Here is a 124,131-nt window from a genome sequence, read left to right as displayed (position 1 = left end):
TTGTCTAGTAAACGCGGCAGCGTCAATCTCGTTTGATGACTTATTGACGTTGGAGTCTGTACCGTCTATGGCTGGTGTTGGTTGTTCAGGTTCTCGGCTGGTTTGTTTGGGCACATCAACAATCATTTCTCATAAGTTACACTATTTGAGTAATACAAACTCCCCCCACTCTCTACTTGCCAGCTTTCATATTCGTAAGGTATAAAATTGGTAAACTTTAGATCAATGTCTCAGCTGTTATTATAACACGCCATATGCTCAGTCCGTGTCGCGATTTGCCCGAATACATCACGTGACGAAAAAATAGATACGTCTTGTCCCCATCGGATCGACAAAAGTGACGTCAGAGGGCATATTTTGAAAAGCTATTTCCCTAGGGAATTAGTTCTGACCAAATTTGAAAAAGTGCCCGGTCACGTGACCATAGTGTCGTCTGCAGCTTTGCAACAATGGCGGGTGACTAGAACGTGATGTGCGTCCGGGATAGGTGATGACACATTCTCTAAAACAGATTTTCTATCATTTTCCAACATTCCAACGTAAAAGCGTAGGAACTTAAACAGCTCATCGACGGAAAAGATTAAAGTGCAACTAAGGATGTCGCTAATAAACACCAATTGCCTGGTCATGAGGGCTATAGCGCCCGTCTATTACCCCGAGGGGCCGTGTGTTACCAGAAACACATCGCTATTCCCCGAGGCCGTAGGCCGAGGGGTATAGCAATGTGTTTCTGGTAACACACGGCCACGAACGGTAATGGACGAGCGCTATAGCCCGAATAAAGACCAGGCTATAGGTGTTTTATAACTCACCACATGCTCATGTTGCATTGTTACATAGCTTTTGATGTGTTTTGATATTTTGCTCCGCAACAATCCATTGTGACAAGTTCACTGGGCGATGGTTCCACAGCGGTTTCAGTTGTACGTGGTACCACTTTCTTTCAAAAAATATTCTAAACATACCTAGCGACATCCTTAGTTGCACTTTAATCTTTTCCGTCGATGAGCTGTTCAAGTTCCTACGCTGTTGGAATGTTGGAAAATGTTGGAAAATCTGTTTTAGAGAATGTGTCGTCACCTATACCGGACGCATATCACGTTCTAGTCACCCGCCATTGTTGCAAAGATGCAGACGACACTACGGTCACGTGACCAAGCACTTTTCCAAATTTGGTCAGGACTATTTCCTTAGGGAAATAGCTTTTCAAAAAATGCCTGACGTCACTTTTATCGATCCGGTGGGGACTAGACGTATCTATTTTCTCGTCACGTGACGTATTCTGGCGAATCGCGACAGGGAATGAGCATATGGCATGTTATAATTATGCTTAGAATATATTTTGAAAGAAAGTGGTACCACGTACAACTGAAACCGCTGTGGAAACATCGCCCGGTAAACTTGTCAAAATGGATTGTTGCGCTGCAAAATATCAAAACACATTAAAAACTATATAACAATACAACATGATCATTTGTTGTGTTATCAAACACCTATAGCCTGGTCTTTATTCGGGCTATAGCGCCCGTTCATTGCCGCTCGTGGTCGTATGTTACCAGAAACACATCGCTATACACTCAGTGTGACAGTTTTCGGACAGGGTAATGAATTTCGCCCAAAGCCATTTCATAAATGACGAGCACTACGAAATCTTATTATCATACCTTTAAAAACTTTATTGTGTTTATCCTCAAACTATTAACGCCGACAGAAGCGGCATTTAGGGGGTCAAAGTTGCCAAATTTTTGACCCATGTTGAGAGAGTAGTAATCGGACTGCTATCGCAGTAATCGGACGTCGTATTTAGAATACGATTATAGGGGCTAAATACTGATATTTTGAAACTTCGAACCCCGATTTTCAATTTCTATGTGTTTAGAAAACTATATGGAAATATTTCGTGATAATAAGTAACGTTTAATCCATGGACGACCAACTAAAGTTTCGACGTGTATAGCGCCTAGATATCGGACACGGGCTGTCTTTGTGTGTTGCGTTCGACACCTTGTGTCGTACGGTGTGGCTAACTTCGCCAAGTTTGTAGCGCCCGAAATAGCTTCTACCGAAAAAAAATCCAAAACGGGACAGCAGCGTCACGTGACTTAATATGCGTTAGCATGACTTGTAAAACGCTATCAATACGGAGCGAAGTGAGTACAACGAACAGCATGTCATTAAATGTCCGAAAACTGAGGTCGCCCGAACGCTGTCACACTGAGTGTACCCCTCGGCCTACGGCCTCGGGGAATAGCGATGTGTTTCTGGTAACACACGGCCCCTCGGGGTAATAGACAGGCACTATAGCCCTCATGACCAGGCAATAGGTGTTTAATATAATACATCCACTTCACCTAACTGTCACGTGGAAGGGTTTTGAGCTGGGGAACATAATGGGGGAATTTCACTCATTTGCTAGAGCTAACTCGCTTGGCTAAGACTGAGCTGAGAGGTACCTAGACAGAATAGAATTTGGCTTTAATTTTGAAATACCCACAACCCCTATCAAAGTCAGATTGATATCATAATATAATCTTCGAAGTGCATATGCACCGACGTCTTTAAGACCAAGGCGTCATAGTCGTTAATTAGTTTAATTAATTTTACCATAAGCAAAAGAAATCTAGATAATCGGTGAAAGTAAGTGACAGTACGTGAGAGTTAAAAACATTGGCGCGCTTAGTGGGCGACGCCGTTCAAGGTCATGCTAGCGAGACATGAGGAATGTAAAAGCATGGGTTTAAAAAATCTTTTATGATTTTAAAAAATATACTTTTTGATGTATGTGAATGACAAATAAATGCCAAGAACACCCAGACACACAGTGAATTACCATCTTGCAAATTATCTCCTTTATTGGTCATATCAGTTAAATCGATCGAAAAGAAAAAGTAAACTACTATGAGAAATCAGTGCCATCTTTTACTTGGCTCCGCCTACATCGCCTGGTGTTTCGAAAATTGACGTTACGGACGATGTAACATACTACGCCTCTTTGCTGTCATCGAGTAGTCTAGAATATAAATTTTGGTGAGTAGTTTTCGAGAGTAGATCTCCACTGTTGTCGTTAGTCTATGATTTTTCTAAGGACAGAAATTACGAAGTCGGAAGATAGTCAATGGATGTAATTCTGGATAACAGGAGGCAAAAACTATGCATACTGAAGAATGTGGGCCTCCAATTTGCGCCTAGTATGGCGAGCGTATAGGACAGCGGCTACCGCCATAGCACTTCCCATCACGAAGACAACCATTGCAGCATAGATCATAATCCACTGGCTGGTACTCTCAACAATAGTATCCTTGCCTTGGGACAAACCTGCAAAATTTGAATGCAAATTTTTGCATTAGTTATTTTAAAAAATTTAAAATATGTACCCTAGTATAACAGCTTATTATGTGCTGTCGTTTATGTGTAGCATTGTGTTTTGTGAAAGACAGGGGACTGGGCACAGCGGAAGTAAAACTTGACCAGAAAGTAATGTTTCTTAATCCATGTGTATATAGATTAAGCAGCACAACATATTCAGTGTAATTGCAAAACATGTACCGTGTTTAATCTTTTGTTTCATAAATGTACCATCGTCGTATTAAAGTCTGGATGGATAGACATACCGTGTACGATGGCGATATCCCCGCGATACAGATTGATAGGCCCCTGTGTCAGGGTTCGTGACCCGAGAGATGAAACTTCTCTGACGTCACGTCTGTGTCGAAGCACGCATCCATGCTGACATCGGGAGGACGGATCTGTAGCGTTACACACCAACATATCGCAGTGAATGTAGACCTGTTAAATGAGAATGCCACGACATTTTATTATGTATAAAAATCGGTTTAGCGATAAGATATGGCGTCAAGGAATGGAAGTAAACGATAACAGTTCATAACCTTCAATGTTCACACATATATACAAGTGATAGGAGAATAAAACCGCAAAAGTACAAATCATTACTATGGAGAGCCCATTATTTACCTTAAATCATGAATTTGGGATATTAAAATTCAGATGTAATAGTGTTAAAGGATGCCGCTCAGTACATTGGTCGGTGACTCGACATTTTTTATCACATGTATACTATTGTTAATATTTGTTACGTAATTAAAGCTTAAGAATCGAAGAATTGAATGATGCCAAAAAAGCAACGATTTTACAACTTAATATCGATAAAATAGTTCTCACTTTTAAGTTTGCGTCAGTGTTCCTTGTAGTTAAAAGGGTAAATGACATAAATGGCCTTCATTAAGGTAGAATACGCCTAGGGGACAGATATTCGGACCGTAAAACTTTTACAATATTCCTTTAGCCTAACACTCTCAGGGGCTGATTTTGAAGCTTATAAAGTAAATAAAGTCTTCACCGACTCAGTTTTGTGACTAACATATATATTCAACCATAGAGATAACACAGGGATGAGGCCATTTTGAACTTAAAATATCGATAAATGTCGGGTAATTTGTTTCTCGAGAACCAAAATTTACATTGCGACCCCCGATTTTTCTTTTCTTGATTGTGAAAGATAATGGTTGAAATACTCCTTGAGGGAGGTTTGAGCAAAATTTTAAATATTTTTCGGGTTGCGAACTACCCTATTGACAAATCAGCATATATTTCTACCCATAGGGTGTAGAGAATCTTTTGTAAAACAAAACGAAAACGTTGAACTTCGGCTTAATTGATATCGTTGAGAAAACAAGTCTTGGTCCAATCGTTTGCGATCATGTGTCAACAGTGATTGGTACAATCAACTGATATACCTTGCAATGAACATACAATTAACACACAAAATACTTTGCCAAGGCAATTGTACGCACTTGGACGTGAATAAAATGGCACAAACAAGTGATGCAAAGGGAGGATTGGACCTAACCGAAAGAGTAAACACGTGGATACTTACAAGACTAGTCGAACTTTCCACAAAATCAAACGCCTCGATTGAGAAATGCTTCTCTGAAGGATTATCAACGGGATGTAGCTGTACGGTCGCATCCTTGATGCATCTGGAATAAATAGACAGGCTGCATCAGGTACAGATATTGCCACTTTTGAATTTCAGAGCCCTAACTAAACATTGGTTACACATACACCAACACAGTCAACTTGAAGTTTTTGGGATACAGCGATAACGTCGAAGCCTTTAGTTGAAACCGAGGGCAGTTTGTACAGGTTTATAATTACGCCAAAAGGGAGAGTTGGTATTTGAGGTTCCAGCAAGGATGTAAATTTCAATGATGATTGAAGCTGTGTGTAATCGAATTCTTGAAATATATTTATAATGGAGCTCTTCAGGGAATGCTTTGGATTGCTGCATTTCGTAGAGAGAATGGGGTGCAAATTAATACACACTGTGTTTTCGACCAGTACAATAACGACAAATCAGTTATCAATTACCCGTTTTCAATAAAGACGTATTGAGTAGAGTGGTTCGGATCGTCAGTCGGAGTTCCTTTGCACGTATCAAGGAATAACTCCAAATCCGTTGTGTTGGTCTCCACGGCAGCACCTACATAGATCCTCTCTCCAAGACTTACTTCGATCGGATACTCGTAGTCATAGTAAGGCGTTTCGTAGCTGACGTCGTGATAGAAGTCAAGATTGAATGAAAAGTTCCCTTGACCTGTCTCCGTCAAGTACAATTTCTCGCTGTCAACGACAAAGCTGGCATCGGCCCGGCCTTTCCTTGAGTACACACATTCAAAGGGTATCTCAACTTCTCTCAACCGCCTGATAACATCTTCATCCGTGAAACGATTGGAGACTGTGTTTTGGTAGATGATGTGATGTGACGTTTCCTATTTAATGGAAAGTGCAAAACGTTCAGACTTGTTGGTCACAAAGTGCATATACTGTCTAGCTCACAAATATTCTACTACCTAAAGCGATGGTTTGCGTTTGATTGAAGTAAACTTTCTGAGCAAGAAAACAGAGAAAAGTTACCGTGAACTAAATATTCTGAACTAACAAGTGAAGAATAGGCAAGGGACATGGATGTGGCCTGCTTTTGTTCAGAACATGTTTAGAATATATCGTCGAGGTGAATGCAAGCTAGTGAAGCGAAAGTCCTCGAAAATTTCTGAAGGGTTGCTATACGTGGAAGATTTAGAGAATTGATGCTAAAACTAAAGCAAGAAGGAGTGCATATCATATTGATTTACGTAAATAAAACACTGAAGAATCTTCCGGCTGTGTTTTACACTCAGATTTAATAACACCAATTTTGAAAATATGATGTCGATATATTTAAACTTGTTTCAATCTGATGACATCTAATTTTTTATCGTTGCAGTACTTAAAATTATAGTTCCCCCTAGGAAAATTTTCCGCAAAATGTAACGTCAACCATTGTGTGATTTTTGCATTATGTTACTTTGAAATAAGAGTAGTGATAGTTCCGAATACCGAATCCGATACAGAGTAACGGTAGCTCCGCAGAACCATGGTTGAGTTACGGTAAAATCCTTACTGTAAAAGTAGTACCACAGGCCGAATGGGTAGTTTCAAATGTAACGTGAGTGACATTGCTGTAGCCTGTACACTCCGGATCAACCAATTGAAGGTCATTCTCATCCATTCCTCCTAATATTGATCGATTAATGTCAATCTTCATCGACGTCTTGGCACACGTGACAGTCACACCTTTAAAAAAGCGTTCGCAGAAAAGGAATAAATAATGATATTAAGAATTTGCCGTCATGTCAGCAATCACTTCCTGACTTCAACGACTAAAAACATGTTAAAACGAGTTTTCAAGTGTGATATGTCACCAGAATACTCAGACACTGTGAATTTACACTGATAGGACCTCACAAATAATAAGAGAAAACCATCCACAAAATATAGTGGAGAGTTTCAGCGATTTCCTTAAAGTCGTTGATACGGCCGGCCTCCTCTGTTGAATTTATCCCAGTGTCGATTCATATTTGCTAAACTGACCCTGTCGTTATTGTTTTAATCACATTTATTACACGATAATTATTTGCTGTGCGATTAAGATATTTATTATGATTATGATATTTAACATGTATTTGGGTTTCTGCCAGTGTAGTTGGTATTTCACCTACACAAAGTAGGTGATACCTTTCTACATGCTCCTATAGTTATTGCTTTAGACATCTGTACTATATTTGACGTGAAACGATGCAGCTACGCAAATGGTTTAAATGTTTTGATCGAGATCGACCGCCGCATATTTCCTTGATCCATCGTTTCAAAACAACGTCTTGTGGTCTACGATCTATTTTTCTTACCTTTTTCTGCGGCTTGAGTTGTTGTTGGGTACTCCTCTGTCGTCGGTTCTTCTGTTGTTTCTAAATAAACGAAAGCATGTGCATTAAAAACATTTTAAGGTACTCTTTTCTGACCTAGCTGGTAACGCGTACGGCGGCTCGCTGACTCGGCTACCAAATATACTTCGAGCAAGACGCTGGCCTTTGGATGTGTTCTCAGGTTGCCATGGGATAGGCCCGTGGGAGGCTCAAAATATTTTCATAAGGGGGATGTGCCACCAAGGTTAAAATATCCAAATACGAATATTCAAAAATATGACCTGGTGCTAGGGATTTTCTTGACAAATTGAAGGGATTTTGTACCGTTATTCTACTGTCGTATTACATGTGAAGGTTTTCCTGGAGTATGGAGAAATTTCCTTCGTTACTGACCCATATTTAGCTTCTTTTATGGAAAGTAACCAATGTTTAGGGTTTTTCGTAAACAAGGGACGCATTCGGGAGGGACATAACCGTACACCTTACTACGGAATTTCCCCGGGGATATTTTCGTTTATTTTTTAGGCGTTCTCGGGCGACCTTGGATGTCTCGGATCCTGTGGTCATGTGTAGTAAAGCTGCAGTGGTAAAAGCGGCATATAATAGAAATACTGAACAACAAAATCAAGATTCAAGTGAACGGCGACTTGATATATTTCTTTTTTGAAATTTTTCGAAAAATAATACTGCTCCAATAATTGTTTAGGTGCAAGTCTTCATGAAAATTACGTAGAACAACATTTGGATACACGTGTCGAATACTTGGAAAAGTTTGGTTACGTTTTGCAATAACTCCAATACTTATCCCTAGTAGGTTCCTTGTTAATAATGAGTCAACAACTCGTATGGGCTCATCTGAGTCATAGGCTTAAGTCTTACGCACGTTCATGTCTGCATCCATGAGTACACATTATTTTATTATCCTTATCTAATGAAGCACTTATGAATACACTCACCTTCTGTAGTGGAAACCCAATCTGTCGTGGTGTCCCACAGATCTTGCGTGCTGGTCAGCCACTCTGTTGTGGTACGCCATCTATCCGTTGTTGTTTCCTCTGTCGTTGTGGCAAATTCGGTTGTAGTTTCTTTAGCAGAGTGACAAACAGATAAGGTATATGAAAATCAAACTTAAAAATCTCGGGAGCTCTTTAACAAATAGCAAACAAAGAAGACCCGTGTCAAATGTATGTACACTCATTGTTATGAAAGTTGACGAACACCTATGAATGGACGGCAAAATGTACGTAGACCAATTAGTATACTTACGGTAATTTTATTGTATTTGACCAGATGGGATGACATTACAGAAATTGTATTTTGGGCGGTCAGAGGTCCCAATTTTTTTACACTACATTGGTATGTACTAATTAGAAAAATGATATAATAATAATAATCGGAAGGTGTGGTGTGGCCTGGAAATTTGTAATACATTTCAATAATTTGAAACTAACAAACTCTGATTTCACACTTCATTGTTCTATATCTCTCGATTGTGCCCTTATTTTATACTTCATGCATTATAGCGAATGGTCCAGATTTCGATGTGTTAGTGTAAAGCACATCGTTTTGAATGTAGTGTTCACTCATGTTACTGTACATCGGTCGTCTAATGCTCAACAAATATTCATAGGTAACTCATAGACTTGTGAGGTAAAAAGGTCGGTCAAAACTGTGTAAAATTGTATAAACTATGCAAAGTATAGTATGCAAGCAGTAATTCAGTTGCATTCGTAATTCAAATATAGGTATGGCGGTTTTAAAAAATGAGGAACTTGTTGACAACTTTAGCACTGCGGTGATGGACAACCAAACGAAGACCACAGACCGAGGCAGTAGTGTCACTCGATTTCATATGCGGTCACATGACTTGTAAAATCTGTATTTCGAATACTACGGGGGCGTGTCTATTGCCTATGTAAAATCAGTGTAGGACTATTATTTAGCTATTCAGGTATATTGTTTTCCGATATAAATACTGCAGATACAGATCAGTGTATGCATTCGTAAGGTAATGATAGTTGGTATGCAGCTGTACAATTGTTCAACACGCATTGACAATTCTTGTACTTGAGTAAGGGCATGTCAAAGTCTGAGAACCATTCAAGGAAAAACTGAAAAGAAAGACAGAGAAAGAAAGCGACGGGTAATGAATGACGAACATAGCTGGAAGTATTGGTGCAGTTGATGTTGCGTCAATAATGCATGCTTTCACTTCGTGAGATAAACAGTCAATTATATTCTGAATGTGATTGGCATCGCGTACACAGGTTACCCACCTTCAGTACTCGGCATGGAAGTTGAACCTGCAAGAATGTAATAAGAAAATTGAGTTTGGTACATAGTGAACGGATCGCGCAGCAATTTCCTCAATAAATATTGCCGTTTTATTCACCAGCCTTTGTCTTATTCCGCTTTTGACATAATACGGCGAATCATAAGACAAAAAATAAAGGAAAAAAAAAATTGAGATGTGAAATCATGAGGTGGTGTATAACATTGGAGCGGGTCGGTGTGAAACGCAATGCTAGTTTGCAATGGTTTGGTTCCGACAAATTCCAAAAACTGCAATTGATGGAATCCATGTTTTTTTGGTTTATTCTGCTTGACTTGTGATCATACCGTTATTTTTTTTCTTTTTAAGTCCCCCTAGAAGCAATAAACTGCCGAAAGTGAAGGTAATGGCTCATGATATTTCCGAACATATCGTTGCACAGCCATCTTATACACTAATACTCTTTGTAAAGAGAATACGATGGTTTCAATCGGGTCCGAACTCACAACGTACGGTACCCAGTCTCCTGGCGGAAAAGCCACAGACAAAACCTGCGTTTCTGAACAATAAGCACTAGATTCCTGTGAGATGGCGATGTTTTTAGTATATTTATCGATAATTAATTCATCGGGTACGGGGTTATTTACAAATTCATTAAAGGATAATTACTGAAGTACCGGAGTATTAACAAATGATAGAGATCACAGACTTACTTGCGTCACAAAATTCAACAGCGAACCCTCGATCATTGTATATGTAGTCTGATGTAAAAGTCATCCATACAGTGTTGCTAGACGAAGCAAAAGAAAGCGGTAGAGTACAACCTGAATGTTGACCAATCACCACATTTTGTCCTGGAATGTCGCCGTTGCCAACAGATACAAAGTCATAACCACTTTCAGTGCAGAAGTCATCCCAATACACGTACATATATCCCAGCGGAGAAGCCGAGTGCACAAACCACACACACCTCGCATTGTTCGGGTAATTGCCGGGATAGTTCGGAGAATAAACCATACGACAACGCCAAAACGGCAGGTAGATTGTTTCACCACACAGGTAAGCTGCAAAGAGTATCGTAGTCATAAAGTGTCATAAAGTCTCCAAAGAAATAAACATGACATGAGACTGAGTTTATGTAAAAAAGTTATTTTTTCCCGCATTTAATGGCAATGATATAAATTACTCCCTTCGACCTTTCTAAGAAAGCGAGGTGTAAGGAACGTAGTGAACTGAAAGTCAGACGATTGAGTGCATCCGAAATGTTACACTTTGCGAAGGAATGTCCACATCCTTAGAGAACAAAACGAACGCCTTTACTTTCGGCAAAGACGCCAAAATACTAATTAGTTAAATGCAGCATTGGTATACAGTCATTTTAAAAAGACCTGAATCCGTATTAGGGATTAGGAAAACGTTAAATGAACATATGATAAGTTTGTTTTTACTCTCTGAGTAGTAAAGTAAACGTGGGCAACTGGGATGAAGTAAGAATTTTTACACCCATTTTATTCATTTATCTACATGAAGCGAAGGAAAAATTAACCATCCATGTAACTAAAGTGTGACCCTGACCTATATATGAACTCACTCACGCGCAGCAGTGCATTGTCCTGAACTAAGCGGGGAAATTCCCTGCTGAGTCATTCACATTCCAAATGGAACTTGCGCAATACAGTAGCTATGACTCACCCCCACTGAGCAAAACAGAACGACATTCTATTCTCTCTCTCATTTGTTAGATAGATTCTGACTGAGCCGTACCGGAGCTCTTACAAAGACCCGTATCGGAGCTGCGGGTCTCGTTTCTGGATGTGAATTTTATCTGCTGGCTGGTCCATTTTCACTATGTTGGAGTCGTCGGAACGAGATTTTCCCCTACCCTACCGGAACACTGTTGCGCAATATCCCTATCAGGACGCAGCAGGAACTTTCCGGTAGGGAATTTCGCAATACCGCTTTCGCAATACCGTACTCCAGTTGCTTAGTAACTTGTGATGTCATGTTCAATGTCTGTCATTCTACAGTTTTCAGAAAAATTTTCTGAACGACTCTAGTTAACTTGTTCACCTGATAGATAAAATTTTAGTAATTTCCTCTGAACTTAAAATGTGACGGAAGACCATTACTTCAAATAATATGAGACGTTTCAGATGAATGGTACTGATATCTAAAGTGTTCACTCTTTTATCTCTACGTACAAATGTAGTTCCTAAGTCGTTCTCTATTCTATTCCCACCAACAAAACATTCAATACTCATTTCCCCTCCCCGATCTTTATCAATACTTATGATAATATCACAAGTTGTTCTGTTATCTGTTTTCATAGCATAATATCCAACCAAATCGTCAATTCATCTCCAGTAGCTAACTTTACACATCTAATGAGAACTGTACCATGTTGAAGTATTTTATATTGTCTGTCATCTGTTGATTTACTGTCTGTAAAGTTAATTCAGCTGCCTCATCACCGACACTTTAAGACCCAGTTTCTTTAAAGTTGTGTCCCAAAATAATCTAACTGGAACTCCGCTAGCTGTATACGAGCAATAATTCTCCCCCTCGTTTATCCACCTTCTTAGTGTATTATCTGCCTTCATTATTGTATTAAGAGGACTAATTTTAAGATGAATTGGTATACCAAGAAGTGCAATGTATGGATTTGTAGGAGTAAGCCAACTACGAAAATCTAACAATTTATATTTGTTTACATTGCTATCAAAATAAATCACATTCGGAGTTCCTGGTGGTTCAGCAACTCCACCACTAATTTCACTACCAATATATCTAAGATGTTACGCGGCACATTATAAGGCATGAATTTCTGACTAGCCGATCCCATGTCAGAGCAAAAGGAGTAGGATCATTCGAAGCCTTTGTGGCGTCAATTACAGTTTCATCAATGTCTTTAAGTTCGGAAAATTCTACAGCATGCTCGTGGGGTGGCGCCGCGGCATTGGCTAAAACGAAATATTTTTCGCGGTCTTTATAACGAAGGACGTAATCCTTATTATGATTAGCAGCCATTTAGTATTATTGTTAACTTTAACATCACTCAGATCTTCAAGCTCAAGATTTTGCATACGAATTGTACCTAGACCGAAGCCACTTGGATCAGACATAATTATGTTATATACAGTGAAAATTAAAATAATACCTTGTAATATACACAACCATGGCTTCAGCAATAGGAATGACAGTTCTCGGTGCTGTATTAAATGCAACGGCATTCACAGGAGGAAATATTATCGGACAAAAGCTTTCTGGGAATGGTGAGGCTCTTATTGAAGAGAAAGTTCGACATGATAAGCATTAGAAAAATTTGAACATGATCGCAACGTCTGGTCAGAAAAAGATTACTACAGGCTGATTGGGAAAGAGAAAATCAAGCAAAGGATGCACATGCTGCGGCAGAATTAAGAGATACAGATGCAGAAATACTGGAAGAAGCAGAAGCGGTGCAAAGCAACTCTACGTCAAGTCCAGTTCAATTCTCAGATTATTATCAACCCAGCCCTGAGCAAAAGAAATATGAGATGATCTATATTGCTGGAGGATTAGTCGTGGGATGGTTTATGTTACACCGGTAGGGGGCTCTTCGGAACGCTTCAGAATGACTACAGCAATTCAATACAAAGCTAATTGGCCAGTTATTGAAATCGATCATGTTCCCATCCTGATCTGTTATCCAGATACGCATTGAATTCATGTAATCTCCCCCTTTTCTCAATGGCATAGAAATTGCTCCGTTTTTAAAATCGTAAGTAACCTTTTCACTTATTTCTCTCGTATCCCGGATGGGAAGTATTTGTAAACAGTTCGATACTTTCCCCTGTATGTATCCTCCGGAGGCACCCGAACCAAATGAAACATAATTTCCAGTAACATCGACTACATCTGAATGAACTATATATTTAGTGACTGTTAAGAAATCCACTTTCTTCGGACTCATAGTATTTTTATAACTGGGTTGTTCTCAGGTTTATCTGAAAAGCCGACGACGTTGGCGAAGCTACCTGTGGCATTGAAATAGACTTTAATATCTTTAGCCAAAGTTAGATAAACATGGTTTGTCGGCAGATGTTTTTCAAAATTAATTTTTTGCTTCAACCCGATTGCTTTGTTTAACGTATCGATATTGTAGTTACCTGGACGTATTGATTTAGTCTTCTTCGGTTGGTCACCTTCTTGATATTTTATTACATTATTCGTCGATGTTATGTTATGCCATGAATTATATAGTCCGCACTCTAGCAGTCTTATCTTCGTAAACTGTGTCGTGTCAATGCAAGGGTAAAATTAACAGTGACTGGTTCACCTGTTTGGCTTTCAATCCAAATGATCATTGTTGTGCGCTGTATATATTACTAAGTATAAATGTTCGATGAATAATATTCCGAAGGTGCCCATTACGAAGTATAAGGTTCTGCAGGAATAATATTTTTCTGTTCAAGGAGATCTTTGGTTGCTACCGCGGCAGCAGTCGCACCGCCTAATTTTGCCAATCGAGTCAAATTTGGACGACTTGGATCGCCAACCTCTATTTTCAGAAATTTGCTGGAGATCATAAGATATCCCATCGCAAGTCCTGCGATTACAATACCATCGTACATTGTGTTTACAACTGTTTTAATATCCATGATTGCTGACTAGTATATAAAATAGAAAAATAAAAAATAAAAAATATGGGGAGTTAATCCATCTCATACAATGTAGAGGAGCTGGGTCCTCCCTCCCCCTCCCCCTCCCCCTCCCCCTCCCCTCCCGTCGGAACTGTTCTGGAGGGAGCCGCTACTGGCTCTGTTTTTTCCGCTTTCTTATTTTGGGGAGGATCTTTCCGATCTGGACTCGATCGATTAACGGGACAAATATGCCGAGCACGCCCCCAATATAGCCCTAATGCAGTCAATGAAACTCCCACAATTCCTAAAACAAGATAACATTTATTATACCAGCGTGAATTATTATCACACTGTTCTTTCATTGTAGGCGGTAGGTCTGCTACCGCATCGCTATCCCCCTCCCTCTCCATTGCTTTTAGTTTCTTCTCCCTGTTTTGCCTGTTCCATTCCGCTAATTTCTTGCCCGCAGCAACTCTCCCTGGATGCTTCGTCGGTAACGTCATTTTCTCTATGTTGCGCTGTGTCGGAGGTGCCGGTGTTGGTGTTAGGATCGTCCCTGACGGAGTCCCTGGCGGAGCCGTTTGCTGAGTCGTCGAAGTTGAATCCATTTATTTCAGGTACTATATTAAACCGATTTTTTAAAATTTAAATGTTTACCCGTAATTAAACCGGTGGAAATTAGAGCAATCAGGGGCCCCCACGTGTACGCTATCCGTCCTGATAATCGTTTTATTTCACTGTTTAGAATAAAATCCTTTTTAAGATCAGTGGCATAGTTATCTCGATCATCGATTGGAACTACCTGACTTATTGCACGGGCTCCTAGATCTATGAAACTTTGAGTGATGGTATCACTTATAAGAGAACTGTATTTCGCTTCATAGACTTTAAAGGCTCGTGTTATGAATTCATCTTTCCACGTTTCCACTTCTCTAACTGTAAACTCCTTACCAAAAAATAACTTACTTTGACCACTTGCGATGACACAGAGTATTTTTTCACGTTTTGTCTCTATTATGGATTGATTATTGTCCGAAGGCACCGAAGGCGCCGAAGCCCCTTCGGAATGCGCTGCCATATTTGCCGCTGCCGATGACTTTATTAAATTCTCCATTGTTTGCAGTATGTTATCTATTCTTAGTAAAAAATAAAAAATTCGTTTAAACCTGAATCCGAAATATAATATTAACATAGTCTGGAATGTTAGTACGATTCCGATAGGGATTCCGACAGGGATTCCGGGAAAATTCTCCTCCATTTAAATCTATATGTATATAGAAACACGAATAATGAGTACAGACTTATTCCCAGTTGCTTTTCAATTGAATAAGACGAGCGTACCGACAGTACAGCATGCTGATATTCCTACCAAACCGAACGGGGGAATAAAACCTATTCTCATGGACTTAGAAATATATGTAACGCCGACAGAAAAATTTACTTTTCATCCACGGGATGTGTTCAAAGATAACGTAATCACTCATCGATCAGCGAAAGAAAGTAATGTCTGGCTGGGCAGCCCGCATATGAAATATTGGGACCAGCAACTGAATTTCGCTGTATGTGTAGCACTACTGGTTGTGGTATATCATTCGCCCATCTCTTCGGTTCCGAAGGGAAATATCCACCACAAATACGATCATTCTGCCGTTTCCATGTATATTTTACAATACGTCGTATCCTTCACGAAATGGGCGTTGCACTTCCAGACGATACCCCCACCTTCAAAGCGGGCGACAATCCGTACAATCTCGTCCAATATGAACTTCTATGTACTGAATTTGGAAATATAAGCCCAACGAAGTCCGACTTTCGATATCGAAAAGGTCAAAATAAAGGTCTTGGTTATGGATATGAATATTACACTAATCGTGGGCCTGTTCGACAGCCAAAAGCGATATACAACGGTCGGGACTTTTTCCTCTCCGCCGACGGAGGCGTTTTCTATACACATACAATTTTTGGAAAGAAAAAACACTGTACTGTCCGACAAAGAACGACCGCACTACTATTTCTTCCGAAATGATGGATCGGAGGGACAATATAATAGTTTCATCCCTCTGACAGGAGACTCCGGGACTAACAAAGGCCGTCTCGCTCGCCTCAATGAAAGCCTTGAAGCCTACGTATATTGCATACTTGGCGCACAAGCGAATATTCGTAGTACCATTGTGGGTGATACTGGCAGCGCAGAGCAAGTCCGAAAAGAATTCGGCGTTCTCCTCGAAGATGAAATTCGCAATACTGACAAAGTATTAGTTATAGGCGATATCAAGACACAATAATGAATACTGGTGTCAAACTTGATATGGCAGTTTCGCCCAATTTACTTCTTTACCGTCTGAGATGGTCATCCTTTCGGGCCCGGCGATCTCAGGTTATAATAATGAATTGCAATACGCAACAGAATCTATGTCCTTCGGGGTGAATGGTGATATAAACATGGAAGTTCGAGAAAGTGCTGTACATGAGATGGAAGGAGGGAGAGGGGGGGAGATCCTGTGAAGTGGCAGGACGAGCCCGGAGAGTCACCTCACAATGACACGACTCGGGGGCCTCCCCTCCCCTCCCCAGAACGGGCAGCATCTGCAGACCCTATTCACGAATATGGTAAAATTGGTTTGTTATCTTTAGCAATATTCATTACTATTGTAGGTACTGGAATAAAGTCACTAAATATATAGATCCAGAGGAAATGTCAATATACGTAACCCCACCATTCAACATGATTATAACTGGACCGACATATTCTGGCAAAACAGAATTTATGTTGGACCTCCTCACCGGTCCGTACTTAAGGAAATTCGAATATGTGATATTCATTTGCCCAACATTCATGATAATAAACGATAATAGAAGATCATTTAATAGAAGATTCATTTTCACCGATGATAATGTGTTTATATTTCCAGTCGGACTCGATGCAGTGGATGATACATTAACCTACGTGCATAAAGAATGGGCCGGCACGAACACTTTAATAATCCTCGATGACTGCGCCTCGTCCAAAGATATGAAGAAGCGCAGTAACGTTTTAGTCCAACTTGGTTTCAGCGCAAGGCACGACGGATTATCTGTCTGGGTTCTGACTCAACAATATACTAGTATTAGTAAACCATTTAGGGAAAACATACAGATGTTAGTACTATTTTACACACCGAACAAGATAGACAACAAAACTATTATAAAAGAATATGGAATGGAGGTGTCAGAACGGGAAGCCGTGGGCCTAATCAAGCAATTGAAAAGTAGAGCCATTCAGTAAACTAGTATTTCGTTTACGGAATCCGTACGACATAAAATTTTTCGTATAATATAGCAATTATGGAAGCTGAAGCCGAAGGCTCCGCCGAAGGTACTCTTAGAGAATTATATTACAACCCGAAAACTGGTTTTGGAGGTGTACAAAAATTGTATGACGCAGCACGGGCCAGCGGACTGAAAGTGACCAAGAAAGAGGTGCAGGAGTGGTTAAAAACTCAGCTAACTTATAATCTACATAAACCGGTACCTCGTACTCGTGGGGTGGTTCGGGCGGCCGGCGCGTTTTCGTAACATCGATAGACTCTCAATGGCAAGCGGATCTCGTGGAATTCCCTCCCCCGTTCGCAAAAGAGAATCGTAACATTCGATACATGCTAACAGTAATCGATGTGCTCAGTAAATATGCCTGGGCCAGGCCGATACAGTCAAAAACGGCTGATGATACGTTACAGGCGCTACAAGACGTGATTAAGAAATCCGGGAGAAGGCCCGACAAACTTCAAACAGATGAGGGGCGGGAATTTACTAATCAGAAAATGCAGGGGTGGCTCCAGGAGTCAGGCATTCATTGGTTTCACACCTACAGTGACAAAAAAGCTAGCGTTGTTGAACGTTTTAATCGGACCCTCAAGACGATGATGTGGAAATACTTTACATACAGACAGACACGTGAATGGCTTTCTATTCTACCCCACCTTCTCGAGAATTACAATAACACCGTTCACGGAAGTATCAAAATGAAACCCAGGGACGTAACAGAGGACAACGATTGGCAGGCATTTTATACACTATTCGGTCCTGAGTTGGCAGCCGGGGGAGTTCAACCCTGAATTCAAGCCGGGAGAACGGTGTCCGAATTACAAAATACAAGACCACTTTTAAGAAAGGATATTACCAAATTGGACAGAGGAGATTTTCGTAGTTTCAAAAGTTGTGTACGCAGCTGGCTTGGGAACTCCACCAGTTTACAAAATAAAAGATCTGAATGGAGAGGAAATACTCGGCACTTTCTACTCCGATGAACTTCAGAGCGCCCGGGGAGCCGACGAGCTGTACAGAGTAGAACGAATTTTGAAGACGAAAAAAATTAGAGGAAAGAAATATTATCTGATAAAATGGAAAGGTTATCCAGAAAGTTTCAATAGTTGGGAGCCAGAGGAAAATGTTATTAGAACTTCGTAAGTTCCTGTCCATGGTACTTGTCAAGTACTACGTAAGTACTACGTAAGTACTAACGTAAGTATTTACGAAAGTTATTCAATAAGTACCATGGAAAAAGTCTTAATTTCTTGAAAGCCGAAAGTGTCAGTTTACCACCCCACTTCCACCCCCCACCTGGCCAAGTATTTATCATGTACTGTCGTAAGTAATGTTCACTTACTGCATCTTTTTCGGCAGTATGTGGATGAGGTGGTACCCCCTCAGTTCCTGAACATATTAAGTTTGCAAGATCTTCAAAACGACTTCTCATGTTACCACAGTCCGTTCTTTCGAGTCCCCCTTGTTCAGCTTTATCGATAAGTTCTGGTTGAAGTATAATGTACACAACTGACATAAGCCATAGACAAGTAACTTCAAAGTCCCCCCTTTTCATAATGTCAAGTGCTCGTAGGTCAAACGAAGCATTATAAGCACACACAGATTCACAAGCGTTAAGAAGTTTGTGTAGTTCTTTAGTGAGACTTGAGGTTGTTCTAGTTGTTCTTGACCAGGTGGGAAGTACGCTTTTTCAAGTTCCTCCTCCTTGAAACCGTCTATTAAAAATCCCTGGCTGCCGCCGCTCCATGCAATTCCAAAGTCAAAAGCTCGTGGATATTCTACTGGTCCGACTGTCTCGGTATCAATTGTTGGATTAAGTATATTCTTGAGAACGAGGGGGGTAAGAGCGTTCCGAATTACCAAACATGGAAGTCTGTAGTCGTGGCAAATTTCTAAGAAAGTCTGTTTGAACTTATTGTGAATCTCTTCTAGTTCTTCTAAGGCGGCTATTTCGTACGACCTGGCTCGAGTCACACATTCCGCCTGCAATAATCCCAAGGCATATCTTTGAATATGATAATGAACATGGGTAAATGGTCAAATGCTCTAGAAACAATCTTTTTTTCTTCCCACTCCGTGGAAACGCCCCGGATTCGAGAAAAAGTCAGATGTTGAATTATGGAAGAGTCACAATAATGTATTGTTCTGAAGGGAGGGAAACCTCCCTCCTCCTCCCAGCCTGACATTGTAAACTAAGCGTATGTTCTATAAACTGGTTCTGAAAATCGGCAATCGAAACGTGGGTGACACGCCCATTATAAAAGTCGGCAATGTTGCTGGAAAAACTAGTGTCAAATTCTGGTACGTGATACGGATCCAAATTTACTGCTCGTAACTCTTACCACTTCCAGTTGGTCCATTTATGAATATGTATGACATTTTAGGATACTATATCATAGAAAAAATTTTTTTTAAAATTATTTTTTATTAAGATATATACGATAAGACAATGACAATCCTTTCTATTTCAACTGCAATAAAAATACTTGAAACCGGAGAAAACATCAAAATTGATGATGGAGGCAAATTAGTATTTGGTGAATATGTAGATCCTTTCATATACGTAGACAGTGAGCTAGAAGTAGTTTTCAACATCGGACCTAAATATGGTTCTAAAGATCCAGCTACATGTGATGGGGTGTGTGTCCGTTGGCAACCGAGTCTTCAAAAGTTTACTGATTTAATAATATTCCGTACCCTAGGTGAAAGTTTCGATGCATCTACTGCTAAAAGTTATGCTCTAAGCCTGGCCGCTCACTCCAAGAATACTACTGGATTTTACAATCCATCTAAAGTGTATCAGAAGCGAGGGAGCGGGGCGCAGCCAGTTGCGTATTTTAAATTTCAGTTTAAAAGAGGGAGAGGGAGAGGGGCTCACGATTTCGCTACATGTATTGATATGGTTCAAGAAATTGACTGCGGTTTTAAAACAGTGAGCCCATTGCCAGTCCGAGAAAATCCTGCTATTGTACCTCGTAATATCAGGAAAGGTAGTAAGATAGAATTCTTAGCATTAAAAACCGCGCTTAAGTAAGAGTGCTCTTTCTTTCACTGTTGAGAGGTTATTTTGTGCTGCGCCTAATAAACCAGAAATTCAAGATGTGGAAGAAATAGTCGACTTAGAAAGATTAGGTGAGATATATAAACAAATAAATGCTGACAAAAATATTATAGTGGATTTTGATGACCTATCATAGAATAATTATTTTTTCATTTTAAAAATTTTTAGGATAGTATATATCATAAAGATTATTATGGCCCGTCGATTACATACAGCATTCAAGGGAGCAGTTTTACGAAAAGAATTTCCTGAAGTCAAGCGAGTCAAGGATATCGGGGAGCTGGTGGATATTGAAGGTATGGTCAAAGGGGGAAAGATGTACTCTGTTTATACCGAAATGGAAGTCAAATTATCGGATCCGAAAACTGGTAATACACAAATTCGTATATTGCCTGTTAAATTAAAAGATACATACACAAAAGATGTAAGAGGGGCGGATGTGGGGCAACAATTAATAGATCGCTACGATCGTATGCTTGATACAATTGAAAATGTTGAGGGTTCTGGTCTCGTTCTCGAGGAGATACTTAATTTTGAAGTAATTCTAGTAGAAGTTTTACTCGGGGCTGGCCCGGGGGCTGGGATTCAACTTCCCGGATGGTTAAAAAATAAGCATTGTGTTAGCGATCTTATTCTACCGTTCGGGCAGCGAGAACTGTTTTCAATACGCCATCGTAGCAAGTTTAAAGTTGACCGACCCGAGTTTCGTGAAAAGAAATGTGGTCAGGTAAGGAGAAAATGGAATACGTACGCCCCATTTATGGCTGACTACTGTTGGGAGGGAATACCCACGCCCACGCCCGCCGATATGACTGTATTCAGGCGCTTCGAGCAGCAAAATCCGAGCGTCAAACTTCAAGTATTTCAGATCTACGAGAATGATCCCGATCCGTCCGGCATAAATGTGTTATATAGTAGCTGTAGCGGAGCCGAAGGCGGAGCCCGTTCCGAAGGTGATAGGAATCAAATAGCAAATATCTTACTGATAGTTGGCGAAGCCCGAAGGTGCCACTTCATACCAATTACTGCGTTAAATCGCCTTCGTAATTCTCGTACTAATCGAAAGAATGAGCGCAGAAGGAAGTGTATTTGCCTGGTTTGTAAAAGAGGTTTTAAGTCAACAGAAGAATTAGAAATACATCAGGTGTACTGTGGAACAGACGACGCCCAGCCAGTTTTTCCTAAGGAAGTGTGTCAATTCGAAGGACATCGGAAGAAGGTCCCCGCCCCCTACGTCGTCTATGCAGATACTGAGGCAATTATTGAGAAGGGGACCGGCCGGCACATTCCAATTTGTCTTTCGTATGTTATGGTGGAACGGGGAGGATCGCGGGGACCTTCGGAACGAGGCCCGGGCCGACCCACTGTTTATGGTAAAAGAACATTCACAGGTCTCTCCTGTGTTACAGAATTTCTAAAGGATATGAAAGAACGGGCCGAGTATTATTCGAAATCGTATTATTGGAAAATAATACCGATGAGGGATCCTTCTAATTACCGGCGCGACGGATGTGATCCAGTCTGTATTGCATGTGGAGAGCCGGCAGTATACCGAGTAGTGAAGGAGGAGGCGACTTTTTATTGCGAGGGTTGTCGCCCGTCGAGAACCATTCCTATCTACTTTCACAACCTCAAGGGATACGATGGTTCTTTTATTTTGAAAAAGTTACATGAAATAGATGATGGTCCCGGACAAGAGCCAAATTTAATAGCTAAGACGAGCAATGGTGGAATTATGGGTCTCTCGAAAACATTTATTTTTAGTGGCTCAATTGTTGTTGCCGGAGGAAGAGGGAGATAAAGAGACGTTTATTTTCTATAAAGTTTATGGACAGTGCTCAGTTGATGATGGGGTCATTGGCGAAGTTGGCAAAAACTGTGCCGGAGGATGGGTGGACGGCGGCCCCACTTTCATACCCGGACATTCAAAGGGCGAAAGGTTTCTTCCCTACGAATATTTAGACTCGGTTGACAGATTAGAAGAGGGTGAGCTCCCGGAGAGGGGGGAATTTTATAGCGAATTGACGGAAGAGGGGATTTCAGAGTCTGATTACGAACATGCATTAAGAGTATGGGACGAAGTTGGATGTAAGACGATTCGTGATTATATGGAATTCTATTGTGAGACTGACGTTCTACTTCTTGCAAATATATTTGAAAATTTTCGTGACACATGTTTAGAAGCATATAAGTTAGATCCAGCCCACTATATGTCAGCGCCTGGCTTGACATGGGATGCTATGTTACTTTACACGGGTAATAAGTTTGGGCTCATTCAAGATGCTGAGCAGATGACTTTCGTACAACGGGGATTCGAGGCGGTATCAGCCAGTGTAATATTCATTATTTACAGACAAATCATCCTGCTTACGGGAATTACGATCCAGAGAAGCCAGTGACCGAAATAAAATATCTCGATGCAAACAATCTCTACGGCTGGGCAATGAGTCAACCAATGCCTACGGGCGGACTTCATTGGATGACGATGGAAGAGTGGGAGGAATGGTATGCCCGAGACGGTGGAGCTGGCGGAGCGTGGGGACCTGGCGCCACCTTTCCACCAAGTTTTCTAGAAGTAGACTTAGAATACCCAGCCGAATTACATGAAGAACACAGCGATTTGCCATTAGCACCGCATCACTATGAATTTCCGAGGCAGGGCGGTCGACTGATTACAAGTGTGATGGATAGAGAGAGATACGTCTTACACTACAAGTTGCTGGAATTCTATCTTCGGATGGGAATGTGGTTGAAAAAGATTTATCGGGTGCTTGCTTTCGATGAAGCTCCATGTCTCGCGAAATATATAGACTTTAACACTAAAATGAGGGCAAAGGGAGGACAGATTTGAAAAGAATTTCTATAAGCTGATGAATAATGCAATGTTCGGTAAGACAATAGAAGATGTTCGAAAGTACAGAGACTTTAAATTTGTTTCGGACTGGAACGGCACGGATAGTGGACGTAAAAAGATTCAGAAGTATAATCCAAAGATGAAACATATAACTTTCATAACTTCCGAAGAGGATGGTGATTCCTGCGACAGTGCCCTACTGGAACTGAAAACGGATGAGCATAGATATGTAAAACCAGTTTTCATCGGCGCCGCAGTACTGGAACTTTCTAAGCTGCTTATGTATGAGACGCATTACAATTACTTTCGGGCCCAGTTCCCTGGAATACGATTAGCCTACATGGATACTGACAGTTTTGTTTACAGTGTACCGATACCGGACCCGGACGTAACTTTCAATGATATAGTCCGAGAAGATGTGGAAAAGAATGGTGAGAAGTCTATATATGATACTAGTGGGATGAGTGGGGCCATGGTGGCCCCCAACTTTCCGAAGATTAATAAAAAAGTGATAGGTAAATTTAAAGATGAGTTGAATGGTGAACCTATTCTTGATTTTGTCGGCATACGCTCGAAAGTGTATGCTTTTCGAACTCCCGTTTCCGAGACGAAAAAAAATAAAGGGGTGAAAGATGTTTGTGTTAGAAAACATTTGAACTTTGAAGATTATAAAGATCTGTTTGAAACTGGGAAGAAGCCGGAGCCGGCACAGTTTGTACAGTTTGTACGGAAAAAGGCTGGAGAAATCCGTAGTGAAAAGCGCAGTAAAATCATGATGGCGCCAAATGATATCAAACGTGTGCAGCTATACAATCCAGACACGGGCGAATGGCTGGCAGAAACATGGCCGATAGGACGGACGACGGGTCATGGTTTAAAATTGTAAAGACATTAATCTACTATTTTCAATAGAGACCAGGGCATCACTGATAACATAAATGTGGGCAAATATATTATCATTGTGAGCGTCATCGCCACCCCACGAGGCATCTTTCTTCAGGATCTCAAGTTGAATTCCGTCCTTTGTGTTCATTACTTTTAAACCATTTCCATGAAACTCAATATCTTTAAAACTACGCAGATCGATAAACAGACAGAATTTATTCTTCAAATAATCGGCCTCATCTATATCAATTTCACACCAATCTTTATCTTCAGCAAAATACCGTCGCACCTCTCGCCAAAATTGTCTTGGTATCATCTTCTGAGCGTACACTTTATTTGCAATGCCTTCGATTGATACAGACACAGATTCAATGGAGGGGTTAAAGAAAAGTTCACTGTTCAGTTCTGTCTGATTCTGATTTTTAGTGAAGTAGATATAGCGATACCTCTAATGCTACGTCGTGGTACATTTATATTTTCATTGATAACCGTGTCCGATTCTTTGAATGGGATTGTTCTAAAATAATGTATATGCTCGTAAAGGTAACTTTTTCCACCGTTGTAATAACCAGCAGTTGACCTCGCGAGATCGAGGTCCGAAATTGTTCGTATTCCATTTGAATGTTTTTTAATTTATAATTGGTTGTAACAACCTGATTACTGACAAGTAATTGGGGGCGGGTGCCAACGTAATTTCCCATTCAATATGACTACCTAACGCTTTGGATATGCAACTCCATGGTCTGTCACGAGGGGATGAGTGAGACGAATAGCATATTTTGTTTTATATGTGTCGAAAAGTAACTTATCGCCCACGACGTTTTGATCTCCATCGGTCGAACCGCTTCTTAATTTTCTTAGATTTTCGTTCTGAATTCCGTACAGTGTCATGTTCGTTCTCTCCTTTTTATGTTTGAAGAGATCGCGATAACATTCAATAAGGTTATATTTATTCAATCGAAAAGTGTCTGACCCTCAAATGTGAGTTTCATACGCTCCACCAAATTTTTTGCAACATTTTGTACTACTCGGTTATATTCATCTCCCGTTACTTCGAGATCAAAAACCAGGTCGAAAGTATCTGGAACTAAGAGTACTCCGCTTTCTAACTTCGGACATCGTATGATAAGTGTCTGGCCTGGATCTGCCTCACTTGGATTATGAGCAATCACATGATGAGTTCTTTCTGACTTTGTTCCATTCGGTATTCGGTTGGTGAAAGTCGGTGATAATGTTCTATCGTACCCCATTTTTCGTGTAATGTATATATAGTAGAAGAAAAAAAGAAAATTAAGTTTCACTTCGTGTATATAATAACTTAGAAGAAAAAATCACATCTTTACATAAATATTTCCGTCTGACTGAAAGATAAATCGATTACCTGTGTCGCGAATCAATCGAAGAACCAATATTCTTGGAGATGATGAGCCTCTTGGTCATCCTCAGTATCCTGGAATACAGCTATGAATTCTAGTCGCTTAAAGAAGTTAGTCTTTTGACATTCCTTCACGAAAGCTAATATGTTATGATAAAGATTATCATCTTTGAGTCGGACACCTGGATTTGCTCGAAGGATATGTCGATTTACTCGTCGGAGTTTGCACCATTCCAATTCGACAGAGAAACCAAACAGGTCTTTATTTTTAGAAAGAAACTTTGCAATATTCTTTTCACCAAACATGTTGATGCCGTAGGGGAGTGTGATATATTAATACATAATTTTATTTATAATGACTAATGTTAATCCAGTTAAAAATATCCATAGCTGTTCTCCAACAAATCCGACAACCGATCCTGCTGTTTTTAATAGAAAACTGACAAGGGAGCCGATTAAACCTGGTATTGCAGCAGCACTTTTTGCGGCCAAGGTTTTTAACCATTCACCAAATTGCTTTACAATTTCTTTCGCTTTTGTATATACTTTGGGCGGACCTGAACCTCCTGCGTTTGCTCCAGTTCCTGCTCCCGCTCCTCCTCCTCCTCCTTTAGTCACAGCCAGGGCAATTGTTGATATTGTCATTCCAAGGGCAGTCAGTATTGCAGCGATTGTTATACCATTTCGTTTAAATAACTCTGTTAGCTTCAGTCTCAGTGATAATTCTGGATCAGAAATTACATCACGAAGAGACCTAGTCGTAGCCAGACTTTCACGTGCCCCACTGATCTTACCATGTTCGTATTCAATTCGATTGTCAACTTTAGCTTCTCTTGTTATGAGTTCAGCTAGTAGTTTCTCGTCTTTTCTTTTCCTTGGGTGCTCGTTTCAGGATCCTTTAACTGTTTTTCAACTTCTCTTTTCTCTAGCCTTATTTTGACTTTTTCGTTGTTAAGGTCGCTAATACGCATATTCGCAATCCTCAATTCATCATTAATAGCTCTATATTCAGGGTTTTCATTATTCCATTTTTCGATTTTATTTTCGATAGTACGTATTTCATCGGCATTATCGCTAAAATTTTCTCGTAAATCTGTTATTCTATCTCTGAGTCGTCCAATGTCGTATGGTTTCAGTCTATCGGCCGCCCTTTTCAATAACATTTTTGTTTCATTATCAGTCAATTCTGTTACAAAATCTGGATCTATTCCTAATATATCTTTTTTAAATTCTGCAGCTCCCTTACCTTTTATTGAGGAGGGCATTAAAGACTTCGTGCCTTTATTTGATGTCAGCCTGGCTTCTCGATAATACAGCTCTCCATCCCTAATACTAGTATTCGTATGCATTAATTCTCGTTTATGCGCATCAGTAATCCTATTACTATCTAAGTATTGGTTAGCCGTTATATCTGTAAGTTCTTCTCTCTGTCTAAACAACGACTCACCTGCGGGTCTGTCGCTTGAGCCGGCCTGGAAAGGCTCGGCTTCTGCAAGGGTATTATCGCCGATAAAAGATGTTTCAGCAGTAGCATCATCGTCATTCAAATTTGTATTAACGAAATCCTGGAATGGTATATCTTCTCCTCCTTCTGCCATATTGTATTTCTATATTACTACAATTATTTTTTATCCCCCCCTTACATATACAGTAAAAATGCACATCTCAGTTGTTGAAAGCGTTGAACAATTGGCTGATTACATAGAAAGAACAAGTGCTGCATATCGACGAAGTTATAAATTAATGGGTCGAATTGATATGGCTCTTAATATTACTAAAGGAATTCTTGTAAGTTCAGCTGTAATAGCGGCAATTCCGGCAGTTCCAGTTCTTTTAGCTTTAACTCCTATACCAGGTGTTATTATTGATGTGATACAAGGGAAAACGGGTGTAGCAAAGAGACGAGAGAAATATAAACATTATTATGTGCAATATAAACAGCTGCTTACACAAATACAAGAAAAAGGTGCAACAACAGAGGCCCCGGGGTCAGAACTTATTCAGAACATATTTCATCAGGCGCTAGAAATACAAAAACAAGAAGGATTTAGTCCGCCGCTGGAGCGATATCTACGATATTATGGATTGAATGGATATGAAAGTTAGATTCAGAAAAAATTCTGTAGAAAATTTTTCTGAAAACTGTAGAATAACAGACATTGAACATGACATCACAAGTTACTAAGCAACTGGAACGGTATTGCGAAAGCGGTATTGCGAAATTCCCTACCGGAAAGTTCCTGCTGCGTCCTGATAGGGATATTGCGCAACAGTGTTCCGGTAGGGTAGGGGAAAATCTCGTTCCGACGACTCCAACATAGTGAAAATGGACCAGCCAGCAGATAAAATTCACATCCAGAAACGAGACCCGCAGCTCCGATACGGGTCTTTGTAAGAGCTCCGGTACGGCTCAGTCAGAATCTATCTAACAAATGAGAGAGAGAATAGAATGTCGTTCTGTTTTGCTCAGTGGGGGTGAGTCATAGCTACTGTATTGCGCAAGTTCCATTTGGAATGTGAATGACTCAGCAGGGAATTTCCCCGCTTAGTTCAGGACAATGCACTGCTGCGCGTGAGTTCATATATAGGTCAGGGTCACACTTTAGTTACATGGATGGTTAATTTTTCCTTCGCTTCATGTAGATAAATGAATAAAATGGGTGTAAAAATTCTTACTTCATCCCAGTTGCCCACGTTTACTTTACTACTTCTCTGATAATTAATAAAGTAAACAGCTGTGATGTTATTTTGACAAAACATTATTTAGAAGGGAGCATGACATTCGACTTTGAGCAGTTTCCCTTTGCCATTCCATTACTGAAAAAGTCATAGCAAAATGGCTTAACGTTGTCGTTTGTAATTAGTTTTGACCAGCAGAGCAATGTTCTGTTCAAAGTGTCCCTTGTCAACAAACAGAGAATGAAAATGCAAAAGAACGATATAAATAAAAAAATGCACACTATTCACAAATTTTATTTCAACGTCAGTGGCGGATATTTCTACGTTTGAACATAATTATATGACTCTGCTACGTTCTGAGAAAGTAGTTAATGATCACACCTTCTTTGGGACTTTGGATGTTCAACAACAAACTAAACCTACCATCTGTAGTACTTTCCATTTCTGTTGTCAATCTGGTTGTCTCTTCGACAGTTGTCCAATCTGAAAATTGAATGTCATTTGTGATCCCATGTTTTGTAAATACTATAATATAAATTGGTAATATGGATCACAAGTACCTTAGCTATATATCCAGAGGTTGGAGAATTGTTCAGGGAAGAAGATTACATACTGATCCCAAGTCTGTAACCTTAATCAAAGCCAAATCCGGATACGTCCTGAGAAAGTAGTTAATGATTACACATTCGTAGGAATTTGGATGTTCAACAGCAAACTAAACTTACCCTCTGTAGTAGTATCCATTTCTGTTGTTGTCCGCCAGGTTGTCCACCATGGCCATCTGGTTGTCTTTTCTTCAGTCGTCCAATCTGAAAATTGAAACATTCCATTTGTGAGAATTTGTCTTTTGTTATCCCATGTTTTGTAAATACTATACTATAAATTGGTAATATGGATCACAAGTACCTTAGCTATGTATTCAGAGGTCGTAGCAATTGTTCAGGGAAGAAGATTACATATTGATCCCAAGTCTGTACCTTAATCAAAGCCAAATCCGGATACGTCCTGAGAAAGTAGTTAATGATTACACATTCGTAGGACTTTGGATGTTCAACAGCAAACTAAACCTACCCTCTGTAGTAGTTTCCATTTCTGTTGTTGTCCACCAGGTTGTCCACCATGGCCATCTGGTTGTCTTTAAACGTTCTATTTGTGAGAATTTGTCTTGTGTTATCCCATGTTTTGTAAATACTATACTATAAATTGATAATATGGATCACAAGTACCTTAGCTATGTTTCCAGAGGTCGGAGAATTGTTCAGGGAAGAAGATTACATACTGATCCGAAATCTTTAACCTTAATCAAAGCCAAATCCGGATACGTCTTGAGAAAGTAGTTAATGATTACACCTTCTTAGGACTTTGGATGTTCAACAACAAACTAAACCTACCCTCTGTAGTAGTTTCCATTTCTGTTGTCCATCTGGTTGTCTCTTCGACAGTCGTCCAATCTGAAAATTGAAACATTCTATTTGTGAGAATTTGTCTTGTGTTATCCCATGATTTGTAAATACTATACTACAAATTGGTAATATGGATCAAAAGTGCCTTAACTATGTATCCAGAAGTCGTAGCAATTGTTCAGGGAAGAAGATTACATATTGATCCCAAGTCTGTAACCTTAATCAAAGCCAAATCCGGATACGTCCTGAGAAAGTAGTTAATGATTACACATTCGTAGGAATTTGGATGTTCAACAGCAAACTAAACTTACCCTCTGTAGTAGTATCCATTTCTGTTGTTGTCCGCCAGGTTGTCCACCATGGCCATCTGGTTGTCTTTTCTTCAGTCGTCCAATCTGAAAATTGAAACATTCCATTTGTGAGAATTTGTCTTTTGTTATCCCATGTTTTGTAAATACTATACTATAAATTGGTAATATGGATCACAAGTACCTTAGCTATATATCAAGAGGTTGGAGAATTGTTCAGGGAAGAAGATTACATACTGATCCCAAGTCTGTAACCTTAATCAAAGCCAAATCCGGATACGTCCTGAGAAAGTAGTTAATGATTACACATTCGTAGGAATTTGGATGTTCAACAGCAAACTAAACTTACCCTCTGTAGTAGTATCCATTTCTGTTGTTGTCCGCCAGGTTGTCCACCATGGCCATCTGGTTGTCTTTTCTTCAGTCGTCCAATCTGAAAATTGAAACATTCCATTTGTGAGAATTTGTCTTTTGTTATCCCATGTTTTGTAAATACTATACTATAAATTGGTAATATGGATCACAAGTACCTTAGCTATGTATTCAGAGGTCGTAGCAATTGTTCAGGGAAGAAGATTACATACTGATCCCAAGTCTGTACCTTAATCAAAGCCAAATCCGGATACGTCCTGAGAAAGTAGTTAATGATTACACATTCGTAGGACTTTGGATGTTCAACAGCAAACTAAACCTACCCTCTGTAGTAGTTTCCATTTCTGTTGTTGTCCACCAGGTTGTCCACCATGGCCATCTGGTTGTCTTTAAACGTTCTATTTGTGAGAATTTGTCTTGTGTTATCCCATGTTTTGTAAATACTATACTATAAATTGATAATATGGATCACAAGTACCTTAGCTATGTATCCAGAGGTCGGAGAATTGTTCAGGGAAGAAGATTACATACTGATCCGAAATCTTTAACCTTAATCAAAGCCAAATCCGGATACGTCTTGAGAAAGTAGTTAATGATTACACCTTCTTAGGACTTTGGATGTTCAACAGCAAACTAAACCTACCCTCTGTAGTAGTTTCCATTTCTGTTGTCCATCTGGTTGTCTCTTCGACAGTCGTCCAATCTGAAAATTGAAACATTCTATTTGTGAGAATTTGTCTTGTGTTATCCCATGATTTGTAAATACTATACTACAAATTGGTAATATGGATCAAAAGTGCCTTAACTATGTATCCAGAAGTCGTAGCAATTGTTCAGGGAAGAAGATTACATACTGATCCCAAGTCTGTAACCTTAATCAAAGCCAAATCCGGATACGTCCTGAGAAAGTAGTTAATGATTACACATTCGTAGGACTTTAGATGTTCAACAGCAAACTAAACCTACCCTCTGTAGTAGTTTCTATTTCTGTTGTTGTCCACCAGGTTGTCCACCATGGCCATCTGGTTGTCTTTAAACGTTCTATTTGTGAGAATTTGTCTTGTGTTATCCCATGTTTTGTAAATACTATACTATAAATTTATAATATGGATCCAGTACCTTAGCTATGTATCCAGAGGTCGGAGAATTGTTCAGGGAAGAAGATTACATACTGATCCGAAATCTTTAACCTTAATCAAAGCCAAATCCGGATACGTCTTGAGAAAGTAGTTAATGATTACACCTTCTTAGGACTTTGGATGTTCAACAGCAAACTAAACTTACCCTCTGTAGTAGTTTCCATTTCTGTTGTCCATCTGGTTGTCTCTTCGACAGTCGTCCAATCTGAAAATTGAAACATTCTATTTGTGAGAATTTGTCTTGTGTTATCCCATTATTTGTAAATACTATACTACAAATTGGTAATATGGATCAAAAATGCCTTAGCTATGTATCCAGTGGTCGTAGCAATTGTTCAGGGAAGAAGATTACATATTGATCCCAAGTCTGTAACCTTAATCAAAGCCAAATCCGGATACGTCCTGAGAAAGTAGTTAATGATAACACATTCGTAGGAATTTGGATGTTCAACAGCAAACTAAACCTACCAGCTGTAGTAGTTTCCATTTCTGTTGTTGTCCGCCAGGTTGTCCACCATGGCCATCTGGTTGTCTGTTCTTCAGTCGTCCAATCTGAAAATTAAAACATTCTATTTGTGAGTGGGAATTGGTCTTGGTTTATCCCATGTTTTGTAAATACTATTCTATAAATTGATAAAATGGATCACAAGTATGTTAGCTATGTATCCAGAGGTCGGAGAATAGTGCAGGGAAGAAGATTACATACTGATCCGAAGTCTGTAACCTTAATCAAAGCCAAATCCGGATACGTCCTGAGAAAGTTATTAATGATTTCACATTCTGAGGACTTTGGATGTTCAACAGTAAACTAAACCTACCCGCTGTACTAGTTTCCATTTCTGTTGTTGTCCACCAGGTTGTCCACCATGGCCATCTGGTTGTCTGTTCTTCAGTCGTCCAATCTGAAAATTAAAATATTCTATTTGTGAGTGGGAATTTGTCTTGGTTTATCCCATGTTCTGTAAATAATATACTATAAATTGATAGAATGGATCACAAGTACGTTAGCTATGTATCGAGAGGTCGGAGCAATTGTTCAGGGAAGAAGATTACATATTGATTCGAAGTCTTAAACCTTAATCAAAGCCAAATTCGGACACTTCTTAGGAAAGTAGTTAATGATTACACATTCTTAGGGCTTTGGATATTCAACAGTAAACTAAATCTACCCGCTGTAGTAGTTTCCATTTGTGTTGTTGTCCACCAGGTTGTCCACCATGGCCATCTTGTTGTCCGTTCTTCAGTCGTCCAATCTGAAAATCGAAACATTCTATTTATGAGTGGGAATTTGTCTTCTGTTATCCCATGTTTTGTAACTATTCTATAAATTGATAAAATGGATCTCAAGTATGTTAGCTATGTATCCAGAGGTCGGAGCAATTGTTCAGGGAAGAAGATTACATATTGATTCGTAGTCTTAAACCTTAATCAAAGCCAAATCCGGATACTTCTTTAGTAAGTAGATAATGATTACACATTATGAGGACTTTGGATGTTCAACAGCAAACTTAACCTACCCGCTGTAGTAGTTTCCATTTCTGTTGTTGTCCACCAGGTTGTCCACCATGGCCATCTGGTTGTCTGTTCTTCAGTCGTCCAATCTGAAAATTAAAACATTCTATTTGTGAGTGGGAATTTGTCTTGTGTTTTCCCATGTTTTGTAAATAATATACTATAAATTGGTAATATGGATCACAAGTATGTTAGCTATGTATCGAGAGGTCGGAGCAATTGTTCAGGGAAGAAGATTACATATTGATTCGAAGTCTTAAACCTTAATCAATGCTTGAGAAAGTAGTTAATGATTACACATTCTTAGGGCTTTGGACGTTCAACAGTAAACTAAACCTACCCGCTGTTGTAGTTTCCATTTCTGTTGTTGTCCGCCAGGTTGTCCACCATGGCCATCTGGTTGTCTGTTCTTCAGTTGTCCAATCTGAAAATCGAAACATTCTATTTATGAGTGGGAATTTGTCTTCTGTTATCCCATGTTTTGTAAATAATTTATTATAAATTGATAAAATGGATCACAAGTATGTTAGCTATGTATCGAGAGGTCGGAGTAATTGTTCAGGCAAGAAGATGACATACTGATCCGAAGTCTTTAACCTTAATCAAAGCCAAATCCGGATACGTCTTTAGAAAGTAGATAATGATTACTAATTCTTAGGACTTTAGATGTTCAACAGCAAACTAAACCTACCCTCTGTAGTAGTTTCCATTTCTGTTGTCCATCTGGTTGTCTGATCGACAGTCGTCCAATCTGAAAATTGAAACATTCTATTTGTGAGAATTTGTCTTGTGTTATCCCATGTTTTGTAAATTCTATACTATAAATTGATAATATGGATAAAAGTACCTTAGCTATGTATCGAGAGGTCGGAGCAATTGTTCATGGAAGAAGATGGCATACTGATCCCAAGTCTTTAAGCTCAATCAAAGCCAAATCCGGATACGTCTTCAGAAATAAGCTAATAATTACACATTCTTAGGACTTTGGATGTTCAACAGCAAACTAAACCTACCCTCTGTAGTAGTTTCCATTTCTGTTGTCCATCTGGTTGTCTGATCGACAGTCGTCCAATCTGAAAATTGAAACATTCTATTTGTGAGACTTTGTATTGTGTTTTCCCATGTTTTGTAAATACTATACTATAAAATGCTAATGTGGATCACAAGTACCTTAGCTATGTATCTAAAGGTCGGAGAATTGTTCAGGGAAGAAGATTACATACTGATCCGAAGTCTTTAACCTTAATCAAAGCCAAATCCGGATACGTCTTGAGAAAGTAATTAATGATTTCACATTCTGAGGACTTTGGATGTTCAACAGCAAACTAAACCTACCCGCTGTAGTAGTTTCCATTTCTGTTGTTATCCACCAGGTTGTCCACCATGGCCATCTGGTTGTCTGTTCTTCAGTCGTCCAATCTGAAAATTGAAACATTCTATTTGTGAGTGGGAATTTGTCTTGTGTTATCCCATGTTCTGTAAATGATATACTATAAATTGGTAATATGGATCACAAGTACCTGAGTTACGTATCCAGAGGTCGGAGCAATTGTTAAGGGAAGAAGATTGCATACTGATCCGAAGTCTTAAACCTTAATCAAAGCCAAATCCGGCTATTCAAAATTTGACAAAGATGTCGAAGAGCTCTTCAACAAAAACAACGTGAAAGTAAGCTACAGTTGCTCCAGAAACCTGGGAAGTATAATCAAAACCCACAACAACCAAATACTGCATAAAGACAGGGAACAAGAGAAGTTGTGCAACTGCCGAAAAAAAGACGATTGTCCACTTTCAGGAAACTGCCTCACCTCTTCAGTAATATACAAAGCCAATGTAACCACAAACAACGATCAGAAATACTACATTGGACTCACGGACTCAACCTTCAAACAAAGCTACACGTATCACAAGTACACATTCAAAACACCCGAGCACAGAAATAGCACAGAACTATCAAAATTCATATGGAAACTCAAAGACAACAACAGAAACTACGATATCAAATGGTCAATCATCGACAGAGCTCCCCCCTATTCAAATAAAACCAAATGCTGCAACCTTTGCATAACAGAAAAGCTCCATATAATTTATTCAGACAGCAAATCAACCCTTAACAAACGAACAGAATTCCTCTCAAAATGCAGACACCGCAGCAAATTCCTCCTCATTAATAACTGACTTGCCATTGGCCGCAACCGCTTATTTGAATATGCATACTCACCTGCAACACAATATAAACAGTCCCATTCCCGCCAAATACTCACTCCTGATGATTGCTTAGCGCATGAAACAGCCTGTAGAGTGACAACTACAAGTTCCTAGATTCTCAGTGTATATATATATGTATGTATATATATATACATATATATATATATATATATATATATATATATGTGTGTGTGTGTGTGTGTGTGTGTGTGTGTGTGTGTGAATATATATGCATATATATATATTTGCATCTATTTATATCATAATATATATATATATATATATATATATTATATATATATATATATATATATATATATATATATTATATACGGTACCATGTTTTATCGACAGAAAACTGGCTTACCTGTTGTTGTCTCACCAGTGGCTGAAAACAAGAGGAGATTCAGGCGTAAGGTATAGAATGCGCCTCGAGGATAGACTAGACAACAAGACTCAAATTTTCAGATAACTTTCTGGTCTAACATTTGCCGGGGAGGCTCATTTTAAAAATTCTAGCTGTAAAAATATGTTCACGGACTCAGTTCTTCGAAAATTTTATATTTACTCATAGTGTTAATACTGATATGGCGAGCATTTCGAATGTAAAATCAGTAATTGCCAGGTAATTTGTTTCTGTAGAACACAACTTTACACTTTGACCCCTTATATTTTATTCTTGATTTGGTAAGAGAATGATGTAAAGTTTGATTTGGGATAGTTTGCTCGAAAGTTTATGTCTTTCACTTTCCAGGCGCATCTACTTTAATGTCAACTATTTGAAAAATTCGACCAAACATTTGTGTCTTATCCTCGTGAAAAAAATCAAGAAGACCAGCTGTCCATGAAAAGAGAGGAAAATGAGGGGTTCAAGTGAGTTTTCACGGCGAGAAAATGAATGATGGAGAGGATGCATAGGTAGACGAGTAATACCGTGAAACAATGACCTTAGTGCGGGCTTGACGGAGTGTCGTAAACGCTTTTGTTTATGGCGAGACGTAATTAAAGGGTCGCAAAATAATGACGAGAGATCCAATGCCTGTAAATATAGTGTCTTCTTGTGTTGCATTATTTCTATTCTGCTATTTTTTCAGGTCTATACTTTCTAGTAAGAATTTGCTGTATAATTTGTGTGAATGTGTGCATGTGCTTTAAGCAGGGGAGTAGGCCCTAGACAGATTCATGCATTCTGTATAGGAAAGAACTTCAGATTGTGCACTACATCTACCGGATCGACTATCAAAGAAAATGGCTCACCATCGCTCTCTCTAAGGTTAACAGTAAATCCCCTCATATTGTAAACGTTATCTGTCAAGAATTTGATCCAAATGCTGTCTTTGGATGAAGTGAAGGAATTCGGCAGTGTTGAGCCAGAGTGAAATTCGATCACGCGCGAGCTTTCATCCTCTGAGTTGTCACCCTCTCCGACGTGAATGAAATCGTACGTTGGCTCAGTTTCAAAGTCTTCGAAGGAGACGTGGATTGGTAGACCAGATTTGGTGTGTGCAATCCATTCACAGTGGGCCAAGTCTGGATAATTCGCAGGGTAATTAGGGGAGCTAAATTTCACTGTCAATCCATAATCAATCGAGCCGTAATGACCACAATTGATATCGGAAGCTGAAATGAAAGGGACGCGGAGTAAACCTACAAAATTACAAAAAACCCGAACTGCCAAAAATTAACATCTATTTCCATTTTCTACAGCCAAATATATTGATGATTGCACAGTTTAAGTTTATACATAATACTGGATCCAGGAATAAATGTTCAGAGTTAATTTACATGCAAGGTGGTGTACATTTAATTGGTGTTCAGCTTTACTCGCGATTAATGTCTCTTCAACACACTTATTCTGATGAAAATAATTTGACACAGGATACTGTACGTATTTGGGTCGCTTTTAAGCTGTATGCGGAATGTGATTTACGGTAGAAGATATTCATTGTCTTGCGGTGAATGCAATGTTTTGTCTAATTTTCATCAAATAGTCCATTTGTGGCCTCCAGTTTAGGGGCGGGTCATATTGGATGACGGTGTGGTGATCGGGAAAGACTTTATTGAATGAGCAGTGCATGCGGGTACATGCGTATCATATGGCCTGGCCTCTATCCTGCATTGTATGTTGTCTATAGAACTGTAGTTTGGCCGTGCAAGCGACGTTCAAATGCGCAACATCGCGACATCAGACAGATATAACAACAACGAGAAGACTGAGGGAAAAAATATGCGCAGAAGTTAAAGGCTGTCTGATCGACCGTTGACAATATTTGACCTGAAGATGAACAACTTTGCACGTATCATATTTGATCATTTGACTTATCATATTTAACACGAGACGCCTTCCACCATCACTAAAAGCATTGTTGTTCTCAACATCCGTCTCCATTTCATTTGGCGATCACTTCAGTTTTACTTACAATAGTCTCTCGTCCCTGTTTCGTATGTTGACGTGTAGTAGGAGGCACAAACTAGCTCGTTCGCCGACGACCACCCACTGATATCGTGAGGAGAAGATTTCAAAGGGAAAAATCCACCTTCTATGTCATCATCGGTGGCGATGACATCTAAAGTAAGATAGAAAATACAACTTCAATATTGCAAGGAAAAGACTGTAACTTTGGCTCGGCAGAGGTAAACTTGAACCGGTGATTTTATTCATACACTTAAATAATAACAACTTCGCAACACTTCAGACACACGGCGGGCGAATAAGTCCACCAAGCCTTGCTAGCGCCAGAAGCGTTTCGCACAGTGTTGCATCTGAATGTGATGTTTAGGGGTGAAATCAGTTGAGTAGTAATTCCATTCTCAAGACGATTGCTGTCAAAAATCTTCAAGACGTGTACTTTTTAAAGCTGCATTTACGTTCGGTTTGGAAAGTAAATGTATATATACACTACCTGGACTGTTACAAGGACCACAAATTAAGCTGACGTCATCGATTGCTATGACATTTCTCGCACTATTTTCGACATTCCCTTCAAATATGATCTGGAAATCAAGTCAAATGAGAAATGTCGCTTTGAGAAATCCCAAAGTGAAATGTGTCTCAACATATCAGTTAACATTGATGATCTTATGCGATGTTTAAACTGTGTCTTGTCAATTTTCGATACATATTGCTAAGTTATAAGAAGGCAATACCCCGCCCCTGCCCTCACTACGTGATGCTATGGGAGTAGCAATGAGATACTTAAAATATATTAGTTAAACCCTAATGAGTAAAGACGAAAACATAACCTTTAGAATATTATGTTTCATAAGCCTACTGTGAATGTTGTGCTTTGTATGTGCAATGTTTATCATTGAGCTATAATGGAGTTGAATGCCTTGCCGGAGGTATATCAATCGTTAATTACGATCAGAATCGCAGTGACGTAGTTGAAAACGATGTCTCATTTCTCCAAATGATTAACCATACACTTTTTGACATCGCGTTGCACCAATGTTGAAGAGAACGGCAATGCGCTCACACAATGAGAAAAATCGATCCCATACTCTCAGAAACCGTCCCAAGCTCTGCAGTATATATTACATGAGCTCTGATTGGATGATAAAAAGCCTTTCGTTCAACTCGCAAATTATCATCCAATGGCACGATGAGTAACACACGGACCGGAACCACAAAGTAAGCAGGTCAGAGTACGGGGGCAGACGACAGCGTTGTCAATATTTTAGATCATGTTGCACGTCGTCATTGGTGACAGATTCACAAAAATCGGCCGAATTTTCCAAATATAAACTGGTGAACATGGGCCACTTGGAACATATAGTAAATTTTTTTGTTGGTCATCTCGTCTGTAGCAGATGTTGAAGTATTGGCAGTGGACTTCCCACGGAGTTTGCGCTAATGACTTGGAATACTAAATGGACACGAAGTGTACGATTGATAGTCGATGATACAGTTAGACAGTCAATGTTTCCAGTTTGTATTTAAGGCATTCTGTGGTCATATGAGAAAAAGAATCTCACACACCAAGGACATGGGATCAGATTTCTCACACTCGTTTGGGATATTTTGTTTCACACTCGCCTGCGGCTCCTGTGAGACAAAATACCCCCAAGTCGCGTGAGAAATCTGATCCCAGGTCCTTGGGTGTGTCAGATTCTATTATTCTCACATTCCTGGCCGCTGGGAGTGCGGGATCGACAGTGTGGGAAAAATCGATCCCACACTATCAGAAACCGTCCCACACTCTGCAGGAAATATTACACGAGCTCTGATTGGATGATAAACAGTCTGTTTTGTTCCACGCCCAAAATGTTATCCAATGGCGCGACGAGTAACACAAGGACTAGAACTACAAAGTAAGCAGGTCAAAGTACAGTGGCAGACTACAGAGCTGTCACGATTTTTGATAACATTGTACGTGTCCAATATGAATTTAACGCATTTTGTGGTCATGTGAGAAAAAGAATCTCACACACCAAGGACCTGGGATCAGATTTCTCACACTCGTTGGGGATAGTTTGTCTCACACTCGTCTGCGGCTCGTGTGAGACAAAATATCCCCAACTCGTGTGAGAAATCTGATCCCAGGTCGTTGGGGATAGTTTGTCTCACACTCGCCTGCGGCTCGTGTGAGACAAAATATCCCCAACTCGTGTAAGAAATCTGATCCCAGGTCCTTGGGGGTGTGATATTCTATTATTCCCACACTATCGATCCCACACTCCCAGCGGCCATGCAGGAATGTGAGAAAAAACGTTCTACACTGCGCCCCCTGGACGTGGTCATTAGGCAAGTTGCAAACATCGGGAGTTTGATAAACATCTCGACTGTCATGATAAATACCTGAAATCGTGACCGCATTTGAAATTGGACTTCAGTCTTGTACCAGATATTATCACGATTAAATTCCTTCATCCATACCCTATACATAGCCGTATCGTCGTCCGGTTTAACATACACCCTCAGTTCGCCAGTGTCTGTGCCGTACATGTTATGGTAAAACTCGAGACATATCGTCTCATCGCTTGGAGAAACTTGTGGCATGACCAAACGAGCGATCATTGACGGAACATGTAGTGAGGATGCCACTGTGAGCGCATAGTGTCCTGAAAAAGGTATGAAGGTTGTCACAAGATGTTATATGAATGTTTTAAGAGAAATATGCATACTTCTTTGTTATGTGGTACTTTCCAAATCTACAAAACAACATCATTATCTTGTTAAACAGACAGTTGGGCCGATTTTTTTCGCCAACAGACACGTTTGCATATAATCTCGATCACACCCTCTGAAGTGCGATGAAGATGCGGACAACGTGATCGGTCAGATGGGATTAATGTTTATGGACGGTATTCTATACATGACTCGATATCTAAGTCGAAATCACATGTAAAATCGTTAAGTCCAAAGTAATTGTATGGATTCAATAATGTCAAAAGACCGCTAATGGTGCAATGAAGGCAAGAATAAAAATTACACAAATTTGTGAGTAATTCCATGAGATATATTTACATTTTCTAAAAATTGGCGAACAGTTAACCCCTGCCGGCCGATTTTTTCGAAAGAATAATAGTGACGGGATAACTTTCAAGTTGCTTTAGTGGTCGTTTTTGAGCCTTAGCAGAGGATACGGAGTAAGTACAAGCTTAGAGAGCCCTCGTACGACAGCTAATGCTGTCTATGTCATAATGTATACTCACCCTCACGTGATCTCAGCGTGTTATCGGAGTATGGTCCTGAAGAACCAGTACGAGTTAAGCCTGTCGGTCTCGTCCAATCAAAATCATCATTTTGATCTTGGTACAGGCCGCAAAAATCGTGCTCGAAGTTACATTCAAAGAGTGTCTCTGGCATTAAAAGACAATTAACATAAAATGTTTTGTTTAACTTGTGCGACTGAATGTCGAAACGAAGAAATTCAATAAAGCGCGGGTAAACGGCGGGAGTAACAATGACTCCCTTAAGTAACTTTGCCTCGTCATCTTATTAGTGACACACATGAATTGATTAACAAGAACTCGATTGGAACAAATTTTGGATAATTGGATCTTCATATTTTTCAAATTTGTATGTTTTGGGGCAATGTTCTTTTTTTTCCTTGTCAAACTCATTTTTACGAAACTGCTTTTGTTACAAATTGGGATGATTGTTACAAATGGGGGTGACATGTCAACCCTATTTGTAACAATCAACCCTATTTGTAACAAAAATTAACCAATTTGTAACAAAACCTAATTTTCAAAAAACTTGGCCGTATTTGATGAAATCTTGATGAAATATACATATTAGTATGTTTGGGGGAAATTTTCTTTGTTTTCCTTGTTGAAACTCATTGTTTCCGAAAATGCTCGTTAGATTAAATTTCGTTGTGCAGGTTCCTAGGGATAAGAGGCCTACTCGTAAGATATAATCCAGTCGTGCAGATACATGGCAAAAGTTTGTTTTTGGGCAATTTTCACTAATTTCGGTCAAAAATGATAAGGAATCTTGTTTTCTGACTGAAATCTTACTTAACCTATATTCAGTTAACCTTTGTTACAAATTGGGTTGATTGTTACAAATAGGGGTAACAAAATTTAACCAATTTGTAACAAAACCTAATTTTCAAAAAAACTTGGCCGTATTTGATGAAATCTTGATGAAATATACATATTAGTATGTTTAGGGTCAATTTTCTTTGTTTTCCTGCTTGAAACTCATTGTTTTCCGAAAATGCTCGTTAGATTGAATTTAGTTGTGCAGGTTCCTAGGGATAACAGGCCCACTCGTAAGAGCTATCAGACAGACTCGGGGACAAGTAAATATCCACCAGCAGAACTGTCCACTCAGGTTAAAGAAACATAAGTTTTTACTATAACCCAAACGGGATTCGAACCCCAACACACTCACGGCAACATCGCCTAGCTGCTAGGCCTCACACAAAACCAGTCGGCCACCGCTTCCAACCAAAAAGAGTTGGTCACAGTAACCGACTTAGATGTTACAGTTCTGTGCGCGACCGAGCAACACAGTGTGCGTGGAGCAGACGACACACAGACACAGTACACACCCATATAGTAATCGGAAAAGCACGAAGCTTTTTACTGAGCTATCAGACAGACTCGGGGACAAGTAAATATCCACCAGCAGAATTTACTTTGCTTGAAGTGGAAAAATTGATTTTAGAATATTATCGAAAATATTGATTCACTATGCATGGTAGTCTATGACAAAACTATGAACTTTTTTAAATATAAAACTAGCAATATCTGTGTATTTATAGACGTTTGATAAGTGATATAAATGTACTTCATTAGCATAGTGTGTTTACAAGTGCATATGTCTACAAGAAATGTAATTTTGGAATTTCACTGAAGACGTTCATCCACTCTACATGGGAGTCTATGAAAAAACAGAAAAATTTTCCCAATATGAAACTTGCAATATTTGTGCATATATTTACCCTGGATAATTGACATAATTGTACTTGATCAGAATAGGGTGTTTACAACTTTACAACTGCGTGTGTATGTGTATGTGTGTGTATAAGAAATTTGATTTGGAATTTCGCCAAAAATATTGATCCACTTTAATACATGGGAGTCTGTAACAAAAGAGTAAATATCTTTTCCCAATATAAACTTGCATTCGTCATATATAAACCCTGGACAATTGACATAACTGTACTTGATTAGAAGAAGGTGGTTACAAGTACATGTGTTAACAGGAAATTTGACGTTGGAATTTTTCCGAAAGTGTTTGATTCATTGTACATTGGAGTCTATGAGAAAACTATGAATGTTTTTTACAATACTAAACTAAGTTGATCTGTGCTTTTATAAGTGTTTGAAAATTGATAAGAATGTACTAGATTCAAATAGGGAGTTTGGATTTCAGATACGGACAACAAATATGATATTGGAATTTCACCCGAATTTTTATTTTACTTCCCATGGTAGTCTACATGTAAACTTGTACATATTTTCCCTGACAAAACTTGATATATCTGTAAGGACTGTAATTATTGTTATTGATGACAAATGAATTCTAGTCCGGACTTGAATGCAATTTAAAAAACTAACAATGCTGGCAGCACACATGTATGGCTGTATCGAACTTTTCATTACGCTTCAAGGAGTATAACAAAAAGCAAAACTACCCGACAATTAGCCAAACGTTAGCTTAAATTGACAACCCAACACATATTTCATATGAATTAGAGATAGTTTTGTTTCGAGTCCCCCCTTTAAGTCCCCAAATCCTTCCAAGTGCCCCAGACATACCATTGATATTTTCAAGTCTCCGCCCCGTAAATTTCCCCGCCCCCTCCAGAGGTGCTTGTGAATACAGCCTTAGCTTATATGTCAACGCGAAGGTAGAATAACCCTATCTCACCAGATGGTTTTACGTACACTGATAGCATGGTGTACATCCTATTTATATCTCCGCGTAATTGTTTGCGGAACAAAACGAAAGGACACCTATGTGACGATAAAATCACACCACAATGATCCGACTAATTGGAAGTTGCTGATAAGAATTTCCAGCACACTTGTTAAGGTGAAATTAGCTTCCACCACCCATTGTACCTTATATTCGTGGGTCGAAGGCCGCTTCTTGTTCGAGAATTTACCAATCTAGTTTGCTGAATTGCTTCATGGTTATAGTTTTTATAATCCGGTTTGAGACAACCATGATTAATGTTGTGGTTATTTCTTGTCATTTTATAAAAATATAATTTCTACTATAACCCAAACGGGATTCGAACCCCCACACACTCACGGCAACATCGCCTAGTGATAAAATGGTCCTAATTATTTGAAGCTCCTGAAGGAGTACTTTTTCCCGCCCTTTTTGCGATATTTCATTTTTCTGAGAATATCGACAGTTGAATGTTCCTTGTTGTGAGTTTTATTCAGCCGAGTAAAGTACCAGTAGTTTATGGTGTCAAAAGAAAGATCAAATGACGACATTAAAGTCAGAATACAGGTCATCAACCAATTCATTAGCATGATATATGTTATCTATAAAGGAGAGTGTATGGCGTACTTCCTCCTGACAATACAGATGTTTTTGTACAGAAATCGTAACAACTATACAGTTAAGGGCAAATGCTCAATAATGGATGTTACTTTTCAAAAACAGGTCTCTAAAACTTCTTCAATGAAATTATTTCCTGCCTTCAGTATTCCATACTAATATAACAATGTCATTGTATCAACATTCTATGTGCACCTCCTACAGTAACATACGTGCATTGTATATACAATGAATTTGAACGTGCGAAAGGGAACGTCAATAGTATTGCTTTAAGGAGAACGAGGCTCTAGAAATTTGAAATTCCATACAGTTTTACCCGCTGAGAGACATTTTGTCAACTTTGGCAAATATTACCACCGAAGAATTTGAATCTTCTTGAAATGTGAAGCAAGGCGACGCATGCACATTTTATGTGCACAGAAAATGCGACCTTGTTTGGTTAACATAATTACTCTCCACGTCTTCAATTAAACAGGCAATGAACTAGCGTTAATTGCTTGCACACATAGATATCTTACTTTGTCGAAGGTGAATGTAAATTTCATGTACAACGTAATTTGACACAGCAGAAATGACCTTGCAATGAATCTTGACCGAGTGACAAGCAATAAAAATGCTCTGAAAATTCAAAATAATCTGTTTCGGAAGTCAACTCAACCCGAGAAAAAACAACAGTACGTCGGAGTCCGACATTGACTGTTGTTCTACCACAGGCGTTTTGACAGACTGAGTTGTCATGATGTATGACGCGATTACGGCTTTAATAGAAAGACTGAACAGACTGAGTCTTATATTCTCCTACAAAACGCAAAAGAGGATTAAGATTAAATTCTTATTGCCTGAACAATATTTTAATTCAATTGTAAGAGTTTTAAGCAACTCAATGATTTGGACTGGTAACGTTTCGTATATTAGAGCGAAAGCTTTATAACTAGGCCGCTGGGCGTTTGATTCAGGGCGTACGTGCTACTGTAGACATTCCGTGATACAAGCTATAGTGTACGATATAATTTGAGGTACTTACCGTCAGCTAGAGCCGTACTAAGAAATATTGACGTCCAAAGTACTATGGTGTAAGCTTGGAGCAGCATTCTCGAAGTTTTCTTTGACAACATCATGAGAAAATGAGTTTTTGATACTTTTTCACGCCCTTATTGATATCTCAGTATTCTGCAGCACTATTAAAATTTAAAAAGGAAACACATGTTCAAGATGACAAAGTTTCTCACGCTAAATTCATCGTATTGAATCATTCCGTTGTAGTCAATTTCTTATCGATCAATTGTTTATATTGTATATTTAAAGGGTGTCACAAACATTACTTTATAAAAGAAATACGATTAAATAGAGTGGCTTGGTTGGTCAAAACGCCAATTTACAAATATGTTGAACATGCAGTCTTGTATCAGAGAACGTGGTTTTCCGAATGTTAGAAATTTAAATAGCTGCATGTAAAGACATCTTTTCACACTTACTCGCATCACATGTTATTTTAGCTTGTTTGTCAAATTTATCATGAACACACAGTAAGTACTTTTCAAAGGTCATGGATACCATCGCACACATTTCTGTCATTAAATGGGAAATGCAAATAAATGAGAACATGGCGAATATAGAATTGTTAGTGACTGTAAGAACGGTCACTTATTTGACATTTAGGGGATAAGCTCTGAACGTCAAGGTAAGGTCGCCTGCAATGGTTCACAACAGATAATCATTGGTCCAGGGAAATTACCAAGGTTGATCTCTGGAAAAGAGTTTGTAATGTTGGCTTATGGACTCTGCACTGAATTAAATGAAGTATACATCAAGACGGTGGATTTGGAGCGAAAAAAAAATAAAAGATGACAATGATGCAAAAACAGAGAGAGAGAGAGAGAGAGAGAGAGAGAGAGAGAGAGAGAGAGAGAGAGAGAGAGAGAGAGAGAGAGAGAGAGAGAGAGACAAAGATATGCAAAGAGATGCAAAGTGTAGAGTGGATAAGAAAGAAAGAAAGAAATAAAGAAAGAAAGAAACGATAAACTAAGAAAGTGTTATATGGTGTCAAGGTCTCACTCGGTAATGATAAGCTGAATATAATTTTATTCAGAGCACACGCGATATATTGGCAACTTGCCACTTTAAGTAACAAATGATGCTGATGACAGTGTAAGGTTTGGATACCATAATATGACAACAGATACAGTGAATCGAGGATGGTCCATTGACATAGGAGAAAAAATCTATGGCTGCAGAAACCAAAGGTCCGAGGAAAACAATTGAAACATGTTACTCGACATGCTGGAGAACTCAACGATTTTCCATAGAGAAAATGGGAAAATTCTTTTTTCCGATCTCTGTGTCTGTGTCTCTGTCTGTCTGTCTGTCTGTCTGTCTGTCTGTCTGTCTGTCTGTTTGTTTGTCTGTCTCTGTCTGTCTGTCTGTCTTTCTCTCTGTCTGTCTCTGTCTCTGTCTTTCAGTTTTGCTCACTTTTGTTGACTGGTCACATTCAAATTGTCAAAGAGATCCTTGTCATCGTATTACGTGTAATAAAAAACCAAAATTGAGGTTTGACCTACTGTTGATGTCGAGGGAAATTTCTATTGCCTTAATATGCCCGTTAATGTTCGATGCCTTGAATGTTTATGGCAGTATAAATGTATTCCTATCTGATATGTATTTACGTTGCAACATCAGGACTCATCTTTATGGAAGTATCGGACAATTTTGCACCACAAGTGACGACTTTAATAAACTGACCTGGAAGTAGTTCTTCACATAAAACATCTGTACAAATGTTTCTTTCCTTGTCTGATAAATAAATTTCGTCATCAGCTGTTGTGAATCTAAATCGGTCGATTAGATTTTTTTTTACAATTTCCTTGCATGTGTCTGCACAAACCATAATACGTAATTCATTTTTATTGAAATTCGATCACGTCCGACTCAACATTCGTCTCCACTATACTTATATATACATACATATGCCATCACCGTGACTGGCGATGTGCACAACATATATATGAACATCCCGACCTGTAAAATGGGAGAATAGTGTCTTCATTTCACCCAATTTACTTTAGAAGTCTTAGATTATTCTTTCTTTATTTTTTATGTGTTGATTGACATTATCAAAATGTTCTATTGTGTAAAATGGTGAAGGTCATTTTCCTCGGGTCCACAATGGGTATATAATTTCAGTGGTTACATACTCATTTACAGATATGAGACAAAATTTTCAGTTTGACACTGTTCTTTCTTATGTCTTTCACTTCTGATGAACTCTCCCTGAGATAAACTACAATCAGGATCTTATTTCGCTGTCACAGAGGCCCAATGCTGTGATAAAGTGTCCCCATGGCTGCGTAGCTCTACGAAACAATGTCAAATTTAAGTGAAGCAGAACTATGGATGAAAATTATGTTTGATATCTTTCATGTATGAGGATGTTGTTTAAACAAGATACGTAATGAAAACCCACCACATTTATTTCATCGTCATCAGGTATTTATCGGATTTTTATTCGTCGTACTAGTTGTAAAACTGTACCAATAATTGATAAGATGGTCGACTCCTCTGGGGAATCTACTTACGGGGGCCGTCATTATTAACGGCCTTGGGTGGGGGTCAGAGGAATTTCATTTGAAACTACGGAATTTCGATTAACCCCTCCAACCATGATGAATTTGAGTACCCCCTCTCTAACACAGAAATTTTGACTGACCTTCCCCCCCCCCCACAAGCTTGGAAAAGATAAATATCAATAATTTATGAATACAGCAATAGTGAAAACTTTTCAAATCTTGGTTTATCCTGCTAATTATCATCAGTCGCCTCATTACGGTTGAAAGAGGTGAAACCAACAAAACGAAATTAAAAGTCATAACAAAAAAGATATAAAAGCTCACACTATAAGCAGTATCTAAACACATAGTATTGTTCACTTTGTAGGGTGCGGTTAAATTTCAAAATATTCCTGTGAAGGGTGAATTCACAACAGTATAGTGTTGTCCTAGATCCTGTGCACCAATAATAGTATAGACTTAGAGCATTTAATTTATAGACGGTATCAAAACTAATTTCTGCAATATTGTGTTTCTAGTGAGATTGACAAAACTTGTTTCCAAGAGAACAAGACAAACAAAATAAAATTTTAAAGAAGAGATTAAATTTACACTTGGTTGAATAATAAAATGAATCCCTATCACCGTCCATCAAATACCAGGGCAGAGTATACAATGGTTTGCAACTGTTGCAATGGTCACACACATATATACAACGCCTGACGCAGCCTGGCACATAAAACTTAGTGATAAAATCTACCATACCAAGTATAGATGCCATAGATGTAACTAATATTTGGTAATTACAAGTTAGGTTTTCATCAAGCAGGTTTTGTTTCTGTACAAATAATACCAACATTAAAAAAGTCTTACTCATATTGATTGAAATTTCCACCAAGTTTATACTTTTGCAACTCATAAGCAACACGATTGGAACTAATTTGGGATAATTGGATGGTGAAGTAATGTATATTTGATCTGCAAATGTAAGCTCATCTGCTTTTCTTTTTAAGTCATACACTTGTTTTTATGAGTAATTTGTAATATTGCGACATTCAACTATCGGGCACCCAACATTTTTGAGAAGTTTGGAAAATATGAAAATCCAATTATCCCAAATTAGTTCCAATCGTGTTAAGCATACTTTTGGTAAATGATCACTTCATTTGAAGAAATTCCCATTTACAGTTAAGCATCCGTCTACACACTAAATACGAAGGTGAAAGGTGCAGCGGTTCTCAAGTTAAACAATATTGGACCAGGTTATTCAATAATGAGATATTTAGCATTTTTTGGATAAGAAAAAGCAAAAAATATCCTAACAAAACAATATTGCAGATTTTGTCATAATTTGAACAAAACTGATGTAAATCATCGCTATAGTCCTCCATATCAAGTTTCAAAGCAATTCGAGCAGCAATTTCAGAAAAGATTTTTTGACGAAAAAAGGAAAAAAATGACCCAAAAATGCAAATGTGCAAAGTTCACCACAATTTGAGAAAACCTACCAGAGGTTAACCCTTGGACTGTCAATACCGAGTTTCATGACAATTGGACGAGTGGTTTTAGCGAAGAAAATTTTTGACCAAAAACAGGAAAAAATGCCTTTAAAATGTAAATACGAAAATTTCACCACAATTTACATGTAATCAATTGTAACTTAATTCATATTAAGCAACCTGCATACAAAGTTTCAGCCGAATCTGGCCAGTTGTTACAGAACTTTGACCGCCTTTGTTAGAATTGCCTTTTTACCTCATTTGCATACTTTTTTGACACTAACATATTGATTTGAACAAATTCACGTTTTCACCCCTTGGTGCACCTGTACATCAAATCGTAAGATTGTAGGTGCTGTGGTACAATTTTGAGTTTTTTATATTGACCGACATAAATACATAGATACATAGATAAATAGATACATACATACATACATACATACATACATACATACATACATACATACATACATACATACATACAGACAGACACACAGACAGACACACAGACAGACACACAGACAGACACACATAATTACATACAGACATACAAACATACTGACATACAGACAAAGTCGCTGACTTATTAGATGAGCTCTTTTTAGTATAAAAACATGTACCAGGTGTAAGCTAAAATTACTATTTTTAATCTGTTGCGTTTTTCATTCTTTTGTATCATTTCATTACTGCTCTCAACGCTTCAGTACATTAAAAAATGAGTAGCCCTTTACCCTTTTTTCCTCTCCAAATTTTGGCCCCCATTGAAGCTTTCAAATTTTTAGGTGACCCCCTCCCATTCCTCCGACCCCAAGGTCGTAAATAACGGCGGCTCCGTATGTAGTTTACCGGCGCGGCCCGTGTACAGCACGCCAGGGGCATAACAGAATAATATAGAGGCTGCCAAATAATTTCTGCGTGAGAAAATTTGCCATAACAGTCATGTGTTTATCATGTCAGCAGTATTCAGATGCTATCATCAGAGTACACTTCAGATAGCTATCAAGATGTAAAAACACCAGCACTATGACCGTTCATTGACAATCTGGTGACATTTTAGGAAACGAATTCAAGAGAGCTCTTTAAAAATTTTACCAGTGTGATACTTTTATTTCTACAATATTCAATAAACTTGTTGCCGATAAAAAGTACTGTTCTCTATACTACAAACACATAATTAAGCACATAAATCCTATATGGCTAGATGGTTTTCATAAACAGGGCATAGGTTTTAATTGGGGTGTTTTTTCTAATAGGTTTACGTGCTACTCAGTAGGACTTCCTCTATCTTTCCCCAGTGTTTGCATGAATGCCTGCTGTATTTCATTACGATTTCTGTGAAATGAACGGACTACTCTCTCAAATGCACCACTAATTGGGTTTTGACATTCGCATCGATAATTGCACTTCTTCGATAAAAAAATGATCCTGACTTATTGATACTTTAATTTTTTAAAATTGTTCGAATTTTCGCTTCAACTCGTCGACTAGACATCAAATCAGGAGAACTATGAATAAAGACATGTACAAAGTGTATTATGTACTTTTCAAAAATCTTCTTCATCAAAAATGGCCTCGTTACTTACATTAACATCATACTCACATGAATACCGATGAAAATGTGGATCTTCCTTAGTTGACCGACATGAAGAGTCAACAACGAGACACGTGGTGCAGATATAGCTGTCCAGGACTATATATGTTATCGCAGTCAACAGTTTAAGCAAATCTATCGTAGTGTGTCACTCTCTTTTAAACATAGAAATGTTATGCTTGCCCTCTTGAAATAATGTTGTTTGATATACTTTTTGGAAAGAACTAATAGATAGTAGACGGTAAAAAACTGTGGCCGATAAGAAGGGGATAGGAAAGATGGCATAGACAATTTAGGTATTAGCCTGTTAGAGACATATCCCACTGGATAACAGAGACAAAAACATGTAGCAAGAAATTAAATATTTACATGATAGAAATACAGATTAGGAAACGAGGATAAAATAATGTAGGATGGCATATACTCTTTTAATAGAACAGAAATTAATTGCGCTGAATTTGCTTGAAGTACAATTTGCATTTGTACAGGTAATATAATGGCAGGCGATTACAGTCAGACAAGTATCAAATGATGCTGGGTTATTTCCTATATGCAAAGCCGTAGAAAATTATCGGCGGCAAGGCTTTGGGTTGATATATCTTTACTGTAGCATAGCAAAGGTCTCCTTTGAGGTAAATAATATTTGCATCATGCACATGTCTCCACTGTAATTCAATGAGAAACAAATTGTGTACGATACAATGCATGGATAATTATGGGGTGAATGTAACTTAAATCAGGTTGCTCGTGAACCTCTCAATTTACAGGCTCTGACCAGTTCATCAGCTTTGTTCATCTATGTTGGTCAGATAACTTATTGTAAAGTCCATTTTTGCACACGACCCATATCCATGATATGAGTGACGTGCTCAATAAAATTGGGCGGGACTTAGATGAACTGACTTTCCGGTACGATTGCCTCAAACTATACTGCCATCATAGATGTGCCACGGATAGAAACCACGCGATAAATTATCATGGTGATAAACTATCTTCTTTATTGACTAATACAGAGCGGTAAGAAAGAAAGGGCCAGATACAACAAGAAAACACCAGGAGACAAAATGAGATTTACAATCGAAAGTGACAAAAATAATTAAAATCTTATAATCACGGACTATATGTTTCAGTCACGAAATTAAAAAGTGCGTCGTGGAGTTAAAGATACTTGATGTGAGTGTAGACTCTTTTCAGCATACATCTTGTGGATTATACGGAAACTGGTTGTGTTAATGTCATCGATAATTCTAAGTAATGTTGGCGGTTTTTCTGAAGTCCAGATATGACATCAAGCTTAGTTGTAAATCTGCCATTTGGCAGAAAACAAGATAACGAAAATCGGCAGACCGTTAGTTCTGAATAATAGGAAGAAATGAGATGTTCCGAATATATTTAATACTTGAAGAGAAAAAAAGAAAAAGGTCCATTGTAGGCGGATGTGGATTCTAAGTAGAAGAACTATGCAAGTTGAACTTGTGCTTTCAATTTGCGCTTGAAATGATGAACATACAAGACAGCAGCTACAGCCATAGCACTTCCCATAACGAAGACAGCCATTGCAGCATATATCATAATCGACTGGCCGGTACTCTCAACAACAGTTTCCTTGCCTTGTGATAAACCTGTAAGATTGAAATATGCAACGTTATATCAATTATCGTTCAAAGTTTAAAATGGTTATGGTATAGTACTATTGGTCTATATTTTTGTCATTTTTGCATTTCTCCTTCAAACTGAAATGTGTACAATTTCTATTCAGGGCAATTCATTAATGTAAATGTTTACTACGTGCCCATAATACAGCCACGTGAGTTTTAACATCGGTAATTTGTTCTATCGAAGTCAAAATTTGTCATCACAAAAGTATGGTGTTTTACTATAACATTCGGTGGCCGAAGTACGTTTTAAGTATGTAGTGTTGCGTATTTACTGCAACCATGAAAGAAACATGATGTGTTTAAATCTTTCACTCTAAAATGTCATCATAGCAACAATGTAGCACGTGTTGTATGGACAGACATACCGTGTACGATACCAATATCCCCGCGATACAGGTTGATCGGTCCCTGTGTCACGGTTCGTGACCCGAGAGATGAGTCTTCACCGACATCACGTCTGTGTCGAAGCACGCACCCTTGTTGGCATCGTGAGAACGGATCGGTAGCGTTACACACCAACATATCGCAGTGAATGTAGACCTGTTTAAGAGAACGGAAAGTATCGATTAAGACTGATTTACGTTTTGCACCAATATTAATTGTATACGCAAAAAAGCACACGCCATGAATGGATTGTTTAAACTGGAAAATTGCCACAAATAACAGCTTAAAATTTGTCATTTTTTTCGTGAAAGTTAAACTCAAACAAAAATTGTGAAACGCTTAAAAAGTTGTAGTAAGTATGAATGTTATAACTATGGTGATTCGTAAGTCTGTCGTTTGCATGGGGAGAGGCTGCTTCTGCATAATCTCAAATATTTTCAGACACAAAAGTAGTCTGGCAAAGTATTGATTCTTTTAACTTTATCTAGTATATAGATATCATTTTGAATTAATATTGGCACACCCACTAAATCGATCATCCCTAAATGTGAAGGGGTAAATTTTTAGGCAAATTATCATACAATGGACGTTTGACACGATGTTTACGTGTTTAAACTACTTGAGGTGTAACATTTGCTACATCCTAATTCCTTATGTTTGTTCTGTGAGGACGTGTCGGCTTTTTCTTCTGTCTCTACTAAGGCAAGGCTTCACATATTAGGCCATTTCGTGTTGTCTTTGACAATGGTCTACTGTTTTCATTTCAGTTCAAGGTGTGGCTTGGCAATGTGTGCTCGAGTTTATAGAAATGATACGTTCAACTTCACGGTCTGTGCATTTCTTTCCGCCTGCGTACAAAAGTACAGAGTTAAATCATATGTATTTAGAAAAATTCGAAAATCTACAGAATTCTGATATGTTTTGTTGTAAACTAAGAGAACTTTGTAGCATGAATCTTAAAGAGTTCAACGTTCGTTAACTTACCACGTTAGATGTACTTTCAACAAAATCAAACGCCTCGATTGAGAAATGTTTCTCAGCGGGGTTATCGACACTGTGCAGTTGTACGGTCGCATCCTTTATGCACCTGAAATACAACTCTTATAAATAATAGTTTGACGAAAGTTATCACCCTAAATTAACCTAATGTCTTTTATAAATTTACTGGCAAAGTATAGCTATCAACAGGAAATGTCCCACAACGTTATAAAGAGTTCAAATTGAAGGCTTCAGTGTAAGTCATGAAATAAAACTTACATACAAAACTTTAGTGTTGGATGTTTAAGCACCCATTAAAGGTTTACTAGGTGAAAGTGTGCTATCTCACTCAATTTTTATCAATGAGTCACAAAAAGAATACGGTGAAGAATGCCTTAATATGTTAATGAGGAGATTACAACAATGTTCAGCGACGTCCGAAACATGTCACTTACCCGTTTTCAATGAAGGCATACTGCGTGGAGTGGTTTGGATTCTCCGTTGGAGTTCCTTTGCACTTTTCAAGGAATAACTCCAAATCCGTTGTGTTGGTCTCCACGGCAGCACCTACATAGATCCTCTCTCCAAGTTTTACTTCGATCGGATACTCGTTGTCATAGTAAGGTGTCCCATAGCTGACGTCGTGATAGAAGTCAAGACGGAATGAAAAGTTCCCGTGACCTGTCTCCGTCAAGTACAATTTCTCGCTGTCTACGACAAAGCTGGCATCGGCCCGGCCTTTCCTTGAGTACACACATTCAAAGGGTATCTCAACTTCTCTCAACCGCCTGATAACATCTTCATCCGCAAAACGATTGGAGACTGTGTTTTGGTAGATGATGTGATGTGACGTTTCCTAGTCGACGTGAAAAATTGGTATTTATCATGAAAATGGTTTGGGTTTCAACAACGATTAATCCAAAAAGTGTACACATCGACCCCTTTGATTCCTATCTAAGTAGAGTACACAGTTTCTTGAATGAGGTATTCGGAAAAGTGTAAAACGTCCGCCGTTTAGGAGGTTAACTTAGTGCCACAAGAATTCCCTATCTGTATATGACAAGACTTACCAACTTCCCAACCTTTTCAGACGCAAGATTCATTTAAAATCATTGACAGGTTATAGTTTATTTGTAGAATCTATTTGTCATCGGTTTGTAATTAAACTTGAACGTTAGTATATTTCATTCTCCAATGCTCCAGGAATCAGTCATCGCATGAGTTTCAAGAAACAGTGTTGTTTTATAGACTATTCATGAAAGAATGTCTCAGTCGATTAGCGTTTTGGTAGCTTGAATAAAAAACATGTAAGCATAAGTATGTTAAAGAAATATTTCTACTGCCAAATCTTCACTCCATAAAGTAGGAAGCAACAATTTTTAACGTAGGAGTTGCCCTAGGAGCAAAGATTTACCACTCTACGATACTTCTGACTGCAATAACTATCACATACCACAAAGTATAGGAAATCTTGAACAAACTAACTCACCGAGAAAGTTGTACCACAGGCCGCATGCGTAGTTTCAAATGTAACATGAGTGACGTTACTGAAACCCAAACAAATCGGATCGATCAACTGCAGGTCATCTTCATCCATTCCTCCTAAGATTGATCGATTAATGTCAATCTTCATTGATGTCTTGGCACATGTGACTGTCACGTCTGGAACAAAGTGAGGTAGGCTGGTTAGCGTAGAGGGCGTACAGAGATTGCAGATCACGCTTTTCACCACTCAAAATCTTAACAATTGTTTCATTCCTTCCCTAGATAACTAACAGATTTTGAAATCTCGAAAGTGATGATATTTTTTCACATTGGTTAAATCAATCATGCGCTGTTACTAAAATCGAACTTATCCAATAGGAGCATTGTGATTCAGGTAGCTGAATAAACCTCTTACTAGCTTTACTTGCCCTTTAATAATGTATTCCTACTCCATTTTCTTAATACTTTGATTCGTCAATGGACTATTAGCATAGTTGAATTTAAGCTGTTGAACCCATGACACTCTCAAATCAGAGGGAAGTGGTAAAACGTAATTAAATCTTTGCTATGTCAGTCGCAAGAGACCATGATCCACTGGTTTTTATTATAGAAAGCGTTAACTGACAAGTTTTCCTACACAAAATATTAATAATTGTGGAGGTGACCTATTCTACAACGGAAGAAGTACACATCAGTCATTACAATGATCATACATTTGGATATCAGTTGATAAGACCACTACGCTACTGACAAGAAGAACACCCTGAAGACGTAAAAGACAGATTTAAGGCATACGCTCTTCGTTGTTGTCCTTGATGCATGCAATTTATTCTCTAACGTGGCCAAAGTTTAGTAGAGTTTCACCCTGGCTTAATTTGCTAGCTTGATCGTTATCAGTTGACACCAGAGTGGTCAAGATTTATGTACTTTCTAGGTAACTGCACGTGGTAACCGTCGTGTAAATAATCTACGTTTCCTGCTTCTCCGACTAGTATTTCTTTCCATGCATAGATAATTGTCATCATATTTTCAGCTCGTCTCACATTTGACATGTTCCTGCTCTCATATGATCAATGACCACGCATGTGGTTAGCCGTTCCCCTTTCTAACCTTTATCAGTGTCGCCTTCAGTAGTACTGGTGTATCCAGAGTCTGTAGGAGTGGAGTATACTGGTGTGGTAACGTCTAAAGAAACAAACACACGGGCCACGTGTTATCTTTTCGAAGGAACCATGCAAATAACACAACGCAGACTTGACGAACTTGCTTCATAAAAATTGAACCAACCGCATTTTGATTAAGAACGCACAGAAAACAGTTTAGACTAAACAGTTTTATATCTAGGAATGGTCGTGCACTAGTACATGCTATAAGACCGGCACAGTTACATCGACTTTAATTAAACACTCAGGCTATCAAAAATGTGGATGTTGGTGACGAATCAGATAGATCATGTAATAATGCACGATTTGATTTAATTCAAACCATAATAACAGAGCGCTTTTGAATTTTTGCTTTCAATGAAATGTCATTAAATTTGTGTCTCTCTTAATTAGTTTCTTTAAACACACTATTCAAAATTCAAAACATGGTATATAGATTAAAATACATGATAATCTACTCCAAACGTGTTTGTTATTATGGAAAGGAAACTTTCCCACATATTTTATATGTTCACTTAGTATGTACCAGTCTACATTACAGCTGGGCTGTACACTATCCATTAAATTAATTGCTGGGCTGCAACCTATAGAGCGTTTAGAAATAAACGTTTTAACATTCCTCTCAGACGTGTTACAACAGTTATATACACAATTCTTAGTTGTATCACCCAATATGCAAAACTAACCCAATATGTAATACTAACATATTATGTCATAACACTTGACCCAATTTGTTACACTATGTGTAATAAAACTTACCCGAAACTGTAAACTTAATAAGTAACTGCATGTAATGCAACATATTGTGTTACGTGTTATTAGTTCCGGAGACCAGCTCTGGAACTGTTAGTTTTTGCTCACTTTCCTTCTTTCCTTCTTTCTTTCTTTCTCTATTTCTGGTATTACTACCATAGAACACGCTTTACACAAATTTTACCTTAATTACCCAGATGCATTGCGACACGCTTATGACGTCTTCGCTCAGCTCGGACGGGTTTTACGGGCATTTTTTGTTTGTTTATTTATTTATGTTTTATTTTGCATTGCACAACTATCATATTGCGTTCAGCTATTAATAATTCTAGCTTTCTTTCGCTTTGTTTTTTGTTCCTTTTTGCTTTTTATTTTTCTCTAAATACTCACCGTACTTGGCGCTATACTGTTATGTCATATGGTTTAGACCGCTGGTTTTCGCCCGAGAGCTCATGGGTTGAATGAGATTAACAATGGCGCGCGCGCGGCGGATACGAACGCTTCCCTCGCATAGAGAGAGAAAAGTAGGCTTTGTGTAAGTTTACAAGCGCGGCTGGGCACATTTTGTACCTATAGGCGAGGTGGATGTGCTCTAAAAAGAAGATCAATGCAAGTTTTGGATTCAAAATCGGCTGTTTTCGGCGGAGAAACTGCCCGCCGTATTTCTGAGGAGCCACCAGCGGTTTTTTCTATGTCAGTCTGCAGGGCTGTGGTGGGAGACCGTTTAACGCCGGTAACACACAGCCCTGCCATGCAGAGCTAGGCATAGTATAGTGAACTGTCTGTCACCACACCGGCATGCGTTGGCTGCACGTAAAAGCAACTCAACTTTCCAAGATCAAACGGTCAGTATCTTGTGAAAACAGCGACATAGCAATGAAAATTGTTTTAGTCAGTGCTTTTAATCAAATGAAAATGCATGTGGCCTCGGTTTTCAAGTTCAACGGCTTAGGTCCGATGTCTCCTCTTGTCTGATATACATTTCCGTGCGTTGTCGCCCCGTATGTATCTGTTGCGTTTTTATCGTACGTAGGCATTTGTAATCTGTGTACTGTAATTCCCCGGACTGCCTTGCTTTTAGTTGTATTCTGTTGTTACTGCTATCAGCCCTAACTATAGGTACGTGCTTGCATATTAAAAGCCCAAGCACTCTTTCATTCTACACCTATCTTCGTCACACATTCTCTTGTTTCTTCCGCTGCTCTGGTCTCTGGAAGTTCGCTTTTGCTTGCAAATGCTTTCTAGTTACATATTGGGATTATAGATCTAGTGAGTACAAGAACATGCCTTATTTTAACCAACGCAAATCGAAATGTTCAGAAATGCACTTCGATATTAAGGTTTGCACTCTACGTTTCAGCCTTTATGTTATCTGTTTGACAATTACACCAATGTCAGGTCTGGATTTCATCAATGTAGGCTTGATTTTATAATTTTTATCAATTTAATAAATCCCATGAGAAAAGATATACCTGTAATAAATTATTTAGCAAACTTTCCGTTAATCAACCAAGCAAGGATACCAAAATCTTATCAGGAGTTTGTCAAGAATAAACTTCATTGGATGAACCTGAAAATAGCAGTTTCTAGTCTAAAATGGAAGTAAATCTGCCAAGTTGATAATATCGAGTTGGCGATGGACTCAGCCAAAAGTACGATGTTGTAGACCCACTTTTCATTGGTACTAATTTTATGAAAATGAATTTAAACGAATTTGGCAAAGTTCTTCTTACAACACAGATAAATAGACGGACCTGTGAGACCAGATACTAAAATATATTCGTTGAAGGAATATTTTATTTGAGCCAATCCTCTTTAATAACTCTAAGGGGGGACATAGTTCATTTGATTTTGACAAGACAATTGAAATGCATTAATTTGTACACGTTTCAACATGCGAAAATAATTGCAAGATTTGGAGATTCGAAAATCTGTCCAAGATGTACATCTTTTTAGATATGAAAATTGCAAGCAAATTTTCTAGGTTGAATTCAATCTATATAACGCATACTTACTTGGACAGGCTTCGGCGTAATCAGGGCAACAATCACCAGCTAATTCACAAACAGAATCGCAGTAACAATCGTCGACAGGATTATATCTTCCGCAGTATCCAACGCAAGAACCAGGGGCTAAAGATGAAAATGAGAGAATAGGATAATGAGAATCTTGCGTTAAGTTTTCTTTACTTATAATCGTTTAACACTGACCCGGTCATGAGGGCTATATTGCCCGATTATGACCCCGAGTGGCTGTGCGTTACAAGAAATACATCACTAATCCTTGAGTCTTAGGCCGAAGGGTATAGCCTTAAGGGCTATCGAACAATTCAAATCATTAGTATAACGTCAGTAAACTCGCACATATCTCCTGAGTGCCATCCTGAAAGTGAGTCCATACAGTTGGATTTGCTTGCATTTACATAAAGAAGGTATGACCAAAACTTGCCAATTTCAGGAAAGCAGGATTCCTTATAGTTAGTGTGCGAATGCATTTGTCGTGTTTTTGCTAATTATATGATTACGTTCTATAACTGGTATGAAAAAACGAGTAAAGAGATTTTTGATAAACAGCAGAAGTTTGTAAGTTTCTACGTACCTTCTGTAGTTGGCCATGCAGTAGAACCTACAAGCATTAAAATTTATTTGATTAATGTTCTATGCAGACAGTGCAACAAATATTTGAACCGTTCAAACACTCAAAGTCTGGCTCATGCATGTCACACTGCACACTATGCTATTCGATGTTTCGATTTTCTAATCGTCAATTAAGCGATAAAACACAATAACATTAGGAATCGTAAAAATGAGTGAAAGATGGTGATGTGATGATATTTGGAAGCGGGAGAAAATGGGTAGTAAAATTTGACAGCAACTATGCAGAAGAAAGTCTAGAGCAAAACCTTTTCTTAAACCGTAAGACAAATCTCTTTACACACCTGCAGTCTCGCTAATTGGGTTGTCCAGTGTAAAATATAATTAATAGCACATAAAAGTGGCAGTTGTATTCCATTACGGTGATTTGCGCTGAATTTTGGAAATACGGAAACTAGACATAATGTCTAAACTGAGGAGTTGCCGACACTCTCAGGTGTAACTATCGTGTAGCTGTAATATCAGTCGATCACGAAGAAATCAACTCTGCGAAATTTGAAACATTGTCTCGAAGGTCAGACGTTGTAAAAACATATCCACACAAGATCCTCCCCAACGAGGCCCGTTAAATGATGCGTTCTGCACAATGAGCAGGATGTGCGTTGCTGAGTTGTCTCGTTTGGATTTCGCATGACCTCAACTTTAGGGGAGTTGATTTCTTTGTTTTTGACTCATATTACCGCCTAGACAATAATTACGTCAGATATTGGTCGCAACTCCTCAATTTCGACGGTTTGTCTAGTTCCCGTTTTGTGAACGATACAACGCAAATCACAATGTAGTGTAGATACACAGACAGACTGGCAGTTATTCAGGTTTGCGGACAGACAAACAGACATAGATAGAAAGAGAGATAGGCACATAGATAGACAGATAGATAGAAAGGTAGTTAAACAGATAGAGAGATGGATGGATGGACGGACGGATGGATCGATGGATAGATAGATATTAGATAGATAGATAGATAGACAGATAGATAGATAGATAGATAGATAGATAGATAGGATAAGGATAGATAAATAGATAGATGGAAAAAAGGAGGAATAGATGTAACACAGAAGGACACACAGAACGACACAGAACACACAGAACGGCAAGTTCGCCAATTGAGTTCTAAAAACGATCACGAGGTCTGATAAACATCTAAGACTCTGTAACGATGAAAACAAGAAATGTACAAATCAATGAGAGGAGATACAAGAAAGTTACGAAATGAACGACTCGAGAAAAATTGCAACAAAGTCAAAGAAAAAGACCAGAATGAATGATGTTGTGCCGGTCGCTTCCTTCAGTCGTATATGTACTCTGTCCACCCCATGAAGGTCGCCGGACCATTTTTCCAATACTTCATCGAGGTGAATTTTTATCGAATAAATAAATAAATAAATAAATAAATAAATAAATAAATAAATTAATTAATTAATTAATTAATTAAAAATCAACTGTTCAGAATAAAAGACCTGCTAGCGACAAGTGTATTACCTCTATCAGGGCTCGAAATTAACTTTTTACCTCGGTAGTCCACTTGGGCTACCATTTTCTGAAGTTGGTAGCCCAGTGACAATGTCTGGTAGGCCATGAATATTTTGGTTTAGGGATACTGTGCTCGTCCGAGTATAAGCACCCGGTTCAGCAACACAAAATAGCAGTAAAACTAGGGGCTTCTACTCGAGAAACCCAATGTTATGTGTCACAAACTTAATTTATGCTTATTTTTGTACATTTTTAACACTTTCTATCACTTTTTAAATCGGTTTCTACATCCAAAGAAATTGTAACTTTAGTAAAGAAAAACAGAAAAAAATATTCTCATGATCTTAATGAACTGGCATGCCTTGTTACACCCGAATTTCTCTGTACAGAACAAAATAAATTGATACTGATCGACAACCATAGATAAAAAACAGCGAAACTCAGCCACGATTTCCAGGCAAGCTTAACTGACACAGTGTTTTATATTACTATTTCAAATCAAATTGTAATCTCTTGATATAGAAGTGAAAGTTTTGTGAAATTTCAGCATCAAATCCCCAAAACTTGACACAAGTACGTCTTGTATGCTGCCGACCAACAGCATAGTGTGAACTGGCATGCAAAGACTGCACATGGAAAAGCAACTCAACATTCTAGTATCAAACGCTCTGCATTTTGTGAAAACAACAACATAGCAGTGAAAATTGTAATAGTCACCAGAAAAAACTCTTCACAGATGAAAGGAAAATTGCTTCAAACAAATGAAACTGCATGTTGACTGCATTTAGCTCGCCCAAAAGTGACGGACACCGCACGCCAAGTATTTCATGTCCCAGGCTTTGGTAGTCCGTGTGGGCTACCATTTCATGGACTTTGGTAGTCCCAGGGAAAAGTTGGTAGTCTGTGGACGCGGGAATACCGCTAATTTCGAGCCCTGTCTATAGACTTAGGTGTCGTTTAAGTTCCGCCTTCAAACTGAAGTTTCATCATCAAACTGAACTTTTGTCTTTTCAAACTGAAGTTTCGCCTTTAAACTTAAGATTTCCAGACCAGCGCGCTAATGGGTAATGTTGGTTTCGAGCGAATATGAAGGATAATAATCAACTTACTACTATCGTCACTAACGGTCACACTGAATCCTTTGTTAGTGACCGAACCGTCCGATGTGAAGGTAATCCATATGGTATCACCGGACGAGTAATAGTAAGAGGGCGTACTACATCCAGAATGTTGGTTAAGCACTACGTTTTGTCCTGGGACATTGCCATCACCAGCCGATACGAAGTCACAACAACTTTCGGTACAAAAGTCATGCCACCAAACAAACAAATATCTCCACGAAGCAGCCGCGTAGACAAACCATACACATCTTGCATTGTGAGGATAATTACTTGGATAGTTCGGTGATTCAATTCTAACGCTGCTCCGGTAGGACAGATAATATGTTTCACCACAGTTGTAGGCTGTAAGTAATGGATGTGGGTTTTAACTATTGAGGATTCTTTGTGTATATATCGTAGTTGTCGCTTCATTGACAGTACATTGACATTCAAATTAAATTTATATCTCTGAGTGGATAAGATTATTGATTATTGAGAAATTTGAGGTTGGTGTCAAGTATTGGAGAGGAACTCTGAATATATCGAAATACGTGATACTAGTGCAGATTTTCATTCCTGTAATTCTACAATTGTCAATCTACGTCCCGTTGGTCTGTGATGTAAGCAATCGCCAATTCATTTGCTGGTTGTAGTATTTTATTCGCTTGCGTATAGAATTGACAAATATCGTAACCATACATGCTTCTATTAGAGTTACAGTGGCCTGTGTTGACAGGCGAGTAAGCTACATATCGCTCTATACTACCCTTGCATTTCTTTCTTTACACACAGCAGCTAGATCCATGAAGGGTGGTCCAAAGATCACGAAAACAAAATTGGATTAATCCTTCTGTCATATAGATAACCGTCATCGGGCCACATTAATATCTTTGTATACCTTCCTCCGTGCCTTGCTCGTCGAGTTTAAGTTTTCGGAAAAAGAAACATGAGCCATTGTTATATCTACGCATGTGCTAATAGCATTCGGCTATGTAGTTCCTTTACATACTTCCTTCTGTGGTATCCCACCAATTTTGCGTGGTAAGCCACCCATCAGGGGTGGTATGCCACCACCAATCTGGCGTTGTGTCCATTCTTGTTGGCTCGGCTGTTGCAATTTCTGTAATATAATAGAGACAGATAAACTAATGAAGCTTGAGCTGTATAACCTCAAGTCCGTTCTTAACGTGAGAAAGACTATTGTTAAATTATTCCAACAATTACATGTAATATCTGACAATTTCTTCTCCTTCTGTCTATTTATAATAATTCCATTGCACCAAGCGTGTGTTGATTAAGTCGCTTTGACTGACTGGTTTTATATTTTTGCCAGACTGAGTACAAAATTAGAAAATGGTCATTTTTGAGATTTTCGCCTCAATATCGAATATTATCCTTGTTCTTTCTCGGGAACATTTTTACTTTGATTCAAGAGCGGGAAAGAAAAAACTTAAATAAAGTTACAAGTGAAATGACTCTGACATTGAGTGACCCTCTTTCAATCCAAGCCTACAGTGAGTGCTTATGAAGTAATAGAAAACAAATATCAAGAACAATGAAGTCCACGATAGAAAAGTAGTTAGCGTACAAAGGTTAAAAAAGTTAAATTGAATACTAAAATATTTTTATTTTATTTTATTTTATTATTTATTTTATTTTATTTTTATTTTATTTTATTCTCGTCAACAGCGCCAGTTGCCTGCCACTTACAGACAACTTGGAATATGAAATACAAAATATAAATCCACTAAATGAGAAAATTGAAAATGAAGAAACTACATTCAAAAGACATACAACAGATTAATATCACATACACTATACCGCAAAGACATTTGTTTTGTAAAGTTTTAGTGAATCGCAAAAGATATCAATATTACTGTTAAGTGAATTAAATAAGCGGGAAATGCGACCAATGAACCCTCTCTTTGTAACATCGACTCTATTATGAGATATGTAAATTAGGTCCCTTTTTCAGGCACTTGAATGAGGAACGTTGAGACCAAAGAAAGAGATACTATATGTACAATTGAAATGTGACAAAGACATCTACGCAAGAATAGACAGTCAACAATATCCTACGAACACGTAAATGCGGAATATTATAAAAATTGCAGAGTAAGGCATAGTCACAATTACACCATAAACTGCTGTCCTTATGAAAAGTCATGTATGACAATGTAAAAACAGAGAAAGCGCTTTTGAATTGATTCAATTCTCATAGATTGGTGCTCTGAGGTAAATTTAAAAATAACAGTGTAGTATTCTGAAATTGGATGAACAATTGTACAAACAAATGACGAAGAGCAGGAGCATTGTTAATAAAACTAAAATTACGCTGAATAATACCAACCATGCGATTTGCCTTGGTAGCAATGTGGTCAACATGTTTGTTGAAAGAAACTTTGTGTCAAGTATGATCTATAAAAGTAGCAAATCAAATAATGTGTGTGCTGGATGATTAACGTCTCTAATTATGGAATTTGATTTCCTAATGGCGAAGGTCTTAAAAAGCGACTCAAGCGACTGAAGGACATCACCGATGATTTTAAATGCTGTCTTAATAGTCCTATTCAGTTTTGCAGTATGCCAAACCGTAATAGAAAATGTGAGTACACACTGGACAACAGCCCGGTAGAAATTCTTGTGTATAATTTTGCTAACACCGAAGCATTTCAAAACGGCGAAGGAAATAGAGGCGTTGTTGTGCTTTTTGACAATGTGATCGATATTTTTATCTCATTTCAAGTCGTTTAATAGAAGCGTACTTACTCAAGAATTTAAATGTGTGAACTATTTCAACATCTTTGCCGAGAATACTTAACGGTATGTGATCGATTTTATTCTTCTTTCTAAAGTCAAATATCATCTCTTTTGTCTTGTCTACATTCAATTGCATATTATTATGATCGCACCAAACAACTAGCTTGTCCACCTTGTCTCGGTATGCTGTTTTATAGTTTTTGAGAATGAAACCCGCGGCAGTCGTGTCATCTGCGAATTTGACGATCAGAATACTATCATTGGATGAGGCGCAATCATGTGTTACCAGCGAGTTTAGAATAGGGGAGAGGACACATCCCTGAGGGGCACCTTACAGTGATAGAATCCGAAAGAAACTACCCCGTTTTGACCATTTGGGACCGGTTAGGCAGGAAATCTAAAATCCAATTATAAAATGAACTATCGAGACCAAGGCAGATTAACGTGTTGTAAAGGTTAGCAGGTATTATAGTGTTAAAAGCCGAACTGTAATCGATAAAAAACATAAAGTTGAGTTCGTCAATATTGCTGCAAAAAGAACGAACATTTGCTAAAAAGATACTTGGTAATGTGGGCGGTGGTTACGCCGACACTGCCTCACTAAAACACCTCCACGTCGTCCCCGATTTCGTTTTTGCCGAATATAGTTCGGTATGCTACGTTGACCCGAAATATCAGGAAGCATTTCAGTAACAGCCAAAATGGGATTTGAATCACCTGCAAATTATTAACGCTCTTTCCAATATGCAGCAACTGTTCCAGGTCATACCTATAAAAAGCCGACGCAAAGTTCAGGTAGATAAACACGAAGACGTACAGAAGAATGAGACTTCGCAGAACCATATCACCATGTGCCGGCGCCATTGTACATATTTTACGTTGTAACAAATCATAATGATGCTTATCAATAATCAGTGGATCAATATGGGGATAAATAATATCCGTAAAAACCTTAGATAATGTTGGGAGTAAAGAAACTGGTCTGTAATTTGTGACCATCTCCCTACGCCTCTTATATGAATTGGAATAATGTTTGCTGATTTCAAGACATGAGGGAACACCATTGATAAAGAGATATTAAAAAAAATATTTGCAGGCAGGAATGCTAAAACCCGTAGCAGCTCAAAAGGAAGTAGCCACAGAGATTATCACATCCTTGGGGCTTTTTTGACATCCTGACATTATAGAAGGCCATGAGCCTTGCTAAGCTCTATTTTCATTATAGGCATAGCATTCTTAAAGGCATCTGCAGTATTACTAAGTTAGAGCGCCTCCCACGGGCATGCATGCGGGGCCAGGCCTTGGCCAAACCGTATTGGCACAGACAAATAGACCAGCATGCAGCAACGCAGCATGCCTTTTGTTCCATGGTCGTCTCGGTAGACTATTGTCTTTTCATATTAAAATGAGCTTCACAGGTGTTACATTTTTTGAGACTTTGTTCGTGGTTTGTGATTGCATGAGATTATGCGAAAAGTACAACGAGATGGCATCGTCCTGCCAATAGCGTAGCAACTATACTTACTTTGTGAGCTCTCAGGGCAGAGACACTGCTTCACGCTAATCATAACATAACACGCTAGCAGTTTCATAATTTTCATAAACACGTCCTTCCATGACCAACTTTTAAAATATGATATGACTGACAGTAAACCATTGAGTAAAACCAGACAGTATCGATAAAAGACTATCAAATTTGGTTCAAACACACTCATTATATATTCATAAATATGTGAGAGGAATTTTTAAAATTGTAAAAACTCACTTTTCCGAAGCTCAAAACTTTCCCGTTTTTGCCAGCACGCCAACTCCGCTCAGTGCCAAACGACAACAACAACAACAACACAAACTTTGCCGAACATGCTTTCGCTTAAAAACTGGCGAAAATCCGGAAATAAGTGAAGGGTGCATGGTCGGCACTCTTCGGAAAATAGAGGCGAGAGCTACATGAGGCGAGGCGAACATGGGGGCTTACGTAAGCACTTCACACCTTGAACAATACCCGTTGCCAGTCTGTCTCTCTATTTGTTTGTGGTATTGGTAAGGAGAGATAAGGCTCGGCCAAGACCTCGCCTTGCATGCATGCCCTTGGGAGGCGCTCCAGCTTTAACATTGCACGTGCCTGTGAAAAATGGGGTACCCCAGGATAAGGATCGTTAGCTGAGTAATTTGATTCGGTGAAAACTGAATGGAAGTATTTGTTAAAAAGTTCTGCCTTTAAATTGCATAAGAGGCACAGATATTATCATATTTGATAACTGAATTGGAGCAATGGTCCCTAGACCTTGCCCTCACTAGCGACTAAAATCGTTTTTCATTAACCAAAATGTCCTTTTGTAGACTATTGATATAGGGTTTATATTTATAGCGCTATCATTGATTCCCTGTCATATCCAACAGGAAATTGTCGTTTTGGTCAGTAAGATGGAATGAAATGCTTAATCGCTGCAAAAGTCATACCATAAAATAGCTCAATAAAATCATCAATCTAGACTACACCATTGCAGAAATGAAAGAGCCCTAGTCATTGCATCAAAATCAGCTTTTCAAAGTTATAGATTACTCTATCTTCCCGATAGGAATCTGTCCCATTGATGAACATGTATGACCACGACACAGAATCGCTGTCTGACTCAAAAATGTTCAAGCTCCTTCTGACATTATGAATACGAGGGGAACACAAAACCAAGTCTAAAATATAATGATTATTACAAAGTGGGTGGTAATTACAATGATATAAGTAGATATTTGTTTCCTTAGGAATTTATCGCAATTGAATGCTGAAATTCAGATCTTGGTTATTCTGTTGTATTGTACTAATGCGACAGTTACCATAAAAAGTGACAGCGTCATTGATTTCGTTCAGATATTATTTCAAACTGAAACTGGTCGATTCAGATCACTTTGATGTACGCTTTGATAGTAACTATGATTGACTCGGCAATGTTTTGTATGTGTGCTTTCATTTCCTTTCTTAAATTTATAAATTTGCAGATTTAGGTTTTCGGTAATTTAAGGTGACTGTCTTTATAGGAGCAGGATTTATTCTTTATATGTAACAGAGAATATTCAACTCTATATATGACGGTTGATTACAGATACCGAAATAGTATTCTGGAAACTGGGTGACGTTAAAATATCACATTCAATCATTAAAGACATTTTTCTATATTCCTTGGTTGATCACAGTACTCTACATGATTTTGATTTTCTTTCCCTCTCTTCCATTCACGGAAAAGAGAATCAGCCAACAAAAACTTCCGGGATATTACAGCGTCTTTCTTTGTTAGATTATGTAGTCGATAGCGACTTCGAATTCATAACCAGTCCCAATCTGTCCTTCAGTACGTGAACCAAAAGTGTTGGTAATTGTATGTCTACTTTTATAATAGAACATTCTATTTTTTGAAAGAGTACGGATCGGTCCTACTATGGATGTGTGCCAGTGCTCATTACAGAAGAAGCGAATTACGACAAGTGTGTGTGTTAGGGAAAACAGTCTTTGATCGTCCTGTAGTAAACGTATGCATATCAGTTAGCCATTGGCGGCCACTTTGACTACCCACTGGGCGAGCTTGTACTGACAAACAAGGAAATTCCCTTCTACTAGATATGCAACTACCAGTGTGGCGGAACATCTAGGACGGTTATAAAAGAATCTGTCTTCGAGTCTTACGGAGATGGAAGTAATGCCTGAGGCAATGGGCCCGAGGTCTTACAACGCTATCATAGGTAATATCAAGCCTTGGCCAAAATGACGGATTATCGCATAACAACGCTATTACTGTCGTTTCCTCTTACCTTCAGTACTTGGCCATTCGGTAGAACCTGCAATGTCAGGTATACAAATGTGTTAACGTGAGAAGGTATGTTAAGGCGGAGGGCTACATTAATAAAACGAATCATTGGCAATGACATAGCCCCCTTCTAATTGGGAATTTGTCACTGGAAATGACCAAAAATTGAAGTCGATATGATGCGCATGAAAAAAGAAATGCTGTTACCAAAGCCCTGTCTGTGACTAATGTCCATATTTGCTTGGATTGTAAACAAATAGACATTAATAGTATAAATGGTATGGGGTTATGTCCTTTTACCAAGTTGGACAGAATTAGGTATGTCATGCCCTGGCTCTTGAAATGTCAAAATTAAACTAATATGCAAGTAACCTGTAAAGCCATGTCTGAGTAATGGCTCTTGACATAAAAAGTCAAAACGCCAGATGTGAACAAATTATACAATGTTCAGTATACAAGAGACTTGGATAGTTAGCTGTTAATTGATACTTCTAAATGCCTTTCTTGACTGGTAAATCTTTGTATAATCAATATCTGCAGCAAGTGTCATCAGATTTAGTGTAGTCATTCAGGATATTGATCTCTAATTACAACCACTGTTTCCCTGTTCACCCGATCTGGGCTACCAATCTAATCACAACGAATCATTAGAAAGTCAATTAGTAATTTATCAATACGATGTTGCGATACACTTTATATCATGGAAGATCAAAATCTGTACCATGTTTCATAACATTTAAAGCATTATTTCTGGATATATCGACCTAATTAGGAGAGTTCATTAAATATGCAAATTAGAAATTAATTATTATGATACTGATAAACGTCTTTATATACAGTTAAACAACATGAGTTCAACTGCTATATCAAGTTACAACAAATCTGATGAAGTATTTCTTGACGTATCAGGCTAATTAATTCCACCAAATTTGGTCAAGTATTTCTGGACATAGTACAAAAATGAGGAAAGTTCTTTAAACATGCAAATTACCAATTAATTGACAAGATATTGCTTAATATATTTCTTCACTATGACAACGCTATGTGCTTAACATCTGTACCGGGTTTCATCAAATTTGCTGCAGTGTGTCCAGCCATATTTCCTTAATTAAAGAAAATCCTCAAATATGCAAATTAGCAATTGAATGACATGATCCAGCTAAATGTTTTTGCTCACTAAGTTTTATCAAATGTATTTCTTGACATATTATCGGAATTATGAAAATTCATTTAATATGAATATTAGCAATTAAATGACATGATATGTCTTATCGAACTCTGCCAAAAACCACACGAAACGAACGTTTTTGAAGCAGATTAAGTATCTGGTACGAATTTTGAGAATGATAGCGAACGATCGACGGTTACATGATAGATGAACTTGCTAATTTTAACAGTAAAATTGAACGTCCAGATGACATGGCAGAGTCCTTATAGCCATTTGATTTCCTGACTTCTTCTTCTCAGGGATGTGTACACGCGTACTGGGCGCGTACGCCCACAGCGGAATTTTAGAACACACGTGGATGTGCTGTTAAGGAGGTACGCTACCATTCCAATAAATGTTGGGACATTCTTGAAGTTGACTTTTCTGAAATAATCTTTATGTGTACATTGCAAAGATATGAAAAAATATGGGGTACGCATGCAAAATTTTTGAAAAAACACATGCCAAAATTGACAGAAAACCACTAAATCTCCCATTTTGCGAAATTTGCACTTACCATCAGAATCTTTATTTTATCGCAAACGATTAACAGATCCCAGTGTGCATACCACATTTTTGCATTGCCAGGACAGCTGCATTAGGACAATCAACTAAAATTTGTGATTTCTTGTCTTAAAAATTAAATATTAGACCCTAAATTTATCATTTAACTGTAAAATTAGTCTTTTTTAAAAATATAAACTTCATATAAATGCACAAAATAATTTTCAAAATGTTAAAAAGTACAGCAATGTCTATCAAACAGACAGTGTTCTTTGATTTAGAAGCAAAAAAAGTTTGGGTCACCACGCAAATTTTCTTACTAAACAGCAAAAAGTGACGAAAAAAGGTGAATTTTGTTAGACCTGAGATTTACCCTCTAGCTTACTTATATTATGTCAGAGCTACAATTGTTAATTATTCTCTACTGATCTTTCAAAATAAAAATAACTGTCGATTTTTCAGGCCAAAAAGTAATTTCGGTTGTTTTGATTCATAACAACTTCTGAAAGAAATATTATAAGGTCACTAGCATGATTTTTTGCCATTTTGTCCTGTTATTCACGCTCACCAGGTTAGGTAGTCTAAAAGGAACATGTACATCTTCAGGACAAAAGAGGGCACTCTCCTATATAGAATGGTAGCGTACTACCTTAACATGCATTTGGAATCCCACTTGCTACTCGGAAGAATGTCATGACTCTCCGCAGCAGTAATCCAAAGTCACAAAAACTAAGATGAGCGCTTTAAATTATTTTTTCATGGGTTCTGAAAATGATGCCTACTTTTCGATTGTCAGTTTAGAAACGATATAGGCTGGGACTCTGTAATGATGAAAACAAGAAGTGTAAAATTATTGAGAAGAGACACAAAAAATTAAGAAACGAACGACTTGAGAAACATTGCAACAAAGTGAAAAAAAGGACCAGAATGAATGATGTTTTGTCGGTCGCTTCCCTTAATCGTATATGTACTTTATCCCACCACATGATGGTCGCTAGACCATTTGTCAAATAATTCATCGAGGTGAATTTTTATTAAATAAATAAATAAATAAATAAATAATTAAATAAATAAATAAATAAATAAATAAATAAATAAATAAGTAAGTTGTTCATTAGAGAAGACTACTCTTGACAAGTGTATTACCTCTATAGAGTTAGGTGTCATTTAAGATCGTCCTCAAACTGAAGTTTCCCCTTTAAACTTAAGATTTCCAGATTAGCGCTATGGGTAATGTTGGTGTCGGGCGAATATGAAGGATAATAATCAACTTACTACTATCGTCATAAACGGTCACACTGAATCCTTTGTTAGTGACCGAACCGTCCGATGTGAAGGTAATCCATATGGTATCACCGGACGAGTAATAGTAAGAGGGCGTAGTACATCCAGAATGTTGGTTCAGCACCACGTTTTGTCCTGGGACATTGCCATCACCAGCCGATACGAAGTCACAACAACTTTCGGTACAAAAGTCATGCCACCAAACAAACAAATATCTCCACGAAGCAGCCGCGTAGACAAACCATACACATCTTGCATTGTGAGGATAATTACTTGGATAGTTCGTTGTTTCAATTCTAACGCTGCTCCGGTAGGACAGATAATATGTTTCACCACAGTTGTAGGCTGCAAGTAATGGATGTGGGTTTTAACTATTGATGATTCTTTGTGTGCATGCATCGCAGTCGTCGTTTCATTGACAGTACATTGACATTCAAAATAATCTATATCTCTGAGTGGATAAGATTATTGAGAAAATTGAGGTGGGTTTCCAGTATTGGAGAGGAACGCTGACTATTTCGAAATAAATGATACTAGTGCAGATTTTCACTCCTATAATTCTACAATTGTCAATTTGTATACCTTTTGTCTGTGATTTAAGCAATCTGCAATTCATTTGCTCGTCGTAGCATTTTATTGTGTATGAAATTGACAAATATCGTAACCATACATGCTTCCATTAGAGTTACAGTGGCTTGTGTTGACATAATGTCTAAATTGGAGAAGTTGCCAACACGCTCAGGCGTAGCCATCGTGTTGACCAGTTTGTCACTTAAGGGAATCCAATGAACATAGCAAATATTAATATCGGCAACATTTCTGAAAATGCTGAAGATTATTTTGAGGGGATGGGAAAGAATATGAAGGCCAATAAGGGACATTTTGTGAGAAAAAAATTATAAAAGAGCCCAACTGATGATCATTTCAATACTAAGGTGCCGGGTGCGACTGCTGTTGATGTACAATGTTGGTGGCGCACTTCGCCTGCGTACTGACATTTAACCATAGACAAAATGTCCAGACAAACGTTTTGTTTGTCTGATACAAGCAAAACTTGACGCAAAAAAGCATGCAAAGCTTATCATAATTTTAGCAAATCTGAGTCGCGTCACTGCTAGGAATCTGCAACAAAAGCGAATAGACTAGGGGTATTCAGAGAAGATTTTTGGAATATTTGGACCAAAACCTGCAAAAATTGCTCAAAAATATATCGTTTCAATAAAATGGATAAAAATCTTCCCTTGGCACCTGCATATCATATTTCAAAGAAATTGGATTAGCGGTTTCAGAGAAGATTCTTTTTACCAAACACAGGAAAGAACTACTGAAACAAAAATATACAATTTCGCCAGAATTTGGTCATCCATAGGACGCTGTATACAAAATTTCAAAGCAAATAGTTTTAGAGACAATTTTTTTAAACAAATAACGGGAACTATTAGCCCAAAAGTGCAAATATTAAGATTCACTACAATTTGGTCATCCCTGGAAAGCTGCATAAGAAATTTCAAAGCAATTGAGGTCTAGCGGTTTCAGAGAAGTAGATTTTTTGACCAAAAGTGGAAAAAATTGCCTCAAAAATACAAATATGCAAATATACAAATATGCAAACTTCACCACAATTTGTACAAACCTAGCTAAGGCCGCGTCAAGGAACCTGTATATCAGAAAAGCAGTTTCAGAGAAGAATTCAATTGTTGACGGACGGCAGACGGGCGACGAATGATAGACAACGGCGGACTATCAGCCTATCTGATAAACTCCGCGTCGCTGACAGTGGAGTAAAAAGATTGTTAGTTTTCGAAAATATCTTTCGACGTAACAATTCAGAGACAAACTGACTACTTACGTTCAGGTGTTTGTGTCCACCAATAAGGCCAGCTTGTTGGTTCAACAGTTGATTCTTCTTCTGTTTAATAAATACAAACAAGATGTGTTAAGAGCAGTTTTAAAATTACGTGTAATTCAGTGTACAAAGTACTATTGAATGGTCACAAAGTTTTAAAAGCATATGTTTATACGTACTGATGCGAGAAAAACATTTTGAGGTAAAGTTCAAGTCCCTTACCTGAAAGAGTAAATCTTAAATTACAGTCGGAAACAAGTAAATATTTGTCCTATATTATTAAATGTTATGGCAGTACTTAAATAAAAATTATTAATGTCTTTTGATTGTTTAATGAGCCCTGTAGAATGGTAAAGAAGAGGGCATAACTCTCGCATTGAGCTCTTATGGACTTATATAGGTCATTGCGAGAAGACGAGTGGATTATGTTCTAATTTGTCATAGATATTACATTTGAGATATCTTAAACTGACCAGTGAACCTGTGACTCAAAATGGACGCTACTGTGCTTGAAGAGAGGATCGGCAGAACGAGAAGTCAATGTGACAAATACACGAGAGATCATTATCACATTCACAATTACTGAGGATTACCTTCTATTTCTGACATGTAGTTTGACAACCACAATTGAACTTAGACAAACAAGAACGAAAATTGTGAACAAAACTGTGATATGCAGGCAATCATATTAACTTTCAAATGACTGGAGTATGCTTTGAATATTCTGGATACCTATGCTATCATCAACGTTCTTGTCGGTTGACACAGTTCAAGTACTAAGCTTAGGTCGGCCACAACATTTTGCAGCTTTGTATTTCAACCTATATAGTAATCTGACTTAAATATTGATCAAATATCCTTCTGTTGTAAGGTGAGTCTAGCATCGAAATATGTCATTTTGTTTATAATGACCAACCTCGATACGGGTAACAACAAAGCGAGAAAAATGGTACTTTTCGACACTAAGTTTTTAGACCTTTAGTTCAATAACCACTGATTACGGAACGTCCCATTCGTTATATAGGCTCTGCCCGGGACACACCGAAAGAATGGAGGCTACATTAGAGTGTCGTACTCACGTAAATACGTGTCATGCAAGGCAACTCGGAATCCATAATCTTGAACGGATTCATCTGACACGAATCTTATCCAGACGCTGTTTCCGGTAGAAAAGAAGTTTGGAGGCATTGGTGAGCCAGAATGCATATCAATCACCACATTTTGACCCGGTATCTCCCCATTGCCAGCAGAAATAAAGTCACAGCATGACTGAGTTCGAAAAGATTTCCAATCAACGTATATATGCCTCCATGAATAAGGCGCATATACAATCCACTCACACCTGGCATTATTTGGATAAAAGTCGGGATATTCTGGCGAGGTAATGAGCAGATTACCGCCGCTAGGAATGTTTTCGATCGATCCGCATAAGTAAACCGACGCTGGAGGAAGAAAACAACAGATAACGCCAAATCAGTCGCCAGTTTCAACTGTATGGCAGGAAATGCGGACATCGAAATTTCTAGTTCCGTAATGTGAGTGGTTATTGAACGCCATCAAAATTAACCCTGAGAGGTCAACTACAGGGTAGCTAGATATATTCAAGGATTAATATTGGAGTGATGCGCCAGGAGTTTTAAAAAAAGGCTCATTGTCGTCAGAATTTACGAGTGACTTAAGACTGACTGTGTTCGCAACAAGTATTATGAAAACTTATTTTACTTAATGTATTCGATTTTCTGAACTGGTGACAAAGCGATACAAAATCTATCTATTTTTCTAGCTATTTATCTCTCTTCATATCTATCTGTCCGTCTGTCTATATGACTGTATATATATATATATATATATATATATATATATATATATATATATATATATATATATATATATATATATATATATCCCTTACATTAGTCGAGTAACACGTATTTAAGCGTGCAGACAGGTAAACAGGTCGAATCTCTTTTTCTGCATATCTCTCATGAAAATACTAAGCTTGATTATACCATTTCTGATGATATGTTTTGAGGATTTTCGCCAAATTTGTTTTCGTGGCTGCAGTGCGCCTAAAGGCAGTAAAGGTAGTGTTCCGAAAAACCATACGTCTTTTTCGATTCTCTCAGAATTGCTTTTGCCAACATCCAGAAGACGCTTCTCTCTACAGACATTCATTGTATCTATGCTTTGCAAGATTTACTTTCCTCTCCTCCTTGTTCCCCTTCAAAACAGAACAAAATCAATTGCAGGTCGTCAGTGATTTAGCGTTTAAAACATTAAGGTGTGGAAGCCCTTAGGTATAGTCCGACTTCAAAATAGTGCTTTTGGTTTTCTGTAGTTTCCGTGTGATTCATACGTATCATTTGTCATATCACCGAAATGACAGGCTGTTTGCTTCAGGCGCTTAAACAACTGAAACTATTGTTCGTTGGCTTCGGCTCTCAACAGCAGTCTAAGAAGGGTGTTGTCACGTAATGTTTCTGAATTTTATGCTTGAAACCAACACCATTCCTGGCTGGCTCTCCTGCGCACAATGCCAGGCAGCGTTAAGTACTGTAATAGCCTTAATACGGCATTAAGGACTTTAGGAACATTACGTCCGACTGCAGAAGTCTTTAAGGCAATAGCTTGAATTAAGACATGAGGCCTTGAAACAGAATACACTGAACTCGAACTCGAACTTGAGTGATAGCTTGCTTATCCATCAGCCGTGTTTAACTGCCGTCATCAAACAACTCAGTACTCTATTCAGAAATATACGAAGTCCATAAGAAAATTTTAAACGTTTTCTCAAACTTTCGACATATTGTTTCATAGTTATTTATTAAGAAAAGAGTGAGTGTTTGTTAGAGTTTATCGAGTTTTATCGCCAAATGTGCTTTTCTACAGATCGACGAGTGACACTGTAACTAGGCAGTCAATCTCAGCAGCACACGTAATGTTTTGTAATTGCTGTTTTTAACTTGCATTTTGTTAATTGTCCCTGAGATATGTGTGCGAAAATATACTTTGAATTTAGCGTGCTGTTGACATTTGAATGTTGCAGACATTATCTTTCTATTTCATTTACATCAACACTGCACCTGTTATCCCTTATCGATAACTCTCTGAAATGTAATTCAGTAATATAATAATCGTAAACTATAAACAATTTACAGCATGCAATGTTATCGTCTACTGGGTAATAATCAGCCTGAGTGTCAATCCGAAAGATTACAATCACATACATCGGCCTTACTTCAAACAAAGAATCCGAACTGTACCATATGGCAGCCATTTCAACGAGATAAGAGTACACCGGTATCTGATCGCACAGCGCAAGTAATGACGGCAACCTTGTAATAATCACCCTCAACTCACTTTGAATGATTTTTTGTTTCCTCTCATGACTGTGATATAAATCCATCGTCTTGAATAATCATATGTTAGCAACTTTCTTATCAACTAGACGATCACAATGAAAATGTCTTCGTTGCAATAACTTATGCCTATATACACATCTATCTTAGAGGTACATGTGATGATGTATAGTAGTGATAAAGATATATCTTACCCGTCGATGCTTCATCAGTGGCTGAAATGAGAAAAACAGATAATTTTAATTTAAAGTCTTCAGAAGAATTGAATCCTAGTCTCATGAAATACCCTCTCTCGTAATGGAACACAGATGACAGTGATGGGCATATATAGCAAAAATGATCACCAGTTTAATTGAAGTATAAATAAAGTGATAGGCCACATTTGATGTTCACAATACATTGACGAAGGAAAAGGTTAGATTATTATCAGCATACGTGTAATTCGTGAGAACTGATATCTACGACCTTCCCAAAAGTGATCAAGCGATAATAATCACGATTGGTATCAGTGTTACAAATGAACAAATGTACACTAGTACACCAGGAATGAAACCTAGCAAATGTTTTGGGTTGTTTTTTGTTGTTGTTTTTTTTTGGGGGGGGGGGTTCCGTGCGATGGAAGCAGTCAGAAACTTAATTTTGTCATACTTTGTATCATATCGTACTCAGGTCTGAACTTCTGTTTACTCAATGAAGCTTGTCCTGTCACGAACACTTTGGGCGTTTGTGAGTCAGGTGGCTCAACAATTGAGAACAGCGGATAGCAGTCACTTAGGTATTTATATTCTTTTATTTATTAACCTTTATTCAAACTCGCTAGCTCCGTCGATGTAATACCGCTTTTCATGAAGGTCATAGATACGAAACGAATGCAGAAATAATAAGAATACTAATTAAAAGACAGAAGGAGGAGACAACAGAACTAGTCTAAGATCAAACTAGCAGAAAATGAACAGAATAAAGAAAGTTGTTACGAGATATCTTAAAATCGTTAATGATTCAGAATCCCTATCTACATCTTGAACAGATAAAGTGTTTTGATAATTTTTCGGATGAACGCAGTGGTCAAAAAGGGGATGTAGGAAATCTAATGGAACAAATTACATAAATAATCAGGGATTAAGATGAGTTGCTTTGTTCATATGAGTCTGGCCGTTGAGGAGACGGCGTTTCAAATTAACTTGTAACCAATGAAGCTGTGTATACATCTCAGTAGTGAAAAAGGTGTAACAGTGTCAAGAAAAGGTCTCATTGCACGTTTATGTTTTGTTAGGTCAACAATATTACGTGCTCAGGTATGTTAATGCATGGGCATAGGCTTGCATACATGTAAAATCAGTTTGAACATACTTTATAACAGACCTGGTCAGAAATTGTGAAAATTGCCAAAAATATGTTTCGCATTTGATTAAGCTGAAATTTATCATAATATATTACCCAAGTCAGGTCACATGACCATAATCTGTTATTTTCCCGCCAAAATTGTATATTGCAAATAACTGAATATTCCAACCGTTAAACATTAAAATATTTAAAATATTATGACCAATTAATGTAAAATGGGATTGCAACTTGTGTTAGAACTAGTGGCAGATGCAAAATTTTTGAATTTTGAATATTATTTCTTCACAAAAAACAACAAATACAATATTTTTGACGTTTTACATGAATATTTTGAATATCAGAAAGAAGTATAGATAGAGTTTCAAGAGTGCCATGTTTTTTGAAAGAATATGATAAATGTCGTTTCCGAAAGTGCAAAGAAAATCAAGAAAATTTAACGGTTTACGGTTGGAATATTAAAATTAATAAAGACGTAAATTTTGGCGGGAAAATATCAGATTTGGTCACGTGACTCAACTCGTCAAGATTAAGGCAGACATTTTTTTTAAGAATTTAATAATTCCAATAATTAGGCAAATATCAATCAAATCTGGTGGTTTTTAAAGATAATTGATCATTTTCCTACTTTTGGGCTTGATGGGTACAAACACCCATGCATTAACTTACTTGAGTGTGCTTTCGTTTACGCGAACTACCCTGAATTCACACGATGAATGAAAGCTTTTATTAAGAATTAAAGAGGAACTACATAAATTGTAGATCAAATACAAAATCATTTTGCGCACCAAGGGCCGGTTATAAAGATTCCATAGTATCTGTTCGTGAGAAAATACTAGAGCGTTTCATTTGCTATCTGCAACTTATATTAGTGAAAGTAGAAAATTAAATTTCTCCCGTAGAGCTACACACGGAATAGCGGCCATTTTGAATTTCAAATATCGGTAAATTTTGTGGTCATATCTGCTTCTCTACTTCAAAGTTTGCGTTTTAAAACGTACTTCCGCACTGCAGGTGTGACTTTCAAAGACAGGTAGACTTAAAATCTAGCGGAAGCTTACAGGAATCACTGCGAACAGTTGTATCCGTTTTTCAAAGTCATGTGCAGAGCAACATAGCTCATGGTCATCAGCAAATTTGAAGGACAAATAGTGCCCCGATAGAATTGTCTTTCATTAGTCAACATTGCCTGTGTCTATGTTTTGTTGTTTCAGTGATCGCACGGAATGACGGAGATAGACCGGAAGAAGAAAACCTTTCTATTGTTTTCGAAAATGCACTTTCACAGTAAACAACGTTTAACCCGATAGGCCAGGGCCATGGTAGGGACGACCAACGCTAGAACGCGTTATCTGACTAAATATTAAGAAACTTTACATGAAGGTCATTAAGAATTATCTTCTCACCAGTTACACTCTACTCAATGACTGACTGACAACATTTACTCACTGTAATAGCTTGTCCATTCAATATTGTATGATGGACACACCAAATCATCGCCGGATGACCATTCACTGATGTCTTGTGGTAAATCAGTACCTCCACTCGCTATGGTGTCTCCTGTGACGACCGTTTCTGAAATGAATGTTCGTGATGAAACATTATCATATAATAAGGACGGGTGAAAAAACAAAATAAGTGAGTCGTATATATTATATAAATTTTTGAGATGTTTCAAACCATACGTATATACCGTTACCTTTGAAATGCTGTGCAAAGATAATTTACTGTGTCGAAATACCTGGATTGCTGCAAGAACCACATCGCAAACTAATATCATCGATAGCAATATTTCCCGTGACGCCGTCTCCAACATGGCCTTCAAGTATAATCTGAAACAGACAAAATTGTTTACTGTTATTTTAAGTTAGTTTTCATCTACATACGCTTGTCCAAGCTTTTAGGATAAAATCGCTTGGTTGACGAAGTCGAGTGCTTGTGTTATAAATCATTTTAACCGACTTGACAGGGAGGGTCGGCACCAATAAACAGTGTCGGTATCTCTCCGATAGGCTGTCTTTCCGTTCTCCTTCAAATTTACTGTACAACATTTTAGTGATCATTTTGGTTATTTATGGTAGTGACTAGTTGCATAAAAACAGTAATCTAAATCTTTACAGAGTAGGCACTTTGAGTGACAAACGTCCTAAAGTTGATCAAATTATTGTTAAAATTTGTGTTAAAAAGTTCTCTTAAAACTGAATGTTCAAAAATATCGACTCCAGTGTTGCATGAGAACACACTGCAAAAAAATTCAAAGGAATATTTCAAGCACTTAAGTAAGGATAGGTAACGCTAAAGAGAATTTGAGCTCTGATGAAATTTATATTTAAGTTCATTTTCAGCAGCAATATTACAACGCTAGGTATCCGACCTTAAATTACAACTTGTGTCTTGTCTACAGACATTTAACAAAATCTCGTATTTTATCAATGTTTACAAGTTAGAAATGTAGCGGGAACAAAATTACACCTTTTAATTAATTAAAATGTGTCTAATCGGTTTGGCTTGAGTATTTTAGATGTCGGATATTTGTTGTATGCCGTAAGGCTTATTCTGCATACCTGAAATCGTGACTGTAATTGAATCTGGATTTCTGCGCTCAACCAGGAATTACCCTGGTCAATTTCTTTCGTCCACACACTGTGCATCGTTGTTCCATCGCCCGGTTTCACGTACACGTCAAGTTCGCCCTCGCCACTACCGTGCATACTGTGGTAGAACTCGAGGCATATCATCTCATCGCCTGGAGAAACTTGTGGCATGACCAGGCGAGCTATGTTAGAGTGAACTTGTGTTGATTGTATTTCTATGAGCGCATAGTGACCTGAAAACGACAATGCATTATATACTTGCCGTCAGATATCTGTGCAAATTGACGAGTATCACGTGAAGCCGAACATGTTAAATACCGGGAATAATGAAATCATAGTTAGATTAAAGACATTTCTCGTCACCATACTTATTCATGCAGTCGTTCATGATTTTCTTCTTCGATAGCAATACAAAATCCGCCAATTTACAAGTACCGTTGACATGATTAAGAAGTAATCATAATTAAAAAGTCAAGTTCAGTATAGAAATTGTAATACTGCAAATGGCCTGGATGGAAACCTGCAAACTGTCCAGCAACATACTAGTTCTGAAACTTGGTGCAAAATAGACATCTTATGCCTTTATGAGCGTCACCGTCACATGGTTGAAAGGACAAACGTTTGCCAGTAGAGCCTTTACTATATCAAACAAAATAATTTCAAGTCCGAGTTACACTGGCACTGCCCTTAAGGCAAAATGGAAACAAAGATGTGCGTGTTATTTTTGAAACTACTTTCGATTTTTCTTTCAGTATGTGTAATTTTGTCGCTCAAATTTGTTATAAATTCGCTGTACTATAAATTTATAATAGCTAAGTTGCTCGTTCATCGTTTTCCTCTTCGGTCAATGGGCACCTATCTGATTGATTGGAGAGAATTAACACTGTAGGTTGTGCCGTGGTATTTGAAACTCATGCAGGCTTCACTCACCTTCCTTTGACATCAGCGTGTGATCTAAATGTGGTGCAGTTGAGCCTGTCTGTCTTGTCCAATCAACATCGTCATTTTGATCCTGGTACAGGCCGCAAAGGTCGTGCTCAAAGTCACATTTAAAGAGGCTTTCTAGGATGGGAGAATGTGGTTGCTTTTAGTACGACAACGGTTAGATGCTAAGGAAACAATCACAGATGAAAAATAAGCAAACTTTTTGACACCTTTAGCTGAGGCAGCCAGCCATCCGATAAAAAATTGAAAACAGTGATATTTGGCGGGTAATTATCCTATACTATTACATAATGTATGAAGCTTCCTCAACGTCCTCCCCAACCGCAAAAAGCTCCCCGATGTCTTGTCTCCACCACATAAATTTGTTCTCCCAATCAACAAACTTCCCTAAACAACCGAATACTAATCTGTTATACTTCTAGTCAACTGGGCTGTTTTTTCAAGTTGGAACTGCAGAGGAATGAAATCTCACCGCCTGCTTGTGGTAAAATCATTGCCGGTCCGCCTTTTACCGGCTCGTTGTCAATCCCTGACGAATGCATAGCCTATATGCAACTGTCCAAGCAAAACATTGGTATCAAAAGTTGTTTATGTTTGAATAGTTTTCGAGCACATAAATGTGTTTTCTTTACTGCTTTCTGTTCAACGGTCAGATTTTAGATAAAAACTACAGTAACTGTAAATTATTGCCTCAGCCGACGACGGTAACGCTAAAAGTGGGGGTCGTCCCGTCTGCGGCTGCGTGACTTTCTTGTTAATAAACATTGCCTCTTCCAAGAAATGGTGTTGTCACGGACACGAAGCCCTTCTATCGTATCAAAATCGAATTTCGATATTTTGAATCTTGAATGTTGCATATTATAAATATCAAAGTCGGAAGAAAGCAGCCAACATGACTGAAGCAGGTTCTTCCATATGCACTGAACAGCTGTGAAGATGTATACAATGACCTTGTAAGCGATTTTGAAAACAAAACCATCCTAATATCAATCCCTTTAAGGAAGGCACCAGAAAACCCTGTTCTGGACCTATATGTTTATACTCATCCATTGGCAAAAAGTCAAAGTCGTGTTGAAAGTTACGGAAGCGTATTCTTAGGAAGTCATTAGGGAAAATGCAGATAAGAAATTGTTTCCTTACATTTAAAATGCAAAAACCTGTTGAACTTCGCCGAGCTAGACCTGACCAGATTCAGAAACATACGATACTGTGAACTGAATAGTTGTTTTTTGAAACCATATGCAATCAACTAACTAAAACATATGTCCGTAGTTTACCGTAGGAACCCAGACAGCTGGCATGGATGCATTCACTGACCAGGCTATGACACTAAAAGCGCATGAAGTTATCATCACTATTCAGAATTCGAAGAGATAAGATACCTGAAAAACTATCTATTTACTGACCAATATTTAGTGACACTCAAAAAGTTATCGCAAAAGTCAAAAAGTCAGGTTCTCTAAATACGAAAATTATCACTACGATTAGTAGGACGTATTCGGCTTTTACAACTCAAAGCTTTTCCCCATAAAATGAATTGATTAAAGACGTAATTGAAATAATGATGTAAATAATGAATAATTGTCAATTTACGAAATCTCCTGAAACTACTGAATAAATGATGCGTACAGCAATTTGCAAACTGAGTTTCCAGTGTATGGTTGATAAACTTCCGGTACTTACCATCGGTTAGAGCCGTACTTAGAAATACAGACGTTAAAAGTATTACAGACTGAACTCGGAGCAGCATTTTTGCAGTATTCAGACGACCATAGCATTATTAGAGAATGAGAGAATCGGAGCTAGGATGCTGTTTTTACATCCTGATAGCTATCTCTCGGCGATAATTGCATCAACGTTTGTTCAAAACAATAAATTTTCTCATACTGACAATATATCCGGTTGCTTGTCACACCTTGCTCCTGTTGCCTTCGTTCAGTTGCAGTCCAATCCCTTTGGAACTCTCATCGATTGTGCAATTATTCACTTATTGGTCGACGTGAACAAAATAATGTTTCGAAATCAACAAAAAACGGCAAAATGGAGTAGGTTGTCATTGAGCTGATCATTATGTTTTGCTTCACAGATACCACCCTGTAGTAAAATAGCAGTAGTCCATTAAATCTTATTTCAGCGTTTATACTTTACATTTACTGTAGATTGCAAGGAGTAACCATATGTTTACAGTCGCCTATTAAGGTAACGCGCCTCGGGGACAGATATTCGGACTCTCAAACTTTTACAATTATTTTCTGATATACCACATGTTCGGGTTCATGTTAGGGTTCATATTAGGGTTCATTTTAAAGCTCTTGGTGAAAGAAGGCTTGTCACCGTCTTAGTTTTTCTTAAATCGAAAATTTTATTTTCCTTCATAGAGTTAACACAGGGATGGCGGCCATTTTGAATTTCAAATATCGCGAAATCTTGGGTGATTTGTTTCTCTAGTGCCAAAATTTGCACGGTGACTCCCGATTTTTATTATTTATTTTGAAAGAGAATAGTTGCAGGATTCCCTGAGGAAAGTTTGAGCAAAAGCTTAAGTCTTTCAATTTCGAGGCGCATGCTACCTAAAATCTATCCCCGCAAATACCAATGACTCAGTAAGTGTTAAAGGTCATTTAAGGACCACAGCCTCAATATCACAATAAGCCCAAGTAACCATGTGAATGCCATCTTAGGCTTGTCGTATCAAGGGTTACTCATTACAGATAAGCAAGCAACAGAAAGACAGAGACAAGACAGGGGAAATAACAGTACAAAGAGCAAAGTGGTATCCAGAGTCAGCTTTTCATATATGCTGAAAAGGTTTGTTTTTTCGTTTGACAATAAAACATTGCGTAACAAAAAGAGAGGTTGATCATAGCCGTTGAGTATAAGTAATGGGATAGGTATATACTTTATCTGCAACAAAGACTAAATTAAAATTGTGACGACTTCAACCTTTCCTTCGAAGTTCAATAGAACGGAGAAATTTAATTCGTGTTATCAGTAACTTCAACTTTCAATTGTCGACATCAGAACCTGTAGCTCATTAAATAATGTCACTGCATATGTTACTGTGATTTATGGAGATGTTTCATCCGGAATATTGCGGAAGTGGGAACGAAGATCATGTTTGGACCCCCGCCCCCGTAGTAATGTACAGTCCATGGGTAATTAGAAATGAAGATGGATTCTTATAGTTATATTGTTAGGTTGATTGTTTCTCTTAGTTTTTTAATGAATAAACTAACCATTAAGCTGGACCAGGTGTTGCTTTGTGTAAGTTGCCGGTCAAAATGCTCGTGTGCTGTAGTCAGTGTAGTACACGTCCAGCCACACCAGCGGTAAGACCTCTCAAGGATAAGGGGGGGAGGGGTTAAGTTAGCGGAAGAGTGACTCACTGGAATTTACACTGACCTCATGGTTACGAACTTATTTACAGACACACAACACTTTTCCTTGCAATGGCTCGGCTTATTCAAACTGTTACTTTTTTCTTAAATTTTGTGATCTTCAAGGTATACCAGTCAAAGTTTGAATTATAGTTCATGGCTTACGGAGGCCATGGCACAGAACTATAGCAGATAAGGCCCAAATTTGTATTTTATTGCCCAAAATGCATTTAGTCAAGCCATTCAATATAGAACTGTCTAAAAAGCGATTATGAAGGAAATCAAATAGTTTATGAAGGAGATCAAATTGTCATTGTTCAACTTAGAAGTCGGGACGGTGACTTAGTCAAGAAAACAAACAACCAAATAATTGCAATAGAGGTCTGAGACATTTGTTACTTCACGCAGGTGTTTATCGATGCAATGGCATTAAAGTGTAATTATAACAACGCCAAATTGAGATAAATATCAGGATGATAAATTCAATCCAATCCTTATTGTCTGACTGTACGTTGGAAAGAGTAAGAATGTTAGTCCCAATATAATAATTTTTGACGCCAGTATAAATCATTACGACTGTTGTCTATTGTGATTATCAAACTGTTATCAGGTACACTGTTCAAATTCGTCCGGCAAATTACTCCATCTTTTATCACATAAATTCCACCTGACTCCCCTTGCCCATTCACATGCACAGGAACATGCTCATGGTTGTTTTCTGTTTGTTTTGTCTGTGTAAACAGGCGAACACATACCTACTCAACTGAGACCCCCATCTTTTTCTACTAGATTAAAGATAACTTGTTTATCTCTTATCTGTTAATATTGTCACATGTTTTACGTAGACTTGTATCGACAACACACCAAGAGGAGCTATGCCAATAATAAAACACATACTAGACATATCCTCCTTCTTTTACCAACAAAACGGCCTTGTCTATCTTTGAAGTTCAAGTAAACTCACAATTGAATATGCTTATGGGAAACAACCAGCGTCGCAGAAGAGTGGTTTCCCCTTTGAAAATCGACGATGGTATGAAAAAGGATTAATCAAAGCTAATCATATATTAGAGATGTCTATTTCACACTGTATGTAAATTTCAATACAAATGTTGTCATCAGCTGTGCATATAAGCTTATTGTGGAGTCATCCCTACACTAGCAATCAAACATACCAGGACTTTGGTATGAGAAAACGTTTTGACCAATTTTCACATATCAAAATTCATAACAACTGGGGCAAATCTGATTAAAGTCATCAGCAAATGTCATCACAGACAACAGTTTACATTATACAGTGGTTTGTACAGAAAGCTATGTAATCAATTAAATTCTCTGACAACAATTTTATGACCACCCGAGGGCATTGCTCTGAGTGATCTCCATACAATCGGTATCAACCGCGGGGGGGGGGGGGCAACGATCCGTTTCAATCGTCACAAGTTTACCGTAGTGTTGACTGTACTAATATATATATATTTTATATTTGTCGACACATTATTTCCGATTGGTCATAAAATGTTCATACTCCTTTGACACTATTTGGTTGTACGAGATCACTTGGGTGTCAAAGGTGTCGTGGTCAATGCTTTGTAAGACTTCAGATCATTTTCGACAACCAAGAGTGTTTATTTGGGCAGTGACCCTTTTCCCCTGGACCCCCCTCCAAACCACGCCGACGTAACCAAGGCGCCAGGACCGGACGATGACTTAAAAGGCATATATTCTATGGTTTTTTTCAGCAACAGAAGGCCAATGAAAGACGAGGGTTTTTATTCAGTATAAGCATACCGCAGAATCCATTCATGGATAAGTACTGTTTTGATGAAGATGCGTTCAGTTTCAGAGCGGAGCGAGTCAGTTGAACAAGTCCACCATAATTTCATCCGGGACATTGGATATGTATCACTCGATCGTAAGTTAAGAGATATAGAGTGAATACAATTGAGTTACCTGTGGTTACAGATAGCGTTACTGGACTTGCGCTATGCAATCAGATACCAGTGTACAACTTTATCTCGTTGAAATGGCTGCCATATGGTACAGTTCATATTCCTTGTTTGAAGTAAGGCCGATTTATGTGACTTTTATCGTCTAGATTGACAGGTTAACTATTACCAGGTAGGTGACAACCATACACGCTGTTAGTTTTCGCAAGTTTTATCACATAATTTGAATTTCATTTCAAAATGTTATCAATAAAGTATTACGACTGATAGCATAGAGTCGACATTAGCAGTGCTTGCAAAATTCAACATCTGATGCAAGCCATGAGTATGTCCCTCCGAAATTATGATGTAATGTGCAAATCATGTTCAAGCGCCCTTCAGAACAACTGAAAGGGAAAGTTCAAAACCAACCATTTCAAAATAGGTCATTCACTAAATTTAAGGTTCCAAGACAAGAACTTGACCTTTTTAAGCTAACAATTCTCAAGTGGTTAATTAGCTCAGAACATCCGTAAATTATATATTTTCGGAAAGCCTAGATATAGGGGAAATTTTGGTTACCAAAGAGTCACTATTGTTTACACAACTATCACGTGACAGGTAATTTGCATTACCTTTCAAAAATCGGTTTTCCCTGTGTTTTCCTAAATACTTCAAAATATCTGACGTTAACACGAGACCACTACCATAAAAGGTCCGACACCCCAAAATTGATGATATCAGACGTGTGTTGTCGTGATGTAGAACGACCAGAGAATAAATCCCGTAATTTTTTTTCGGAGACGACAAACTTGGTTTGTGCATGTGATAATATTTGTCGTTAAAGTAGTACAGCTTTTCAGAGCAGTATTTTTGAGATGTCAGTATCTTCAAAATAGTGTCATTATTGGCGCAATATATATCGCGCCGTCAGCGGCCAAAGCTACATTTTCAGTGAACCTGCTCGAGGAAAATTCCTCAGCATGATTTTTATAACTGTAATCATAGACAGTTGATTCCGCTCCAGTGTCTATGCTGTAATTGAAATGAAAACATTATCACAAAGAGAGAGATGCATAACAAGAGAACAGTGTTTTAAAATAGAAAGAGTCCTTGAATTACGAGATCAAAAATGTTATAATTCGGACTCACATACTTTTGCAATACTTTTCTGGTCAACAGCTTGGATTGGCTCATTGTGAAACTTTTACTTTCTTGGTTTTGCAAAAATCAAAAAGTAAATCATGTCTAAAGCTTTGATACTGTGATAGCAGCCGTTTTAATTTCTTATGTCTGTAAATATTGGGTAATTTGTTTCTCAAACACCAAAAGTAGTACACGATCCCTAATCGTTATTCTTGATTTTTAAATAGAATGATGGATATTTCATTGAGGAAACTTAAAGTCTATCAGCTTCGACGTGCTTACAACCTTAAAGGGACAATTGCATTTTATTATTTTTTCTCCCGCAAGTACGTTCAAACGCAAAATATTAGCCTTGGCAAAACAACACGTTATGTACAATGTATAATACGTAATGTAAATGTACAGTTGACGATTGAATTCAAGTTCAGACAAGAATTCGGTTGTCAACTACAACGAGGGATATCACTCACAGGTGTGTCGACAAGGTAAACAAAAATCATTTCGACATTGATTTGGACCTGGCATATTCCCGATTACTTTTTTTTAGTTTTGTATGGTAATTTCTTGTGTTTTGATTTTGTCAAACACTACAACAAAATCCCGATTACGATTTCGAGCAGTTAGAAAATCGAATTTACGTCGGCCATGTGAGGTCCGAGGTTTTCTGGAGTGCGGCTCTCTCATACAAAATTTATAGAAGAAGCTCGCAAACAATACCGTAGAGGCCCCACCTTCGGTCTCTCGTGTTTCATCGACACCAATCGTTTATGTCAGTCACATGACACTATTTTCATTCTGTCTGCCGTCATTTTGAAAAGCGGCAAAACAGTCGACCTTCTCGATTTTCGGGATCAAGCGGACATCAGAGAAGCCATACCATCAGTGAAGGGGATCTCTAGTCATGTCAAGCTGATATGGGATCGTCAGATATGTGTCAGCGCACATGTAGCTTGATGGGAGCACCAAGAACGGCGTTACAAGACAGCTGCAGAGGAACTTGCATGGGGGGAACGATGAGGGTGACGAGTTAATATATTTTTATGATAAACTGTAACCATTTCAGTGGTGCATGTAATGAAAGCCTATGGTGCATGTGGAAAACTGATGCGCACAGTGTAGGTTTAACAAATATTATATTTCAATCCTTGATCGACAGTGCCTGCACATATTATCAGTTACTGAGTTTAATAGCTGAGACTTCAGACTGCATGGCGATTGTCTTTCGTTTCATGAAATATTCGTAAGTACTAACCAGAGAACAGCAATCCCAGCTGGCATTTATATGTTCATTATTATAGTTTTGAATGAAACTACTAACAAGTATTCTGCTGCTTACAGAAATGGCTTCGAATAATCAGCAGGAGTCAGAGTTGGTTCTTCAGCAGCTGCGAAGCCTTGATGTGCAAAATGTTGTACGATCCATTTTCAGTGGCAGAAGAGGAAACGTTATGCCAAATGTATTTAAAAATCAGCGCATCTCTTTTGTACAGCCTCAGCTCACAAAGAAAAATGAATTTATATGCTACAACCTCAAGTTAGTTGTTCTGCCACGTATCCTGACCGTGCTTGACAAAGAATGCCCCAGGGATGGCAAACCATTGATAACAGTGGACTTATGTTTCCAACAAACAAGTTGCAGTGCGCAAGAAAATAGCAAATGCTCTGCAGGACTGTGTAGACTTCAGTTGAAACTTCATTTATGTGGAGTGTAAAAACCGGGCAAAGGATTATGTTAGAAGTTGTGTAGCATCAAATAACTTCAAATACAACGCGGAAGGCTTTTATTCCATAAGATCAAATGGCAGCAGTTCATTGTATGTTGATGACACCAATTGATTTACAGCCAAGTTCATCAAGGTTCACTCCTGATATGGAGAATGATGACATTGGTGACGATGACGTACATGAAGTTGATGACATTCATGTTTATCTGGCAAATACGGCAAAATTTGAAGATGATGTCTGTAGTCTTGTTCAGGATGATACACAAGTGACAGATATAGTACAGGATGTATTCCGGCGGCAAGAAAGTATCTCAACAACTACAACTAATTCCACATTGAAATATGAGCCTAGACCAAGTCTCTCGACCACAGTGCTAACTGAGTTTGAAAACATGGTGCAACCTTCAGAAAAGACGTTTCAAGATTTGTATGTAGTAGAAGAGGAATTTCCAAAGTATGGTAAGTATTTCTCAGTTTAAAGCTTTTATTATATTTTAGCATCGCCAAGGGCCTCGTATAGGTATGTTTTTAATTCAATGAAAAACAAAGAACATGATTAAGAGAGTAAATGTGACTTTAACCTCGTAAGCCTGTCAATTTATGGACTCAGCTCAGACTAGTCCATCTCCTTTGTTATCAATACTGGTCAGATAAACATATTGTATAGTCCATTTTACATACGGCCCATAAGAGTGACGTACCGAATAAAATAGGGCGGGATTTAGGTGAACTGACTTCCCTGTATGATGGCCTAAAACCATACCGCCATTCATAGATGTGTCAAGAATATCAAAACAAGCAGTGAATAACCATGGTGATTAAGTAACTAGTTTATTGAATGATACAGAGCGATAAGAAAGAAAAGGTCAGATACAATGAGAATATACGAGAAGACAAAATGAGATTTACAATCGAGAGTGACAAAAATAATTAAAATCTTCAGTCACCAAATTAGAAAGTGCGATGTGGAAAGTGTGAGTGCAGAATCTTTTCAGCACACATCACTGGCGATTTCAAAATAGGTATTGTGGATAATAGGGAAAATAGTTGTGTTTATGTAATTGATAATTGTAAGTCATTTTGGCGGGTTTTCGGAAGTCCAGATATCACAGGCTTAGTTTTATGTCTGCCATTTGGCAGAAAGAAAATAATTAAAATCAGCAGCCCCTTAGTTCTGAATAATAGGAAGAAATGGTCTGTTCCGAATACATTTGATATTTCTGAAGAAAAAGGTTCTCTATAGGCGGGTGTGGATTCTATGTAGAAGAACTACGCATGTTGAATTTGTGCTTTCATTTTGCGCTTGAAATGATGAGCATACAAGACAGCAGCTACAGCCATGGCACTTCCCATGACGAAGACAGCCATTGCAGCATAGATCATAATAGACTGGCCGGAACTCTCAACAACAGTTTCCGTCTTGCCTTGTGATAAACCTGTAAGATTGAAATACAGCGTTTTATCAATTATCGTTCAAAGTTTAAAATCGTTACGGTAGGCCTATAGTACTATTGGTTTGTAGTTTGTATTTCTCCTTCAAACTGAAATTTTTACAGATTTTATTCCAGGCTATGATTTACTGTACACGTTCACTACATGCCCATAAAACAGCCACATGAGGTAATTTGTAATATAGGCCTAAGTCTAAATTGATCTATACAAATTATAACATCAGTAGCCGAAGTACAGATTGAGTATGTAGGATTGCGTATTTACTGCAACTATGAAAGACAGGTAATGTGTTTAATCTTTCACTCTAAAATGTCATCATAGCAACAATGTAGCACGTATTGTATGGGCAGACATACCGTGTACGATACCAACATCCCCGCGATACAGATTGATCGGTCCCTGTGTCACGGTTCGTGACCCGAGAGATGAATCTTCACCGACATCACGTCTGTGTCGAAGCACACACCCTTGTTGGCATCGTGAGAACGGATCGGTAGCGTTACACACCAACATATCGCAGTGTATGTAGACCTGTTTAAGAGAACGGAAAGTATCGATTAAGACTGACTTACATTGTGCACCAATATTAATTGTACACGCAAAAAGCACACGCTATGAATGGATTGTTTAAACTAGAAAATTGCCACGATTAACAGCTTAAAAGTTGTCATTTTTTCTGTGAAAGTTAAAAGTAAAAAAAAGATGTGAAACGCTTAAAAAGTTGTTGTAAGTATGCATGTTATAACTATGGGGATTCGTAAGTCTGTCGTTTGCATGGGAAGAGGCTGTTGCTACATTATCTCAAATACTTTCAAATACAAAAGTATTCTGGCAAAGTATTGATTGACTTTAAATCTTCAGAAATCATTTTGAATTAACAGTGGCACAACCATTAAGTCGATCATCCCTGAGTTTGAAGGAGTGAATTTTTAGGCAAATTATCGTACAATGAAACTTTGACACGATGTTTACGTTAAACTACTTGAAATGTAACATTTGCTACATCTTAATTCCGTATATTTGTTCTTAAAGGTATGGCAATCGATCCCAGGGCCTAGGAGTGGCACATGTAAAACAGTGTGTATCTTTGCGTCAGAGGCGGAATAAACTATTGAGTGTATCTATTTACCCAGGAAATCTTAATCCCGACTGCTATGTGTGTACGCAACATACAGCATAGAGCCAGTCGACGTTAGGGACACACAAAAAAACACGAGGAGCAAACAAGAAAAGGTTTCGAACACAATCAATGTACTCGGTACTTCACCAAAGTCTGTAACTCCGCACTATGAACATAGCTCGTAACAAGGAACAGTGGAAAGCCCGTGGGACGTGTAGACCTATAACAGCCACTCATGTAGTTTGTGCACATTGAAGATTTTGCAGATCAACAACTTTGACGGAAAATGGACTGAACTTTCCTACCGTAATTTTTACTTCCTTCGATTCAGCACAAAATTTTCGTATGGACTATTGATACGGGATTACAGTCGTTACGTGGTGGCAAATCCTAGTCGTATTGATGACTATACTGCGTAAACAGTCACTAAATAAACTTTGCACGCATTTACGAGCACTGAACATTTTTACCGTTTTTAATCTAAAGCCGTCTGTATACGCGTATGACGATGGCTAAAACAACACAAGGAATCTGGCGTACATTATTACTGAATAACTTTGTCCAAAAAATTTGAGTTAAAACACCCAAATGCCGAACGATGATCATACAGAACTTTGCAGGTTTCTGGACTAAACGACCCCAGTCCGACCGGACCTCAGTCAACTGTGCCGGGCCCGACATCTACTCTATCCGCGTCAACTCAACCTTTCATTCTAGACAACTTTTCCCCACAAACTGGGAATATACTAAATTTACCTCAAAAAACAATTCAACTGTGTATCGTATGGAAAATATTTTACCGGGGCCACGGGGCAAGTCATAAAACCAACAAACTCCAACAGAAACAATGGAATGATCATTAGTGTGCAAGGTCACTGTGTTATATGTCACGGTAAAAATTTCTAGCTTTGAAATTTCTAGACGGTACAAAGACGGGGCAGAATAAGAAAAGATTACGACCAATGTGTAACTGCCGATGCCACAGCTGACTCTATAACTTTCAGGGGCATACATAGGTACAGAACGTAATGTTGACATCAAGGTAGTTCTGCGTCCAGTGATAAACACCCAATATACCACGGCATATACGACAGCAAATATCGCAATGTGAATTTCTTACTATCTTGCTCGCAATGATTTTTGCATCCGAGTCTATTTTATCATGGCCACTGGACCATTTCTGACGATTTTTACTAACAAAGAATCAGTTCACACTCACGGTGGGAACACATTGCAAAGACGTTCACAAAATTTTCATCAAAAGAAAGACTACAGTAATCCCCGTTTCAAAGATGTAGGAAATGTATAATTGATTGTTTATCTTGAAAGATCCCGAGCTGCAGCCAATGGAGAATCAAAAGACTTCAAATCAAAGACAAAAAATATAGAAAAAATATCGATATCCAAGCAATGTAAAAAACAGTAATTTTGATAGGGTCAATTTATTGTATATTATAAATAATCCTAAGGCCACTCGGAACAGCGTAAGATTATGATCGCAGTTGTTCGAATGCTACACTCACACTGTAGGGTAAAAATTGGAACTCAGATCGTTATATACTGCTTCTGCCATGCGAGCCCGCTTAGGCTAAAGACGATAAAATTACCATACATGTAATTATTGTTGCTAGTTTCTGTAAATTTTGCCGACTATTCGTTAGTAGTTGTCAAATTTCTTGATATCGATATCGGGAAAGTAAAGTCAGTTACAGACAATCGAGGAAGTACAGAAGAGTATATTAATCAGCGAATTAAATGAATCCTAGGTTACTATGAAAGTGAAAAAAGGTAATGTTGCGCCCTGGTCCGGAAAGGAAAGTTGATAAAGATTTCAAAGACACGTCAGATAATATTAGAGCAATTTCGTCAAAAAACAAGCTCAGAAAAACGTATAGAGAAGAACGACATCACGGCGATCTTCAGACCTTTCATGTTTCAGTCTGAACGGTCACCATTTGATGCTATAATCTATGGCAAGTGTCTCTTTTTGGACAACTCCAACAGAGATGAATGGATCGCGATTTAGTTTCATTGCCCCAACCTGACCGCCGGGAAATAATGCAGCTCATGGGCACCTCAGTGTACAATCGTCGCATGAACGTTTCCAGTGGCCGGCCACTGCATTGGCCTTTGACCGTGCATCGCCAGCAAACAACGGTTTTGGTCGTCACGAGAGCAATTTTCTCCGTCTGTGAGCGGTTGAGTGATTTGGGTAGGCCATGGTGCTACTGCTTTGGTAGCTCCATGTGTAGACATAGATCGGAATCGAGTTGATTTCGGCTGGAAGTAGTTCGTGCTCGATACAAAATGAGTCCGCATGTCGCCGGTTTTGTCCAAGTAACCGTTGGTCAAGTATTTTGCTCAGTGTAGTAAGAATCGTTTATTCATTGTTGACATCGTGATCGATCCGATGTACACAACAAATGTTTGAACGTTTACACCTTTGCGCGTCCCCTTGTGATTGGCAGCTGTTTGAACGCTTTCATCTATTGTTTTTTGGACGCTTCAAACACAGCATCGAAGCACTTTGGCATCAAAAAGCAACTTAAAATAGAAAAAATGAGAGAATTTCGCCGACAAGGTGATTCCACAAGTATTCACAAAACGTAATATGTTGGAACAGTGCTTTAATTTACACCATGGTTCTTGAAAGATCCAGATTTTCGGGAGCATTCGTTGACGCTGCTACCATGCATGTGCCACTCATGTTGGATTATGAATGCCCAGGGAGATAGGGGGTATTTATAGGCTCCCCCTGCCTTTAAAGACGTCAAAGCTATCACTTCTCTCTCTACTAAGGCAAAACTTAATATTTTAGGCTAGCCTTTTTGTCTTCGTCAACATTAACAGTCTATCATTTCAATTCCAGATCAAGGCGTCGCTTGGCAATGTGTGCTCAAGTTATGTGACATCACTTCTTGGCTTTTGGCCAGAGGTCTATAATCTTTCTTTCATGAATTTAACTTTGTTGTGTGCACCGGTGATTTACTGTCTGTTCTGTGCTGTTTTGTGTCTATAACTATATTGTGTTACGAATTTTGACCTAGTGTTCTCCGATTATGGAGTGGTATGATTGCGACTACTTTAAAAACGATACTTCCAACTATACTGTGTAGAGTTCTTTCCGCCTACTTACAAAATTACAGTGTTACATCATATATATTAATAAGAGTAGTAAAATCTGCAAAATTCTGATAATTATGCTGATTATGGTTGTCAGTTTTTATTGTCGTAAAAGTTGTTTACATTTGCCAACATGTAAACTAAGTGAATTTTAGCATCAATAGTTTTTGACTTGTGGCGAAACGAGACAATGACCTTTCCGTAGCGATCATTGCGATAAACAGATGTTTTATTGTATTTAGCATACAAGAGCACCCTAATTACAGTACTAAATAATTGTATAGCTACAGCAACGTTTAAAACATCGTCGTAAACCACGTGCCTCTTTACGGCAACAGCTCAGCGCTACCCGTTAAGAGACCGTGGTTGATTACGTAGAGATTCGCGGATCTATCGCTGGTTTCCAGCGCTAGCTGAACGGAGCCAATGAGAAAATAGGTCTCATAAACCCGCATAAATTATTGTAATGAGCAATACACAACGACTTGGGCTTATCTTGGTACTTACCACCACACAGTGCAGCGTTCACTGTCGATGAAGAGCGCCCAATGTGTAAATGTTTAATGTTTTTGGACTCAACCGCTCTATTCACACCAAACAGACGTCATTGATAATTATTTTACAAGGAAAAGACGGGTTTCTTTACACGAGGACAAGCGGCAGGCCGTCTCCATCGTGTTTCACGAGCCTTATATCGAAGGGTATCGCATAACTAATTAACTTGACCAGCTGGCGGCCCCACGCCTCGCTAAGTGCAGTTGCATAGAACAACACCGCTGTGTAAAACCCGTTGGTCAAAACTATTGATATAAATTTCCTTTTTATGTATCGATCTCTTCATTTAGGTTCACACTGAAAGATTTCTTATCATGCTGTAGGTATACATGGAGCTAGAAACATGAATGGTATAAATAGGGGCCCTTTCATTCGAGCAAGTGCATCGACTCCGCTATAGAAATGTACGCTAGGTTCCTGATCGTCTCTACAGCCGAAATCAAAGTCCTCGGCAAATTGCACAGTTGTTCAAGTCCGAGTATGTTTCATCGATTCATCACAAAAGTTACGCTAACAACGGAATCAAACCAAGAGGTTTAGTTTGTTCCTTGGGTTTGCAGTTCAGCCGGGTGCGTACGCGTTTATACGCGTACGGGGACAACGTTGAAGTGGGACCGGGCCTGGTTCGCTGCAGGCCGACGTCTCTTGTGTTCATATTCACATGGTGTCGCCGTTGCTATCGATCATGACAGAAAAACTCTCAAAATTTTAAAAACTGTCGGATTTAATGCAACGGAACCAGAGGATCTCAGAGCCTGAAAGTTCGATCGTGTACACAGACAACGAGGACCTTGTCTGTGGTTTACGACCCGACATGACTTTGTAAAATAATATTTTATAGCGGTTCGCTGTAAAGCGTAAAGATATTGTTTTGATGGCAGCGGCAGATGTAGCCGTTTTCGGGCCAGTGGCGGCCAGTGTATGACTGTTTGCTACAAATTAAGTAAACTGGAGGCGGGAATTTACTGACTAGCGATTGGTCAGAAGTTTCGGAGGAAACACTTGAAGGTGTATGATTGGCTACTGTCGTGAAGGTGGCTAATGACTTTCGGATGGAGCACGAGGTCGTGTCACTCCAGGCTGCAAGCTTGAACCAGACAGCACGTCGCAAGAGGCCAAGTTCTCCCCCCACCCCACCCTCAGTGGCAAATTGCAACCTTTAAATATCTGAGATTCACATCTTGCAAATTGACCTCTTTCGTAGTATAGTTACACAAAATTTACACTTTTATAATGTGCATCTGTTAGGTCTCACACCCTAAGTCACCCACGCTTTTTTCAGAGAACTTTTCCCTAACAAAAAGGAATAGGGTTTTTATCTCTGGTTTTTAGTGCGGGGTGCTAGCCACTGTACCATTTCTCTCTTCGCTAAGACTTTGGATTGTTTCCTGGGATTCAAGAACACATCAGCTCCAGAATAAAGCTTGCGAGCCACCTTCCCTGATATAGATTGTGAGTTTCTTGTTTATTGAGTGAATGGGAGTGTAGACAAAACCAGATTTGTGATTGGCTAACTCTGATGACATATTCTCATGAATAATTAATTGACCCCGCGGTTTCCTACCGTAATCTGCCAGAGCTTGATTTCTGCGTAGGTCAGCGGAGCGGAAATTATTGTTCTGGCTCGCGAAAATGCGTTTAAAACGATACAGTACACTGAAGCAAATGGATGGATCTGAAAGAGTTCAATGATCATCGTTAACTTACCACGTTAGATGTACTTTCAACAAAATCAAACGCCTCGATTGAGAAATGTTTCTCAGCGGGGTTATCGACACTGTGCAGTTGTACGGTTGCATCTTTTATGCACCTGAAATACAACTCTTATTAATAATAGTTTGACGAGACTTATCACCCTAAATTAACAAATTGTCTTTTGACGACAAGAACGAAAATGTTTTTAGTTTACTGGCAAAGTATAGCCACCAACAGGAAAAAGTCCCACAGCATTATAAAGAGCTTAAATTGAAGGCTTCGGTGTAAGCCATGAAATAACAAAACTTAAATGTTTCATGTTTCAACACCCCCTGAAGGTTTACTAATTGCAAGTGTGATAGCTCACTCAATTTTTATCAATGAGTCGCAAAGAGAATACGGCGAAGAATGTCTATAGCTTTAAATATGTTAATGAGAAGATAACAACAATGTTCAGCGTTGTCCAAAACATGTCACTTACCCGTTTTCAATGAAGGCATACTGTGTGGAGTGGTTTGGATTCTCCGTTGGAGTTCCTTTGCACTTTTCAAGGAATAACTCCAAATCCGTTGTGTTGGTCTCCACGGCAGCGCCTACGTAGATTCTCTCTCCAAGATTTACTTGGATCGGATACTCGTAGTCATAGTAAGGTGTTCCGTAGCTGACGTCGTGATAGAAGTCAAGATTGAATGAAAAGTTCCCGTGACCTGTCTCCGTCAAGTACAATTTCTCGCTGTCCACGACAAAGCTGGCATCCGCCCGGCCTTTCCTTGAGTACACACATTCAAAAGGTATCTCAACTTCTCTCAACCGCCTGATGACATCTTCATCCGCGAAACGATTGGAGACGGTGTTTTGGTAGATGATGTGATGTGACGTTTCCTAGTCGACGTGAAAAATTGGTATTTATCATTAAAAATGATATCTGAGTTTAAATATTTTTATCCAGCTTTGTAATCCAAAACGTTCACAAAGCGACCCCTTTGATTATTGTCTAAGTAGAGGTCACAGTTTCTTTAATGAGGTATTAGGTAAAGTGTAAAACTTTCGCCGTTTAGTGCCACAAGAAGTCCTTATCTGTACATGATAAGACTTATCAACTTGCCAAGTTATTCGGACAAGAAATTCATTTAAAGTCATTGACAGTATATCGTTTATTTAAATAGCCTGTTTTTCATAGGTTTGTAATTAAAGTTCCACGTTAACATATTTCATTCTCCAATGCTCCGGAAATCACTTATCGCTGAGGTTTCGAGAAGCGCAGTTTTTATCACTATTCCAAAAAATGATGGCTCAAACGATAAACGTTTCGATCCCTTTGATGACATGTCCAGCATACATATGCTGACGCAATATTGCTGTTGCCAATTTTTAACGCGACAAAGTAGGTGGTTCTTTTACTCCACACTCTTGACTCCACATACCAATGAGTATGAGTAACCTTGAACAAACTAACTCACCGAGAAAGTAGTACCACAGGCCGCATGCGTAGTTTCAAATGTAACATGAGTGACGTTACTGGAACCCGAACAAATCGGATCGATCAACTGCACGTCATCCTCATCCATTCCTCCTAAGATTGATCGATTGATGTCAATCTTCATCGACGTCTTGGCACATGTAACTGTCACATCTGAAACAAAGTGAGGTAGGCTGGTTAGCGTAGAGGGCGCTCATATCACGCTGTACATCACTCTAAATCTACGCTAACATACGTGTTATGTGTATTACACAATTCTTTAATTCCTTACTTCGATAAATCACAGAAAACAGATTTTAATTTTGAAAATGATATTTTTTTCAAATTTATTCAGAAAGCTGAATGAACTTTGCTCGCTCTGCTTACGCTTTACTTCATTTTTTTTAAATTCGTCAACGGATAATTAGAATAGTGTAATGAAAGCTTTTGTACTTAGTCATAAAACTCGCAAATCAAAGCGAAGAATTGGATGTAACCCACCATGCCCCACTGGTTTTTTATGACAAAAAGCGTTAACTGTACAAGTTTTCCGACATAAAACATGAATTATAGTCAAGGTGAACTACTTTTGGAATGGAAGAAGCACGCCTTTATTCATATCAGTTATGACAATGTTTTCACATTTAGATATCAGTTGATAAGACCACTACGCTACTGACAGGAAAGAACAGCCTGAACATGTAAAAGACGGATTTACGACATAATGAATTTTATAAACTAGGTTAAGATTGTCCTTTACAGAAGCGATTTATTCTTTAGCGCTGTCAATATTTATGGCGTTTTCCCCTGACTTATTGAGCCACTTTATGCGTCGATCCTCTTCGGCGTGTTCAAGATTCATCTGCTTTCTCGACAACTGTCCTGTAAATAATCTACACTATCTACGTCTCCGACTAGTATTGCATGCATCGATAATTTTCATCATATTTTCGGTTCGTTCGAAGAACGAGACGTCATCGCTGCGATCCCCGATCGTACACTTTGCTACTCTGAAGTTCGATGATGCAACCATCATGAAAATGGTGTAAATGTAAGATGTGGTTGTGAATGCTTTAGACGACATTCAGCTCGTCTCACATTTGACATATTCCCCCCTCATATGATCAATGACCACACCTGTGGTTTGCTGTGCCCCCTTGCTAACCTTTGTCGGTTTCGCCAGTAGTACTGGGGTATCCAGGGTATGCAGGAGATGGTGTAATAGTTGTAACGTCTAAAGAAACAAACACACGGACGACGTGTTATTTTTTGAAGGTACCATGCAAATTATACAACGCAGACTTTAAGAACTTTCGTCATAAAAATTGAACCAACCGCATTTTGATTCATAAAGCACATGAAACAAGCAAGTCTAGCTAGCTCTACATCTAGGAATGATTGTGTAGTAGCGCATGTTACCAGACCGGCAAATCAACGAATCAACGAGATTCTGTAAAGATAAACAATTTTGTGTTACATAATCCATAATAGCGGAGCATTTGCGCTTTCAAAGAAATGTCATTTCATTTCTATTATTCTTCTTCTTGCCGTTAAACACACCATTCAAACTTCAAAGTATGGTATTAGAGATGCAGTATATTGAAAATGAACGACTCAAACAAAGAAGAAGATCCACTTCCAAGCTTTTCATTATTACTGAAAGGAAAGGTTCCCAAATATCTTATCTGGTCACTATGTACATAATATCTAAAATTACAGCTGGAATGTACAATGGCGACTATATTGGATTGCAGCCAGCATATCATCAACAAGTACTTATACATTTCGTAGTTATATCAGCCAAATTTGTAATGCTAACTCAATGTGTAATAACACTCACCCATATGTAACGCAACATATTTGGTGATCTGTTATTACATATTTGAATAATAGATCAGTGAGTACAATAACATTCCTTATTTTAACCAATGCACATCGAAATATTCAGAAATACACCTGTTATTAAGGTTTACACACTGAGTTGCGGCCTTTATGTTATCTGTTTTAAAATTATACCAATATCGGGTCTGGATTTCATCACCGTAGTTTTGACTTTTTGATATTTATCAAAATCAAGAAATACCACGAGTAAAGATATTTCTTTAATACATTATTGAGCAAAACTTGTCATTGATCAACAAGCGAGCATACCAAAATCTTAGAGGCAGTTCGTCCACAATTATCTTAATTGGCTAAACCTGAAATAGAACACATGCTCCTAAATAATTATCATATTTTGACATTGATTTGAGCATCTTGCTACAGTTTCTCGACAAAAAAGGAATTAAATCCGCATGCAAAGTTTACCAGACTGAGTTGACGATGGACTTAGCAGACAGACAAGTATAGTAGATCCACTCTTTCATTGGCACTCATTTTATGAAACTAAATTTAAACGAATTTGGCAAACTATTCAAAATAATACAGCTCAGTATAGAAACCAGTGAGACCAGACACTAAAATATATTCGCTGAAGGAATATTATTAACTCTCAAGACTAGGAAATCAGCGGTCACCTCAAAGTTCAGAATGCGAATCAATCTCTGTAATAACGCTAGGGGAAATGCATTGTTTGATTTTGACAGCACACGATTAAGAACATCAATTTGTATCAGTGTTCGAAATAACGCCTGTCCAGCAGTCCGAGACTGGGTATTTTCCACCGGACTGGTAAAATAAAAAATTTACCAGTCTGTCGGACAGGTTGAATTCAGCGCGGGGTCGACAATTAACTTTGGGCGATCATACTTCATAGACCGTGATGTGACACTGGCTGTCCTGGATAGCGCCGCCAACGGTATCTTTTGGCCCCTCCTCAGTTCATGTATTGCAAGTAAGAAACAAGCCGATTGGACAGAATGACGCATGACCTTGAAAATCAACCAATCAAAGTAGATTTTGCATGAGTTTCAAAGTACTGTGTCAATCGACAATAACAAGGAATTGCGCAGTGGTGAGTTTTGAGGAATTATGCTCCGCAATTATCTTGGCCTATACCAACTCTCCCGGCAAAACGAAGAACACCGGAGGAAACCTTACGGGCAAACAGGGAGTATGATGCCACAAAACGTAAGAGAACAATTGTTCAGTCATGGAAAATTGAATTTAAAGATTGGTTAGTCACCGACGATAGTGCCCTCGAGCAGAAATTGTACTGCAAATTATGCAGAACTGTGTACGCGCCCATTGCCTAAAAACACACGCTGACAAGTACAAAAAATACTCGAATGCTTCATTTGTGAGAGGCTCTACAAATCTGAACACATGAAACTTCAGAGGGGCATAATATGCCAAGCAATACCTCGATGCAAAATATGCGGCTCCAGGTGACTCAGTAGCGGAACGGACACTGAAATCCATGAACATAGCAACATTTGATAAGCTGTCTAAACTATTCAGAAACGCTCATGCTCATGCAAAACTGTGTACATTGTGTACCTGTTTTCTCCCAGACTCACGACTTTAAATATATGATTGTATTGTGTTATACATGGAAACTGACAGTACGCATTGTGAATACAAAGTAAAGTACTCACGTATTGTGCAGTATGTACCTTGCGATTGATGTTTGTTTACAAATAAAGGTTATTTAAAGAGAAAGATGATTCCATACCATCTTCATTTGTTCACAGACAAGGTAATAGCCTATTACAGTATAGGTAACTCTTAGTTGTATTTGAGTACGTTTAATTGCAAGGCATAATATCAGGACTGGCAAGTTTTTGGCAGGACAGGCAACTTTTTAAAGTTACCAGTCCTGTTGACTGGTTTATATTTTCCACAAATTTCGAACACTGCAATTTGTATAAGTTTCAACACTTGAAAATGATTGCAAATTTTGAAGATTCGAAAATATATTTGAAGGGTGCATCCATTTTGACATGAGAATTGCAATTCAATCTATATAATGCAAACTTACTTGGACAGGCTTCGGCGAAATCTGGACAACAATCACCAGCTGATTCACAAACCGAATCGCAGTAACAACCGTGAACAGGATTATAACCTCCGCAGTATCCAACGCAAGAACCAGTGGCTAAAGATGAAAATGAGGGGATGGGACAATGAGAATCTTACGTCAGGTTTTCTATACTTACAATCATTAAACACTGATCTGGTCACGAGGGCTATAGCACCCGATTATGACCCCGAGGGGGGTCATAATGGGGTGAAGGTTATAGCGATGTGTGCCTGACCAGGTAATAGGTATTTTTAACCCACAACATGCTCATGATGATCTATGTTATTTATGTTCTTGGATGTAAGCACCGCAATTAAATAATAACACATGAGAGCGAGGGCAATATCACGATTTATTGCCTGCCCAAGGGATGGTGGTCATGATCGAAATATTGATGATGCCCTCGCCTACGGCTCGGGCATCATCAGTAGTACGATCATGACCACCAGCCCGAGGGCAGGCAAAAAATCGTTATATTGCCCTAGCTCTTATGTGTTATTATTTTTATTACACCGAACAAGCAAACATGCAAAGACACAAAAACACAAAGACTTCTTCGAGTACAGTTCGCCTTTCTGAGTCTTGACCTCAGCGTAACTTGCCAGTGCCGAGTCCGGGGTTGCCGCTGAAAGTTTGCCGATCTCCTCGGTGGCGTATCCAAATTTGTTGCTTGCATACTCGCTGAACACAGAAATTGCATTCCTTGTTGCCATTATCGCTCGTTTGCTGTTTACTTGCATCAAAATATCGTCTAACTGTGCCGGTGACAGCTCTGCACGACGTTTCGCAGCGATAGTAGCAAGTACAAGCGAACGACAATTTGTTACGCGCAGAAAGGATGCGCAGTAAGTAAAATGACGTCATCCATGTAATATCAAATGCAGAGGGCATCATCAAGTTCGCAGAGGGCATCATCACGTTCTTTTACATGTCACGTGAGTCGTGTTTACCAATGGTAGTGCACGCTGAATGAGTGAGGTGTAATAATATAATATATAGTAAGGCTTTAAAAAGTTCACTTAGCAATTCTCCACATCGTTAACAGTAGTACAAATGTATCCACAGAAGAAGCAAAGATTTCCCCATCACACTCCATTACGTCCTTAGTTGCTTTCCAATATTTGCTGTCATTGAGCTCTTAAATTCTTAGGCTGATGGAATGAACAATCTGGCCGTTTTAGGCAGAGGCCATTGTTCAAAAGCTGCAGACGACACTAAGCATTCGGCCACTTCTCAAAAACGTTGTATTTCCTTAGGGAAATAGTTTTCAAATTCTAGCCTTTGACCTTAAACGTATTTATTTTCTTGTCACGTGACTGTTTTGGCGAATCGCATCACGGTAGAGCAAGTGGAGTGTTGTAATAGTCGATAATCTACATCATTTGACTTAAAACAGTTCCTTTGTAAACAGGCAGTACCAGCTAAATATTTCATTCGGAAGAAGTTGAAAATAAAATTTCGATTGATATTATTTCTCAGCTTAATAATTCTGCATTGGCGAAGGTTATTACGGTATCGTATGTTCTGACAAAAGACAGCAATGTTGCTGAGCAGTGTAAACTTGTGCACTCGATCGCTGTTGTAAACTCTAGTACGAATTGGGAATAGTGGATATAAACGTTTGGATGTGAATCGAAAGACGTTCCAGCAGGAATCTGGCTGTTTACTAACCCTGTCTCTAAGGAGGACGCCCATGGTTGCCATTGATTGACATGCAATGCTGCATTTATCCTATAACCCTCACTCTTGTGTCAGAGTTAGAAGACTTGAATATTTTTTGCTGTTTTTCAAGAGGACGAATGCATGGCGACATAAACGGATTCATATTTCCCCCTTACTTTACCCTTTCAATATCATTTTTTACCTTCAGTGCTAGTGATCCATGGCGCATCTGTCGAAAAGTAGTAATCTGTTGAAGTTTGTGATAAAAGTTAAAGAAAACGAATATGAAATAGTTAGAAAATCGAGAAAATATCGTATGAAAATCTAGCCAATATGATTAAGTTATTGATGTTTTTAAAGCAAAAAAAAAAATACCGCAGGATTACTCGAAGTACAATGTAGCATTACCTTGCGTCAGGTATATTGACTATTAATCCACTGATAACTAGGTGCAAAATTTATCCTGTTTCATCTGAAGACATTTTTAGAAACGAAATTTTTGTCATTCTGCCGACGTTTTTGTCACAAGTACTACACACTCTGACAAATTACAGACTCAGCTGTTAGCAAGTCTAATACTCAATATTAAGGAAATGACGTCATAATACCGGCTGATATGAAAGTACACAAATGAACATTACAGACTGTTAAACACTTGACATATCCACGATAAAATGACATAACTAACCTGTGCCGTACATATAGACACGGAATCCTCTGTTGGTTACCGAATAATCAGAATAAAATATTAACCAGACTGTGTCTCCGTTAGAGTAAAAATTTGGAGGTAGGCTACAACCAGCATGGCGAGTGATAACCACGTTGTTACCGGGTGTGTTGCCATCACCGGCAGACACGAAGTCACAACAGCTTTCAGTGCAAAAGTCCTCCCAACTGACGTACAAATTTCGCCAGGAGTATGCTGCTTTTATTATCCACTCACATCTGGCATTGTTTGGGTAATTACTTGGATAGTTCGGAGAATCGATGGTTACATATCCCCATGAGGGCAAGTCTAGATACCCACCGCAAGCTAAGGAGAGAAGAAACATATTACTTTCGATTTCGTGAAGATTAATCTACGACGATTTTTAACTACCAGAGAAAGAACATTTTGATATTATTTCAAATATATAAGTTGCACCATTTAAGTATAGATATTCTACAAAATCGTAATATTTCAGCCAGTGATTAAAAAAGCATTAGATAAAACAACTTCTCACGATAGATCAATGTGCTTAATATGCCGGACTTCATACTCAAGTTCAATTATGAGATTCCTTTCTCAGTAATTCGGTTAAGTATAAGACAAGAGAAACTTTTTTTAGTGTAGCCATGGCATTCGATTGGGTTTCTTTCCCTTCATTGATTAGACGTACTTAAGCTAGGTGTGTCGCTCTTCCGTTTTCTACACGCTTTCGCAGAAGCTACTTAAGTTATCTATCTTTGAATATCAGGTTGAGTTCTAGTGATTACATCACCTGCCCAGGAGAACACACCAGTCAGCTTTGCATACATGTAAATGTTAATATTACATCAAAATTCACTAACAAGCATTATGTCATCTAACATCGTCCTACGTTATATAACTTCGCAATTTGTCATTAATCATTGCATTAAAAATTTAACAACAGGCTTATGTGCCTAAAAATGTTAAACGTCTTAAAATGAAACCAATCTTTAATCATGTACACTGAATACTTATACATTTCATGTAATATAGTAGCTAATTACTTTCCATGGATGGACATACTCACGTTCTGGGGTCCCATACCAATCAGGTGTGGAAGGCCACCAATGAGAGACAGCTTCAGGTGTTGTCTCGATGACGTCGGAAACTGTACGGCCACCTTCAATAGTAATTTATAGACAGGATAGAAAGTCATTATTGTTTGTGAATATATTTAATGTCCTTTGATCAGGTTGTTACGATCCTTCCTTTTATACTACTCTACAATGTCCAGGTGCACCAATAAATATTTAATATGAACCTTTATGTCGAGAAAACCGGTGATTTCCATTCTGTCACAAAGTAGACGGTGCGCACTCGAATTAGGATTAATATATTTCGAATCAGATGTTCCTTTAGCAAAAGTGAGCAACTGCTCGGTATGATGAAAGTGTTCAGTTACTCGACTAAGATAGGACTTTTCGAAGGTTTCAATTTATTAAATAAAGATTTAATGTGATTTGTTTAATTTGCTTCGAAGTGACTAAGAGAGAACATTGAAAGACTAAGATACGTGGCATGTGAACGAGAATATACACGTATCTTATTTCACGTAACCCTTCATGCCAGTTCACGTCTTACCTTCCGTTGTCCATGGTGATTCTGTTGAGTAATAATCTAAATGATAAAATAAGCGTAAAAGGTCATTAAGGTTGGTATCGACATAGTGCAAATGACTTCGCTCGTGTGTGTGACAATGCATTAGTTGTAAGATTTCATGTGTGTGCCAAATTAAGCTATTTTATGAATGAATGAACTAATTATTTATATTGAATGCATAAATAAAAAATAAATACGTAAGTGAGGGAATGAATTATTGACACTTCTACTTTCTACTTTTTTTCCAACACGTTCTGTATGTTTACTTTTAGAGGTCGTCTCAACAAAACAGTATACCACTTCACACTTGTGTCTCTTTGACATTAGTGTTTACTCATATTGCAAACCTTTGTTGATACAATAGAACGATGCAAACCTCTTGGGAATCAGCCATTGTGCATAGAAAAGCGATACGATCACGATAATAAAGTGCCAACATATACATTTACTACAGAAAAATCGGCATTCAAAGATCAATGTGCTATTTTGTTCGAAATCACACAACAAACGGCAATACGTTTTACTGTAGCTACGTACAAGAGACATTTCTAAAGAAACTAACCTGTGTCGTACATGCGGACACGGAATCCTCGACTGGTAACTGAGGAATCCGAATTGAATGTTAACCAGAGAGTGTTATCATAAGAGTAGAAATTCGGAGGATATCCACTGCAGCCAGAGTAACGATTAATTCTCACATTGTTACCAGGTGTGTTACCGTCACCAGCAGACACGTAGTCATAATTGGTTTCAGTACAGAAATCTAACCAGTTAACGTAAATCCTCATCCAAGAATAGGACGTGTGCACTGTCCAGACACAGTCCGCATTGTTAGGGTAATTGCTCGGGTAGTTTGGAGTCTCTATGTCGGCATATCCCCAGTAAGGCACGTAAATGGTTCCACCACAATGATATACTTCAAGAAACAAATTTTATGTAATTGGTAAAAGGAGTAGAGTAAAATAGTAGGTGACGGTCACGTATATGTTTGACAATGTAAATACATACGTTATCTTTTTATAACATTGACTTAAAGGAAGTTTCATTGCCATCAATTGTTGAAGAATGTACTTTGCTGTCTCCTGGTTTTGGCCAATTTGAAGGAAGAACTCCGATTATGCCCTGCATTTTAACACATTTTGCATGCAGGAATTGTTTTCCCAAACTTGAATTCGTAGATTGATTTCCCATCGGGTAGGATGTCTATTACTATTGGCCTTGTATTCATGCTCAGAACAACAGTGAATACTCGGAGGATGTGGGACGATACACTTCCTTGAGTTATGCGACGAGCTGAATGGGAATAGGACCATACGAAGAGAAACATGGACGTGCCACCATTAGGCGAACTGGAATTTCTTTCATTGTTCTCATAAACAGCCATTAAACTTTGATAAAAGATAATTTACCTAAAGTGGCTAGTATATTAAGGTGTAAAATGAATTATCACGAAACGTATCTGGTAAATATGTTATGTAGTATTACTGAAAGCATGGACTGTCTTCCATCGATAATGCCACTTTGTTGTACTCACTTCCAGGTGTTGTGTCCCACCAATAGGGCGTGGTCTGCCACCACCAATCACGCGTCGTTTCCTCAGTTGTTTCCACAGTTGTCTCTTCAGTTGTGAACGGACATTTTGAAGTACAGTTTCAGCGAAGTAATAGAAACAAAAGAACGAAAATGGGAAAAATATAGTTTATAATGGTACATTCTTTCTTGAAATGAAAAGTTGTTATTTCAGGGGATATAACAATTTGAATCATATGTATAACCTTCACATACTGGCCGTCATGAAAGTAAGTCCGCATTGTTGGGTTTGCTTCCATTCATATAATGAGAATACGATCACATTGACCATCCGAGGAAAGTATAATCCCTGATTGTCGTGTTTTGTAAATTTTTTAATTACATTATGAAAGCCAATAAGGGATAATTTTTAAGAAAAAATAATGTATGTCGTGCGCATGAGATGCTATCTGGTGGCCACGAGATATACTACGAGATACTTTCACGTGCGCACAAGACAGTATCTCGTGTGCACGAGATAATATTCATTTTTTTCTCTAAAAATGTCCCTTATGGGTTTCCATAATAACTGGCATACGTGAACAACACAGTGTACAAAGATCTTGGATACAGCGGAAGTTTTTAGGTTACATACCTTCTGTAGTTGGCCATACAGTTGAACCTACAAGCATTATAAATTATTTGATTAGTGTTTTATAAAGAGTAACATATATTTGAACTTTTCAACACTAAAAGTCTGGCTCACGCGTGTCACACTTCACACTATGCTAATCCAGAATGTTTCGATTTTCTAATCGTTAATCAAGCGATATAACACAATGACATTAGAAATCGTACAAATAAGTGGAATATGGTGATGCGATGATATTTTGTAGCGAAAGAAAATGGACACTAAAACTAGACAGCACCCAAACATAAGCAAATCTAGTCCAAAACCTTTCCCTTCACCATAAGTCGAATCTCCTTGCACTCCTACAGTCTCGCTGGAAGGGCTGTTTGATGCAAAACATGATTAAAAGCGCATAAAATGGCAGTTGTGTTCCATTACAGTGATTAGCACTTAAACTTTGGCGATATGGGAAGTTATTATACTATCAAAATTGAGATGTTGCCAACACTGTCACGTGTAACTGTCTTCCAGCGGTAATATCAGTCGATCACAAAGCAACACAGTCTAGTTAAAACATGGTCAAGAAGTCAAACGTTGTCAAAACAACATCTGCACAAGATCCACACAGTACAGTAAACGGGATGTGTGGATGGGTTGTCTCCTTTTGACTACGCGTGATCTCCTTACAGACAATGTTTCAATTTTGGCAGAGTTGATTTCTTTATTATTGCCTGATTTTACTGTCTTGACAATGATACACCTGACATTGGTAGCAACTCCTGAATTTAGGGACCGTTCAGTTTTTACTGCCTGGGGGCGGCAAATCTTGTCGCCGGTTTTCAAAAAAATATAGACCCCCTGCATTTTTTTGTGAAAAAAGATGACCCCCCCCCCCCGTTTGTCAGACGAAAAATTTGATGACCCCCCTGGCTAAAACATAACCAAAACCCACATGTCAAATTTACCTGCACGGTTTGGATTTGAACTCCGGTACGCGGTGCACTTTATCCGTGTAGCAGAGATGCCAGAGCACAAACTTCTCAGCCGCATCCATGCAAACGTCTGTTAATTAGGACAACTGTAAGGCAATTTTTAACTTCATTTCCATAGACAACTTATGTCCATCACACTGTTATGCAAACTCCCCTTTTGTCTCAGTGCTACCATTCAGGTCACCAGCATGTAAATGGTCTTTCAAAGATGAGATAGGCACTTAACCAGATACTACTGTAATATGAGTTGGCCGCCGAAGGCAGCCCGCTGCTTATTGTAGTGGGTGGCAAAGTCTGGGCCTGACGGGTAAAGAGGGTCATGGGCCACACGTCGATCATGGCCATTGCATGAAGTAAACCTATTTATTGTAGTGGGCCGCCGAAGGTAGCCCGCCGGTAAAGAGGGTCGATCATGGCCATGGCATAAAGTGAAATTTATTGTAGGTATTATGTTTTTGAAATGTGGTGACCCCCCCCCCCTTTCCTACCACTGAAAAGCAATGACCCCCCCCCCTTTGCGGATTCCACAATTACGATGACCCCCCCCCCCCTGGATTTTACCGGCCCCCCGGCCATAAAAACTGAACGGTCCCTTAGACCATACATCTAGTTCTCGTATTGTCAACGATATAACGCAACCACTGTTAGCGTGGTCGTTCTTGACGGATGCATGTGGATACACGGACAGACTGGTAGTTATCCAGGTCAGCGGAAGATAGATAGATAGGCAGACAGACAGACAGGCAGACAGACAGACAGACAGACAGACAGATAGATAGATAGATAGATAGATAGATAGATAGATAGATAGATAGATAGATAGATAGATAGATAGATAGATAGACGGATGGATGGATGGACGGATGGATGGATGGTTTGGTGAGTGAGGGGGTGTATGGATGGATGGATAGAATAGATAGATAGATAGATAGATAGATAGATAGATAGATAGATAGATAGATAGATAGATAGATAGATAGATAGATAGATAGATAGATAGATAGATAGATACATGGGGAAGGAGGAAGGGATGTATAAAACACAGAAAGATATAAAGAGTGACAAACTGGCTAATTGATTTTGAAATTCTACAACCATCACATGGTCTGATAAACATCTTAAAGATATTTCTATATTGTTCTATGTACTAAAGATTTCGAAGTCTTAACATTGGCACTGTCTTTTTGTACGTTTCACAATTTTTACTTTGATCCTAAATCTGAAACTATGGGTATATTGTCGTGTCGAAACTGTGAAAAAGGGATGGTTTCAAGGCGAACTTGAAAACATAAAAATACGGTTGGAACTAATTTTGGTCATAACTGAAGGATGATGAAGTAAGGTCGTAACAATTTGCAAATGTAAGATCATCTGCTTTTCTTTTTAAGTTACACACTTGTTTTTATGAGTAATTTGTAATATTGCATCATTCAGCTATATGGCACCTTACACTTTTGAGAAATTTGAAAATTATGAAGATCAAATTGACCCAAATTACTTCCAATCGTGTTATTGGTATCTTTTTAGCGATTTCACAAGATCCATGCGTATGTCCCGGAAAATATTGACCATTTGTTAGGAAAGTACAGTGGCACTAAAGTCTATATTAGGTGATCCTTTCAGTTTAATAAAATCATGTATATTTTATGCAAATACAAGATGATAGTTACCCACCTTGGTCATAAACGTACACACGGAAACCTTTGTTGGTAATAGAGCCATCAGATGCAAAGGTCAACCATATAGTATCACCAGATGAATAAAAATTGGACGGCCGAGAACATCCAGAATGTTGATTAATCACCGCGTTTTGTCCAGGGACGTCTCCATTACCAGCCGACACGAAGTCACAACACTCTTCGGTACAAAAGTCATTCCACGAAACATACATATATCCCCATGAATAGGCTGCGTGCACAAACCATACACATCTTGCATTGTTTGGATAATTACCAGGGTAGTACGGAGTATCAATTCTCGCACTGCTCCAGGGAGACAGATAGTAAGTTTCACCACAGTCGTAAACTGCAAAAACGTATACAATTATCGATAAGTCTTCGCGGAAATGAATTAAAGAGGTGCTCATCGAGTAAATGATCTGTGTGGACCATCTTTATAGCAATTCATCTGATTTTTGTCGAAGTAGTAAACTATCATAAACAAATGAAAAGAGAATAATCTTTGACGATTTCAATAATAGTCTACTATATATGATAACACCTTTCATTGAGTTCCCAATGCACCTGTATTTTTATTTTATACTGTTGAAATGTAAATATTATCCATAGAAACGAGCTTGTAATAATGTATGTACGGATTTTAACGAGAAGATAACGAGAAGATAGTGTGGACAAATCGGAGAGCCAAAGACCGTAAAAAATGAAAAAAGTTACGATTGGATTAATCCCATTGTCAGATAGACGTCATGTAACCATACTGATGTCTTTGTGTATATATAATATAATGGATTCCTGACAGAGGGTAAGTTTATGAACACCTCTCGCGAAAGAAGCTACACAATGTTTTATCATTAGATGTCGGCGTGAATGCTAATTGCTTTCGGCCACGCAGTTCTTGTACTCACTTCCTGGAGTGGTATCCCACCAATTAGGAGTCGTATGCCACCACCAATCCGGCGTTGTTTCTTCCGGTGCAGAAGTTGTTTCCTCTGCGAAATAAGAAAAACAATCTCTTGTTATAATCATAGCGAGATATACATGGACGTGATGGCATTTGTTCTTCAGACATGTTACTTATATCAAGTCATTGAAATGTCTGTCTGTCTCATTGCGTAGAATTTGATGACGTGTCTTGCTATTTCTATCTGATTGATGTCATGCAACGCCTCTTATTTCGAGGCTAATACAAAGCACTGTTGTAGAAAGTTCCTAAATTGGATTCCACGTTTCGATAGCACATGTAATACTACAGTCATAGGTTCATGATACTTATTCTCGAAAAACCGACATCTCTTTTTGAAGTCTATATTAAATTTTATTTCTTTTAATCATTAGAGCTTGCTTTTACCCGAATATGTTTGCTTTGCCTATTGAATTTTCTGATTTATGTTGCATGATAGTGTTAACACATTATAAGACAATGGTGAGTAAGATCTTAAATGGTTACGACTGTTAATTTCATCATCCAAGATGCAAGCACAAAAATGTGCCGCCAATTTTCTTGTTTTAACGCTGACATGGAGATGGTTAGGTGACTGCTCTGAATAAAGTTAACAGTGGTTTTCATATCTGAAATTCTTCATGTTAGAAAGGGGTTGCAAAAAGACACCAAAGCAGTGAATATTGTAGCCTTAAGTCATAACACATACCAGGTGTTCATTTTTAGGAAAGGCCAAGGTAAGGATAAGAATAATTAACCCCTCACGTTTGCTACAGCACAGTAAATTATGAGGTCATTGAACAAGGGTTGATAAAAAGATATGATGTTGCACTGACACAAGCACGATTGAAAGACTCATTTTGTTGCAGGATTAGAAATGATTAATATATTTTGTAATCTATAAATGGTCCAGGAGAGTTCCTAAAATACATAATCTGTTATATTCATTTTGTTTCGTAGCATCTGTTCTATCATTATTACATTTCTATGTGCTGTCTCAATTTGTGCACATCTTACCATTAGTTGTCCACGGCATTTCAGTCGAATAATAGTCTGTAAAATAAGTCAAGAGTAACGTAAACACGCGTTATAGGGCAACATTATTGACCATTGGAGGATGATCTAACCGTTTCACATTGAGAACGTATACATACATACACACACACACATATAATATATATATATATATATATATATATATATATATATATATATATATATCACAGTAGTCGTTCTACCTTGATCCAAGCCATTTCGCTTATAGGATGAAACGAAAATGAAGTGGTTTGTTGTTGATGTTGTGAACAATGCCTGAACCAAGACTCACAGAAATGATACGGCAAAAAGGGAAACATATTAATAACAAAAACATTCCCTTTCTTTGGTTGTTGGACTCGTTTACCCTGCTATTCAAAAATGTATTCTTGTTAGATTTCAACCTCAAAGTAAACCAATATTTCTACAAATCTCGGAGAAATGTTGGTGTTTCTCAAAATTTCATATTGAATTTAAATGTAAGATACAAAAGTATGTCCGAAGAAACTTGGATGCTGAACATTTCAATACTTTGTCATAAACCGGAAGATAAGATGACAATTGACATAACTGTAAGCGTGATTTGAACGTTGCGAGTGTCTGTCGTTGCAAAATTGTCACTTTCATGTATTTTGCATTCGAACTGATCCTTTTTTTGAAATTTATAGTCGAAAGTGCGCTGAAATTTGATGTGATACAACGTGATCAACACAGTGTGTTGAGACCTATATCACTGCTAACTATCATATCAGTACATATACATGAGTTACCCAACAGTATTGACTGAGACCAATGTAAAGTAAGTAAAAGCTGTGTAATTGCAATTGGATAAGCTTGAAACAGTGGGAAAACGTCTTAGGATCCTGTTCTCAACCTATTTATATTTATGTAGGATATACTATGCAGATAATTAATGCCAACGCTAAACCATACTCTATCCTTTATTCTAAACCCATTAAAAGTTACGTTTGATACGCTTCGTCTAAAGAAAGTCTCAAGATTACAGTGATTTCAGGTATAAGGTGACGTTAAGGACATCTGGCCGAAATAATGAACGGGTTTACTTGCTAAATGACAACATCACAAGACACAACTATCGTAAAATATTTGAAACAGCAGCTAATCTTGAAGCTCTCTTATAATAAATCCTATGGGAACATGTCAATCTGAATTAACTTGCCTGTTCAAATAAAAAAAAATCTGTTTCACAAATCCTTCAAAACTACTTTTGAACCAACGAGAGGGGGGGGGGGCTGGAAATGAACATATAGCACAATATGAAAATAGAAGGTACACTTTCAATGTTATCGATTCCGAAAGTAGTTCAATGTACTTCTAATGACCTGCAATTGGAATGTGATAAGTTTGAATGAATTGAAATAGTATTAGAACAATGACACTTTTGGTAATTTCATATTCGTGATAAGAATTTTAAAGTGTCCTACCGGTATCGTACATGTAGACACGGAACCCACGATTGGTCACGGAAGAATCTGAGTAAAACGTTAACCAGACGGTGTCCCAGGAAGACATGAAGCTCTGAGGGTAAACACCACACCCAGCATGTTGGTCAATAATCACATTGTTTCCGGGTGTGTTACCGTTACCAGCAGAAACATGGTCACAACAGCTCTCCGTGCAAAAGTCTGACCAATCAACATAAATGTTCCGCCAGGAGTATGCCGCTTGTACAATCCACACACATCTGGCGTTGTTTGGGTAATTGCTTGGATAGTTTGGAGAGTCGATATTGATAGACCCATAGTAAGACAATTGATAAGTGTCCCCGCACGTGTATACTTCAGAAGAAAAAGATGCAAATAGTAAGAGCTCCAAAGAATCCACAACAATAACATGAAATTCTCTGTAATACTTTTCACCGATAAAAGTTATTGTTTTCACAAGACTTAATCGACAAAGTCATAAATAGTAACAACTTTACAATAATGAGTATCTTATGAATGACACAATGTTATTGTATGACGTCGCGAAATCAATTTGCTTCGGAAAATACAGGCTACATTCTTTGGGATTTGCATTTGTACATGCATTTGTAGAGTGTTTATGTTCTCGTTCAATTTTCTTCTACCATTTGGCGATGTTGACAATGGTCAATATTCTAAAAACTGCAAAATTCTATGCTTATCATAAACGACGAGAAATATGGTTCTGTCCCTAATTTTTTTTAATTAAATAAAACTTGAACATCCATTAAACAGTGCGTATTCGCTAGGTTGCTGGCACCATAACAGGCCTAGCACTATAGGCTCTGTTACGATAGTGTTTCTATTGTAAGCCGACAAAGCGAATGTAGTGTTTCTTTTGCATGACCAGCTGAACATAGTTTTGTACGGCACATTATATGGGGTGACCATATGTGTCTATGAATTATTTATTTTTGGTTCTATGAATGCACACGTGTCGCTACGTCGCTTGTTTTCAGTGAGCAGTGTGATCTGCAAACTTTCACAGGTACACGTACGTTTGCTTCCCAGATGTCATTTCGGTAACAGGACAGTTACCACCAGGACATTTAGTCCCCGGACATTGCCACCGACCATTTACCCCCCCCCCCCCCCTCGCTATTTACAACCGGACACTTACCACTCGTACACTTACCATACAAGACACTTACCACCCGGACAATCACACCCTCTCTTAAAAATTGATTTTAAAGGACGTCTGATTCATTATCTTTATTTTCAAACAGTCTCAACTTTGTTTTGACGGCGGGGTTCCGAGCCGTTATGTCTACGTATACTTTTTGTCTGACCCAAGATTTGAATTACTGCTGTAATGTCGAAATTCTTCATGAAGTGTCGCACAAGAACCTTTTACTGCATAGGGATGTTTGTGACTGTGTCCAGTCTGTTCAGCTTGTCTGAGAGAGGACTCTGTCAGTAATCAACGCTGTTCAAGGTTATAGACAACACGACTGACCAATAATTTTCTCAGGTTTTGTTAACTTTCGGTCATCTGGTCATACTTTGGCAATTTAGATATTTTGCATTCGATTTTAGTCCTCCATTTTATTTTTCATTAAAATACAAGTTGTTTATATAATGTTGAGTGTATATAGTGGGCTTTGTTTGACCGATATGCCGTCCAGAATGAGTAAAGTCATTCAGGATTCCATCACTAAGCTAATTTATATGTACGCATATGCCATGGTACACCACACTGTTGTATTAATTTTGAAAAAAAAATCATTCCAGTTTCGTTTAAGAATTGGCCCTTGACATTTAAGCATTATGACGATTGCACTGCTGCCACGTATAATCGAATCACAAAGCGTATTAAAGACAAACTCGTGTATAACAAGTGCTTTGTCCTCCTGCCAAGTTTGAACAATGTCTGGTGTAGTCTGCATGATTGCCTCGGAAAATGTAAATGTATCATTGAATAAATATCAACGTTAGAGAGGAGTATATAAGTATACAGTTTTAGCAAGTATGACCTAAGTCCGATGATGCACCTATCTCCGTATACCTTATGCATGTTCCTCTGTCATGCGCCGGGAGAACGTGACCACAAATCACCGGTAATTTTTTTGTGTCATACACCCTATAGTCCTATTGCTGCTGTTTGGCGTTGTGCCCTTGTTAAAGGGAACCAGTTATCTTCTAAGATAACGTGTTGTTATACTCACTTCCTGGACTGGTATCCCACCAATCTTGCGTGGTACGCCACCAATCCGGAGTCGTCTGCCACCACCAATCACGTGTTGTTTCCTCCGGCAACGTTATTGGTTCGTCGGTTGTCTCCGCGGGAATTGTGTGGTAATCTTCGGTTATCAATTTTCACAAAATAATGGAAAATTAATGAAAAAAGACAAGTTTAACCGAGGTGGAGAGTTAGAAATGGAAATTGAGTTTCGAGTATAACAATGTACATGATTGTTCGTAAAATCAAAATTGATTCATTACAAATGCAGGATGTACTCGTATGAATTTTCGACAATGCGTCATCAAAGTTGCACGATATTGAGCACACACTTTGATTATGTCTTTGATAGTGTGTTGGCACTTTATTGTGTTTGCACACTAGCAGTGCCTTTCTAAAATTCATAAAATTCCAAAGATTGGGTCGTCTAATGATTTACACTACCATGCTATCTTCACAGAAGCGTTATTCTTGATTGCAGTACGTGGATGTAACTGTATGTGACGGATGATATGTAGCTAGCACGGTCGTAAAATGCCGTCAAGAATGAAATTCATTTCAAAGTTACTGTACTAAGATCTTATCACACTGGTCTGCACAATTTGAAATATTTTTTCTTTTGTTGTACACCAAAACGAGATAGATTGAACCCTGAAACTTTTACATTTGCTCTCTTTCTTTTTCGGTCACATGACTGATAACAATGACTACCTTGAATGCAATACATGTAACATTCAACTAAGTCACTTCCCTCGAAAATACAACGTGCATTTTTATGAAAAACTCACATTTTACTTGACCAAAGATATACAAAACATCATTTACATTCTCAGTTTGTCAAGATATATTACCATTAATAATCGCGCAAGCGGCTTACTGACTACGCATGCGCAGATTCATAATATACTATACGAGTAACCGGAAGTGTACCCTACTTTCATGGGCGCCGCCATGTGTATTTGAGTACTTGTAAATACGAAACGTGCAAATTATTATTTTATAACACGCCATTTATAAAATATATCTCTTTTATTAGCCAGTAAGTGTTATTATCCACCTTGTCGCTGATACAAATATCGTTAATATCACGCATAAAAAATAGAAAAAGGGAGAAAACTGTCGTGCATATGAATGGGGCATACGCAAAGAATGCTGGGATTGAATTTTAGAAAAGCGCCCCTGTGTCAATAATTAGATTCAAAAATTGCCAGCTTTTAGACGGAACGCGCGCTATAGTTTCAGCTTGCAAGTGGAAGGTGGGCAGTGCGGTTACCATTGCAATGATAATGATTGCATAATACGTCCCTTGTTTAACGCAATAGGCTGTTATCATGGTAAAAATTGCCAATTTTGTCCAACATTTTTACACATTACAGAAAATCTATACCTGCACTGCTGCAGGGTTTGACGTCGTGTACATACGTGAACTGCTTTCATCAGAGGGAAACTGGGCATAGTTGTCATATAAACGTTTATGAAGTAACAATTAATTATATTTTATCATGAATCAATACAAATAACATTGCCAATCTTAACCCCTGGCGCGACACCAAGCGCTGAGTCCAATATAATATTAATTACGCACCAGGTCTCTAAAACCGAACACTTTATTATCAATTTAACTTTCTTGGTGAGTTTTGCTATTCCAGTCTTTATTCACAGTTAGTACAAGTACAATCAGAACAAATTTTAACTCAGTTTAAATCTTGAAGAATTCAGGCATAGCCTCGATTTGACGTATAGATTAAAAGAGCAATCTTCAATACAAAGCATAAAATATATGAAATGATTGCACTGGTGTAGTAAAGCTCAGAAACTTCACTGACCACGGGTACTCTGTTGTTCTGAATTGATAGTGTGAATCAGATACAATGCTTCTATTCATGCAAAATTATTCAAATCAACATCATGATGAAAATAAATGATTATATGATCGTGAAAACTCCGAGGTTGACAGATATCTGTGTGAGAAAATTGATGACAGAATGGCGTTTCGACTGAAATGCCAGTTTCAATGATTTACTCACATGATATACAACAAACAAATAATGAAACATGGCTTAAGTGATATAGCCCTCTAATATGCGGTGATATTACCCTCCTGTGTGCAGTGAAAAAGGCCGTAACCGTACGCGTCGTTTCTGCTTGTACCACATTATTGCGTATAGTGGCTTGGTATTTTCTGTTGGGTAATGGCGTTTGAAATGGTACAAGAAGGTAGTTCGACTTGCGTTAGACTATATTTAGTACATTTTACGAGAAAAGCTGTAACATTGCCTCCATTTTAGACGTTAATGTAAGCTGACCTTCAACTTCATATATCATTGAAGTCTCGACACTCGACTACATTCTACGTAAATGACGCACGCGGTGAGGGTATCATTAATATTACCGCCATGAGCACAATCCTTTTTGCGGGCAATAAATCTTAATCTTTCCCTTGCTGCCGTGCGTTATTATTTATTAGGTCGAATTCAATCTGGTGCTCATGTATACGGCAGTTACAGCGACTTACTCATCCAGGTATTATGTAGCGAATGTGTAAGTGAAAGAAGATTCGACTGAGTAATAAAACGGAACCAACAGAATACCATAGTACCATATTATAAGAATGCCTTTCTGTGATACTGATATTCCATTGCTGGTGAAGTTATTATTATTTTAAAATTCAAATATAAGTTCGCTGGCAGCAACAAAAACAAAACTATGTGAATTATGTCAATTATTTTACGCTCATGTAATATAAATTACTAAAAACTACAGAACGCTCATGCAATGACAAAGAACAAAACAGAAAATTTCATCGATCACAATATGTATCATTCACTCTTATAACAGTTTAGGAGAGCCTATATATAGTCACTTTCATATTTCACGTATACAGTAAGAGATATCTTACCATCAGTTGTCCATGGCATTTCCGACGAATACCGATACTCTGCAACATAAAGTAAATACACAGATTTAATAAAACTCAAAAAGTATACGACCGTACGATTGTAATTGAATAGTAGAATCGACTATAATAGGTCGAATTCAATGCCAGAATTTGTAAATGTCATATCTTTTTAATGTCAGAGCATAAATCTGATTTGAATCAGAATCTTCAAAATGTTCCAAAGATGCCTTTAGTTTATAAAAATTCAATTCGGAACAAAATATGAAAGATCTGGTGTCATCGAGCGCTTCACACATCCACTTCTGTGAGAACAAGGGATTGAACAGGCATAACACCGCCCTTAATAAAAGATTGTCAAATGGAAACTTTCGTCATATCGGATGTTATCAAAGTTTGTTATCAACCTTGCGGTTCTAATGGTGCGCCCATAAGTTTCAAAACGTTCAATCTGGAGCCACGGTATTCTAACAATCGATACAAATTTAAGCATTATTAATTTACCATCATGATATACAAAAACCACCTTTACCCTGTTCAGAAAACTAAGGATACTAATTTATTTCAGAAGGTTGCAATGCCTGAAAGTGAGAAATTATCAAAAACAGTCATGATAGATTTTATCTGATAGTTGTTCTGACGTACGTGATACCATTTACTGCAAAACAATAGAGTATTGCTGAAAAAGTATATATCATGAAATGGAGTGTTCCGACAAATTTGTCTTACCTCTGAGTGACATCTCTCGGAACACTTCATACCTTTATTGATAGTTTTCTTTCATGTATCAACTCAAGGTGGCGTTGCACTTACCAACACACTGTTTTTCCAAAGCAATATTTCTTATCAAAGATGACATACAACCCCCGTATGTGTTCAAAAGACAGAGAATCTACAATTTAGTATGGTGGCAATAATTTAATCGAAGGATGAACGTGGTACATTGTGGGTAAAAATTTTGATTTTGGTATTCATGATAAAAACTTAAGTAAAAAACCTGATACTACTTCATGAAATGGAGAGGCTGTGATGAGCCAAAGAGAGGCTGTGACAGAGTCTAGATAAACGATAATGAAATGTTCGTTATACTGTGAGGTTATTTATCGAATACCGCCATTACTTCCGATTGCATCTTACTACAGCTATATATTATCTAGCGTGAAATAGCACAAAGAGCAGAACAAAAATCAACTGGAGCTGTGGAGAAACTGTAGTTCTACAAGGGTTATTTTACATTAAATTCACAGGTAGTGGCCTTCCATTTTTTGTGAAATTTAATCATCGTTAGATGTTTTTTATAGAACAAAATGACTTTTACGTCCATTTAACATTTGAGGTCAGTGGAGTCTGCGTTTATTATAATTGGACTCTGTATTACGATTACATTTTATGACTAACCTTCGTCATAGACGAGCACCCGAAATCCTCTGTTGGTAACTGAGCCGTCCGAAGTGAAGGTAATCCATATGGTATCACCGGACGAATAGAAGTATGGGGGCGTACTACATCCAGAATGTTGGTTAATCACCACGTTTTGTCCTGGAATGCCACCATTACCAGCCGATACGAAGTCACAACAACTTTCGGTACAGAAGTCATCCCACCAAATGAACAAATATCTCCATGAAGCAGCTGCGTGGACAAACCATGTACATCTTGCGTTGTTCGGATAATTACTTGGGTAGTTTGGTGATTCAATCCAAACAGTGCTCCAATAAGACAGATAATATGTTTCACCACACTCATAAGCTGAAGAGACAAACATAGGTTAGGCTTCATGAATTAAAGAAATGACGATATTTCAGGCAAGCTAATAACTTGATTTTGACAGCTCAGAGCGGTAACTTGGTACACATGCTGGTATTGCAAAAGCTTTTGTAAGATTAACGTGCCGTAAAAGTATTTTTGCCACAATCTTTAAAAAACATATCTGCATGCACTTGCACGCAAATTATCTTGTAAGTGAGGAAGGATAATCATTATGCCATGTTCAAAGACTTTTTGACATGATTGCACTTACGTCATGCTGCTAGGGGATGTAAATGCCCATTGCATGATAAAACTGCGGCTTCAAAACATGACAAAAAGAAGATGTGCTACTTCCATATCGGTTTATAACTCCGCAGTTGCATGTTTACGGTTGAATTGCATCTCTTCAATCTTTGTTTAGATACATTTGGTAATGATACTCCTTGGAATCAGCTATGATTTGAAAACTTATAAAGGCGGCTGTACCGGCTAAATAGTGCCGCATCCAAGTTGCAAATATCTAAAAAGTACCGCGTAAAGTAAGTGGTTCTGATTTTTTGACGTAAAGTGATTTAATGGGGTCGCCTCGAAGAATATGTAATATTCCCCTAATCATGCTATAATATGTTGTCATTTCGCAAAGTTTGACAGAAATTGTCCCAGGATCGAATGCACATCTTCAGAAACCAACTCAGAGCGTTAAAAAAAGCATAAAACTCTCTCTCTCTCTCTCTCTCTCTCTCTCTCTCTCTCTCTCTCTCTCTCTCTCTCTCTCTCTCTCTCTCTCTCTCTCTCTCTCTCTGTATGTATGTATGTATGTATGTATGTATGTATGTATGTATGTATGTATGTATGTATGTATGTATGTATGTATGTATGTATGTATGTATGTATGTATGTATGTATGTATGTATGTATATATTATATATATATATATATATATATATATATATATATATATATATAATATATATCATTTCTTCGAGTCACCATTCAAATTATATGGAATGACAATAACATTTCCTTGAAAAGCACCTGCTTGCTCTTTAGAGCTTCTTCAAGTACATCTTCAAAGTCTTCTACACAAACAAGTATTTTTGAAGGTTTCAGAAACGTTAATCTTACTTCTGTGTATGCCAAATCGAACAAATTTCACTGTTATCTTGCAATTTATAAGCATAATGACATCTGCACATTTCATCACCCTCTTTAGATGTACCTGCAAAAGCTCTAGCTGTAGAGCGAAACGTCGCACGCAAGAAATGCATTTCAGTCTAGAAGAAATAACCAGAGTATCAGGCATGGTCCTTTTCAATTTCAACTTTTTTTTCATTTATTAATCCGTCACACAATCCACTAG

At 38.2% G+C, this 124,131-nt stretch overlaps 3 protein-coding genes across 29 annotated transcripts in view; all 3 read right to left on the bottom strand.

Annotated features, from left to right (window-relative positions):
• Positions 1–2,826: 2,826 nt before the first annotated feature.
• Positions 2,827–45,407, bottom strand: LOC139121859 (scavenger receptor cysteine-rich domain-containing protein DMBT1-like). 25 transcript variants are annotated; one of them, XM_070687091.1, is made up of 34 exons: positions 45,254–45,407; positions 40,911–41,057; positions 40,054–40,316; positions 38,159–38,249; positions 37,676–37,822; positions 36,513–36,875; positions 35,623–35,643; positions 34,383–34,466; positions 34,061–34,120; positions 33,739–33,798; positions 33,388–33,471; positions 33,053–33,136; positions 32,705–32,788; positions 32,354–32,437; positions 32,004–32,087; positions 31,681–31,740; positions 31,363–31,437; positions 31,040–31,099; positions 30,720–30,794; positions 30,374–30,457; positions 30,028–30,111; positions 29,705–29,764; positions 29,385–29,459; positions 29,039–29,122; positions 28,737–28,796; positions 10,248–10,598; positions 9,539–9,565; positions 8,219–8,347; positions 7,245–7,304; positions 6,461–6,633; positions 5,389–5,789; positions 4,895–4,997; positions 3,612–3,786; positions 2,827–3,315 (listed from the first exon to the last, which is right to left on the bottom strand). In XM_070687091.1, the coding sequence occupies exons 1-34, from the start codon at positions 45,345–45,347 to the stop codon at positions 3,149–3,151; spliced, it is 4,053 nt and encodes a 1,350-aa protein (XP_070543192.1). In that variant the 5' UTR covers positions 45,348–45,407; the 3' UTR covers positions 2,827–3,148. The 25 variants fall into 25 exon arrangements, with proteins under 25 accessions (XP_070543192.1, XP_070543199.1, XP_070543196.1 ...); XM_070687098.1 differs by lacking the exon at positions 29,039–29,122; XM_070687095.1 differs by lacking the exon at positions 29,385–29,459.
• Positions 45,408–51,833: 6,426 nt separating this feature from the next.
• Positions 51,834–83,935, bottom strand: LOC139121858 (scavenger receptor cysteine-rich domain-containing protein DMBT1-like). Of its 3 annotated transcripts, XM_070687087.1 has the most exons (20): positions 83,830–83,912; positions 82,132–82,263; positions 81,172–81,434; positions 80,349–80,439; positions 80,057–80,182; positions 77,461–77,481; positions 74,987–75,349; positions 73,911–73,970; positions 72,053–72,406; positions 69,071–69,097; positions 63,519–63,629; positions 62,519–62,872; positions 59,881–59,907; positions 59,298–59,414; positions 56,477–56,551; positions 55,371–55,543; positions 54,337–54,737; positions 53,888–53,990; positions 52,885–53,059; positions 51,834–52,483 (listed from the first exon to the last, which is right to left on the bottom strand). In XM_070687087.1, the coding sequence occupies exons 1-20, from the start codon at positions 83,894–83,896 to the stop codon at positions 52,320–52,322; spliced, it is 3,204 nt and encodes a 1,067-aa protein (XP_070543188.1). In that variant the 5' UTR covers positions 83,897–83,912; the 3' UTR covers positions 51,834–52,319. The 3 variants fall into 3 exon arrangements, with proteins under 3 accessions (XP_070543188.1, XP_070543191.1, XP_070543189.1); XM_070687090.1 differs by lacking the exon at positions 74,987–75,349 and having other exon boundaries at positions 83,830–83,935; XM_070687088.1 differs by lacking the exon at positions 56,477–56,551.
• Positions 83,936–91,133: 7,198 nt separating this feature from the next.
• LOC139120939 (scavenger receptor cysteine-rich domain-containing protein DMBT1-like) overlaps positions 91,134–124,131 on the bottom strand; it is a 78,639-nt gene continuing 45,641 nt past the window's right edge. Inside the window, exons 15-35 of the mRNA XM_070685529.1 lie at positions 122,421–122,771; positions 121,026–121,064; positions 118,113–118,247; positions 115,909–116,262; positions 114,446–114,481; positions 113,394–113,477; positions 112,484–112,834; positions 109,842–109,868; positions 109,212–109,295; positions 108,240–108,593; positions 107,660–107,695; positions 107,106–107,198; positions 106,037–106,381; positions 105,551–105,595; positions 103,645–103,761; positions 100,891–100,959; positions 99,727–99,899; positions 98,748–99,148; positions 98,279–98,381; positions 92,130–92,304; positions 91,134–91,757 (exon numbers count right to left, since the gene is read on the bottom strand). Of these exons, the coding sequence (XP_070541630.1) occupies positions 91,591–91,757; positions 92,130–92,304; positions 98,279–98,381; positions 98,748–99,148; positions 99,727–99,899; positions 100,891–100,959; positions 103,645–103,761; positions 105,551–105,595; positions 106,037–106,381; positions 107,106–107,198; positions 107,660–107,695; positions 108,240–108,593; positions 109,212–109,295; positions 109,842–109,868; positions 112,484–112,834; positions 113,394–113,477; positions 114,446–114,481; positions 115,909–116,262; positions 118,113–118,247; positions 121,026–121,064; positions 122,421–122,771 (3,539 nt within the window). The 3' untranslated portion in view covers positions 91,134–91,590. The remainder of the gene's footprint in view (positions 91,758–92,129; positions 92,305–98,278; positions 98,382–98,747; positions 99,149–99,726; positions 99,900–100,890; positions 100,960–103,644; positions 103,762–105,550; positions 105,596–106,036; positions 106,382–107,105; positions 107,199–107,659; positions 107,696–108,239; positions 108,594–109,211; positions 109,296–109,841; positions 109,869–112,483; positions 112,835–113,393; positions 113,478–114,445; positions 114,482–115,908; positions 116,263–118,112; positions 118,248–121,025; positions 121,065–122,420; positions 122,772–124,131) is intronic.

Source organism: Ptychodera flava, chromosome 21 (genome assembly GCF_041260155.1).
Source record: "Ptychodera flava strain L36383 chromosome 21, AS_Pfla_20210202, whole genome shotgun sequence".
Taxonomy (NCBI): Eukaryota; Metazoa; Hemichordata; class Enteropneusta; family Ptychoderidae; genus Ptychodera; species Ptychodera flava.
Note: the sequence above shows the minus strand (reverse complement) of the source record. Positions and strands in the feature narration are given on the sequence as shown.

Bases quoted from the DNA above. Each gene is read 5' to 3' on its own strand.
- LOC139121859 (XM_070687091.1), bottom strand. From the start codon at position 45,347: ATGATGTTGTCAAAGAAAACTTCGAGAATGCTGCTCCAAGCTTACACC. The intron at 38,250-40,053 runs GTATTTATCATG...CTTGATTTCCAG, and splicing joins AAATGCGGTCACGATTTCAG to ATCATATTTGAAGGGAATGT. The intron at 6,634-7,244 runs GTAAGAAAAATA...GCTTTTTTAAAG, and splicing joins AACTCAAGCCGCAGAAAAAG to GTGTGACTGTCACGTGTGCC.
- LOC139121858 (XM_070687087.1), bottom strand. From the start codon at position 83,896: ATGCTGCTCCGAGTTCAGTCTGTAATACTTTTAACGTCTGTATTTCTA. The intron at 59,415-59,880 runs GTACGTAGAAAC...TTTCATCTTTAG, and splicing joins TGCATGGCCAACTACAGAAG to CCCCTGGTTCTTGCGTTGGA. The intron at 54,738-55,370 runs GTGAGTTAGTTT...CACGTCGACTAG, and splicing joins CCTGTGGTACAACTTTCTCG to GAAACGTCACATCACATCAT.